The sequence below is a fragment of the Colossoma macropomum genome, unplaced genomic scaffold, assembly GCF_904425465.1.
Source record: "Colossoma macropomum unplaced genomic scaffold, Colossoma_macropomum, whole genome shotgun sequence".
In the NCBI taxonomy this organism is placed as follows: domain Eukaryota; kingdom Metazoa; phylum Chordata; class Actinopteri; order Characiformes; family Serrasalmidae; genus Colossoma; species Colossoma macropomum.
The window spans coordinates 15816813-15959610 of NW_023494792.1; the positions used below are offsets into that span (position 1 = coordinate 15816813).

The 142798-nt window shown below is 39.3% G+C and overlaps 9 protein-coding genes across 12 annotated transcripts; 8 read left to right on the top strand and 1 right to left on the bottom strand.

Moving 5' to 3' along the window:
• The first annotated feature begins 3184 nt into the window (after positions 1–3184).
• alkbh3 (alkB homolog 3, alpha-ketoglutarate dependent dioxygenase) lies at positions 3185–9408 on the top strand. Of its 2 annotated transcripts, none has more exons than XM_036576213.1 (10): positions 3185–3313; positions 4003–4084; positions 4770–4843; positions 4947–4981; positions 5091–5138; positions 5238–5344; positions 5985–6073; positions 6653–6862; positions 7271–7369; positions 8748–9408. In XM_036576213.1, exons 2-10 carry the CDS (start codon positions 4012–4014, stop codon positions 8838–8840), a joined length of 828 nt encoding a protein of 275 aa, XP_036432106.1. In that variant the 5' UTR covers positions 3185–3313; positions 4003–4011; the 3' UTR covers positions 8841–9408. The 2 variants fall into 2 exon arrangements, with proteins under 2 accessions (XP_036432106.1, XP_036432108.1); XM_036576215.1 differs by having other exon boundaries at positions 4773–4843.
• Positions 9409–17084: 7676 nt separating this feature from the next.
• On the top strand, positions 17085–18820 carry cunh11orf96 (chromosome unknown C11orf96 homolog). Its single transcript, XM_036576216.1, has one exon. The coding sequence runs from the start codon at positions 17553–17555 to the stop codon at positions 17922–17924; it is 372 nt and encodes a 123-aa protein (XP_036432109.1). The 5' UTR covers positions 17085–17552; the 3' UTR covers positions 17925–18820.
• Positions 18821–28322: 9502 nt separating this feature from the next.
• Positions 28323–42737, top strand: ticrr (TopBP1-interacting, checkpoint, and replication regulator). The gene is given in 23 exon segments (XM_036576217.1): positions 28323–29360; positions 29473–29725; positions 29818–29978; positions 29980–30051; positions 30229–30457; positions 31068–31209; positions 31332–31462; positions 31661–31852; positions 31938–32083; positions 35062–35162; positions 35275–35365; positions 35524–35606; positions 35716–35943; positions 36831–36918; positions 37025–37100; positions 37180–37314; positions 37425–37515; positions 37682–37740; positions 37845–37979; positions 38145–38287; positions 38419–40333; positions 41787–41915; positions 42283–42737. Coding segments are annotated over 23 exon segments (5400 nt in total). The 5' UTR covers positions 28323–28691; the 3' UTR covers positions 42414–42737.
• Positions 42738–43920: 1183 nt separating this feature from the next.
• rfwd3 (ring finger and WD repeat domain 3) lies at positions 43921–54406 on the top strand. Its single transcript, XM_036576221.1, has 13 exons — positions 43921–44105; positions 46530–46747; positions 47903–48156; positions 48330–48388; positions 49565–49780; positions 50078–50169; positions 50260–50374; positions 50765–50984; positions 51078–51228; positions 51637–51813; positions 52485–52699; positions 53348–53565; positions 53683–54406. The coding sequence occupies exons 2-13, from the start codon at positions 46530–46532 to the stop codon at positions 53833–53835; spliced, it is 2088 nt and encodes a 695-aa protein (XP_036432114.1). The 5' UTR covers positions 43921–44105; the 3' UTR covers positions 53836–54406.
• Positions 54407–54615: 209 nt separating this feature from the next.
• On the top strand, positions 54616–84443 carry glg1a (golgi glycoprotein 1a). 3 transcript variants are annotated; one of them, XM_036576218.1, is made up of 28 exons: positions 54617–55235; positions 64148–64177; positions 64476–64562; positions 66125–66340; positions 67157–67360; positions 67458–67529; positions 67755–67941; positions 68748–68959; positions 69233–69354; positions 70656–70757; positions 71294–71447; positions 72109–72138; positions 72523–72660; positions 73119–73205; positions 73407–73469; positions 73645–73758; positions 74049–74137; positions 74267–74384; positions 74523–74615; positions 76527–76664; positions 76788–76911; positions 77822–77964; positions 78080–78181; positions 78277–78384; positions 79136–79256; positions 79338–79444; positions 80803–80966; positions 83648–84443. In XM_036576218.1, exons 1-28 carry the CDS (start codon positions 54915–54917, stop codon positions 83724–83726), a joined length of 3525 nt encoding a protein of 1174 aa, XP_036432111.1. In that variant the 5' UTR covers positions 54617–54914; the 3' UTR covers positions 83727–84443. The 3 variants fall into 3 exon arrangements, with proteins under 3 accessions (XP_036432113.1, XP_036432111.1, XP_036432112.1); XM_036576220.1 differs by lacking the exons at positions 80803–80966; positions 83648–84443 and adding an exon at positions 79662–80792 and having other exon boundaries at positions 54616–55235; XM_036576219.1 differs by lacking the exon at positions 72109–72138 and having other exon boundaries at positions 83648–83810.
• A 955-nt stretch (positions 84444–85398) lies between these two features.
• On the bottom strand, positions 85399–91748 carry si:dkey-234i14.3 (fibulin-7-like). The gene is made up of 7 exons (XM_036576222.1): positions 91491–91748; positions 90355–90514; positions 89972–90142; positions 89648–89830; positions 87075–87212; positions 86637–86772; positions 85399–85889 (listed from the first exon to the last, which is right to left on the bottom strand). The coding sequence occupies exons 1-7, from the start codon at positions 91554–91556 to the stop codon at positions 85529–85531; spliced, it is 1215 nt and encodes a 404-aa protein (XP_036432115.1). The 5' UTR covers positions 91557–91748; the 3' UTR covers positions 85399–85528.
• Positions 91536–111706, top strand: si:dkey-234i14.2. Its single transcript, XM_036576223.1, has 9 exons — positions 91536–91601; positions 95189–95346; positions 95941–96016; positions 102534–102584; positions 103674–103837; positions 105675–105788; positions 107842–107981; positions 108550–108595; positions 110829–111706. Exons 2-8 carry the CDS (start codon positions 95310–95312, stop codon positions 108580–108582), a joined length of 615 nt encoding a protein of 204 aa, XP_036432116.1. The 5' UTR covers positions 91536–91601; positions 95189–95309; the 3' UTR covers positions 108583–108595; positions 110829–111706.
• Positions 111707–113386: 1680 nt separating this feature from the next.
• urahb (urate (5-hydroxyiso-) hydrolase b) lies at positions 113387–115307 on the top strand. The gene is made up of 4 exons (XM_036576224.1): positions 113387–113660; positions 114035–114175; positions 114733–114868; positions 114982–115307. The coding sequence occupies exons 2-4, from the start codon at positions 114042–114044 to the stop codon at positions 115069–115071; spliced, it is 360 nt and encodes a 119-aa protein (XP_036432117.1). The 5' UTR covers positions 113387–113660; positions 114035–114041; the 3' UTR covers positions 115072–115307.
• A 9299-nt stretch (positions 115308–124606) lies between these two features.
• tdrd12 (tudor domain containing 12) lies at positions 124607–139885 on the top strand. The gene is given in 36 exon segments (XM_036577830.1): positions 124607–124645; positions 125015–125179; positions 125344–125480; positions 126038–126157; positions 126336–126391; positions 126496–126581; positions 128058–128283; positions 128425–128471; positions 128571–128668; positions 129112–129183; positions 129279–129327; positions 129499–129599; positions 129729–129782; positions 129919–130008; positions 130115–130175; positions 130327–130434; positions 130638–130823; positions 131045–131198; positions 131395–131522; positions 131618–131809; positions 132315–132443; positions 132773–132890; positions 132991–133130; positions 133361–133566; positions 134564–134645; positions 134958–135139; positions 135237–135444; positions 136184–136276; positions 136420–136592; positions 136898–137137; positions 138264–138314; positions 138420–138494; positions 139032–139145; positions 139302–139455; positions 139621–139681; positions 139774–139885. Coding segments are annotated over 36 exon segments (4269 nt in total). The 3' UTR covers positions 139848–139885.
• The last annotated feature ends 2913 nt before the right edge of the window (positions 139886–142798 follow it).

Genomic DNA, 142798 nt, shown 5'->3' on the forward strand with positions numbered 1-142798 from the left:
TATACATATATGAAAATATGTATATAAAAGCCACTCATGCACCTAGTTTGATGCTCAGTGATGCCAGTTCCCTGTCGTGTTTGTTTACAATCAATAAGAAGGTAAATTTACAAAATGAATATTTTCTTCAGTTCCTGAATGATCAGATGAGTATTGGCTTTTTATCCTTTTTTACATTTTGTACCATTTATTACTACTTTTGTATTTATAAAAATGGTGGTGGGCTTTTTGGTGTTTTATACTACATGTTAATGCAACTAGATGCAATGGTGCTTTTTGTTTTTTTTATAAAGAGCCACTTTGGACACACACATACTGTCAATCTCTGATCAGTCTGAATGTGCCTTACACTAATATGCAGGAAACTGGTTATGGTTATTATAAGGAGACCTTTACATGCACTTACTGGCCTTCTTTTATTATTATTAAATTAAAGTTCCACCAAAGAGTAGACCATGCCATATAGAATGTATGTATTTTTATAAGATCTCTGTATGATTTGTTCGGACCAAAGCCAGTTAAATGGAAATGCTCAGGTATTGCACCAGATAGAAAACTTGAATTTTTACATTCCAAGCATATTTAAGCTCAGAAAACAATTATTGCCTTTGTTGCTTTATCCATGTATGCTTGTTTGTCAATAAAATTGTCTATCCAATGAAAGTGTGTGGGGTGTTTTTTTTTTTTTTCCTCCAGGAAATGGGTGTGCAATTATGTGTTTTTTATTATTTAGCCTCTAAATCACTCCAATAATTCAGCAGAGAATTTAAAATGTATATGTTGAACGGTTCACTATGCTGGATGTTACAATGAACCTGTGAAAACTGGGACACTGTTTTTGGAAATTGTTTCCTCTATGAACTGAAACAGGTTGAGGCAGCTGGTCACTTGATTTAGACTAGGTGGCACTTAGTCCAATTTACCAATTTACAAAACAAAAAGAAAAATTCTTTATGGTTAAAAATAGTTTTTATTTTTTTTTCTTGAGTTTTTGTCTAATTCATTAGATATTTGTTAAGCTAATTAATGAATTTTGTGTGACAATTGCTTTACTTTAAAATAATCAAGAGAAACCTATGTGTATGTACTCGATGACTGTTAGCACTAGTAAAATCTTTAAATACTTTACACATGTACCTTATTGTTATTAAGAATTATCAAAATTAATTGTGGATACCCATGAAGAGCATACTGCATAAATGCATTTGAAATTTATAATTTAATTAGGTTTTAATATTGTCATTTTTGTAAATGCTTCAACATGTCTGACATTTAAAATTTGTTACAAATTGTTTATCTATAATGGTGTATTGACATTTTGAAATACTTAAATAATTCAATACTTAAATATTCATTTAGATCTCTGCCTTTTATGCACAAATGGATAGAGTAAAAAAAATGATATCGAAAATCATCTGTATCTACAGATAAATTCTTATTTAAAAAATTGGCATCGGACAGATGTTTACATGTGACCAATACTTAAAACAAAAATCTAATTTATTTATTTTTGTATTCCAGGTTACCACAATTTTTAGGTGATGCTGGGCTACTGTGCTTGGTTTTGTATTTTATTAATTTCACTGCACTTGTAATTCACATCTTCTCTCTTCATAAAGCTAATCCAGGTGGATCTAGGCCCATTTTTTACATTTTAAAAATATTTATATATGTTTATGTATCAGCATTGTCAGATATGTACATGAAAAATACTGGATATCGATGCCCACAATTGACTATTGCTAAGCTTTTCATACACTGGCAGCATGCCTTATTTACTCTGGGACTATGGTATCACACAGGTGCAATGACCAGATGACCTCTCCTAATGTGTCTTCAGCTTTACTGTGAATGGGTCAAAGAGGGGAGCCCACAGAACATGGGTGTCCAGGCTTATCCACAAAGGGCTCATATGGCTGCAGCTTTTTATTCCAAACAATCTGAAACAGACCTGACTGTACTTGTTAAATCAGTTGGTCTCAGGCTTCAAGTAATTGATCATGTGTGCTCCTGCTTTGCTAAAATGAAAACATGCAGCCACACTTTTTATTGCAAATATATGCCTAGAGGCGGGCAATGTGATGATATTTCATCGTTATCATGATAAATTTGGTCATCGTGATAAACAGTATGCTTTTGTAAGCATATCCAACTCAAAGAACACTGACCAACTGCATGTTTCATTAAAAAAAGAAAGCATTGGCTCCTGAGTGGCACAACTGTCTAAGCGTTGACCCTATCATCAGGAGATCGCAAGTCTGATCCCTGGTGATGCTACAGCCATTCATAGCCGGGAGTCCACGAGAACACAGTTGGCCTCGCTCTCTTTGGGTGGGTAGGATGAAGATGACATAACAGAGCTGGTGGTTAGCGCTCTCCTCTGAGCGCGTTCAGCTGTCCAATGATGTTGCATTAGTGGCAGTTCAAAAAGATGTGGTGGCTGGCTTCACAAGACTCGGAGGAAGCTTGTGCTAGCCTTCACCCTCCTAGTACTGGTGGTATCATGTGATTGTGGCAGATCTGACCAGTGGGTAGAATTAGACATGACCAAAATGAAGAGAAAATTGGAAAAAAAAAGTAAAAAAAAATAAAAGTCTTCATACTTAGTGCTGTTTAATGGGATTTAGTGAAGCACAATATGTGAGGCATCACACAAAAGTCAATGGCTGCTTTTAAATGTGATACTACTGGTGTAATGTGTGTGTGCCAAAATGCTATGATAGGTATTTTGCATGGATTGCCCACCCATAGACAGCCCTGCTGTAGACCATCCTGAGAGCTCACTTTACCTTCTGTGTGTGCCCTGAGGCTTGAGTTTGGTTTTAGACTGCCATTTTAGTTCGGCAAATAAAGATGCAATCCGAGATATATATATATAGCAACAGAAAATTCACTGCTGAAGTACCTCAATTTAAAACTCATATCCCTATCAATTGTCAAGAGGGTTTTACGGGCCAATTCAGGTATCAGAACAAAAACAAAATCACGTCCCACTGAAAATCCATAGCTGTCTTAAATGCTGCTCCTTTGAAAACGCAACGTTAATTCATTTTATTTAAATACATATTCATTATATTTGTTGTGACCGGTATAAGGCAGGTTACTCTGGTACGTGTGCTGGATGATAATGTAATTTATACACCTGACGCTGCTGACCAGAACTAGGTAGGAACTATTGTGCAGATGGTGGCTAAATAAAGTCGGACGGATTAATGGGACGCTCTGTGAATAGGTCTGCAATATACTGAAGTGGTTTCTTATAAAACTCACCTTTATACTAAGAAACAGACGTTCTTCAGTTCGGCCATCACACGTGAGCTCTTTTACACGCATGCTGAGCCTTTTTGCACGTCTTGAATGAAGGCTGACTTGCTTATCGGACCGGATATGTGAAAGTTTCTTGGTGTTGGTACTAACGTTAGCATGCATGCTAAGTTAATGTTTGTCTCTGCCTCAGACTTTCAGTGAACTTACAGCTCCACAGTGTTTGACATATGTGTGATTCTACCCCTTACCTATTAAAGGGTTTAATCATTTAGGCCGAGGGTAAGTTTAGTCGAAAACGAGGAAACAGCTGCAGAGCTTTGTAGAGTCAGTGGACACGCTGTTGTAACTGCACGGTTTATACTGAAATCCGCCTGAAGGTGCCAGCAAAGTCCCATTTACTAGTGGTCATATAGGTTATTAGAGACAGGCCGAATATCATTTTGCCCCTACTCCCTACGAAATGCACTTTGTAGGTCTTAGAGTAATGTGTTCTCTACCCTAACAGTGCATAATATGTATCGCAAAGAGCCATTAAGGGTTTAATCACGATGTGCATAATTCACTACTAGACATGTAGCGCATAATTTGGTTGAAGAAGCCGAAACGCACATAGTGCACAATATTTGGAGTAGGAATGCATTTGAGAATGAGCCTCTGTGGATCTATAAGACATTTTTTTTTTTTCATAACACAGCACTGGATTTTTTATTTTAACAAAAGGATTTTCCTCTTTAGTTGACCTGTATGGGTGACAAACGTCAGAGAGCGAGGGTGCAGGGCTCCTGGGCCAAACCTGTGGCCAAACCAGCACCCTCAGGTAAGCAAACTCTTATGTCCTCTTCCAGTAAAAACTGGTTCTTGATAGCATTTCACAAAGTAGGTCAGTAAATGAGTAAGGTCGGCAGCATTGGAGCTTAGCAGTGTACTTTAGCCCTACCTCTTCTCCTAGAAAGGCCTGACGTTTGGTTTAACTTATTTGGTTAACTGAGAAATCCTGCCTTGTGAAATACCCGCTTTATCCCAGCCTTGAAGTTGTCCTGGACTAAATGAAACTTTTAGACCTTATGATTTAATAAACCAGTTTGTAGTCCAGAAGTGGCGCAGTGGGTAGAGCTGTCGCCTCACAGCAAGAAGGGCCTGGGTTCGATTCCCGGGCAGGTGACCAGGGCCCTTTCTGTGTGGAGTTTGCGTGATCTGTGTGGGTTTCCTCCCACAGTCCAAAAACATGCAGTTAGGCCAATTGGACAGGCTAAATTGCCCCTAGGTGTGTGAATGTATGTGTCTGTCTGCCCTGCAATGGACTGGTGACCTGGCCAGGGTGTATCCTGCCTTCCACCCAGTGACTGCTGGGATAGGCTCCAGCTCCTCCTGCGGCCCAGAAGGATAAGTAGCTTAGAAAATGTGTGTGTACAGCTTTATTTTTATTACAAAGAATAAAAGCATGCAGCAGTTTTTACTCAGGAAGGTATGAATACATACCAGATGTCATCCCACTGTGTCAGTAGCAGGTAGGCAGCCAACGCCTGGGTCATGGAACGTTGGGCCAAGAACGTATGAGTTCCATCAGCCAGCTGATGTAAGTGCCAAGTAATAGCCTTGTGTTTTGTGGCTTGAGGGCAGACTTGATATCTTTCTCCTGTTCCTGTGTTTCTCTGTTCATCTCTGCAAATTTATTCCAGCCGGTCAGAGTGATACCCGTGGAAAAGGCGATAGAGTAAGTGATCTTTATTTTCTTACTGATACTTGAGCACTCTGTTATTTTAGTACACAACTTGGAACATGAGGGAATAGAAATAAAAGTGCAATTTCTCTTTTTTTCTCAGAGAGGCTGGGGACTATGAGATCAGCCAAGGGCCCACTGGAGTGTCCAGGTATTATTGCATAGATAACCTATAAGACATTTCCATTAGAGATTGTTCCTGCCCCTAAGGTGTGGTCTCTCTGCATCCCATTGTCTGTTTTTTCTCCAGACTGCGGCTTCTCCCTGGGTTTCTGCCACTGGAGGAGGCAGACTGGATGTTCGCTACTCTGCTGGCTGAGCTACCATGGTCACAGAAGACCAATTATGGTTTGATGGGTAAGTGATAACAAATGAAAGAGAGAAAACACTCACTCTTAGTATGATCAATTAGAAAGTCCAGCTCCAATTATAAACTGTGAAACAAAAAATTAACAAGAGTTAACGAGTAAGTGTGCACGTGCATGCATGCGCGTGTGTGTGCGTGTATGATGACTCATTCTTTCCAGTCCTTCTTCCTCTCTAAATTGGCAGACCAGCTACTGCCTCCAGCACTTTGGTTGATCCTTTCCAGAAGTAGCCGCATGTTAAAAAGCCTTAAATATACCAAAGGAATAAATATTTGCTTTGGACAAGCAATACAAAGTCTAACTGAGGCTCTCATGGAGCTCTTTTTGTTGAAACATATTTTTGTTCTGATAATCGGTTCAGTTTATTCCCATATTCGGAACAAGCAGAAAATAGGTGTTTAAAAGCCCATACATTGGGTACTGCCACCGTCTGTACACTGCTTATAAAGAAAATGAAATAAAGTAAACTACAAAGAAATTATTTAGACATGTGCAAAAACTAGTTTAATTTCTTGTGTCTTTGTGCAAATATACATTCTTAAGTATGCCTACTACCAGCTTGAGAACATGGGAATAAATCATTAAGCACAGTTGCTCTGTATAGCGGTGTCAAATGTTTCCTGGCTCAGGTGACTCGTATGACGAACCCCGGCTGACCTGCTGGTATGGAGAACTACCTTACACATATTCTCGCTCCACAATGCAAGCCAACCCTCAGGTTTCAACCACTTTTTCTTTATGCATTTTATTCTCATTATAATTTTTGATTCAGTATGTCTGAATATCATATTGGTCTTCATAAGAGCCCTGTACAAATGTATCATTACTGAATTGTGTATTACTGCTTTATTGTTTCTCACCTGATATTTATAGACACAGAATGTTCTCAGTCAGATTGCACAATAGTTTGTATAGTCTCAAAGTTATTAAAAATCTGAATTATTAATAGTCATTGTTTATTATTTTTCACATAAGGAATTTGTTCTGGCGAGTGCTCACACAAACAGACATAATAAAAAGCAAACTGTAATAAAACATTAAGTTAAAATTTTACGTATACATGATATCGAAGTATGCAAAATTATGCAGGTATAAATAGACAGGGCTGGTAAAAGTATCAGCTGTTCTAGTTATAAAATATGGTAATAAAAATATATAGGAATGTATACATGCAGTTAGGCATATGTACACAGCATTGTGTGCATTTATGTAGCCTTGAGAACAATAAAATATATATCTTTCTCCTTCTTGTGTTAGCTTTCTCCCACTCATACACATGCGTTTCTTCTTCCTATAGTGGCATCCTGTCCTCATAACACTACGTCAGGCCATTGAGCGGGAGACCTCACACACGTTTAACTCACTACTTTGTAACTTGTACCGTGATGGAAAGGACAGCATTGCCTGGCACAGTGATGATGAAGCTTCTTTAGGCCCTCGCCCCACCATTGCCTCCCTCAGTCTAGGGGACACACGAGTCTTTAGTCTCCGGAAGAAGCCGCCCCCAGTGAGTCAATGATGATGTTCTTGCTTACAGCATTGGTCTTCGTAAGTGGCAGCAAGAGAAATGCCAGCAAACTTGCTAAATATCAGCTGACTGGTTTAAATGTTTAGAAGGTGCACTGCCATGTAAACATTTTGAAGGGTAAGTAGACATGTGTGCATGAGTTTCACTGCCATTAGTCAGCAAAATCGCTTAAGCAATGGCAGCATTGTTTATGGAGAAAGCTGACATGTTGTTTAAATAAAAGCAGAAGCACTCTAAACTGTTCTGTAATGTTTCATTTCTTTGTTAATTGTCCCTCATGAATAAATTAGTTCTGCAGCTCAGACAACTGAGCAATCTACACAACAGTTTACTTTAGTGTACATATGTAATTGTGTTATGTATACAAATTGAGTTTCTGTGTTGTAGGAAGAGAAAGGGGATTACACATATGCAGAGAAATTGAGGATACCTCTGAGTCATGGGACTCTCCTCATTATGGAGGGGTGTACTCAAGAAGACTGGCAGGTATAGTTTGATCTGTTACTACCTGTAATAGGAGTCTGTACACTCATAATTCTTTGAGAGCATTTCCTTTAATCTTGAGAAGCTATTTTTTGGCATTGTGTAAAAATGGGCAGCATTGACTTTAGCTTATCGGTTGTGCCAATTAAGTTGAGTGTTTTACTACAACTTTGGTCTGCTAAAATTTGGCATGATTGTCTCAGTGTAAATATTGCATTGTTTTTTCCTCCGTTGTGAATTTAAGGCGTGGTTAAACTTATTCTTATAATATCTGTTCTGTATCAATAGAACCCTTCACTATATAGACTGTGACAGTAAAGAAAGTTACCAGAACAGAAATGAAATGTTACAACTTTCATTGACTGTTGCAGCTAAAGAACGATCTCTTAAAGAAATGTGACCACCTTTCGTCACCAGCTGACTCAAATATGTCACACTGATAGCTTTTGAAAGTCGAATGTACATGTACACTTTATTTGCTGATGTGTATCAGGGTGAGAAGACAAAGAAAAAAGTTTCATACTGTGTAGTTCTCTGCAGTGCTTACAAGGCTAGAATGGACATGTACGCAATTCTCCAAGCTCTGTGCTGTTTGCATGTGTAAAAAGATCAGACTGGCCTGTTCACCACATTCACTGTCTTGTCAGCTAAATGCTAAAAGCCTGTTGGAGATCATTCTCCCCTGCTGTAGAGGTGCTATTAGATGCTGGCACGGAGTATAGCAACAGGCCTTTTCAGGGAACACAAAGAAGGGGGAAAAGGTCAAGGACATTTTATGGTAACACCTGAAGACCATCTCTTAGGCCCATACTTTGAACTAGGAATGTACTTTAAAGCTCTTATTGGAACTTTTTAGTCAGACACAAATAAGGCTTATTAAAGCCAAACATGGATGACTTGCTACAGAGTGCTTTGAAAAACACACTAAATATTTATAGCTCTTGAGACACATTGCATAACTGTAAAGGAGTGTTGGCAAACTTTGCTGGGAGAGCTTTGCTGTAGATACGGATTCCCCAGGGACTGTCTCGGATTACACTGTTCTGAATTTGCAGTCAGAAATATGTACCATACTGGTCCAGACTGGTCACTTAGTAGACAGGCCTAGACAGCAACAACATGGTCAGCATGACCCCAGAGGACATTCACAAGGAAAACAAAATAGTCCATGTGGTAATGAATATTTGTCCATTGTTCATCATGAGATCAATAGCACTGTGCTGGCAATGCGCTCTGACTGATTTTGGGGGAAATAAAACTTTTCATAAGCTTTTTTTTTTAATGGTGCTCAGTTATGTTGTTGTTATAAAAAATGTTATTTTTCTCTTAATCTCATCTGCCCTTTTGTTAATAATGTCACTGTCCTGGGTCTATTAAACAGCATCAGGTGGCGAAGGAGTACCACGACCGAGGGCCTAGGATAAATCTGACCTTCCGTACTATCTATCCAGAACCACATTCCTCCAAGAGATGATGGATAATAATGGAGATATTAAGACAATAAGAGCCTGAAGATATATGAATAAATGCAGGCCATTCAAAGAGATGGAGAGGATGAGGTCAAAAAAAGATTTTCACTCACGCTTGCGGAACATCAACAAAATGGTGATAGATCGTGTCCTCCCATTTGCCAAATACAGTCACTGATTGACCATAACATAACCTCTCGTCGAGTGAATTATTCTTTCAGGGTGGTGTTTAGATAGTGTTCTGTTTTGGTTTTTGAGAGATCATTCATCTCAGTACTGCTAAATGTCTTCCTCACTTTTTTCAAACAATGGAAGTTCACTGTACAATCAAGACCTATTTACAAGAAGAACGTGAAGTTAAATATTTATAAATATTATTTAAATATAGTGTTTTCTTTTCAATAACATCTCAAAGGAGTGCAAAGGTGTTACTTCCAACAAAAAATTGTATGTATGCAGTAATTGGTTTCTCTGTTTATTAGCCCTGTAATGAAAAGAAATGTTGATGTTTTTTTTTTCTTTTTTTTTGAGGCTATTTTTTGTTGGACTGCTGCAATAAAATGTGGAAGAACATCTGTGTGTGGCTAATACTTGTAATAACCACATATCCAAAGTCATGTTTATATGTAGAAAATAGTTTGGAATGGTTTTGGTGTCATTTTCACAGGTGAAAGTTCTGTCATTGCTTATAATAGTGACAGCATTATAATCTTATTCAGAGTATTGTTTACCCTAGGATCATGTGTGGAATGGTTAACAGAGTCTATAAAGACATTTAGTGGCAACCTAGCCAATAATTTATGTTATATAATAGACATAATGCGTGTGGTAAAAGTTTTTTACATGCAGCAAAACTGCACTGCTCTGGTTCTTGTACGCAGTGAGTCATGGTGTAGTTTCTCTGAAGCTGTTTAAGAACTGAATGAGCATTAAGTTACCATTAAGTCATGTTAGGATTTGTTTCTTTTTGAAGCTTGTCAAAAAATTTGATTCTGTTTAACGCTCAAGAAAAATGTATGGTTTGCAGAAAGTCTGAGTGTAGACATCCCTAAATATGAAGTAGGGTATTTTATACTTGTAATCTATTGTTCTGTTTTCGGTTCTTTCGGGAAATGCTAACCTCAAGTTAAGATTTTAACCAATGACCTTTATCAAAGCATTTAGATGCTGAAAAATAGTATAAATCTCTCATTATTGCTCATTGTTATCCTCTTCTAGTGATTTGTTGCAGAACTTTAATTAAAGCTTCACTGTGTACCCTAATACTTCACAGTCATTGCTTTGGGCTGCTTGTAAGAGTCTATAAAAACTGGCCTGTGCTTGGAAAGTCAGGTCTTTGCTCCCTCTGTTCTGGAATGCAATATCTCATGCTGTTTATTGTAATGGGCCTAACCTTCTTCTGACGCAACTTGTGGTGTGTGTGAGAAGGAAACAGACAAAGAGAACACATTGGCTTGCCAAATGTTTTAAACTTTTATTTGTAAATAGATGTGAGTACTGCAAGAATACAGTTTAAATGCACTAACAGACACAGACCAGCTGGTTGCAGTGTTTTGATTAGTCCCTACAGCTGTTGTAAATGTCATAACTATTTCTCTGTAAAAGGATTGTCCACTAATGTCTGCACATTAATTTGCACACTGTCTTTGCAATGTCAAAACTAACACAGCATTGTCAGTGCAGTACTAATTCAGGGGGCCAAAATTTAAAATGTCAGCATCACTACATCTGCTGTAAATATGCCTACTTGCCTCCTACAGTGGTGGTGCTATACTCCTGAATGAGAGTTTGCAGTTTAAAGACTACACTTAAACCCTTTTGGATGATCTGTGCTCACTGAGCACCTTATTAGGAACACCTGTACACCTACACATTCACCCAATTATCTTATCAGCCAATCGTGTGGCAGCGGTGCAGTGGGCTAGTTTGAGTATTTCTATAACTGCTGATCTCCTGGGATTTTCACGCACAACAGTCCCTATAGTTTACTCAGAATGGTGCAATAAGTAAAAAATAATTCATTGAGTGCCAGTTCTGCAAAGAGAAATGTTGATGAGAGTGGTCAATGGAAAATGGCCAGACTCAGATAACCACTCTGTACATCAGTCTATACAACCATCTCAGGATGCACAACACGTAGCAAAGTTTGAGGCGGATGGGCTACAACAGCTGAAGACCATTTCAGGTTCCACTTCTGTCAGCTAAGAACAGAAAGCCGAGGCTACAGTGGGCACAGACTCACTGAAACTGGGCGGTTAATGACTGGAAAAACGTAGCCTGGTTTGATGAACCTCACAGATAGTAGGGTCAGAATTTGATGCTAACAGCATGAATTCATGGACCCAGCCTGCTTTGTGTCGCCAGTCTAGGCTGGTGGAGGTGGTGTAATGGTGTGGGAAATATTTTCTTGACACACTTTGAGCCTGTTCATACAGTCAGTTGTGGCTTTAAAGTCACAGTCTATTTGAATATTGTTGTTGACCATGTGCAATTGGTCACAATTGGTTTTCATGGCCACAATTCACCCAACTTCTAATGGCTACTTCCAGCATGATAATGCACCATGTCACAAAGTAAAAGCCATCTCAAACATGAACATGACAGTGTGGTCTTCCCAGCCACCCAGATCTGAATCCAACAGAATACCTTTGGGATATCGTAGAACAGGAGATTCACAGTATGACAGTGCACCTGAAAAATCTGCAGGAATTGCATGATGAAGTCATGTCAGCATGGACCAGAATCTCAAAGGAATTTTCCAACATCTTGTGGACTCCATCCCACAAAACATTAAGGCTGTTCTGAGAGCAAAGGGAGGTCATACCCAGTATTAGTATAGCGTTCCTAATTAAGTGCTTTATGACTGTATCTTGAAGGTGAGATGAACTTTTGGAAATCTACAAGCACTTTGGGGCAAAGAGCGGTCTAGATGTTTTTTTCCTGCTAGCTGGCTAATGTTCCTGCTACCTGCTACAAAGACAAATATCATGTCTGTGGTTATTACCCTTATCAGTGGATTTCTTTATAGCTGTGGTGGTGGTAGTAGAGGGGATGGGGGATTCCCCATGGTTGTCTGGCGTGTTTGCAAAATGCATGCTGGGTATTGTAGTGAGAGAACATTGATGGACAAAAATGCAAAAAAACTGGCTACAGAATAGTGCATTCTGACAAACTAAGGGATGAAACAGTACATAACATGGCAAATACCATCTTAAATGCAAATTTTAAGCTGGAATGCCCCTTTAAAAACAAAGGTGCCATAGAAGTAGCACTTTTGGTTCCCTGAAGAATGTTTTGATGGATGGTTTGTTAAAGAACAACTTTTGTAAATGAAATGTGTGAATCTGAAGAATGTTTTGAAGAGTTTAAAGAACCCCCACACAATGTAAACATTCTTTATGAATAAAATGTTTTTCCAAGAACAATATGTCCAAGCCAAGAACAGGGTACCACTGAAATTTGTTGAAAAAGTTTAAATACTGCTATGTTCTTATGTATAGTAAACCTAGGTCTCATCACATTCTTGTGCACAAACTTCTAGGAAGCCATGAAGGTTGTCCTAAACACAGCATCAAACATAGAAGCCCGGGAACGACTTTATTAGCTCAGCTAGCGTATTTGTTGTCAGCGCTAGAAAACAGTTCTTCTCTGAGTCCAATTGGCTGACTCTGCTTTCAGTTACATCATAGCCGTACAGCTCCTGTTTCCCCTCACCCTGCCACCTTTGGCCTATTAGTACAGCACAGGCTGGAAACAGAGCAGTGCGCTAATCTCAGCGGCCTGTGACATCTACCCAAACAGAAAGCTCTCTGTCATCACGGCTATGTCAGAATTCAACCCCCTCCTATTTCAGATATGTGCTTCTATTCACAGAGGTACTATCATATGTAGTATCAGGTTAAAATGAGACCAAACTGCATGGACTCAATCATTTGCATGGGCTGACAAGTGATGGTAATGTTAAAACTTAAGGCTGATTTAGTAGGCCTGTGTATCCAGTGCCACCCAAAACCACCACCACCACATCCCCCAACACACACACACACACACACACACACACAAACACACAACATCCCCAGGCCTCCCTGTTTCCTGTTGATGAGAGAATACTCCTCCCCTTCTCGTACTACTCTCATAACTCAAAACAGTTCACAGTGTGTGCTCCACAAAGTGCACTGTGATTAAGAACACTGTGACTGCTGTTTTATTTGACCTTCCTATGTAAAGTACTTAGTAAAGTATGTAAAGTAATATTTCTCTGAATGGTTCACAATGATTCACTCTAGAGGTGTCAAACTGATGTGACTGTTGGAGAAAAAACTAGATAGATAGATAGATAGATAGATAGATAGATGTGCTTGCTAATCATGTACTCTGGGATATTTTTACCCTAGAATGAATAAATAGTGTTAGATTCCACTATCTGACCGAGGAGACCTCGATACCCAAATATACGACCATGTGACATTTTCAGAGTTACTGCTGCAAATAACCACAGTCTTTTTTTGCCTTTACCTACATATACCTGGCTTGTTCTGTGGTAATGTTGAGATGGACTGAAATTGTGTGTGGCAGTGAAAAAACTAGCATGTTTTCATTGCTCCAGGAGTTCCTGCATGTTTTGTTATATATATATATATATATATATATATATATATATATATATATATATTTTAATATGTTTCAAATCGAATTTTGACAAATATATTTTATGTTACACTATATTTTGTTGCTAAGTTAGTTGGGAAAACAATTTTAAAAGAAAAATAGGAATTTAATAAGTTCTATATAGTATAAAAACATTTTTGTTCTCTCACTGGGTGAGGGAGTGGGGGCAAAATCAAGCATCCTCACAAGCTACATTTTGGGCAGCCCTGGTTTAACCTATTTATTGAAGTCTTTTTTTATGTTTCATTAGAACAGCTGCTAACCCATAAAGCAGAAGGTGGAAAAACATTGGAATGAAACTGCTTGTGTGACGTAAATGAAACAAAAACAAATACAATGCTGCAATCAACTACTACGTCCTTAGTCAAATCTGGCAACCCAGTGGAAAATGTAAATCAAGCCTTCTTGTTAATAAAGACAAGGACATTCATGCTTTACACCGCAACCCAGTTTAGAGTCCCGGTAGGGTGTGAACTCAAAAGCACCTGTAAGTAAGACCCTTGTGTTATGGTCTCTCTTTGTTTATATAGTTTCCTATGTCAAGCTGTGGCCTAAGAGCTGATGACCCTATTAGAGGATGAAAGGAAGGACAGAAGAGGAGAATCATTAAACCTGCCAGTCTTTAGGATTACACAGCTACATGTATGTATATAACACTACCTGCAGCTGCTGTCAATCAAGCAAGTAACCAAGAGAGCTGAAAAAAGTAGATGCAACTTTTACTGTCTTTGCCTAGTGTTGTGTGCAAACATGCCTATTTTCAAACATATAGCCACTTTAAGTGACATTTTACGTGGTGGCCCCACCCACCCCAATCATGTTACTTTGTCAAAGTATGTTAATTACTTCTTAGTGTAGAGTTCTTGAAGTTGTAATTGCCAACAAAGACTTTGCAACAAAGTACTAATGTTATTTATTTGTGGTGTCTGAATTTTTTTTCCCTCACTGTATATAAAAAATATGAACATATGTATAAAAAAGAATTAATACTTTATTTATTTTCATCAAAAAATACAAATACACAGATAAACACAATAAAACAATAGTCATATGGGTGTAACAGGATAAATAGAATTAATAATTACACGTATTAATAAGTTATTACAATCTTTCAGTGTTCATCTTTTCTGCTTTATTGATTTTTTTTTTTTAATAATCATCAGCAATTTCTTCATAGGATATTTTTCTGTGTAACAGTTGACACAAATGATTTTAGAGCATAAACATGACTATTTTAACTAAAATAGTCTTGTGGGGCCCCTTTGCTTTTGGCCCCTTTTGTGGCTCAGGGGCCAAAAGCAACTGTTATTACTGTTTATAGGTAAAGGCTTGACACCTTATGTAAAATCTCACAATAATTTTAGAGAGGCAGCATGTGAATGTGCATGTTGCAACTGGAAGATATCCTATCAGCAAGGAGGTCTGTATGGGATAGAGGAACAAGCTATAAATTAAATTTACTACACATTCTTCTAACACATGGCCTGAATAACTTCCATAGATGCGTGTTGCGTGATGTCATTTGACATATAGCGTCTAGTCGAGTGGTTGCTGGATGGGGTTAGCGAGTGAGTGAGAGAGAGCTGCCCTTGCAGTCCTAAAATAGAACGGTCACACTAATAGTAAAACAGAAGCTTACCCTCACCCCTTGGCCTTTGGAGTATGAAAGGCATATTTGAGTGGGTGGGTGGGTGAATGTGCACTAAGGTGATATCCCCTTTGGTTTTTAGGGCTTTTAAAGGCCCATACTCCCTATTAAGTCTCATCTTCCCTCCATGTGACGAAAAGACCCCAGCTATAGTGTCTTACACCACCTGGCTCATCTTCTGCTCTGACGTTGTGAGTGACACAGCTCTGGGCTCAGCGTACATTTACGTGCATCGTGGCTGACGCTGTCCTGTCAGAGGTAATTATAGTCCTAACAGATCTGGACACAGAGAGAAAAAGAGAGAGAGGATGATGACAGAAACACTCATTAGGTCTGTGACACAGTAGGGCAGGGTCTTGTGTATATGTGCTGCCATGTCAACCACCCAAGATACAAAGATACAATCAGCTTAAATACATGACAGGCTCAGAGTAGATATCATCTAAGTGTATATCTATCTATCTATCTATCTATATATATATATATATATATATATAGAGAGAGAGAGAGAGAGAGAGAGAGAGAGAGAGAGATTAGATATCATCTAGGTATATATATAAAAGCAATAGAACACTCGAGGTTGTGTGTCATCGCGAATAACATCACTGCTGTGATTTGGTCGCAGGCGCGAGCCGAAGGCGAGTGTTCTATTGCTTTTATACAACAGTTAAATAAATAAAGTAAAAAATAAATAAATTGGGTTGTGATGTTTTAATGTTCGCGGTTCCTTCTGCCAAATTATAGTTCCTTAACAAGCAGCTCGGTGATACGTCACAGTAAAGAGCTCCGCTCACTCGCTGCACAGCCGGCAGTACGTTCTCCAGCTCCACACAGACCAACTGACAGTTTGGGAGTTTAGTGTAGTCTCATCTTCAGAGTCTGACCAAATCGACTGTCGGTCAAATGTGATCATAAAAAAAAACATTTTCTGTTTGTTCGCAAAGTACCCTACTGCCACTTTAAAGAGTTACAGTTGTGTCCTCCCAACAAATACTGTTCCCAAAGCTCTCACTGACATTTACACTGCAGTAGAACATCTGAGATATCTATAGTGTGGACTGATGAGGCTAAATCTGTAATTGGGTTGACTTGGATTGTGAGAAACAGAAAATGCAACCAACTTCTAAACTGAACTTTGAAAGTGAGAGGGAAAATATCCCTGAAGATTTCTTTGAAAAACTGAAAGCAAGTCTCCTAAAAAAGAATGGAAGCTGTAAGGCAGTTGAGGCTTATGTGTGAATTTCTGTTAAATGTATATCTTCTAGTTTTTCCTGATACTGAAAAAATTAATAACTTGTAGTTAATGGCCATTCTGAGTGAAAATCAAATAAATGAAGGGTGTGCTCTGACATTTGTACAGAACTTTATCTAAAAAGAAGCAAATACACATCTAAGAGTAAATACGCACAACATATATTGACTGGTTAGATATATGTTGTCAAAATATTCCACTGGAAGACAGATTCACTAATAAAACCTTGTCTGAATAACCTAAAGTGAACAAAGAACAAATCAACCTAGACAGTGTTACTTCCACCAGAGCCTTTCTTGCATATTCAGAAAATCTGTAAAACATGATGTGAAAAATATCACATTCCCAGCAACTTTAACAGCTCATTACCACTGTGTCTGTTTCTAGATTGATCTGATTGGATCTTCTGCTTTAATATATTAGTCAACCAAAATTTTAGAAAGATTCCCTGATTTGCATTGTCTTGTTTATGTGACTTCTACATGTTTACATGTGTACCATGCATCAGTGTTTGGTTTACAGCTGCTCTAATGGGAAACTTTTCATCTTGATGCAAATTACAGCTGGTTGGTCTCTGTGTTATTCTGCATGTGTGCTGCTTTCGCTCCTCCTCCCCCTCCTCCTCCCCCTCAGCTGTCCTGTAGCAGGCGTTTATTTAAGGGGGCTGATTTGGGGAGACTGGTATGGCTAACCGGAACCAGGCCTGCTCACAGAGTGAGGGAGGGGCCTGCAGGGAGTGGGGAGATGTTGAGGGAGTACACAGCTATAAAAGCCTGGGCTGGATTTGTCTCTGTCAGTAGCTCACACGGAAACGACCCAGATACAGAGCCACTGGTAGGAGGAAGCAGGCGACTGCCTCTGAAAAACGCATTGCGTTGCTGAGCAAGACACAGAGACTGAGGACTTCTATAGCACAAGCTTTTACAGTGCCAGAGGAAAAACCAGGTGGACCGAAAATCCTCAAAGCATCAGGACCATAAGGCATTTTGGAAGCGTGCTGTGAACTGTGAGTACACTTTTGGACGAGGAGGAGAAATAGACCAAAAGTCAGCACTGGAACCTTCTTTAAAAAGAGATAAGGAGAGTGAAGGAGCAGAGACATCTGCCACACCTCAAAAGACGAACGCTCAGCGTTTCGCATCTCCACCCATGGCTGCACGTCCGATGGAAACGGTGGGTTTCTCCATGCTCCCAGCCCACATACTGGCTTCTGCCATGGAGGAGTTCCCTCAGCAGCTTCCTGTGCCCAAGGGCCCGGCCAGGGGCCGCAGTCGCCCCCGGCGACCAAGGGAGGCCCGCTTCAAGACTCAGCCCGTAACCTTTGCAGAGATCGCAGAGGTGGAGGAGGAAGGGACTTCGCCGCTGGAGGAGGAGAGAGCCAGACGCTCCTTCCTGCAGTCGCTGGAGAGCCTAAGGAGGAGCACACAGACGCTGCACCACACAGGCTCGACGCACTCCGGCAGGACCAGCACACCCACACAGGCCAGCCTGGACTCAAGTGACTCAGACTCAGCCCCATGAACGAGAGACAGAGAGAGAGAGAGAGAGAGAGAGAGAGAGAGAGAGAGAGAGAGAGAGAGAGAGAAAGAGATTTTGTATGTATCCTCTCCTCTGCTGTAATGCTGACTTTACTGGACTGGACTCCAGAGCACATTGCACATATCCTTCTCTTGAAGCATACTTTGTAGCTATAATTTAGTTACAGTATCTTATGCACATACTTGTGCCAAACTCCAGTCAAGCCAAGCAACAGCAGGCTGGATTGCTTATGCTCCTTAGCTGTAGCATTTGAAAACCTCTAACAACTTAAATATTCCAAAAATGATCTTTCTTTATTTGTTGTGTAAGACTTAAGGCCATTCATCATGAGCTTTAAAGTGTAGGTCTGTTCTATTTGCTATTCCATTCAGAAGGACAGACATGCAACGGTCAATCATTTCATATGTGCCTGGTTAGAGATTACAGAATGGCTTTCCCACTGTTCAGCTTGGATTTCCGCTGTTCATCTTTAACACTTAAACATGATTATGCAGTCAAATCATTGACAGAAGAACTGAAATCGGTCTGTAGATGCCAGACACCGCACAGGAGGCACTGTTTCAAAATGACAACATTACTTGAGTCTGCCAAAATAGTATATTTACTAATGAACTCAGAGAGGAACAAATTATTTTCTTGCTAAATGTTACAGATATTTATTCACAGAATATCTTGTTAATAATATCATAATGAGTTTCGCAATATGTTTTGTTGACACTGTGGAGCTTGCAAGGTCACTATCGCAGTTTCAAATGGAAAAAAGAAAAAAGAATAAGATGAAAAAATGATGCCTTTGTACTTTTGTTTTATTTTTATTACCTTTGTAAAGTTATTTCTTACTTACTTTAATAAATCTATATAAATATAGTGCACATGTATGGAGTCCTTGTGTTTTTGTATGGTTGTTATTTTGACCTGCTGTAAAGAAAGACAAGTTCACTCAAAAGAAGAATGCGAAGGGAGAAGGAGGAGCGAGGAAGAAAGGGACACAAGATAACTGAGTGCGAGAGCCAGTCCAAACGAAAACACAGGAAAAGTAAAGAGAGACTCGAAACATAACCACAAATACAGATACATATCACCACTACCAAATATTTTTGATTTTTTACATTATTTGAAAAAGCCAGTTGTCCATTACCCTGTATGAATATGTCATGATGAATGGACCAAAACAAAAATGGTCCAACGTGACTTAAAGCTTATTACTTTAATGTACATTTAAAGCTAATTACGTTATGGTAACGTTTTACCATTTCTGGGATCTAAAGTTTTGTTCCAACAGCTAGCATTATAAAGTTGTTGCTTCAATTTTCACATAAATTACACATCACACAGTGTAGATGTTTTACCTCTTACGCAATGTAGCCTCTTGGGTTCATGACTGTGTCCTTGCGTAGAAAGCTATCATGGCTCTAGAGACCACTGGTCAGCCTGTCTCAGGATAACTAGCCTGTGTTTACACTGGGCTTCATCCTTAGTTTGAAAACAGATTTCAACAGGCCTTTGCTGGACTCTTCACTCAGGGACTGATCTGTTCTTCATTTGGCTGGTGTGGATGTGAGCTAAAAATAGAGTCAATCTGACATGCCTTCTGATCCAGTTACAGTACAGAAAAACATGCTTTTGAAGCCAACTGAAGAGACCACTGTGCTGTGACAAATGTCTGCATATGCTTGTTATTTGTAGCTTTGCTCTTGTGTTTATGTTAAGCGTGAAAATGATCCACAGCATTTAATCACCACTGATTTGAATCAGCCTGAAGGCTTTAGGTAGACACAGCTATATGTTACCAGTCAAGTAAATATAAACTACCAGTGACACATTTATCTGAGTTTATGTAAGTAGAAAGCAGAAATATGTTGATATTATGAAGCTGCTCCAGTTCATCCGCTCACCTCTCTGTTCTGATGTTATCCCTGCAACCTACTTTTTATACTGTTGCCTTGGTGATGAAACATGATGTCTCGACATTGTTGGAAAAACAAACCTGATGTTCTGTTTTTTAGCCAGAATGTCCTGTGGATGGCTCCTCCCATTCCTCACCCGAATACAGCAATACTTTGTCACACACCAGCCTGACCGAACCTACGTTTTGACCCACACGTTCCTGCTGTACCCTTTTTTAGAACATTCTGATTCTGTACATACTGTATAGCTTATGTCTCTGCTGTTAAATGTCAAATAACACAATATTGCTCTGATCTCTCCCTGTGTTTCTGGACAGTTACCCAGTCTCTCATGTGCACTAGACAAAAAAAAAACATTCTCCAATTAAAAGAACAACATGTCCTCAGCAGGCAGCTGGAAGGCCACCACTATTTATGCTTATGTAACCTGCTGTTCTGTGTATCTTATTCATTTTAGTGTGCCTGAAAAAAGACTCAAAAGAAAGCCTAGGCTGAATGCAGTCGTGAAGTTGTTCAGCTTTGACTTACAGTCTTACTCGGACATTGAATGAATGGCAGCCATGGGAATAAACTCTGTTTTGAAAGGTGCTGGGGACAGAGATGAGGCCTTATAATGTAGCTAGCTGTTAATTGTGTTGTTTCCAGTCATTAAGCGAAAGCTTATCCCACATCATGTTGAATACTCACCTTTGTTGTAGCCTTTATCTGCAGGTCGCCTAGTGGCCATTCTGCAAGGTCAGATATTTTCAAATAATACACCCCAAAAAAAAATTTTTCCCTGTAACTCTGTTATCAGATTAATAAGACACTGTTGGCTTTCTGTGTGTGAAATGTTGTAACTCTGTGTTGAGCTGTTAGTGAGCAATGAGGAGTGAAAGGGGAGGGGTAAGAACCTCCTGCTGTGAAAGTGATTCATAAAGAGCAGCTAGACAGCATAACCATAGCTTTCTTGGTAAAAATATTGTGTATATTTGTCACAATGAAAAATAGCATTTAAATACAATACAAATACTTCTATAAATGTTGACTTGTTTGCTCAGCTGTAAAGATGAAAAATCCAGTTTGGTTCCAGCTTTGTAAATCAGGCACATTTTCTATGAAATATATTTCATCAATGTTATTGAAGAAAAAAAACAGTTTAAAGGATGAAGACAGGTATTGCATTTTATGAAATGTGATAAACGAGTTAATAATACCTCTAATAGCACTTTTTTATCCTAAGGTAACTTTTTATTTTCAATTTAATTTTTAACTATCCTAATTTAATTTATAACTTGATTTTTAATTTACTGATTTTCTCTTTTATTTCTCTATTGTTTTAATCATGTTTTATTCATGCTTTTCATTTCTATTCCACTTTACTTTACTTTTTTTAAACAACTCTGTATTTTCTCATTTGTAAAGCACTTTGAATGACAGCAGTGTATGAAAGGTGCTATATAAATAAGCTTGCCTTGCCTTGCCTTGTTATCAAGTTTAACTCACCCACACTCAACTCTGGTCAGAAAGAAAAATATTTTACTACTAGCATTTAGCTATTATCTCCAGTATCTTTCCACGTGCGACAACATAACTGTTCTTATTTTTTCTCAGTACATTGCCTATTATCAGTGGCCAAAGATACTCTTCTGCATGGTTTTATTGATGTTTCCAGAAAGTATTTGGACATGTTTCTGTCTTGAGCAACTTTAAATAGACTACACTTTCATAAAGTGGTAGGGACAAAATCAGGAATTTTAAAAAGTAGTGGAGACTTGTCCCTGGTCTCCCATATATATATATATATATATAATATATATATATATATATATATATATGCACACAGACAGACAGATAGATATGTTTATAAATATTTATAAGGATATAAATATGTTTATGAGATTCAAAATAAAGAAAATATTATATTTAAAACATCAGTGGATATATATTTGCCAGTGGACTTATTTCTTAAGTCCACAACACCATCATGCTCACTGTGAGTGGGCAAGCAAAACGAGTAAGACTCGAGCTGAGGGGTTTGTGTCTTTGATAGGCATCTGCAGTGACAGTGAGGGCTGAGGGGCAAGACGGATTAAACAGTCAAAGTGGATGGGGGCTTATTCTGTTTCCTCCACCACACACACACACCCACACAAGCCCTCATGAACAAGCACTGCACACATACCACACTTCAGAAGTTTGTTTACCAGATAAGGGGATATGGCACAAAAAAATGATAATGTGATTTAGGGCGATTAATAACAGCTCAGAGCTAGTGCTAGAATAAACAAGATGATAAGATAGCACCATCTTACATGCATTTACATATATGATATCCTGGAAAATTAGCATCGCAGTGTTAGCCATATCTGTGCTATCTGTGCTGGATGTTATCAGTCTGCTCTGTGTCAATAACCTGTGTGTCTTGTCCTTCCAGATTTGTCTGGTGCTGTCTGAGAACACACTCACTTTCTGTGTTCCTGACCTACATTCTCATGCTCCACAGAACAGAACCCTCGTGGGTTTTGGGCCGGAACCAAGAGACAGACAACTTCAAGCATTTTGTTATTCTCACCCCCTCTTTCCTTCCATCTCTCTTAGATCTGTAATAGAATAATCCTCTCTTATACACAGCACACTGGGAAGAATGTAGTGAAAAGGCTTACTGAACAGAAGGTAACCCAGTTATTGCTCATCCAAAATCTCATTTCCTCAAACCACTGATGAGGGCAGTTGGCGAGGGAGCACATACTGAGAGTTGTCAATATGTGTGTCACGAAAACAAATTGATTAATGCAGCAAATCTGAGGCACTCACTTTTTCTTCAAAGAAAAATGTACCAAAAGCTGAAAGAGGTAGGTTGACATTCAAGTATACTGTAATTCAGATAAGCATGGAGCTGAAGCAAAAGTGTATCTCACATAATAATCTATTCCATGCTTTCCACAATGGCTAAAAACACATTTCCATCTTAGGCAAAGTCAGAGAGAGAACTTTTTTTTTCATAAGACTTACCAGACTAAGCTTGCCAAATAGACTCTAGGCTTAAATGTGCATGGACAAAACATTACTCACTGTTATCTTCACGTTTCTTTTCTGTCAGTCAGATAAATGGCTAGCCATGTGAAGCCTTCACAGGTGGAGGGTAAATCCTACCAGATACTTGAGTATAAAAGTAAAAAGTAGGTCAGTGAAAGAAAGGAGACTTAATTGCTTGTTAAATAGTCTTGTTAACAGTCATAATAATTAGTTATATTTTTGCTTTAATTTAAGATTTTTTTATTATGAGGCTTTAAACATTCTCAGCCCATTTGTTTGCCCATTTGTTTTAAAACTGATTTATTTGGGTCCCATTAATGTGGATAGCCTATTTTGAGGGGTAATGATGAGAAACGTGCAGTCCAGTCTAATGTGTACTGATCAATCATTTTGACAGTAAACAGCCTGTTCCTGTTAGGAAGGGAAAAGCCTTTTCAGGACACTGCCTGCTTCTTGTGCTGACTCACTATCCATTTCTGTCATATTAGTCTTGGCTCCATGTCATTTCAGATCCTTCTGTAAAAAAGTATCATATTTAAACCTTGTGATTACATTTCTGCAAACTTGTTATTCTCATTGTCCATGAATACTTCACTTACCTAGATGAGCTAATTAAAATGATACTTTCACACAACAGACGTTTTAAAATGAGGAGGGATGGGATTCAGGGAGATGAAGAGAGACTTAATGACAGAACGACAGGGAAGTAGGACAAAATACAAAGTATGAAGATGCACACATTCATCACATCATAAACATAATGAGCAGAATAAAACAGTGGACTTAATAGCTGAACTGAAGTGTGAAGTACTTTGAGAATTCAGAGAGAAAGAATGTTCAGGCTAGTTATTTGGTGGAAATGTCTCCTTGTTACACCATTTAAAGTTGTAACATGAAAAGAAATACAATCTGTGTGAGAGTGTATGCATGTGTGTGTACGTGTGTGCATGTGTGTGTGTGTTAGATTTGCGTTAAGAAACAAGCTGGGTGTACCTAGGTAAGGACCTATGTAAGAGTTTTGTCAAATGGAGAGCAGTATCTCATTGTGGACTAAGACAAATGTTTGGGTACACTTTTCATTACGGATAATGTTTTAGTTAGAAGTATTTATAGAAAAAATATAGTATATAAAACAAAGAGTATCGAAGTAATGTTCAAGAAAATCCACTCAAAATTCTGGTTTCTAAGTTGCTACCCAATATATTTTCAAATCCTAATTAACATGTTTAGATGTCCATTTATATTTAAAAATGTATGTGTATAATTAATTGATATTTACATGGTTATACAAATGCCATATCTTATATTGCCATATATATTAACAATAAACAACATATTAACAATAAACAAATTAATACAATTTAAAGCATAGGCAGCCATAAAACAACACGTTTCAGTCGTGTACTCAAACATTCTGCATAATGGTGCTAGCACGCATAAGGTTATAGCAAACAGTAATACAACAGTTACAATTTACAAAAAACTTTCAAATTAACATTATTTACACTAACAACATTGTTATAATGTGCAAAGAAATTAATTATGTAATTGTTACTATATCTTTCCAATTTAATTTTCTGAATACTTAATATGGAATAATATCCAAGGATCAAATTAATGACAGAAAATACTTCTTTTGGATTCTAAGCAACAAGTTCAACATGCATGAACATGCACTTCTCATCAGAACATATTCCAGTATTGGTCTAGATTGCTTCCCTGTCCTGGACTGAGTTAATTTTGATTTAGTCAAGAATCTGTTTCTACAATTAATCGTCAAAAATAGAGCCAGAAATCCAACAAAAACCTGTGAGTATCAGTCATCAGAGATGAGAGCAATTAATTGCATTAAATGGTCTGTTGATAGGAAATGTAAAATTGGAGAGCTAGAGTCACAGGTTGGAAATTTACCTGCTTTAACACAAAGCATGCTCTGCCATGGTTTTAAGTACTCTTGCTGCCATGCTATGCAATTCAGATTGCTCACACTACTTGTGTATTTTGTACCAAGCCTGCAGCCATGCCCTTGCCCCCAGGAACTTGGCTGGCCTTTGTACCAAACCAAGAAACTGTTCTAGATCAGAAACAGAATCTCTATTCCAGCATACAACCATTCTTCCGTTGCATCCTCCTGCTATTACCGAAAGCAATTGTTCACCAATGAGACACCAGAGCAGACCCCAACACATTTCTCAGAATATCACTTAGCATAATCGGCTGGGCTGACGTCAGATTTTGGGCCCTGGTGACAGTTTCACTAAGTTAAAGACTGCAATTCTCTTTTGTTCCCAATTAATATAAACCTGTAACAGACCTGGTAAGGCTAGGGCTTCCTTCAGTGGGCATCCATTCAACCCTACAACAGCTTCATCTGTTCCAGATGTGACTGAACAGCTTACATCTGGATCCAGTAAAACACAAACACCCTATGATGACGGTGTCCTGGACATGAAAACATTTCCTTCTCAAAAATGTGCCTCAGGTGTTGATCCCCACTCCACACACAGACAGTGGTGGTCATGATGGTGGTCTGACAAATGCACCCTTTTTGAGGTTCAGATGCATTTGATGTCAACACAATCTGTTTATCAGTGCAGACTCAGTCCACTGCCATCAGTAGTTTTCCCTGTTAAACCCATCTGGCCCGATGGGCCTGGACATCTTGGAACGTGACTGGCTAAAGTGGATGCTTTACACCTTCCCTCCATTTTTCCTCTTCCTGAAATCCCTAAACAGAAATCAGAATTATGAACACTATGTTCTACATTTATTTACACACTGGACTGCCAGACCACAGATGCTCTTTCTCCTGAGGGGCTTGCCACAGCAGATCTCTCAGGAGGAACTACTTGTCCCGGCTTGACAGTTAAGTGTGATATCCACACCTGGATAAGCTTTGATTTTGGCCATGGTCAAATGGGTTGGAGCCTCACCTGAGGAACTGTGAGCCAGTACTCCAGGAGACTACCTGGCATGCAAGAGCTTCACTGATGCAAACCTTTAATGTCTGCCAGTGTTTTCTGATGCTTCCTATTGGCATTCAGCTCAATCACTACCCCACATTCACCTAGAAGCCAGGGGATTTGTCCTTGGTGACTTTTGCATGGTCCACCTTATGAGCCACTGTTTTAAACATGCTGCAAATGGATTGGACAACTTTTCTACTAATAGTTTTGTTTTACCGCAGCTTAAATGTGTATAAAAGCTGCAGTGTCTATGACCCCGCTGGGCCTGCAGTAGAGTCCAGGTGGATCTGTGACCCAATCCAGCACTTCTGCATCCCTCAATATGTGAATGAGTGTGTTCAACTGGCTTCAGTCATGGGCAAGCAGGATGTTTAATGTTCTTTGTTTACGCAGTCCCAGCTTCGAAGCAGCAATTATTTGTTTGCTTCAGGGACAGGAGTAGAGGACCTCAAAACAGAAGCTTTGACACTGAAGTGAAAGTACTTCTTTTGGAGGTAATTTCTCAGTCCATCCAGCAGCTACAACTAGGGTTAGTGTTTTTTCACTCAGCCCACAGACTGAAAAATGTTTCATTGGAGGATGTTTGTGCAGCCAACAGGCACATTCTCAGTCACTTTGGTCATGTTAGATTTTAACCTGTCTGATCTATGAATGCAGTAAAATTCCTAGTCAATAGTTACATATCTTAGCTTATCTATTTATAATTCTTCATATTTTTATCTTATTTTTTACTTTTAGTATTATATATATTGTCTATATAATAACAAGTAACAAACTGTAAAAACTTTGTTAAGTAATTAATAAAGTTAATTACCTGCTTATTAGTTTCTCTTCTTGTTACTTTTCTTTTTCTTGAGTGCCTTGCTATCCCTTTGCTGCTGTAACACTGAGAATTTGCCCACTGTGGGACTAATAAAGGATTATCTTATCTTATCTTATCTTATCATTTTCTATCGTTTGATTGTTAAGTTTATCTACTTATCAGAGATCACAACGCTATGAACAGACGTATATTCCTGGTGAGAAACATCTTGACAACTAACCTTTCAAGAACAAACTTGCAAGAACACAGAGTAGGGAAGAGCAGGGCGCAACCTAACACAATCTGATTATTGCTAAATAATTTTGAACAAAATATTGAAACAATAGGTTATACAAGCCACCTACATACAGTATCTATGCTACAAATAAAACATAAATACTACCAAACTTAAACAGCAAATGTCAGCGCTATAAAATAAATGACTGAGGGAGACATAGTGGGTATTTCACAAAGCAAGATTTCTCAGTTAGCCAGTTAAGCCCAAATATGAGGACTATCCTGTAAGAATGTCTCTTAGCTCTTTTCCTATAGGACAGGCTTGACTTTGGGCTTATGTCTTCTGGCTAAACTGAGAAACCCCTGCTTTGTGGAATACCCCAGGCACTGTTTCATTGTTTATTTGTGAAGGCCTGTAGTCATGTTAAACTGCACTTTATCTTAGCTAGCTCTGACTGTGAGCTGGTTACATATTTCAAAACAACAGTAACACACGTGACTCTGTATGTTACATGCTATGTTAATTATCTACAAGACGGTGTTTATAAAACAGAACTTTGACTGTGAATTATACACAACTCAGCAAGTGAAAAACAACCAAAAAAATCACGGTATAATAACAGCCTTCAGTGTCAATCTTGAAAAATGTCGCTGTAATTGTGGTGAGATTTTGCACTTGACAATGATATAAGAATAGGAAACGACCAAAAAAAACATGAGCTGCGTCGAAAACCATACTACTGTACTGCACATACTACACTAATGAATGGACTTCTGTTGGTGGTGTTTTATGTCATACTATTTAGTGTGGTAGTGTGTGGTTTCGGACGCAGCCATTTTATACTCGAACCTGTTTAAAACCTGTGTTACGTTTTACTCCGTGTTACTTCTGCTATCACGATGTTTCAACGAATTATGGGACTTTAAATTCGTTTCGGTGGGGCACGTCCCAGTTTTCCCTGCTCAATTTGTGTTCTTAGGTAGGCTACTGAAACTGCAAACTGAACTTAGACAGTGGTAGATGGAGTCAAACAAGAGCTCAACAGCAAAAGAACACACAAGCAGCATGACGAGGAAGAGGCAGAAGACTGAGACAGAGCCCTAGACACTGGATCTGAGACACACTAAGCGAACTGGCAGGCACTAGTATTGAGACACAGCCGTTCTGTGACTGAAGACGGCGGAGATGACGTGTTTGGGTGGGCACACGTTTAGAAAACTGATAGCGGTCCAAACACTCGAATTACTTTTGATTATTTGTTTAGTTTTTTGTTTTATTTTATATTTGTAAAAGACGCACCGAAACATCGTTACGCAACCCATATTTAAAAATGTGAGAAGGTCTAAATTTGATCGATGTTTCTTTGATCCAATCACAGGCTGCGAAACGGATGACGCAGGCGCTCTGCTCTCAGCCAATGAGAGTTTAGGTTCGAAAAATCAACCCAGGAGCGCGAAGAGTTTGAGCGCAGAGAAGAACGGAGAAAATGGCGATTTGCACTTCTCGATCTTATAAACAGTACCTTTATTTTTAGATTTTATCGATTATCGTTGTACTTTTATGGATACCGTGAGCAGTCGTTTTAGCTTAGCGGTTAACGCCCTACGTTGCAGCTAGGTAGCATTTGTTTAAGGTCGTACAGCTAATGTTGCTAATCTAGCATTTAAGCTAACTGAGTGAGCTAGCTTGTTGTTATTGAGAGAACCAGTCATGTCGGCTTCACTCACACTGGTTTAGTCGGGCCAGTCTGGGACCCGGTATGCTGATTTAACTAAGAGTCTAACTGACCTTACTAATGCATCTCTTAACTGGGAAGTAATGGCCTCTTATAATGTGGTTTTCGCCATCGATGTTGATTATCGGTCAGAAGAGCGTAACGTCTCGACAGATGAGTGTCATGATTATGTGAAGCGGTGGGTTTTAAGAGTTCTTCTTTCCCTGGGCAGTAAATACGGATTCGAGAAAGTGCGATGGGGTTATAGGTTTTTCCACTCGAGAACTGTGAAAGGTGCAGGTCTTATAACCAGAGGCACAGATTTCAGAGAACTTCAAGAGAAAGCCTTCGGCGAATTTGAAGAGGAGCTGGTAAAATACGGTGCCATTCACAGGACGTCTGATGGGCAGCGCAGACTTCAGCCAAGCCCAGCGAACTGTATGCAAAATGCACTGAAGGAGATTCTTTTGGATTTCCAGTGGGATAGACCGGACATAACATCTCCCACGAAACTGACCTTGCGGCCAAGGAGGTCGTGTCGCAGCAGCAAAAACATTTCTCTGGCTGATGACGAGCTTTCATGTCTTGGGAAAAATGTTTTGTTTGTGGTCTCCACGTGTCCACATTCCAGGAGCGAGCTGGAGGAGTTTCTATGTAGCAGCGACAGTGGAAGTCACAGGGATTTACATGAGTTTGTCCTGGCAAAACGGATAATAGACCTACTAATTCAGCGGAAAGTTGTCCTTCATTGGGCCGATTGCAGTTTCTACAAGGTCAGTTTACACCTGAATTTCTTCCGTTATCGCTTTTTTTCATAAACATGTGCACACAGCCTCGTTGTTTTTTGTTTATTTATTTTTTTACTGTACTAATTTTTTTTAACAGGGTGGTTCTGAGTTTGATGACCACATTGGCTTAAATACCGTGATGGAGGTGTTGGAGCAGGTAGCTGGAAAGGTGATTCCTGTGTTGACCCCTTGTTTGGCCCTGAAGCATGAACATCCTGACCTGGGGTTTGTGGATGATGAAGGAAAACATGCCTTACCAACTAGCTCAAGTACTGACTACATTTTATGCTCTGAAAAGACATACCAGCAGGCCTTTCCAGCTGTTGTGGGAACTCTTTGCTGGGGTGCAGGTAATGAATATTGCTCCAGATATCTTGCTTAGATGCCCTATATGAGTCTTGTATTGATTAATATCCAAACCATTGTTTCCTTGTGATGCCAGATGAGGACAAACAAACCTGCAGCGTGTCCTTTGAGTCTGTGTCATGCAGACAGAGGCCTCTGTGTGCTCCCATAGAAGTGACTCTGACAACTGTTCTGCAAGGTTTGGACACCAGTTCCCTCCGTCAGTCAGCGTCAGAGTGCTGGGTCCTGTTGTGTCCCAGATAAACCAGAGCAGGGTCGGCTTTGCTTTCAGGGCCTATTGAAGGAGCTCTCTCTTCGGGCCTCTCACATGGTAAAATTATTTCTGTGTGTTCCATATAATTTTCACCTGAATAATAGACACAGAATGCTTTTAATGAGGAGACCACGCGTATTATTCTTTTGGAACTAATGTTTACTTTATGATATGAGACAGTGTGTGTGTGTGTGTTCTGGTTTTTAACTCCACGCCTTTTGTGCATTTGTACAGCTAGCAGAGGTCAGTGAAGGAAGTCTGGTCCGCTCTGCTGTACTGTCAGTGCTGTCTCCCTATATAGCTCTTCTGACAGTTCTCCAGCCCCTGGCTACTCATTGTGAAGAGGTGCTGGACAAGAGCCTTATTTCCTCAGAAACTGCAGAGAACTCTGCTGATCTTCCTGACGTTGTCCACAGTGTTCTCAATGTGATGTATGATATCATGAAGGATGAAGATAGGACAGGTATGTCTTGAAAGGATCATGAGAGTATTTACTAGGCTGCCATGGCTTATCTTAAAGTGCAATTAGGTGTGACATCATTGCTGAAGTGTAAAATAACTGAATGGACCTATTATTGTAAAGATAGGGTTTACCACAGCATTATAGCCCCTGTGGCCTGTTTAAAACAGAAGTAAGTATAATGTTGTTTTACTAAAAAACCCATTGTCCCGTAGTCTCGTGTAAAATGTGTCTAGTGAATCCTTAAATGTATGTGATGACCAACAGTGCTCCAGTTTTAATTTAAATTTCAATGGTCACTGTGACAGGAAGGGTGCAGCAAAGCATCAGGTTACTTTTCAAGCCACCACAAAGCACTTTACTGCCATAAAGAACATTTTAAAGAAATCAGGCATCATGTTGATACATATGAATTAATGTCCCTGACAAAACATGATCAGTTTTTTAGGTGTAACATTACTGCTAAACTGTTAGTTAACTTAGATTGCCTTGTCTAAACACAGGAATCTAAGCACTAACCATTCTGTTGAGGAAAGGAAAGATCTGCCTCTTAATGAGTCAGATCAGTGTATTTTAAAATAACTTTTAACAACCTTTAACTTTGTTACTGCAGAAGAAATGAGTCATCCTCAGATTCCTGATTGGGCAAATCAAGAGCTCCAGCAGTGGACTAATCTCGCAGCAGATGTTACAGAAGGCTGGTTTTGTCTGTCTGACCAATCTGGGATTAGCAGTCATTTAATGGAGTCAATGAGGTATTTATTTGTATAATATCTACAGATGCTGCAGAAACAGATTTTTTTAACCAAGCATCATTTTTTATTTTTACATTTATTTTTATATTAAAGCAATGCTTTTGGCTGCTTCACAACCCTAGGCTTCTTCATGCTGCTCCAGATGAGGAAGAGCAGAGAGAGGAAGACACTCAGTTGGAGCTTACGCACACTCTAGCTGAGCTGTATCAAAGCGGTAGAACTGGAACTAACACTGGCCCAAATGGCAAAAAAAGTTAGTATATCTTTAATTTCAGATACCTTGAAAATACATACTGTATTTAAAATACAGTATGACATGTTTATAATCCTTTATTTTGGCTGTTGGAGAAGATGGACGTGGTTTACAATGCTTCTAACTCCTGTAAACAGGTATAATTGACATAGCGACGTAGAGTCTGTTCAGATTGCTAATGACTTTCTTGCTCAATAGAAGGTGCTCAGCGTACACCAGTAAGGCAGAAGATGAAGACAATGAGCCGCTCCCTGCAGATGCTGAATGTTGCTCGCTTTAATATAAAAGAACAGAAGAGTCAGGCAGAAGTAGACCTTTCCAGCACTGCCAAAGGAACTGAGAAGCAGAACAGGAGATGCTCTGGTGAAAGGACTAAATCAGGTCCCATGTGTAAGTTGTAAGCACTTGGAGCTAATTTATGAAAAGTTGCCTTAGATAATTACAGAAGTTCATGTATTTATGAATTACATTGCAGACTTCAAAAATGAAGAGGAGCTGCTTTCCCATTTGAAACTTGGATATCAACAGGCTGTGGAGGATCGGAGTTTGTCTCTTTTTGGTCAGGTCCAGAATCTTCTCTCCGTGGTGAAAACTTTCCTCAAAAGTAACACTCACACAGAGGTGAGTGAGAAGTGCACTTATGAATTGGTTAAACAGAAAGTGTGTGAGATTTTAACAGATCTTACATTTCAGAGGTCTGTGCATCAAATGATGAAACATGAATAACTGGGTTAAAAAAATATTATGTATATTACAGATAGCTTGTTACACCCATGTCGCTGAAGACAGGTTGCTTTTACAATTTACTTTTCAGTTTCTTCCAAAGGTTAGTTTGTTTAAAATCATAAAACTATATTATATTTTAAAAGATGTTAACAAACAAACCTCAATTCTAAAGTGTGTGAATTGCAAATAAAAGGGAAATCAGTTATTTGTTAATCCACTTTGTACTTACTTGTATTTAAATTAAAATACATGAAGATATTTAACACTTTACCTTGTTAACTTCATTATCTTTTGCAAATATATGCTTGTTCTGCAATTGTTGGATGCAACAGGTGGAACATGGGCAATTTAAGACTAGGAATGTTGTGAAATGGAAAAACAAAAACAAAAAAAACATGTTAAGCGTGTGATGTGATCATGCTTGGTTATAAAAGAAGCATTCACAAAAGGTCAAGTCATTTATGGGCAGGTATGGGTCAAAGCTTGCGACTTGGCTAACAATCAGCGAATAATCCAACAGTTTAAGAACGTTACTCAACGAGTGATTGCAAGGATTTCACCACTGAATTGAAGGGATTGAAGGGAATCTGATGTAATCTCTGTGTGTAAAAGGCAAGGCCAAAAACCACAATTGGTTGCTTGTGACCTTGAAGTTATGCTAAGCACAGTGGAAACCGTTTGTCAAGCACATCCAGAAACACTGCTGACTTCTCTGGGCTCAAGCTCAGTTGAAAATAATCGATGCACAATGAAAACATATATTGTGGTCTGGCCTTTCCAGGAGTCCATCTTTTAGATTGTTTATGTATGTTAAATAGAGGACCAGCGTAAAGTTTAAAAGCTAGTTTCTGTCATGGTATGGGAGTAAATTAGTGCATATGCTGTCTTCTAGAAAACTTCTTTTTCGGAGATGCCCATGCGCTTTTTAACATGACCGTGCCAAACCACATTCTGCACGTTACAACAGCATGGCTGCTTAATCAAAGAGTTCAGGTGCTGATTGTTTGCCTGATTGCAATCAAGACCTGTCTCCATTTGAAAACGTGGTACATTTATGTGCAAACACAACAATGAAAAATTTCACCTTTAAAGAGTAACTCCACCCTAAGACCTTTTTTGTTTATTATTAACAGCTAAAATGCATAATGTATAATAATACAATATACTAGCCTTGCTTAAAACGTGAACACATCTTTCCAAACTGTAAAAATATCATTTTCATTGTGGTCAGTTCCACCTTTGCAGCGCACCTCTGGTTCAACTCTGCTGTAGGCACGGATGACAGAAGTACCATGAAACGTATGCTAATCAGTCAAACAACGTTACCGCACCCTGATGACACCTTGCTCGTGCTGTGCTCATAAATATAAAAGCATAGGAGACTAGAGTAAGGAGGTAACAACACTCACGCGCTGAGCTAAACACCCTCAGCACCACCTCACAAGGCTGCGATATGCCAGCTGTCAGTACCAACTGTAAATAACACAATTAATCTAAGCTTAGTTTGTAATAAAGATGTTGGACTGATTAAATGAGGATTCTTGTGAGTCTCTATAAAGCTGCCGTCCAATTCACGTGTTCCTTTACAACTCGGAACCTCAGGCACACTCACTCGCTGAACAGACATCAACGGCAAGCCACACGGGAACTCCGGAAAGTGAAACGGTTTAGGAGAGGTTACCGTTAAGTGGCCACTGTTACTGACTCTGTCAACCTTTCGTCCGTACAGCCTTTCTCAAACTTTTTTTCCGCTTTCCGTAGTTCCAGTGTTGCTTGCTGTTGATGTATGTTCAGTGAGTGTGCGTGCCCAAGGGTCCGAGTTGTAAAGGAACACGTGAATTGGACAGCAGCTTTATAGAGACTCGCAAGAATTCCCCTTATACAGGGGAACGTGAATTTGAGTGGGAACGGAATCGGGTGTAACACCGGTAAGTGCCATGAACAGCTTGCAGAACGTATGGATTTAGGGCCACTGCAGCAAACCCTGGCTGACCGGTGATACAGTGTGTGACCTTGATGTCAAACTGAATGAAACTTAGTGTTCAAAGAAATCCACTTTATTCATTCAGAATTCAGGGTATTTAAGTAATCAGGACTCGGGATATATCGAATATGAACCTGCTGAATAGATCATTAGAAGCGAGCTGTCACTGTTTTAGGGAATGTTCCACTGTTTGGCGCCTCTGCTGCTCACTGCTAATTATTTTCTGGCAGTACGTTAACTCTTCGGCGGCTGGAGTCAGTGGCTCATACTGTTAAGGCTCAAGACGCACTGCCTGATCAGAAACACCTTCCCTCATCGAAGATGGGGATAGTAGTAGAGGAAAAAGCTTCAGCCTCATAAGACCTCTCAGTTGCAAAAGTGCTATTTGATCCTGTCACTCTCTATATTTTCCGGTAGATAATGTACGCTAGCTCTAAAACCACAGCAGCCCAGCCCACCCGGTTTCCCTCGCAGCCCCACCTTCAAACCCGTACATCACTGCAGTGCCCCTCCCATTTTTGAGCATTTTTCAAAGTTGAACCAGGGGTGGAGTTAGCTGAAAATAGTGGGGTGTAGTTACTCATTAAAACAGGATCAATTGGTATCTTCGGTCTTCAAACAGTCATTAAGTGCTGTTAAAAGGAAAAATTATGTAACAGTAGTAAAAACTTGTTTTTTTTTCCCAACTTTTATTTGGACTGTTTGGAATTTAATACACGTCAAATAAAATGTATCACTGTTTTCAGTTTTTATTAAAATTTCACTTAACGTCCCAGTTTTTTGGACTCGAGGTCTGTAAATAATTCACAGCTTGGCTGAGAATATGGGTGTACTTTTGATGCACTTTTTTAAATTTTTAACACCCGTTATTTTGTTGTTCTTTTGACAGGTTTCATTCTTTGATTTAATCAAGAAGAACCTCTTGAAAAGCCCGCAGTGTATTCGACAGCTTCATGGAAGTACTTCAGACACTGAGAGTAAAATCAGAGAGTATGTACTGTGAATTAATTAATTCTGAAAATGAACAATTGAAAGATTTAAAAATAGTTATTGTTTCCGTAGTAGAATTGTAAAACACTCTGAATTTCTCATCTTTGTAAAGTTGTCAGCTGCAAGTGGTTCTCAGACTTGAGGTGTGCAGACAGCCATCTTCAGATCAAGACCCAGATTATGTGGAACAGATGGTGGAGGAGGTAACAAGTTTTGTTTTCATTACTGTTTGGTTCTTCAAGGCAATACTTGTCAGTTATTCTGTAATTAACTTATTTTCTACATTTTATATACTAATAACTACATATGGTGCAAACAAAAAAGTATCCCCTGTGGTCTCCTTCACTGTTATTTCACATAGGTGGCTGGTATGCTGCAAATAATATCTCGTACAAATGATCCTGTTTACCTCTCCAAGTTCATGCAGGAGGAGCTTCTGAAACTGTATGTACTTTGTACTGTAAATAAAAAAATTTAAAATATATTTGAAAATGCTGTAATTAGTTGGTATGTTGCACATGGAGATAATATTGTTGTATATATTACGTCATAGGTACCTAAAAGACATTCCTAAGGTCTTGGCAGACATCTACCATAGTCTTGGCATCCAGCTGCCTGAGGCACTTGTTGCTGTCCTGCCCTCTGACTTTTTCAGTGATGACTCAATGGCAAAAGAAAGTGTTTCTGTAAGCCCCTCTCCACTCTCAGGCACACAGAGCATGGTCTCTAGTGTTGGAAATCGGCTTGAAGAGTTACGCAATCGCTCTGCTAAAAAGAGAAGGTGAGTAATGAACAAAAGGGGTGTTTTCACACAGTTCTTTTTAAATTATCCAAAGTTCAGTTAAAGTGAACCTGAAAAGGAGACAGCTGATTGGTTGAATCATGTTCGAACCCATAGTAAAATACTTGAATAGCTCTAAGTTATTAAAAACCATTTAACGGTTATGAAATAATTTTTGAATTCAGGTTGGGGGTTTAACTCTGCATTACAGGGGTGCCTAGCACACACAGGCTCTAATGACTTCACGAGACCACACAAACCCTTTGGCAGCCATTCTTCTGAGTAGTTTGTTTTTACCTACTAAGTACTGAATGTTTGTGGCTGTTTACATAAAGTAAGCCTCAAGGTTCTTTAACCATATAGGAAAACAATCCACAAAATGAACCATACTACAGGGAGATTCACTCGAAAGACGCCCCCAATATTCTGTTGTAACTCCTGTTAGGATGAAGCAATCTGAAGCAAAAAAAATACAGTACATACCTTGACGTATGTGTAATCGATTGCATTATATACGTTGCTGGAAGTGATCTCCGTTTTCTGCCAGCCCCATGAAGGAGTGTGGGGGGTATGCACCTGGAAGTTGCAAACGGAGGTTTCCCGGCGTTTCGAAGTTCCATATACTGAGGAGCACATTGCATGTTGTTTTGTTCAGATTGCTTCGTCCTAGCGAGAGTTATTACAGAATATTCGGGGCCTCTTTCGAGTGAATCTCCCTGTAGTTCACTTAACATTTTCATGCATGCATAGAAAACCATGAGTCCGCTGAGACGGTCCAAATGTGGAAAAGATGCTGTGTACAGACAAGAAGTCAATTTATTTGACAGAATAATTTTTAATTTATAATTTATTTGAATAATAATTTACACAAATTATTTGCTTTTCAGAACCAGTATGCTTTCACGTCATAAGAGCATGACTGAGGTTTCACAGGCTCTGCGACAAATAGAAATGCCCAGAAAATCTACTAGACAGGTGACTTTGGAGAAATAAAAATGCTATTTTGCTCTTTTTGCAGATGTTTGGTTTTGGTTTTTTCCCCCTAAAGGGCTTGACATTGTTTTCCTCTGGTTTGACACAGACAAAGCCAAAGATGTGCGCTTCTTCAGAAAAAAGAAGTGTGGGGAGCCTGCCACCTCAAAAACAAGCAGTTCAAGGTAGGTAAAGCAACATGTGATATTTTTTTTTTTTCTGTAAAAAAAACAAGTAGTAAATTGGCATGTAATATTTTCATAGAAGTAACAAAGGTGAGGAGAAACCTCTTCAACCAAGAGACTGTGTCTCCCTCAAAGAAAGTAAAGATGCCTCGCAGCCAGTCTGTATCAGCGTTAGAAGGAATGAAGAAACGGAAACGATCACAGATGGATGAGGGTAATTGAGCTAGCTACCTTCAAAGGACACCATAATGATGAAAAAAAGGTACAGTGTAAGAATACAAGAACTGATTAGAAAGTTTTATTTTCTATTTTCTCCACTTCCAGATCGAAACACTCTGCTGACGAAAAAAGTGTCAGAGACACCACTGCATAAGCAGGTTTCAAATCGTCTATTGCAAAGACAGAAGAGTGGCAGGTCAGTTTTGTGACTCAATTCCAAATAGTGTGTTTGGTGGGTTTATTTTTCAAATACTTTTAGAATGTCATTGAAGACATTGAAGCTTAAATTCATCTTTCAACCTAAAACAAGTCCTGCAAAACATCAGTGAATGTCTTTATTGTATGTCTTCATTCACTGTCAGGAGGTCTGGTGAAACTGATATGTTCATTATTGAGGAATCTCCTGTGAAACCTGCTACAGGTCAGTGACTGAGATTTGAATACACAATGAAATTGTATATAAAAAGAAATGTTCTGTTAATATCTTTGCTCTCTTTGTAAGAAATCTTTATATCCTTTTGGCAGATTTGAGAAGAAGTCCTAGAATAAAAAACCTTGCCCGGAGGCATTCTAGTGTTTTCTACTCAAGCTCACAACCACGGTCTCGAAATTTGGACAGAGCCCTGTCCACCTCACAGGTCCTCATCTCTGAGAGTAAAGGTGAGCAGGACTAACCCTGAGTGGGCCTTGGACAGTGTAAAAGTCTGTTCTTACTGGGGCAGTAGCACAAAGAATAACTACTGATAATTAACAGTGAATGCTTTGTTACCACACAGATTACACCACTAGTTCAATTTATGTGATGCTTTTGTGTTCCCATTTTAGGTGGTATTAATGTTGATGGTGTTAAGTCTCCAATGAGACTTCTTTTTGGTGCTGCTCAGTCCCCTGTTCGTCCTTCCACATCCTCTTGGGGAACTAGGCACAGTGGAAAAGTTCGACTCGAGTCCACAGATTCTGTTTTTGAGGTAGTGCATCTACTAGCACAAGTAAACATGTTAAAAGTGACAAAGGCATAAGCTGCATAAATAATTAGATATGTTACCCTTTTGCCTTTGGTAATTTCAGATATTAACTTGCTGACATCCATCTTTTTCAGAATTGCAATAAAACTCCAAGAAAATCCCCGTATAAATCTCCATATAAGTCTGCTTATGCAGTAGGCAGCAGAACTCCCAGGACACCATCTTCTTCTTCCAAGGCTCAAGGCTCTCCATACTCTAAGAGCCCAGGGCATATTGTTGGGGAGAATGGGATGATCCTGAGAGGAAGCCCATTCAGATCCCCAGCTGCAAAGAGCCTGCTAATGGAGACACCCAAGAAAAGCCCACTGAAGGGCATTCTCAGAACTCCAGTGAAGAGTTTTATGGAATATGGTACCCTGTCTGGCTCTTGTCCTAGGAGCCCCAGCATGAAAACACCAAAGAAAAGTGTTACTTGGTCTCCTTCTCCTCGGAAGTGTCCATCAGAAAAAACATTTAAGGTCCCAGAGTCTCCACAGTCCTCTAAGAGATATTCACCAAAATTGATTACACCAAGCAAGTTCTGCAGATTTCAGGGTGATGTGTTTAAAACTCCTGACAAACTGCCCCAAAGAAAATGCAAAACATCCCCTGAAACACAAACAGTATCTGAAATCACTGGAAATATTGGCCTTAAAGAACCCACATTGGGCCAGAGGTCACAGAACACGAGGAGAACATTAAGCTTACCAGAGAAAGTTGACCCTCAGAGTCTTGATATACTTTCCATTGATCATTCATCACCACCAACACCAGAAATGACAACTCCCAAAAAAAGCCCTGAACCAGAACACAGAATGTGTACTCGGTCTGGAAGGACTCCACTTAAAAGTATTTCTACCGTGCCTTATCACAAAGCTAAATCCCCACTAGGCAGTAGCCCTTCTTCAAGCAAAGGTGTGTTTTTGCCTATGAAAGAGAAACCTTTAAAACCATTTCTTAGATCACACTCAACTGGGAATACATCTGCTAGCACCAGTCATCCAAAGAGTTCAACAGATCATACTGGGGATAAGCAAACACTAGATAGAGAGCCTTGGACAACAAAGGCTGTTGCAGGACATAATGAATCCACTAAGGTCATGATGGAGGAGGAATCATCCTCAGACTCGCAGCAGATTGACTCCTCTCAGTGTAGCGCTACCACCACAGAAGAGAGCATTGATATAGCAGAAGCCTCTGTAGTGAGGACAGAACTAACTGGTGGCATTAAGATGAACATCTCCTTCTCACGGAAGTCCTCTAAATCCTCAGGAGTTTTTGAATTCACAGGCACACCATCTCTTCCTGCTGAAGGATGTAGCTATGGCTTTCGTCAGACTCCAGATCGGCAACAAAGAAAAGCAGCAGCACGTCTTGGATATTCACCTGGACTGCTGAGGTTTTCCACTCCTCGAGCATCAGGAACACCAGGACAAGGGAAGAAGCCCGCTGAGCCCAATCCCCTTACTTATCAAGTAGAGTTAGAAATGCAGGCGTCTGGTTTGCCCAAGCTTAAATTCAAACGTACTGACTCTTTTAGTTCAGGTGAAGCAGCTGATTATGCTGCCAAAGGCCTGGCTCCACATATTATGACTGCTAAGGCACCAAAGGTTGACAGCCCGCTTGCACATTGTTCCAAACATCGAGAACATGGCTGCATATCCCCACCCCTTTGTACACATGACACACCTGGGAAAGGAGGTGTCCAGACATACATATGTCAGTCCATCACTCCCACAAGGCTTTCTAATAATAGCCCTTCCCCCCTGGGTGCTGGGGAAAACATGCCTTGGACCCCATCTCCTCAGAGCAGAGGTTGGTCAACGCCAGAGAACTTAAATAGTTGGCCTCGCATAAAAAGGGCAAGGACTGATATGTTGGGGACCAAAGAAAACGTCTTCAAGAGTGAGGTGGAAGTACTAGAGGACCCGGAGCTTGATGGTGTGTTCAGATTACAGGGGGCAGAAGATCTCAAGGAGTCAAGGACCCCTGCCTCCAAGTACAAATTAGGTATGAGATAAAAGCTTTGTTCTCAAGTGGAGATGGAGTGGTCAGAATCAGTGGTGAAAAAATGCAATTTAAAAAAGATGCTGAAATATGTGAAGGTTAGTCATAGATACGTAGGAAAGAGTAACTTGGGCCAGGTAATATATGGGTAGGGCTGTGAAGAACATTAGGCGTCATTCAGCAACCGTTCTTGGAAATTCCTCTTTAAAACGCACTTGCACAGTTTTGACGAATATTCACCAGTGTTTTCTTATTTGGGATTTGTTTTTACGTAAGAACAGAATCTAAGGACACTTGAGCACAAAGTTTCCAGTTTTGATTTTTAGCTCACAGTTTTCGTCTTAAAGCTAATAGCCGCCATTGTTTTCTTCCCTCCACAAATGGTCAAGATTGTGGTGAAAACTGCTCAATCAGGGCTGATAGTCAGAACAGATTATAATGTAGCTTGAGTTAATGTTAAGACTGACTTGGAGACTCATTTTGGAATCAGCGCTGCAAAATTTGCCCTTGTAGTGAGATGTGTGCATTTTTTTCTTCCCTTTTTCATTTCTTGAATTGTAATTCATCAATGAGTGTGTTCACATGCACTCAATAATCCCATCGTAATCAGATTTCTGTAGTTACCGGATTTCTTCGTGCATGTATACTCTTATTCAGATTTCTTTCAGATTTCTCAGTCTGTGCATGTGCGAAAACAGACTGGAAGTAAGCAAGCGGCATTGCCGCAAGATGGCAGTGACACACTTTTGGAGCGACGATAAAACCAACTACATGCTTGACACAATGAGGGATTGAAATGTACTTTATTTTTTAGATGATGTATGTTCATAAAGTGGCACTTTTAAAGCCGCAGCATGAAGTTTGAGTTTACGTTATGTTTGTCACATCTTCTGTGAGTTTATTGGCTTGTTGCAAAGCAGAAATCCGATTACTGCCTGACTTTCTGCAGTTGTTGGATTATTAAGTGCAAGTACCTCACTCACTATTGATTTCCAATTGTTTTAAAGTAGAATTTAAATCAATTTATTACAGTGCCAATACATAAGTTGTATTTGAATTTAGCTATGAAGTGTCATGATTGTCCTCTTAATAAATACGTATTTGAAATGTAATGATTAATGTTAATTTAGCAGTAAATTTTAATTTTAGTTAAATGTTAAAAAAGGGTGTTCATATATTTTTATGTAACCCCTCCACCCAGCCTTCCACAAACGTTCTGTTTTTCCCATGTATGCTTTTTCTGGCATTAATGGCCAAATCAAGAATTGTAGTGCCATGAACCCTCTAAACTAGTTTCATTTTGTAACATATGGTGACAAATATGAATGCTTAGGGGTTCAGTGAATTCAGTTTTAGTGTTATAACTGTAATGATACCTGACTGCAGCTTTAATCTTCATCTTTGAGCTTATAATTCTTGTCTTCATGGATCTCATGGTTGCTTTGTCTCTCCACAGTGGCTACACCTCCAAGCTCTAAAGTGAAGAAACCAGTGTCCGTCAGTGGAATAATTGCTCTCACTCAGTCACCCTTACTCTACAAAGGAGCAAAGGCCACTGTTACCAAGGAAACCACACAATCTGACGGTGAGATGATTCAAAGGGCATATGTAGTAATACTGTCACTATCTAAATATTTAATATTTAATTTTAAGGTTCCTATTTCAGTTAATCTTTTCTAAAATGGTTGTCATGTCACTGTAGTAGGAAGTAGCCTCAGTTTAAACTTTGCCTGGGGGACGGGGTCTTTACACCACTACAAGCCTTTACTTGGCCAGACTGCTGTAAACTACCATTACATTATATTCACTTACCTTAATTTCAGTTAAAACTGGAAAAGTTTCTATTTGCTGCATTTCATTATGATTTTAGTCTCTAATTATTTACTAGTTTTACCAGGATGACTTCTACAGTCTTGCAATGCTTGAATGTTTTGTTGAACTTCTTTCTACAGCATCAAATGGAAACTCGGAGCAGTATGGTAGTAAGGGTATATTATCCTTAGAAGTTTCACCTTTTAGCCAGCCACGGAAACGCCAGGGGTGTGGCAGGACATACAGCCGGAAGAGACTGCTGGAGTCATAAGGTGTAGAAGAACGTCCAGTTTCTGAGGACGTTGTTTTATTTGTTTGTATGTATGTATGTATGTGTTTTATAATTGTTTTGTCTTGGTCATTTTTTTCATCCTTTGAAGGGAACATTGTTGAGTACTGTCATGCATTTTTCAGCCTGTGTAAAAATAAGTCTTAAAAAGGGTCAGACAGTTATTTTCTTTACATTTATTTATGTGGTTATTGTCCACTTTTAAGTCTGTCTTTTTTTCTGACAATTAACATGTTGTTTAACATTTTGACAATTAGTTCTTTTTTCCTACTTCTTTGGCCAAGTAAGATGAATTCCACCATTTTCCCTTTTACATTGCATGAAAGAGTTTGTGGTGCAAGTTAGCATAATGCATGACAATCTATGGGAACTAGTCTGTTAGAGCTAGCTGACAGAAAAGTACGTGGGGGGGGTTACTACATAACTTCATCCATGTCATTCTCTGAGGGACATTCGTGGCCTACACAAATCCCAGCAAACACGGAATAAATTGTGGAGATTCTGGCTGTTTTAATTATTCTAAAGTAAAAATATTATTCATGGATATAACCATTGATGATTAAAGAGATGTGCTATAGTTCTGGTGCTACCCTACAATTGTAGATTACTTTTTCTTAATGACTGTGTAATTCTGAGTAAGTAGGAAACAAGAAAATAATTGCAAAATTGTTAAACTGTCACTTTCTAAATGCTGACCTGTATTGTGCTTCTATATAATGTGAAAAGTGTAAATGAGAAATTATTTTAATAAAGATATAGATGTTCTTAAGAATTCTGTTTGGTTTCCTTTACTATTATAAATAATTCAACATATGTGACTGTGCAATAAGAAAAATAATAATGTTTAAAATTTTGGATAAGAATGACCTGGTAATACAATATCTAGAGTTCAGGCAGTCCATCAAATGTAATTTATGCTTTCCCGAAAAAAAATTAGAACAGAATCTCTGAAATGTCTATTTCTTTTTTAGAAGAAGTAGCGGGATTTGTCGCCATCTGTTGAACATGATTAGAACCGCACACTATCTTTTAGGTACATCCAGTCAAAAATAGTTTATCCGTAAGGACCGTGTTTATAGCATCGCAAAGACACAAACTCATCCACACAGCCCAAAGGACTCACTGCAGCTGTACAGCAGAGCTGGCATGTTAGTGGTGCTCCTGTTTCAAACTTTACAATTGATCGCAACATCAGCCTGTCGGTAAAGATTCCCTTTGGCTACAGTTTTGTTTTGGCAAACCAGATGATCATTTCCTACTTATGATAACAACAATAATAATAAAGGCGAATTTATTATTAAAGACTGCAACCCAAGACAAACTCAAATCACATGTTCCATCTTTTAAGTTAAGTCTTGTCATCTGTTCTCTGAAGTGTTTGATCTGAGTCTGTAACACCGTGTGTCGTTAGTGACCCGCTGTGCTCGGCGCCGCTGGGCGGTAGTTGAGTGAGTAAGGCGGTGAGAGCGGGGGGCGGGCCTACAGTGTGGCGCGGACTTCAGACGGGGACGCTGGAGATCTGGAGATCTGCTAACTGAGCTACGAACCTGCTTACAAACTCTGATCCTCACGATTTATCACCAAACCAGCCTCGAGTCAGTTCGATGCCCATGATGGTTGGCTCATGGATGATGTCTGATTAATGTGGCAGAAGGGGAAAATACCGGTCTTAAGGTAACGTCAATGTTTTTGTAACGTTGGGGTCACTGTTAGCCGAATGCTTCGTGAGTTAGCTGGCTAGCTAACAAGCTAACTAGTAGCCTGTGCTTTTTATGGATTGTCATATCTTTGACGCCAGTAATCCAGTGCAGAAACCTTTATGAGGAAGGTTTAAAACACGTAGCTAGCTCGCTAGGTTATGTTTTTAGTCGACTGTGATGATCATTAGCACTTAAGCTGACTAGCTAACGTTAGCTAGCTAGCCAGACACATAGTCTTCACAGTGTTTGCAATAAAGTGTCTCACATTAACAGCAGAAATCAGATACATAGACTGGGCGTTGGAGGACTGCTTGACTATGCTGCTGTAGTCAAGTGTTTGGTTGCCGTTAGTAAGTTCTAGGTAAACAGACATTGTTGATCCCAACATTTTACTCAGCCAGCCAACCTTAGCTACACGCTTGGCTAAGAAAAAGATGGTTCAAAGGTTCTTCAGTAAAGGAATGGTTCTCTCGAGAAACAGGAGTTCTACATAGAGCCATTTCATGCTTAAATGGTTCTTTGCATGGTGTAAGCGTTCTTCAGATTGATGGAGGATGCGTTGTATATGGTTCTATATATTGTTAGAACCTTTTTGGAAATGGTTCTATATAGAAGCAAAAAAAAGGTTCGCGATGTCATGCTTGTAGCAGTAACAGAACCCCTTTGATGCTATATAGAACCAGTTTTAAAAAGGTTCTATATATAACCAGATACAGCACAGTCACCATTTCAGCATACAAAGAACTATTTAAGAATGAAATGGTTCTGTATAGAACTCATGAATCTAAATAGAACCATTACCTTTACCGAAGAACTACCGAAGGTCTTTTTAAGGGTGTACCTCTTTTTTTACTTCAACAGCGCTTGTTGAGCAACAAAGAGCTGGTAGTGAGATAAACACAGCTACTTAAAAGTTTCTGTAAGACATGGCAGCGTTACATGAACACGGCTAGCACTTTAGTATAAACATTAAACTAAACTAACTTAAATTAATTGAAATGTTTGCTTTGCTAACAGACTACTATTACTTATTGATCCCTTTGCATTAAATGGCAGTTTGAAGCTTGTGAGGCTGGTGTAGATGCCCACAGCATGGCTGTCCAGCCTTTGCAGGGCCCTTTTTGAGGAAGGAAATCAGCAGCCATCCATGCTGACATCAGCTGTCCAGGACTAGAGCTGGACAACCCAGGCCAACAGTACCCATAATAGATGGTGCCTCAGATGGTTGATTCACTGAGTTGCTCCTTTGCTGTTTGATAATGTTGTCAATGGCATATTCTCACCAGTCACTTAGAGTAAGGAGCATTCAGTGACCCTCGGGGACAGTAATCCATCTGGCTTTATTCCTGGATTATTTTTTTTTTTACCATAACCAGTCTTTCTAACATGATCCTACACATTCTTATTCACTGTATTCCAATAAACAGGCAAAGCCCCAAAACCAACAAGTTTGTTGTTGCCATCAAAAGTGGGGACAAAATACTCTTCAACTAAGCGAAGTACAGGCTGGGGAAAGCGATCAAAGCAGTAAGCTAAAAAGCCAGCTGGTTGCAAACACACCCAAAATACAATGTGGAAAGGCCTCCAGGAGATCATAGACTAAATAGTGAGGTTAAAAAAACACAGCACAGTCTCACCAATCACCTGCAGATTTGAAAGTGCCAAGGGCAATCTCCGGTCCCATTCACCCAATCTCCTGTACCCTTCAACATGATTTAAGAACAAGCCTATGTCAACACCCCTGGCCAGCACCTTCCCCCATCCTTTACTACTGTCTTTACTACTCCCTCATTTCACCTTAAACCAGCAGAGTGTCATCAGACTCTCCAAAGGACAGAAGCTAGGAGTGCTTTAGGTCTGGCTCAGAACTGCAGGATATTTCACAGAGCTGAATTTATCTAGCTGAATTTTCAGTCAGCTAGATAACCTAAGCTCAAAGCCAAGCCTGTGTGTGTCCAACAAATCTTAGACTTGCTCTGTTCTCGCATGAAATTTATCAATCTAGTCCCCAAAAGGACAAAGATTACTGGCCTATGTGGGTAGTCACGAATGTTTTTGAGCACCTGGACCACAGATCCCTTGCCGGACTTCCTGCAGTTTTAGAACAGACCCAAGAAGTCTGGTGACATTTAAAGCCTAGCAAGATGGCTTAGTGTCTTTAGTATGTTACATTACACATGCTTGCGCTCAACAAAATCAAAATTCCTTGTATGTATAACATACCTAGCGAGATAAAATGAATGTGGTAAACTGTTGGTCACGAATACACATTCTTTTATTGTTGACGGTTTAATGTGATTGTCCAGCTGCTATCATAATATTTTAATTATGATATCTGCCATGACATCTCAACCCACTAACTCTTTCTGCCTCTTTCTTTGTGTTTTGTGTCTTCTAGATGGAAGATATGGAGGTGGATGTGCAGTTAGGAGCAGCAGGGGTATCTGTTGGCTCTGTAGGGGTGGAGGTGCCCATAATCATCCCTGACTCTGGGAGCAGCACAGAAGCGGAGGAGGACGAAGATGGTGAGAGGCAGCCTGAAGGGGGAAGCACTGCCCCTGCTGACAGGCCACGACTCGCAGCGACTCAGGTTGTCAGGAGGAGACGGAGAGCTAGGTATGAAGGAAAAATAAAGGACTGACTGTTTTTGCAGTGAACTGTGTCTCTGTTTTAGGTATTAGATCTGCTACTGATGTGTAGCACACGATTAGTAAGACAATTCTAGATCAGCTGCGCTCCAAACAGCGGTCCTGGGGTAGCAGTCTGTTTTCACACTGATGTTAACTCAGGAAGAGCTTGTTATTGGAGGGGTGTTAAAACACTAAAATGTGCAGGGCAGGGGTACTTCAGGACCAGGGGCCGTATTATAGATACTTCCTGTCCTTCCACTTATCTTACAGCATCTTATACCAAGTTAGGAAATCTTGTATTACTTGATAATATGCACACAGCTGAAATGTAAACACAGAATCAAAATAGTATTAAAAAAATGTAAGTCAGTTAGCTAGACAGCTACATGGTAAAAAAAAAAAGTGCATTTGAAGCTAAAGATGTGAATACCGCTTCCCATTTTCTGTTTCATTTACCAAGAGTTTAGCCGGCGTGCGCGCTGTACTGTGTTATTCCTCCTAATAAACAGAAATCTGTCTCCTAATTTTTCACCGCCATCACTGTTATGGTTTATTTGGCAGGTTTTAACTAGTATTAACACAGAGTCTGGGGAAGTGAAAAGAGAAACTGCTGTTTTGCAATATGAATAAATGAAATGCCATTATGCTGGTTATAGTGTACTTTGTTATGCTGCTTGTCGCCGTTGTCTAAAATCAATAACATTTCTCTTTTCAATAGAACAGCTAAGCTTAAAGCAGAACTTAAGACCCTCCACTGGTGTTGTCCAGTTAGAATGCTTCTGTAATACCACTTTCTTTTCTGGAGTTAATAAGATAATATAATAGCCACTGTCCTAAATTCAGTTCTAACTGAAGTTATCATAATGACTAAACAGATTTCAGAGTTTAGATGTTCTGTAATTTGGCCCCAGGGCCAGAAACCGTTAATATGTTATGTATTTGTGGTGCACCAAACCTTTTTAAAAATTAATGCTGCATCTGATTCCAAGTACCAATTCTTCAGTAACTGAATATTTGAGTACAAACCCTGCATACGGGTTCAATTTGACTGTGTCATTCTTGTCTAGTTGAAAAAATGACTATGCTCAAGCTGATATCTGCGTGTTCCTAAGTGAATCCAGAACCTTGTATCCATTTGTAGACCAGGCCTGCGGTTCCAGTACTCGACTCAGACTACACTTCTGAACAGAGGCCGTTTGGACTTCCTGCTCAGGGTGTCAGCAGGAAGTGACACAGAGCCCCTCTCGGGCAGCACAGAGGAGGTGAGTGACTCTGAAGAGGAGGGAAACAATGGACAGAGCACAGAAATCAGACCTGCAGAACCTGTCCCTGCGCCTAACACCAGCCAGCCAGACCCAGTGGTGGTCCCCCTGCTTCAGGAGTCCAGTGCAACAGGTACCCCAACGTGTGTCAGTCTGTGTTCACATTGTGCTACAGACACTCAAAATGGGGGGAGAATTTATTTGGACTTTGTATGTTAAATGATGTGGCCATGTCTTGCATAGACATCACCAGTTGTTTTATGCAATTCAAACAAAGTATCTATGATCTTGCTGTCTTTTACACAGAACCTGCTGTTTCTGCTCAAGTTGAGAGGAGCGAACCTCTAGTTCAGTCTGAAACCCAGGTATGTTGAAAGGAGAAACATTCTGTTTTTCCCTAAGGTATCTAATGATCTGAGCATTTTTCTATGCATTTTCACAGTAACTTGACTTTTATTAACATATTTTGGCACACTTTTATGATTTATGTGCCTTTTAGCACTGTCTGACTCTGTGAATCTAATTCATTTTTAATTCATATTATTAAGTATAATATTTTATATAGTTTGGTGTTCCCTGAATTTTTAATAGAATTTTCTGTAAAATCAAAAATACAGATACAATGCTGTCTTGACCCTAGTGAGTGTTACCAGTATATAGTACGGTGGATTTTTTTTGTTTGTTTGTGTGTTTTAAATACTAGAAGGTTCACAAAAGACACATTGTACTTACACATAGGCTTCTAGTGTGTTTAAAGCTTTCACACCCAGCTGGTTTGGTGCAGAACAACAGAATTTATTTATTTATTTTATAAACTAGTTACGATAATCAGCGCCAAATAAGGCAGTTCAGCTTCAGAGCTTGCTTTTCTCACTGCACATCAGTGCTGTAGTGTCCACAGAATCTGCCTGTTTCAAAAGGCCCATAACAATGAAATCTGAATGTTGTTCTCTTTTTTGAAATAAAAGACTTAGAAGTATTGTGATTTGGTCACATGGACTGCAGAAAGTATTTTTGATGGGTTGGCCCAGACATCTGCAAACTGATAGGTTAAATAAAGGTCATAAAGAGATGAAGAAAGATTTATTTTATTCCTCTATTGGGATACATGTAGACAGTCATCTTTATTTTCAGGTAACCTATCGTGTGTGATATACGTTTATCAAGTATGTAATTATGGGATAGATCCGGATTTCATACTAGGATAGCTGAGTGAAAGTTAAAAACTTGTAGGTTAGTAGGTTGCCCAATAGAGGCAGATGTATTTGTGGAGGCAGAGTGCTTGTATCCCTGTCAAGTTTCTGACCAATCAAAGAACACCCACGCATATTTGGTGCACTTTAACCCACTGAACTAGATAAAGTTCAGTGTCACAAAAACCTATACAAACTAGGTGTTAAAACCTTGAATAAATAAAGATCCTTTAAGCGAGAACAGGAATGTCTTCTATATTTGGAGAACTCCTAGATTCTATAAAAGGAACATCCACATGTTGAAAAATTTCAAAGTGCTTGTAATAATGTTAAAATATTCCTCTGTAGACTGAGTCTGGGCCTGCGGAAGCTGCTGCTGCAACTGCTGCCTGCTCCGCTGCTGTGGATGAGAATGAGGAAGGAGAGGGTGAGACATGTTCTATATGTTTTGAACCTTGGACCACTTCAGGGGAACATCGTCTGGCCACACTGCGCTGCGGCCACTTGTTTGGCTTCACCTGTATTGACCGGTGGCTGAAGGGCCAGGGAGCCAAATGCCCGCAGGTCAGTTGTCACTTGGATAGCTAAAGGAGCAGGGGTTAAGATGATATGTCAGATACAGATTACAGACAGCAAATGTTTACCGATCTCAATATGTGTGTTGACTTTAATGTCCTGTTCCTTAAGTTATTTTTTTTGTGCTACAGTTAGTGTAAAAACTATGATTGTGTTTAACATGAAACTGAAACACTTACAAGAAACAGTTGTGACTCCCATAAGTATTTAGGACAAAGCCTTGGTTGGAAAATACAGCACTGTGTAAAGTTTGCATTTGAACAAATTCGCTTTGTCTTTTTTTAGTGCAATAAGAAGGCCAAGCGGACTGATATAGTCTTGCTTTATGCACGTAAATTGAGGGCACTAGACAACACAGAACAGGAAAGTTTAAAAAGGTAGAGTAAGATCGAGTTTCAAATTACATACATATATATTGCTTTTTTTCAGCTTGAATAAGAGGGTTATGTATGTGTTTGTGTGTCTAGATCATTAGAACAGGAGCAGAGCTTGCGGAGGAAGGCAGAGCTGGAATCTGCTCAGTGCCGTCTGCAGTTGCAGGTAGTAACAGATGAGTGTGGGAAACTCCGGAAAGAAGTTCAGGTATAAGACCTGCACAAAACACCCTTTCTCTTCCTGTTCTTTTGCATCACATGCTCTGACATTTTTAAACAGAATGCTGTTAAATATGTTACTTGCTATGCTTATTGTTGTGTTCAATTTCTATTTCTGTCCCTTAATTTATCCCTGGGAAAAAGAATATTGTGATTTTAAAGGAAATGTGCTATTTTAATTTATACTCGCGGTCCACCTTGCAGGTGTACAGTTATACTCAGTAGATCGATTTTCTTCTATCTTTTAGCCCTTTATCAGTGGTCAGTTTCTATGTCTAACTATATCTAACTGGTGTTTAATGAAGTCAAAAAAGTCATGTTACACTATGTCTCTGCATGTCCTGTAAACCTGATATTTCTCTATTTCTCTTCTGTGCAGGAGTTGAGAAGGTTGATGGCTCAGACTGCCTCCAGCTCCTCTCAGTCCCAAACCTCTACTTTGGCACTGACTCAGAGACAAGAGTCCTCTGCTGGACAGTATGTCTTCTCGAAAGCAGTTCTTGTGTCTCAGGCGGGAGGCTGTCGTGTGCTGTCATACTGTGAGCCCCTCAGCTGTCTGTTGGCCTCTCAGCCCTCCCCTCATGCCACACTGGTCCCTGGTAAGCATTTGTAAAAGCCTGCAATACTTCTTCTTGTCATTAGTATTTATACCCGTGTAAGCTGACCTTGCTGCTACACTCTCTCGCTTACAGGCTATGGGGTGAAAAAGATCAGCGCTGCAAATCTGAAAGCCAGTCATTATGTTCCTATCCACATTAAACAGATCAGAGGCCTTGCCTTCAACAGACAGCAAGATAGCCTACTGCTGTCTGCTGCTCTTGATAACACTGTCAAACTCACCAGGTATGGAACTGATTTTGCCAGTTTTTGCCAGCTTGATACAGTACTGGAGACCCACCTGCATTTTCCATCTCTCACACACTCTGCTGAAGAAGTAAATTGATGATTGAGGAGAAGCTAATAATGTGTCTTTTGTGCACATAGAACACAAAATGTTGTAGTGTGGCTGAGCCCGCAGAACTGCGTTTGGGAAACACAGCTGTATACCATTTGGTACTCAAAGCCTAAGCTTTAAGTTGGTAAAACATTCATAAACATGCACACTCTGTGCCCCCCGGGGTTGTAAATGATCTGGTTAATTACTGCAATGAGACAAAGCTAATTTCAGCGAGTTCAAATTAGTGGACTGTGTCTTGTACAATTGCTATATATTGTAGGTCTGCTCTCCTGATGCCATGTTTTTCTCTACAGCTTATGGACAAACACTGTGGTTCAGGCCTACAACACCGGTAAACCTGTCTGGAGCTGCTGCTGGTGCCACGACAACAACAATTACATCTATGCTGGCCTGAGCAATGGCTCAATACTAGTGTACGACACCCGGGACACCAGCACTCATGTGCAGGAGCTCGCCCCACTCCGCTCCAGGTGCATCTACAAACTGTTAAAGACCGCTTTCTTACCCTTGGCCCCTGCACACTGAGCTGTGTCCGATGGTTTAGAAAAGGGCACTCTGAGGCCCATAATTACTCACAGTGCACTGCACCTTGTCTTTTTCTTGCTGTGTGAATTTGTTCACCTAATTCCTGAAGAATTTGAGTACATATATGGACTTTTTCTTAGTAAATGTTTTAACAGTTGCTTTAGAGATTCTTCCTTTTTCATGCTGCAACACAACTTTGCTCATTTTCACATGATGTGATTTGCATTTGGAATCACCACAAATGTTGTTGCCATAAACAAACATGGATTGCAGAGATAAAATCTATTTCCATTTTCCATTTTAAGTTGCACAGTTACTGTAGTGTGATTGTTTTGTTTCATAAGGCTGAAAGTGTTCAGAGCCAGGTGGTTTTAAATTTGTTGAAGTAAATCTTAATCATTGTTTCTTCTCAGCCAAAAAGACTATGATGTTTATTGTAGCTATTTTGGGTGTACAGGTTGCATTGTGTATGAGGGATACTTTAACTTACGTGTTTAATCATATTGCTCAGTTTAGTGTGTCCCAGCCCCCAAAAGATGGTATTATGCATCAGAGACTACAACTCTGAACATTTTCACATCTTAGCAACCATATATGAATTGTTTGTGTTTTGCAGTTGTCCAGTTGTGTCCCTGTCCTACCTCCCCCGCGCTGCCTCCAGTCTCTTCCCCTGTGGTGGCATCATTGCTGGCTCTCTTGAGGGGGCATGTTTCTGGGAGCATGTAGATGGCACCACCTACAGACCTCATGTTTTGCCTTTAGAGTCTGGTGGCTGCACAGATATACAAGTGGAACCAGAGAGCAGACACTGTCTGGTCACCTACAGACCTGGTGAGCCTTTTATTTGAAGAACTCCTGTTAACAAGAACCAGAGAATTTAGATTTCTTTGAATATCGTATACTAAAATAAAGTTGTGTAATGCTGATTTTATAGCTTGGCTCTTTCAGAATTAAACTGTGACATTTCCAGCTGTTATTAGATCCCTAAAACAAACTATGGAGTATAGTCTCACATGAGCTGTAAAGAACTTGTTTGCTAGTGGGAAGGGTGGGAATAAAGTAGCTGCACCCCCAGAGTTTGTTCTGAGAACACTTACGATGCAAGTGAGTATGGAAACACTGGAATGAGCATTTATTAATCTTCATTAATATTTTCAACCACTAGGGGGCTCCAAATTACTAGCAATCAGGACTTCTTAATGCTGGTGAAGTTCCCCTAAAACCAAGACTGTTTTTGAGTCTTTCCCAGTTCTTGTCCTGGAGTTCCCCTTTACTGCATATTGTAATGTTGTCCCTACACCAACATGACAAATTTAGCTTATCAGCTAATTAACAAGCAGCCCCTGATCTTTGAATAGGTTTATTACAACACTAATGTGCAGTGCAGTATTTCAGGATTGGGTTTTGGTGGAAATAATTCACTAGAGAAATCAAAACTTGTTAACCTGTGGGACTGATTTGCTGTCTGTCCTGGTCCAGGTCGTGCAAACCCATCTCTCCGTTGTGTTTTGATGGAGCTGAACCGAAGCCCTCAGACGGACTCCTCCCAGGCACCTGTCTGCTCCTGCTCTCCAGTCCAGACCTTCACTGCCGGCTCCTCTTGCAAGCTGCTCACAAAGAATGCTGTGTTTAAAAGCCCAGCTGGTGAGGGTGCCACACTGGTGTGTGCAGGAGATGAGGGATCTAGTTCAACCATGGTGCGTTATTGAATTTGTGATGTTTAAGTGTACATTCATGAATTTTCTCTGTACTTTGTAATATGGGAAGAAGTCCAGAAATAAAAACATACTCAGATTTCTCTGTTTTCTCTCCAGGTGTGGGATGCTGGTAGTGGTGCCTTGCTTCAGAAGCTGCCTGCAGATCTTCCAGTTTTGGACATCTGCCGATTTGAGATGAACCAGGAACACTACCTGGCTTCTCTCACTGAAAAGATGCTGAAAATCTATAAGTGGGAGGGATCAGTGTAGCACTCAGTAGGTGTGTGCATGTTACTAACAGGAGCTTTTTAGTAAATAATGGACCATTTGAGGATGTTTTTCTTCTGACTTGATGTTTGAAGAAAGAGCTCTCCAGCACATGGAAAGCAGACAGGCTTTCAGGCCTAAAATCAACTGGCTTACGTACTTGTCTTTTCATCCAGATCAAGTGAATGTCTTAAAGCTGTCATTTTGGACTGTGATAAAGGGAATGTAAAGGCATGGCATGTGACTCTTTTGTGTTGTATTAAGTTAAGTGTGCGGTCACTGAACTTCCCAGGTATGGATACATTAACATTTTTCCATACTTGCCAGATTTTTTTTTCTTTTCATCTTTTAGCTTGCTTTTGTACTTAGGCAGTTGTTTTGTTGATCTTCCGTCTGCACCTTTTGCCACACCAGCTCTGTCTCAACGCTAGCAAAGTTTGAGAACGCAAGGGAGTGACATGCCTTCATATGTTCCCTGTGTATTTGTGTGTAGTGGCAAATGTATATATGTAAATGCATTTTTAAATGAATGTTTTGTGTGGTTATAACGTTTAATAAATACTCCTAACATTTATTGTGTGGATTTTCAGCACTGTTTCTTGTTTAGAACAACTTGTTTTTACACCTTTTATGCTGGTTTGTGGCCTAATCAACTGAAAATCATGCACTTCGTGTTCCTTTAGCCCTTGGGTTACATTTGGGAGTTGTAATAAACGTAGGTCCACCGTAGTCTCTGGTAGGTTATGATAAATGTGTTTTGGGGGTTGGGGGTGGTATCAGGAATGTGTGCATTTGAAGGGAGGGACGGCGATGGATGGACCAAATCTAAAAAGCAAGACTTAATTTCTTAGTCGGATAGGAAGAGAAGCTGTATCTCTTCATTTTCTCATGTGATGAACTATAACCACCCGCTGGGCCTAATCTGTGCGGAGAGAACACGTCAGTCGGTTGGGGGTCGTGAGGCTGAGCGCGCTGTTAAACGCTCTACGTGGCCTCTGTAGTGCTAACGCCGCGCGCTCACGCACGCGCGCACACCGCTCGCGTCCGGCTGCCGTAGCTAACGTTAGCGTAGTTTACCGAAGATGGCGGCTTGTAGACGTGTGCAGCTCCTCTTACTCTTCATGTCCCTTTCCGCTCGCTTCTGGTTTACTCAGGGAGCGAAGTCGCAGGGCGGCGTTAACGAGAATCTGGTGGATAATGCCGACGTGGGTAAAAACCCCGGAGCTTCGCTCCAGGAGGGGAAGCTTGTGGCAGCGGCAGCTGCGGCCTCTCAGCCCCGCCGCAGCACCGGCTGGAAGCTGGCAGAGGAGGAGGCCTGTCGGGAAGACCTGAGCAGGCTTTGTCCCAAGCATTCCTGGAACAACAACCTGGCCGTGCTCGAGTGCCTGCAGGACCGAAAAGAGGTGAGTGAGGAGGACGCGGAGTTGGCCGCAGATTCAGTTTGGGTGTGCCGGTGGAAGTCAACACAACACAGCCAGCTAACGTCCCTCTGCTGTCTGTCTGCGTAGCTGCTGTCGTGGGAGGAGGACAGTACCCTGAGCGGCGGCTCACTGCGTGGTTCAGCATGACTCACATCTGGAGATGCAGCAGTATCGTCTTTGTCTTGAGTCACTACTGCTGAGTACTTTATTTAACGGTGCTCTGGGTTAGTTAACGTTAGCTGGCTAAACGTAAAAACGTCCCTTTGTTGGCTGCACTAACTTATAAGCTAACGTTATCAGCCACAGTGTCCGTGATTCCTTAGATAAATCATGACTAAATCAACAACGTCGAAGCAGGTTAACTGTAAATACTGTATGTAGCGTTACGAAGAACGCAGCATTAGCTAGCTTGCTAAAGCTAAAGATGACCGCGAAACTTCCGCCTCATACCCTGCAGGGTTTAGCCGTCGCTGTCGTTAGCTGGCTAAGCTAACCAGCGTTAGCTGAAGGACTGTAGAGTCGAGCATGAAGTTACACACACAGACCAGCCTTATCGGTGTGGTTTCCTCACTGCCTTCGCTGTGCATAAAACTGCGCAAGCTACAGAAGAGAACCGCCTCACTCATGGCAGTCAGGGCAGCGAAGTGTGGCCTGAATGTTATGAGTTTTGAGTCAGTCGTGCTAAGCTGTATCTAATGTAGCATCGCTAACATTTCTCACGGTCAGAGAAATAGAAGAAGGCTGTGGTTCTATTAGGCGGTTTCTCTTAGTCTACAGATATGTTTGATGAAACACCTTGGTTCGCTGTCTAGTCGGTTTCTTTCTCCTGGTAACAGTGTGTTGTCCTGACACCGATCTACCCTGCTGGCATCAGAAATCAGCGAGTCTTTTTCATTGTTTCTGAAATGCTGGGGATGTTCAGTGAGAAACATTAGTAGTTCATTACATTTTGCACTGCACTGATATGTTTTTGTTTGGTTGTTTTTTTAATCTAGTCCAGTATCATAATGTAAGGACGTAGATCTGTAGACTATTTTTGTTCTGATTGTAACGTATCAGGGTTAATTCTTAGTGGTAAACAAGATGTTCCCGGGTGGTTTAAGACGAGGCTGCACGGTCTTGACAATAGCCTACAGTTTGTAATTTGTCCCTGCGAACGTGATTCATCAGAACAGGAACATCCTGGATGATTTTACTGACTGAGAGGCGGTATTGTGTTGACGATTAACAGACTATAAATGGTGCAGCCAGCAACTGTAATAAAAAGTAAGGCTTTCTTTGTGTCTTGTTATGCCTATAACATTGATTGCTGAATGTAGACACAGTGGACAGCTCTACATGTCCAGTGGTCATACAGTAAAGGTTTAATTGGCCAAAATAATTACTTTTTTTTTTCTTTCGCTGTGATCCATCCCTTTCTCCCCTGATTATGTTAATTATGGACTAGATGTTGTCACTGGTCATTTTTTGAAGGTGAAATCTGTGAGCAAGCGAGTGTTGAATCAATACGTTCTCTGTTCGTCTGTCACCATTAGTGAACTCAGTGAATTGTGGCATGGTTCACTGTTACTGACTAACACTGAAGAGCGTCTTGTTGTGACGCTGCAGGACAAAATGACAGTTTTATGCCCAGAGTTGAGATATAAGATGTACTCTGTTTCGATCTGTTTCTTCCCCCCTGGCATCAGTGTGTTATTCTTACCCTGATCTGCCATGTTGGCACCAGAAATTACTGAGTCTTTTTATGGAAATGGGATGAGTTGCTGGGACCCAAGTATAATTAGATTTGTGGAGCTTCATTCACTGTCTCCTCCTGCCTGAGATGGTCATTTTGTCCTTGTTTGCAGTGCTTTAGAAGATGGAGCTCAGTGATGTATAAAAAGATGAGGTTGTCTTAATGAGAGGCTTTGGCACACACTGAGGGAGTTACTGAGACAGTATGATGTTGGCAGGATTATGGAAAGAGGGTCATACATTTTGGAAAACACTTCTTGAATATGTGTTCTGTTTGATGTTCACGCCGTTTGGGAGGGCTGCTGAGACTGTGAGCGTTAACTTGCCAACGGGGCCTCGTGTCATGTGCTCACTGACAGTATTTTAAGTTCAAATGCCTCCTGTCCCACTGGCCTACTTTTCCTCATAACAGTGAGTATAGGTTCCAAAGCGTTGTTTAAAATTTGTAGTAAAAACAGTAGCCCTGTGGTTCTCGAATGGAACCAACCTAGCCTGTATTCAGTTTAAACACTGTTGTCTATTGATTGTTTTGCTAAATGTCAAGTATTAAAAATAATATGCAGTTAATTGCAAGGAAACCTCCGTTATCATGTAAGAATCTTTGCTGTATCTTTATTGCAACCTGTGCTGGAATGAGTTTAAAATGCCTGAATGTGAATAGAGTCAAGACAGGTTGCCCTTCGTCTTTGATAGAATTTGGGTGCCATTTTTAACAGCAAGACGCCGCTTGTCGAGGCCTTCTCTTCAGTCTGCATGTGAATTAAAGATTCCAGCCCTGCGTTTCTTGCCATGCTCTTGGTGCCTTGGCTGTGTATTTGAGTTGAGTCTCAGCTGTTCAAAGAGAAATTGTTGAGTGTTAGGGTGGAGGAGAGGGGTCCTGATCGTAAGAGGAGCTTGGTGTTTTATAAGATCACTCTGGTGCCAGGGGTCTAAGACAGGATTTCCCGCAGCTGTATTTAGCCAAGGCGGCATATCTCAGATACTAGAGCTGAGCACCTGCTACAGTTCAGGGAGTGTTCAGTCATTGTTCTTCTCTCGATTTAACCCCTTGATTAGCTAGTAGTGTTGAACTAATTGGGGAAAATGTGTCATTATGATTTGGCCAATATTGTGAGATTGAAATTTCTATAATTTAAGGACTAGACCTTTTATTTTGGCCAAAAAGACTATCACACATTTTCTCGCTTAAAGATTTTATTATTATTATTATGACTCTGAGTACATTGAGGGGAAACCCATTTTGACAATATAGCTGAGACATTGCCAGAACGTAGGACAGTATATGAAGTGAAAACATACAAAATGAAAAACAGAAATCATACATAAAATAATATACTATAAAAAGATGAGAGATGAGCAATGGGGAATAATAATGATAATAAACTTTAAAAGAGACAATAAAATACTTAACTGGAACAAATACACATTGAGACAAAGTAATGAGAAATTAATCATTTAAAATAACTACGATAAACCTCAGTTTGTTTTAAGACTACTTTGTTAATAGTTCCAGCTTAGTGGTGTACTGTAGTTAAAACCAGTTTGTCCAAGATCAGTAAAACGTATGGAGCCTGAAGTGTAGGCCAAACACTGGAGTGAGTGGGATTAGAAACATTATTTACAGGCAGTAAATTAGAAATGTATGGTGGCAAATGACCAATGAAGGCCTTATAAATAAATAAAATAAATAAATAAATAAAAACAAATGCATGTTGCGGCTTATTTGCAGCTCTTGTAATTTGAAAGTTGCATTCTTTAAAATTTCAACTTACTCTTTCAGCTCTTTTAGCTAATAGGGCTGTGACAAGTAACATGATATTGCGATGAAAAACTGTGGAAATGTGCAGTGTGATGATGTGACAGTGCAGTGTTGTGAAGCCAGAATCAAGAATCAAACATGGGTTAAAAGTATTATTACACACCTATTAGCTAGTGATGCCAGGTTCCAGGAGTTAGTGAGTAGCTGGCGTTTAGTCTGTGTAAACTGTCACTGTTAAATATTTGTTTTGTTAACGTGTCATCATGTTGGACATGCAGGGTGTGTCTTGTTGACTGTTAAACTTGGAATTAACAAAGCAAATGATTAACAGCAGGTAGGTCATCACATGAGGATATGTGCATGTAAAATCCTGTGAAATTTAATGTTTAATGTTAATGTTACATTTTTTTCATTGACTCTCATTGTATATTTATGTTATACACATGTTGTAATTTCACGACTTTTGAAAACTTTGTCATCTATGTTTACTGCAGACAAAGCTCACACTCATCAGCCTATGCTTTTAAACTTTGCTTGTACACTTGATCCAGTACACAAACTTTAAAAGGCACCGGCTAAACAATATGCTCTTAAAAGAAGTAACACAAAGAGCCAGTTTCTCCGAACTCCTTCAAACTGAATTAATTTTAGCTCATTGGAATTTTAGCATTTCTGGCTTTTCTCCAAGTCTCAGCCGTCCTTTGTGGAGTAGGGTTAGCATGTATATGTGAGAAGGAGAGCGTGAATGAGTGAGTGCGGAGCTCCCTTTGAGCCTTGCACAGTGCGAATCCTACTCTACTCTGGGCAGGTAAATCTCCAGGCTGTGTTAGAGAATTTGCTGAGGGGTCTCAGTGGTGTTCACACTCACTCTGATCAGACCTCAGCTTCCTCGATCCAAGTCCTTACCTTAAAGCCATCCACTGAGGCTTGTAAAACCCTTTTTGTTCATATCGGTTTTATTATTCCTGAAGATAATTCCTATTAGTTGCCACAGGAGCTCAGAGCATCTTTTCTGCCCTGTCATCATTTGGATTATGAAGGTTTTTAAATACAATAGGTTACAACCTGTGCTAATGTAAACAAAGCAACTTGTATTTCCTGGTCTTTTTCTTTAATGTCTGGTTTCTATTGCTGGCTGTACATGGTAAAACCTTTTAATGCATCTGTAGTTGCTTTAAACTTAGATGAAACTAAATTGCACTAAATTTCTATAATGTAGTGCATCCTAACTCACTTGAAACTCCACCACATCAGTTACAACAGTCTGAACTTAATGTAACAAGTTTTATGAAACAGCCAATAAAAAAGCAGATAACACATCATGTGATCATGTTAAATGACATTGTTTCAAACAGTTGATCTCACTGGATGAAACAGAAGATGAGTTATTAGATGGTTAAAAATGAGGTCCTTCTGATCAACATTATGCAAGGATGGTAGTTTTTCACTTTGTCAGTTTCCTGATCCATTACATCAAACAAACATGACATATTTGACACAAAGTCCAATTTACATGATTAACATTAGTCATCTATGAGAAATCAGCTGGTTTAAAACCACACTTTTAAGTACACCGTTTAGGACTAGAGTTGCAAATGTAAAGAATTTCACTGCTAACATTAACAAAAAATTATCGATTAGTCGTTGATAAATATTAAACAAGGAAGGCCTACAACATGAAGAATACAAAACACATACGTTTGTTACAGCCGCATATCGAATTAGCATGCTTTCTGTCTGCAAGATGCATTATTTCACTCGCTGATTTCGCTCAACATAGTGGCATGTAGCTGTGCTAAAGTTTGCTGTTTTCAATATTATCCCACAGACAGATCTGAGAGCCACAGTGCTGACTGAAGCTAGGCTGTGCTTTATTTGCCGTTCTTCTCCCTGAAGTGTGCCGGTAAATTTTAAGCTAGAAGAAGTTAATAATGTTCTGAAATCCCTCACCATTGACCGTGTTTATGAGTGTCATGTTTTTCTCAGTCAAATTTTAAGTTCTCTTTGCAGTTTCCCAGTTTATGGTTGGCTTATCACCTCTATCTGTGCGACTATGTTAATGAACTCATAGTGGAATTGTATTTCAACAATGCACACTGTCTGTGTTCTTTGTGAAATGCTCAATTTTGCAGTTTCATGTCTCACCGTTTTGTTGCATTGACTGATCAGCAATTGCATAGCACCCTCTTGTGTAGAATTTTAAATGACAAATTTAACCAACAAAAATGTATTTATATTAGCCCAATAGCAGACCAAAAATTGATAGATTTTATAATGCAGTTGACTAAAGTATTAGCAACGTTCCATAATTGGCCATTAATTACGAAACAATCCTAATCCTGATGCAATAAAACAGATCAGTGTTGAAAAAATGGAGTTGATTACAGTGCAGTTACAAATCTGTCACCACACATTTTGTCATAGTTTCCACTGCCAAGTGAACTGTACCGTACCTGAGCACACAGCCTGACTTTGCTTACCCTAACTTGCTGGGGTTCCAAGTATACCAAACATATGAGTGGAGCTAATAATGATGCAAACAACTGATTTGGTCAAACACAATCAACGTATGATACGGTGTCACTGAAGTCAAACACTAGCTAGAATTGCTGTCTGTGACCAAACAAAAACTAAAAGAAGTTCTTCCGTTGTTCCTACTGTTGTTTGTATTAACTGTTAACATTAGTCATGTGAGAAGTCATGTGACCACTCTGGGTTTGGGTTCGTAATCGTAAATCCGTGGGTCGAGTAAAAAAAAAAAATGGCATTAGTAAATTTGTAATGTTGAAATTATTGAAGTAGAATTGAAAACTGCAGACATGTCAGTTAGCGACATCATCTTGGCACCTTCAGCTCACTTGCTGTAACGAACTGCTGTGTGTACAAAAGCGACGTTTGTCATGTGGGTCATGCTGAAGAGTAGAGCTGGGCGATACGGCCAAAAACGTTATCACGATAAACAAAATTCATATCGTTCGATATCGATACATATCGCGTTAAATGTCAGATCATTATTTCTTTCACGTTTGAAGGCTGATTTTGCTCCTGGGTGGTTAACTGTGGTTTTAAACTATCATTTATGGCCGATCATGACAAACACTCGGCAAACAGTGGAACGTTTCACTAATCTGTCATGGGACAGTGGGAGAAAGTTTCTGAGCTTTTTTTATCAGCTGGAAAAGCACAGCTGCAATTTTTGTAATAGTCATGATTTACGAAAGAAAACAGATTATTTTTAGCTGTCTGGTGTCGAGCGCTCGGCTACCCCGCTACAAATGTTAAACAAGTGGCCAACAACAGTGCTAAACTCTTTAGTTTCTCAACAACGTCAACTCGGTTCAGTAGGTCACTGCTGTCACTCCTACCACATCCATGTCAGAGCATATCACAGTATTCAGACACCAGCTAGCGACGACTGGGATTTCTCTATGCTACCGTAGTAGTTTAAGGGGTGAACCGCAGTATATCTGACGTTCGCTGTGTAAAAGCATTGTCTGCAGTGTAAATCTCTCACACCAGTCAAACAGAGTCCTCCTTTTAGGTATGTTTAAACTGAAAGCGGTGATTTTGTGTCGTGTTTGATCTACAGTATCATCAATGTACCATGTTGTGCCGGAGCACTGCTTCAAGTTAGCCAGCAGCTAAAAACAGCTAGCCTGGAAAGATAGCGCTCTCCCGCTTTCCAATGCCTCACAGCTTCCTCAGTTTACTGTCGTTTAAAACAGGGCTGTAACTCACATTAACCCACTTCTTTCTTTCACTTTCGTTGCTCGAGAGTGCACTAATACTAAAATATGACGGTTTGGCGCTGTAACACGGCACTGCAGACGTGATTTAACACCGCTAAAGTTGTTAGGATGCATGGAAAGAGGTGAGTTCGCTGTAGGACAGTACAGATACACCACTGATCTCGTCACTCACACTCGGTCACAGGAGAACAGATCGCCGGTCGCTCCACTCAAACACGGAATGTATAACTCCGCATTTCAGATGTTGCTAAAGTATATTTGGCGACCCTTTCTTACTCGTGGCCCCCTCCCTCTCTAATCAAGTCGAAAAACTCGGAAGTGCGCCCTCTCCTGGTGACAGCAGAGTAGTGTCGCTTTCCTTGCAGTAGAAAACGCCACCGGGGTTTTCGCTAAAATGTGGAAGTGTGAGAGTGGTGTATTATATCGAACATTTATCGAACCTGTCGTATCGCTCTATCGAGGAAAAGTTATATTGCGATACTTAACGTTATCGTTTTATCGCCCAGCCCTACTGAAGAGGTATTTCAAAATAAGATGATCTGGGGAAAAAAGAAAAGTTTACTCTCCTCTTCATTTCTGATTTTCACTTTCATACTGACCAATGATCTGCAGCATTGTGTTGAATAGAATTGAACAATTGCCTGTTCAATTTGAGCAAAAGTTTAGCAGCCTTGCTCGTTTAAGTGAGCAGTTAATGTTTGCACCCAGTTCTGTGCTTTGATGAGAGCCAGAGTAAAATAACAGGCTTTTCCTTCCATAAAAGAAAGTGGAGCACGAGAGCACAACAAGGCTGATGACAAGAATTTGTAGACACAGAGGGTGTTTTGAGAATAAAAATAAACCTGTGAAATAGGAATCTGGGTTGAGTTCTGTTATGTTCTGAAGTTCCCAGGGAGCTGGCTAATTTGTTTCTCTGTCTTGTTGTTGTACCAGACCAGATTGTTTTATTTAGGTGGGACTAGATTATTTTTACTGCAGCTTGCTTGGATCTTGTGCCAGAGGATAAACTCTGTAGTCGATGGGACTGAGAAAACTACAACCCTCCACCCTTTTTTCCTTTTTTTTAAAATTTGAAACGATGGACATCAGGAATGCTGTTCAAGGAAAGATAGGAGTTAGGAGAGTGGGAATTGAAATAAAATGTCTTTTTGTTAAGCACATTTCAATAAATAAAAACATGCCTGTCAAATAGGCCTGTTACAAATTGCATATATTTATCATCAGATTTGTTTCTGGAGCCATCTTCAATATTAATTTCACTGGCTGATGAATTTCCTTGGTTCAGTTCTCCTTGTTTTAGGCACAGTCCTCCTGTCCAAGTGATTTTACCTCTTAAAAGAGCATGTCTTCTGTTAAATCTTACTTTATTCAATTCAAAGCTCCAGAAACATTTTATGGCTTTTTGTTGATGGTGCTAGCCATTAGCCTACTTTTGCAATGTACACATTTTAGCTTTAGTTTGAACATAATGGGGTCCTTTTTTTTTGCCTTATCAGTATAGGCGAGAACAGATTAAATTGGAAAATCTCCTTTCTCTACAGAAGACTCTGTGTAACCCAGCCATGATCTCCTAATGTCTGTGCTGATAATGTGTTGAATGAAGTGAGAATCAGCTCAACTCTAAATAGTTTTTGTCTCTTTTCACCCTATAGGACACGGAAATATCAACAGATTGCAACCACGTAAGTGTCAGCTTCTCAGTAGCTCCTACCTGTCAGTGTATTCCACAGTGATGCATATGCATGCTGAAGTGAACTCAGAAGTGAGGGACATGTCTATTAATAACCACTAGATTTATTCATAGTCTCAGAGTATGTGTGTTGGTGTTTTGGAGCAGTGTTTTCATTACCAACACTGAGATTTTTGATGCAGGCTTCTTTGTTAGTAGCTTTCAGTATACCTGAATGCATTCTGGCAGGGTTGAGTCCTATTGGTATGCATGAGCTGTTCATTTAATACATTAAATCCTGTTATTTTTAGCTCCTGTGGAACTACAAGCTGAACCTGACAACAGACCCAAAGTTTGAGTCTGTGGCTGTGGAGGTGTGCAAGAGCACCATCAATGATGTGAGTACCCTAAGCAAATGTCTTTGAAATAGAAATGGGCAATATTTGTTATTGTTATCTTGATAATATACATCACTGTACGCTTTTCTGAGTATATAGTGAGTATCGTCATTACTTTGACAATGCTGAACAACATGCATCATAAAAATTGTCATTAATCTAAGACCAATTAAAGAGGGCCTGTAAAGAGCAGCAGTGTATAGTAACAAGTAGCTGATTAATTGTTAGTCTGTTATGATGTCATTTTGTTTTGATTGATTTATATTAAGGTATTATTCAAGTTTTATTTATTTATTTTTTGTTTTTGTTCTTTTTTTTCTTTGTTCTTTTTTTTTTAAATGGTTTTTTTTTCCTGTAACTTTCATGAAATTTTCAACTGACAATTTCTGTGCAAGTAATTGAACAATTGAGTTGTCTTTTATTGTTCATTGTATACCACCATTAAAGGCCTAAAGTAGTGAAATTTCCTGATTAGCGATGTTGCTTCGTACACTGTATGGCCAAAAGTATGCAGACACCCCTTCTAAATAATGAGTTCAGGTGTTTCAGCCACACCCATTGCTAACAGGGGTATAAAATCAAGCACGTAACCATACAATCTCCATAGACAAACATTGGCAGTTGAATGGGTTGTATGGAGTTCAGTGACTTTAAATGTGGCACTGTCATAGGATGCCTCCTTCGACACAAGTCAGTTTATGAACTTTCCGTCCTGCCAGATCTGCTTCTGTCAACTGTAAGTGCTATTATGTGAAATGGAAGCACCTAGGAGCAACAACAACTCAGCTATGAACCGGGGGGGGGCATGCAAACTCACAGAGTGGGGCTGCCAAGTACTGTGTAGCACATGAAAAATCACCTGTCCTCTGTTGTGTTGACGACAGTTCTAAACTGCCTCTGGAAGCAATGAGTCACGTTTCGCTGTCTGGCATGTACGAATCTGGGTTTGGTAGATGTCAGGAGAACCCTATCTACAGAAATGCATAGTGCCAACAAGTTTGGTGGAGGAAGGATAATGGTTAATGGATAATGGGATAAAGGGGCTGTTTTTCAGGGTTAAGACTTGCCCCCTTGGTTCCAGTGAAAGGTAATCTTAATGTTACAGCATACAAAGACATGTTGGATGACAAAAACATATGCTTCCAACTTCGTGGCAACAGTTTGGGGAAGGCACTTTCCTGTTCTGAAGGTGAGTCTGCCCCTGTGCACAAAGAGAGGTCCATAAGACGATAGGTTGATGAGTTTGGTATGGAAGTACTCCAGTGGCCTGCACAGTGCCCTACCTCAACCCCATTGAGCACCTTTGGGATGAATTGGACTGTTAATTGCAAGCCAGGGCTTCTCATCCAACATCAATGCCTGACCTCACAAATGCTCTTTTGACTGAATGGGCACAAATTCCCCCAAACACACTCCAGAGTGTTGTGGAACGCATTTGCACAAGAGTGGAGGCTGTTAAAGCCGCAAAGGGGGTTTGCCTATTCATAAGGCAGTTTGTCTCTGTTAGAAACAGTGGAGGATTATAGCTGTTTTAATTCTAATAAGGACCCTTGTCCTTACAGATTAAGGAGTGTGCAGCAGAAGAGCGGGGAAAAGGCTACTTGGTATCATGTTTGGTGGATCACCGTGTTAACATCACAGAATACCAATGCAATCAGTACATCACGAAGATGACTAGCATCATCTTTAGCGACTACCGCCTCATCTGTGGCTTCATGGACAAGTGCAAGGATGACATTAACATATTGCACTGTGGAAGTGTTAACACCGGCGAGAAGGTGAGTCTAAACCCTCTTGGTCAACTTTGCACAGACAGTCTAATTATAGTATAGTTACTCTTCATGTTAATGTTTCTGGGAATCAAGACTTCTGTGTGAAATGCACTAGGATTAAAACTAAATGAATGTATCTTCATCCATGTGTGTGTGATAAATTTCTGTCTCTTGGCCTTGTGTGGCCTTCATCCTCCTACACTGATGAGTCATAAGCTTTAAGGGTTTTTGAGCATTTTCTCTTGAGCACAGTTTACCCATGTGTCTGTCCTATCACTGTCAAAATGTAAGAGTTGTATACATAATTGGGTTATGATCTAAAGTGATTGTAGAGGATAAACACGCTATGATTCAGAACAAAGCAATAAATAATGTCCGTGTTTTTCATTAGTCAAGAGTTATAGAAATATCGGTTATCCTCATTTGCAGATTTCTGGTGCTCTGAAACAATTCAATAAGCTGGCAACTCATTGCCTTCTTGTAGCTTTTACATATTCCATTGTGTTATAAAAGTGTGGAAAGAAAATATGGATTGATCCTCGAGCAATACAGATAAATGTAAAATAAGGTTAATGTTATTAATGTTAATAATAATGAATACTGGTTTTTAAAGGGTGCTTATCATGGAAAATTGTTTTTTTTTTTTCCTTTGCAAAAATTTCTCTCTTTCTCTTTCTCTTTCTCTCTCTTTCTCTTTCTCTTTCTCTTTCTCTTTCTCTTTCTCTCTCTCTCTCTCTCTCTCTCTCTCTCTCTCTTTCTCTTTCTCTTTCTCTTTCTCTTTCTCTCTCTCTCTCTCTCTCTCTCTCTCTCTCTCTCTCTCAGGATGTGCACTCTCAGGGAGAGGTGATAGCTTGTCTGGAGAAAGGTCTGGTGAGTGAAGTGGAGGAGCAGGCAGCACCTTATTCAATTAAAGAAGATTGTAAGAAAGCCATCATGCGGGTGGCTGAGCTTTCCTCAGATGACTTCCACCTGGACAGACACCTCTACTTCGCCTGCCGGGATGACAGAGAGCGCTTCTGTGAAAACGTATGCTTGTGATTTCAGACACACGCACACTTTTAGTAGCGTACCTCTAAATTTAAACAGAGGATGCCCAGTAATCTTATTGTTCCCTCTGATATAGATTGCAGCAGGAGAGGGGAGGATCTACAAATGTCTCTTCAACCACAAGTTTGAGGACACCATGTCTGCAAAGGTATTTAAGATGCTAAAACACTTAAGTCACTTTTTGCATGATATTTTATATTTTTATGCGATCTTTCTTAAATATTGATATTCACTTTGTGTATGTATGTAATAGTGTTTTTTTTCTGTATCTAGTTGTAATGGTTCTCTCATTACTCAATTGTAATAGAATATTGTGTATTTGTATTGGTAAATGTATGAATTTCTAAAACAAATGCCCTGTTTTGGCCTACAGTGTAGGGAGGCCCTGTCCACAAGACAGAAGCTGATAGCTCAGGACTATAAGATCAGCTACTCACTTGCCAAGGCCTGCAAACAAGATCTGCGCAAATACCGCTGTAGTGTGGACACCACCCTGCCCCGAGCTAGAGAGGCCAAGCTTTCCTACCTGCTGCTGTGCCTGGAGTCAGCTGTACACCGAGGTAGGGATGTAGCTTTTACGTTGATTTTCTAGTTTTAAATTGTGTCCCCCAACAATGTGTAAGATGTTTGGTTTTTGTTTTGTTTTTTTGTGGGTTTTTTTTCTTTTGGAAAGAAGTACCATTACTAAGACAGGTCAAAATAACAGTCTAAAATATGTCAAATATCCGTCCGCCACTACTTGTCGCCCTGTAAACACAGTAACATCACACACACAGGCTCAGAAAGAAGGTCTGGCTCAAAGTTTATCAACTGCAAAATCAACTTTTTTTTATACTGAAGGTGTATGTAATGAAGATATGATGACAAGTCCTTCACCAAATTTTGACTGAATTCTATTTTAATACTTTCAACGCGCTCACAATCATCAGATTCATCTGCCCAGGGGGTCAGAAATACAACCAACACAGTAAAATGTCCGTTTGCATGTTGCATGCAATTACACACTTTCACTAGAGAGGTCAAATCCCCAAAACATACATAGTGAAGCTTTAAAGTACCAAATCTAAACTAATAGAAAGGGCTTATACAAATGGCAGCACTTGTTATATGTTGTCGCTTTGGTTTCTGTATACCTGTGTACTGGCCCAGCATCTGGGGGTGTGTTGCGCTTTTTATTATTCTTGTAATTAAAACATAGTTAAGCCGTGTAGTGTTGAAATAATAACATTGTGATCTGTATTAATTGTACCTTTATGATAGTCATATAAGGCACTTTTCTTTAGTGGCAGTAGCAGGGCACAGCTTTTCAATATTGGTGCAGCTCCATTTTCTGGCTGTTGGGTCTTATTTTCTCCCGTTCTCTCAGGACGAACGGTTAGTGGTGAGTGTCAGGGCGAGATGTTGGACTACAGACGCATGCTGATGGAGGATTACTCCCTGAGCCCTGAAATCGTGCTGCACTGCCGCGGAGAAATCGACACGCACTGCTCCGGTCTGCACCACAAGGGCCGAACCCTCCACTGTCTCATGAGAGTGTCCAGGGACAAGGGCATTATGGACAACCTGTGCCAGAAAGCTGTGAGTTTAATTCAGCGGCATGTACTTCCATGCACAATGTATAACCTGTTGTTACAGCCTGGTCTAACTAGTGAACTACACTAGTGGACATGTGCAAAGCAGATTTTGTTTTTGAGAGAAGGAAGTTGGACCAAGTTGAGATATCTTTGTATCTTTGTGTTTTGTTTTGTTTTTTTTTGTATTTTGAATAACCTTATGGGAGTTTCATGCTATAGTGGTTAATGCCTGTACATGTGTCTTAAGAAATAATTGTTGTGCATTATGTGTGTTCAGCTCCAAACTCTAATCCAAGAGACGGACCCTGGGGCAGATTACCGGATTGATCGTGCCCTCAATGAGGCCTGTGAGTCAGTCATCCAGACTGCATGCAAACACATCCGCAGTGGAGACCCCATGTGAGTACACTTACTCCAGCTCTTTCCACAGTCACACCTAGGCTGTTTTCTAAGCTGTCCCCTTGTTTACTATACCTAAAGTAAGTGCTTAGCCAATTTTTCAGAAGTCTTATGACTAGGGCTGGCTCAGATGATTAGAATTCTCAAATATTCATTTGTTATCTTCTTTATTTAGTTTTTTGAAGCGTTGTCTTTTTTTTTTCTTGCAAGCCAGAACACTTGCCTGAACATTTTAGCAGCAAATGCCTTAAGATAGAATAGTTACTGTTTGTTTTACTTGTTGCTTTTCTGTTGTTATTTTATCCTTCTTTTGTGTTCCGTTCTGCCATTAGTCAATTCTGCTGCTTGCTAAACCATCACTGTAAACACAAATATGTTCTTAATGACTTGAGTGGTTAAAGCTTAAGTAACAATGTAGTGAAAATGATTATACTGCTGGTTTAGTTCATCATTACATTAACAAACTTTCTAAATTCATTTCATGCATTCACGTCTCCTCACCTCAGAGTGCAAGAAACTGCATTGCTTTCCATGTGGCCACTGAAGCTAAAATAGCAGAGAAGCCTCTTATCATAGATGTGGAAGCACTTAAATTATTGGTCACTAAGAAAATTGGTTGAGAATAATACTGATGCTACCTGTGTCCTGGCACTAGCAGTCTTTTAGGATGGGTACCTGCTGTTATGCTTCTGAAGTAGTGCTAGTGTTCAGACAAGCTCCAACACCATCAGCCCTTCATTCCACTCTCTGTTGCTCAGTTATTTCCGGGCTTTAATCAGCCTGCGTGTCACGCTCACTGCTACTTCCCTTGAAAAAAATTGAAGGGGACTGGGGTCTAGCTAAAGAAAATAACTTGATAAATAAAAAACACAAAAAAACAGTGATGGTGAGAAATAAAAAACGATAATTATAGTAATAGCAATAATTATAAGTTATACCTGTAGCATCTGAATAAACGCTAGTGATACAAGTGACTCAAAAGCTGTTCTTGAATGAGATGGGTACAGTCATGGATTCTATCACAGCAGCATACAGCGCGACAGCTTTGTAGCCTGACTGATAGATTATAGCCACTTGCTGAACATGTTTTCAACTGCAGTACATATTCATATTACAAAGCATAAGTAATATTGTTTTTAGGGTGGTTTTGAGAATGAATTTGGAAATACCAGTGAGTATTTGAAGCCTGGCAAAATGCTATTTGAGCCAGCCTTACTTACCCTATGTTCTTTAAACAGCATAGGAGATTTTCACAGTTGATTGTTCACATAAATTTCTCTTAACTTTGTGTGTATGTGTAGGATCCTCTCTTGTTTGATGGAGCATCTCTACACTGATAAGATGGTGGAAGACTGTGAGCACAGGCTGTTGGAGCTGCAGTATTTCATCTCCAGAGACTGGAAGTGAGTATTTTGGATGAACAGAACATTTAAGCTGTGATGTCTGCGTTTCATTCTTTTTAATTCATTAGTAACCTGCTAATACATTTTACATTACGGTATTGGCATCAGCAGATATGCACATGAAAAATACCAGATATCAGCATTGGCCCACGATGCTTGTATGGATGAGTCCTTACGGTGCCTGTAATCTTTGGTGGAAAAAAATCATTGAGAAATTATGCGATGTGTGCACAAATATTAAATATGCAAAACTCGTACTCTCCATCCTCACTAAAATGTGTAGTGTGTGCACTTGAGAGAGAGAGATGAGAGACTACCTTTGAGAGAATGAGAGTTCTCCATTCATCTCTTACTTATACCTTTCCTATCATCTCATTGCCTACTTTTTACTGTGTATCCTCTCATGCCCTGTTTCTCTTCTCCTCCACTCTCCTCAGTCCGGCAAATAAAACTGTGAACATTACTCAAGCTTAATCGGTTTAAAAAAAAGGGGGGGAATTATAATGCTCTCTCTGTCCCTTACCTTCATCTATCAGGCTGGACCCTATCCTGTACAGGAAGTGTCAGAATGATGCTGCACGAATCTGCCACACTCATGGCTGGAATGAGACCAGTGAGTTCATGCCCCCGGGAGCCGTCTTTTCCTGCCTGTACCGACACGCCTACCGCACTGAGGAGCAGGGCCGACGGGTGAGAGAGCGCACACACTGCTGCATTTGAGATGGATAGGGCTACCTTACTATGTAATAGTGAGTAATAAACCTTAGGCCTGCTTCACACTCACTACCTCTGCAGGGCATAATGACGCAGACGTCCCAGACTGCATCTAGAAAACAAGCGTCAATCCTAATTTTTCCACGTGCCACAAGCAACACACAACACAAAAAAAACAGAGAAATATGGAATGATAAGCAATTGGGAAAAGATTCTCCATGTAGAAATCCATTATCAAAGAAAATAGCCTTCTAATTAAGCATTTTGTGCTGAAGCTTTAAGCTTGAAACGATTGCCCAGTCAAAAAAATTAACAAAACTGCCAGGAGTAAACAAATGTAATATGCTCATTTACAACTTAATGTTCTATTAATCAAAGTGAAGCAAATTACAACAAAGTAAAGCAAGTTGTTTTACTATATATCTGTTTGGGAAAAATCAGTAGAACGTCTGGCGTTTCGCTGCTAAACACTGCTTGTGTAAATAACCGGCGTTTGCAGGCTGTAGCGGTGTACCCAGAGGTAGTACGTGTGAAACCAGTCGTAGTAGCCAGATTTACTGTGGTTGCACACTAGACTGTACTTGACATAAATCCACTGTTGATGGACTTATGAGTTAAACTTTAAATTTAACCACAGGATTCCTCTGAACCCCAGAGTAATGATTCTGTAAGTACTGTATTTGTGGTGTGGGTGCTCAAAAATAGATGTCCACGGCCAAATTATGCATGCTGTAATAAGCAAATGAAAGGGTGAAATTGGAGTCACATTTTCAGATTTTGCAAACTGCAAACCTGTAGTTATATGATAACGTTCTAATTCAGAATGTAATTTGTGAGTGATTTTGCTGTGGGAAGTAGGGTGGTCATGGCTAATCAGTCAATTTAGTGTGTCCATTCATTATCTTCCAATTGGAGTCAAGTGGGTGTGATTCAGGGTTTTTCTTGTTGGACTGGGAGAGGGTACAATAGAGAGAAAAATAATGGATAGAGGGTCTGTGCTTGTGTGTGTTTCTACCTCTGTTAGGCCTAAAATAATGTTGTGTATCTGCAGTTGTCTCGTGACTGTAAGACGGAGGTACAGCGAATCCTCCACCAGAGGGCACTGGATGTGAAGCTGGATCCAGACCTGCAGAGGCGCTGTATGACTGACCTGGGAAAGTGGTGCAGTGAGAAAACAGAACCTGGACAGGTTGAGAAAATTAACAGTCATTGTAGTTACACACAAAAAAAAGATAACTAACACCACAAAAAAACATTTTGCCACACCAGCATGAATGGCAGGCAAGCTGAAATGGGGCAAATGTACTGTTCTTGAGAGTTTTAATTTTAAACTGTTGTCTTGCGGATTACTGATTAGCTGGTAATTATTATAATTCGGAATGTCACATTATTTTACAGTCTAGTTAATGTCTTCTTTGCCTTTTGGTCCTGAGAAGCATGCTGAAAATTCTTTCCATCTTTTCTCTTTAGAGTTAAATGTTCTCTAGATTTATGTATGATAGATGTATTGTGTGTCTGAAGTGTTACCGTATAACCCTCAAACTCATTAGTGTTTTTTGGGGGTGTGTGCCTGTGTGTGTGCCTGTGTGTGTGCCTGTGTGTGTGCCCGTGTGTGTGCCCGTGTGTGTGCGTATACACGTACTGCAGGAGCTGGAGTGTCTTCAGGATCATTTGGAGGATCTGGGCTCAGACTGTAGGGATGTTGTGGGTAACCTCACTGAGCTGGAGTCTGAGGTAAAAAACTTTCTCCTCCTCCATCTCTTCCTTCCCCCTTCTCATTGTACGTTTTACTTCGTATGAGGCCTGATAGCGTTAGCTAATGTTCAGCTGTTGTGCCTGTGATTTCTCATGTCTGTATTTAGTTGCTTTTCTGTGGATATGAGGTTTATGTAATGAATTTTGAATCATATTTAGTTTCTATTTTTATTTTTTCAGGACATTCAGATTGAAGCCCTTTTGATCCGAGCTTGTGAACCAGTCATCCAATCCTACTGCCACGTAAGTCAAGCTGACCATTTACATCTTAATCATTCACAAACCCTGGCCAAAACAACCTCTCCACGTACTTTTTATGGACAAACCCCAAAAACTGTTTTAGTGATACTTGCACCTTAAAGATTTTTTTGTTTTCCTTTCTCTTTCTATTTTTTCCTCCCCTCCCTTTGACTTATAGGATATGGCAGATAATCAGATAGACACTGGAGATCTGATGGAGTGCCTTGTACTCAATAAACACCAGAAGGAGATGAATGAAAAATGTGCAGTGGGAGTCACTCACTTTCAACTGGTAACATAATTCAAACAGATTCAGTACAGCCAAGTCAAATTACTGTTTTACTTAAGCAAATGTGTATCTGCTCTTGAAGTCTAAACTAAGGTTTATTGTTTCTATTTTAACTACAAACAGGCAAGAATAAGTTTCAATTTAAGATTCATAGCATAGTATTAGAGTATTCTATTATATGACATTTTATTTATATATATATATATATATATATATATATGTATGTGTGTGTGTGTGTGTGTTTGAATTTTTGCTTCCACTTCACTCCATGGTCCGCTCCTCTTCATCCTCAGATCCAAATGAAAGACTTCCGCTTTTCTTACAAGTTCAAGATGGCTTGCAAGGAGGATGTTCTCAAACTGTGCCCCAACATCAAGAAGAAGTGAGTGCAGAGCTGTCTATCATCACTTTAGGAACATATTTCTATTGTCAAAAATTGGAAACTATTTCTACCCCCAAAAGAAACCTGTTCCTATGATATGGTGGTTTAATGTTGTTTGTGTGCCTGCAGGGTGGATGTAGTTATCTGTCTGAGCACCACAGTCAGGAATGACACTCTGCAGGATGTGAAGGACCAGCGCGTCTCAATGAAGTGCCGCAGGCAGCTCCGAGTGGAGGAGCTGGAGATGGTCAGCTCTTTCTCAATTCAGAATCCGCATTGTAGTCATAAAACGGACTGCTGTCTGTTGTATTAGAATGTCATGCCTTTTTATGCTTGAGTACTGCACTTAGGCATATTCTAATCATGGTGGTGTGCTCTGTTGCAGTCAGAGGATATCCGCCTAGACCCGGATCTGTACGAGAGCTGTAGGCAGGACATTAAGGAACATTGCCAGAATGTCTTGTACGGCAATGCTCAGGTCAGTCTTTGTTAAAGAACCCTTAATGAATGCACTTTGTGGGGCAAGGGATGTTAATTTAGTATTGGAGTGCTGCCTTTCATTTGAGAACTGCATATAGTCACTGATGGGACAAAATTTGGTATCTCCAAATTTGTGTCTTTACAGTAAACGCGAAAAACACTCTTAACTTATGTATATGTTAATGGAACAGGATTATTTTCTAGGCCATTTCTATTGGTCCTTCTTCTGAAATTTTAATGCATTGTAAAGAGCAACTGGCATTTTCAAATTCTGAAGAAAAAAAAGATTTGCAAGGTTTTGTCCTGACAGAGACAATATGCGTGTTTCTCAATACCAAGAATGTGAAGAACAGACTTGTTCTTGACGAGTTAACTTGCAAGAATGAGCTCAGCTGACTTCACCAGCTTTAAACTACCTTTTAGTAGCCTATAAATTCAGAATATTACACATGGAATTCCAAAACTAAACTAAATACTAAACTATGATTAAAAGCCTAGATTTTGAATAAATAAATAAATAGAATTGCATGGTGTGGGAAAATCTGAGTAAAAGTAGGAGAAATGGAAAGAGAAAAGGTGCTATAGCCGTCATTGCTGGGCTGTGACTGTGATCCAGAAGACAGCAGTTCTGAGGTGAAAGATGAAGGCGAGACAGTCTGCTATAGTGTCACTTTGGCTGTAGTTCTTTGCTGTAATAGATACTAATGTGTAAACACAGCCATGTAATTCTTGAATTTTGCTCTTAATTTTTAAGGTGTTTAAAATATTATTTAAGGGCTACCAGACTGAAATTACAAAGAGTAAACACAGAAGGAAAGACCCAAATAACATAAATCAACACAATTACTATGTACAGAAAATATGTTAATTGATATATTAGTGTAAAACGTTTCATTTTCAATATAATTAACTTCCCTTCAGTGTTTCTCCAAAGTCAGCCTCTACATGTCCATGCACAATGTGTGTATCTCAGATGCCAACACAACTCTGTTATTCAAGTTCATTATCTTTTTGACCTGGATCCTGCCTCAAAATAAATAAATAAATAAAATGCATCATGAAATGATTTCACTTTGACAGATGGTACATATACCATGGATGGTACGTATAACGGTAAAAATACGCCTTTCATCTTAGCCATTGCTAACTTGGCTAAGACTACCACTGTTGGGCATTAACATTAATGTTAATCTAAACAGAGCCTCGTCTTTGCAAAGTGTCAGAACTTTCATATTAGGTACTATTTGTACCAAACAAGCAAATATTTGACAACTTCAGTGTCTGTTTCTTGCCTCATTTTTCCCCCTATAGTACGTGTTAGGACACAGTTGATTTAAAAAATGAGAACTTACAAGCATACAGCTGTGGGTCAGTATCCTCTGCCAGGCGCAATGATGCCACGGTGAATAATGGGACTTTGAGGTCGTTCTTTTTGGCAAGTCATGAAGCAATGCATTCTCAATATTCGGGGCAGATCAAGAATACAGCTGGGTGCTTTGACCATTTTTGGTACTTGTGTTCTTGAATACTGAAATGCAACTTGAGCAGTGGAAGATGCAGGAACACACAAGAACACATATTGAGAAACGGTCTATGTTTAATGGCTGATGTCTCTCTCTCCTTAGCCCAGCATGACAGTTGAGCCAGAAAAGCCAGAGACTATGCATATTTGTAATAAATGTTTTATAACTTAAGATGACCTTCCTACTTCGTTGGGAGGGACAGTTTGTATATTAAGTGAATGATGCAAACTGTGATTCTGTGATTAAAATGGTTGGTATTGATTGTCATACTTTTTGCTGTGAAAAAAAACTGCATGTTGAATTTTTTTTTTTTGCTGTATTCTTAAAAATGGCACGCAGATTTGACACATAATCATAGTTGCCTTTCTGTGTGTGTGGGTGCACAGGTGATTGAGTGTTTGAAGGACACTAAAAAACGCCTATACCCGCGCTGTCACCAGAAGGTCTTCAAACTGCAGGAGAAAGAGATGATAGACCCTGAACTCGACTTTCAGCTCATGAGAGTGTGTAAGCAGATGATAAGGGTAAGTAAGGAAGTTGCATACACATCCAAGACAAGGTTTCTGTGCATACATTAGTGTTAGGGTTTGCATATTCTTTAGAGTAGTGAATGGCCTGTTTTAAGATGCTTTTGTTTTGTGTTGTAGCGTTTCTGCTCTGAATCTGATGCTAAGAACATGCTGCAGTGCCTGAAACAGAACAAGAACAGTGAGCTCATGGACCCCAAATGCAAACAGATGATCACCAAGAGACAGATCACCCAGAACACAGGTTCGTTCTCTCTCTCTCTCTCTCTCTCTCTCTCTCTCTCTCTCTCTCTCTCTCTCTCTCTGTGTGTGTGTGTAAGTATGTAAGTACACACACACACATACACACACACACACACACACACACACACACACACACACACACTTATTCTTAAACTTGCACCTACTTCATATGTCATGTTGACTAATGCAGTTCTCTTGGAGATCTATCCTCATCCCTCATCCCTTATACCTGATCCAGCTAATGATTGTCTTTAGAAGTACTTGTTTAGCTGGATCAGGTATGTGGGATTTGTGCTGGTGGTGAAATTTGTAGAAAGGTAGGTCTACAGGAGGATGGTTGGTGACCACAGCTCTACGTTTTCTGAGAACACTTTCAGATGACATGTTTTTTGCTTTGCTGACTGCAAAGTTGGGCATACATTGCCACTTTTCTCTCTGCTGGGCTTGAGTTTGGCACTAGAAGTGTAACAGTTCATTCCTTTCGGTTCGGTCCTTGGTTTCTGGGTTTGATTTGTATCATGGTTCATCATGGAAAAGTGTAACCAACTTTGAACCTCAGATTTGTTATTACACAAGTTCAGTGTAAGATGGACAAATATAAACTAGAAGTCTTTTCAAGAAGAGATTTTTTTTTTATTACTTTTAAAAGTTTTTTTTACAAAATTGTTGCAAAACAAGGTCAAAAACAAAAACATAAATGTAAACATCTGCGAGTAGAACAGGAAGAAAAATTGTAAACAGCAAGCAAATTACATCTAATTATCAACTGAAAATTTTATTTATTTATTTATTTATTGGTAATCAAATTTTTATTTTAGTTTTCCAGGGCAAACGTACATAGAATGCCAATGAACAGTACTGTAAACCGCTTCAGTGTTTTTAATAATGCTGCTCTTGTCCCATGTGTCCAGATTATCGACTCAACCCTGTGCTGAGAAAGGCCTGTAAGGCTGACATCCCAAAGTTTTGCCAGCCCATCCTGAACAAAGCAACAGATGACAATGAGCTGGAGGGCCAGGTTATCTCTTGCCTCAAACTCAAATATGCTGACCAGGTGTGTCCCACTGCTTTCCAGTCTGCTGGATTATACACTGTAAAACTCAGCTCATAAAACTTTTTTATGAGCTGATTTGATTGTAAGCATAACTTAGTTGAAACTGTTTGTGCAGCGCCTCTCTCCAGACTGTGAGGATCAGATCAGGGTGATTCTGCAGGAATCTGCTTTGGACTACAGACTGGACCCTCAGCTACAGATGCAGTGCACTGAAGAGGTCAGGCCCTACTTTTTAATCACCTGCATCTTTCTTGATGCATGACTTTAATTACATGTACCAGTGCGTTGTATAATCGTGCCTGTGTCTCTCAGATCCCTCGGCTGTGTGCAGAGGAAGTAGCCGCGCAGGAGCAGACAGGTCAGGTGGAGGAGTGTCTGAAAGTGAATCTGCTGAAGATCAAAAACGAAGCCTGCAAAAAGGTGACTTAACATTTTTTATTTTTTATTTATTTATTTTTTTAAACCTTGAAATTACCGCTTAATTATGCCCTGCTGTTTTTTGAGTATAGATTTTAATTAGGGAAATTTCAGCCACTGTAAATGTTTAAAAACGGAACTTTTGGTTTAGCCACAAAAGAAAAAGGGCCAAAACTTTTGACCAAAAAAAAAAAAGTTAATAGGCGTGCAAGAAGGTGACAGAATTTAAGACTTTACAAATAATGGTAATGAAAATGAGGAATCCTGATTGAAAACTCTGTCTGTTTCATTCGCTTTCCTTTGCTGGTTAATGCAGATGCATTTAGTTTGTGCAGCAGTAAATCAACAGTGAAAATGTTGGCCATGTGGAACTATTTCACGGTTTCTATGAGGGACATTAGTTATTTGTAATTACTGTTCATCCCAAATATCAAGAGGGGCTTCAATGCCCAAGAACTTCATTACAGGTTTGATTCCACTTGAAAACACAACATTCAACACAAAAACACAACCCACTCAAAACATAGAATACAGAAAAACAACAGAAGCAGAATGGAAAGTCCCCACTAGCACACCAATGCCATCAGTAGCCACAGCAACTGTGGCTATAATGAATAACTATAATAATTTTAGTATATTATATGTAAACATTTTAATTTATTGTCAGCTTATTTTCGATTTGAGGTTTGGATTCAGCCACAAATGTGTGTGTGTGTGTGTGTGTGTGTGTGTGTGTGTGTGTGTGTGTGTGTAGGAGGTATTAAACATCCTGAAGGAGAGTAAGGCTGATATCTTTGTGGACCCAGTGCTGCATACAGCCTGTGCTCTTGACATTAAGCATCAGTGTGCTGCTATCCCTCCTGGCAGAGGAAGACGTGAGTACATATAACAGTGGAGAGCTCAGCACATGCCTGAAATTGTTATTGAAGATACTAACTTGGTTGTATCTTCCTCAGAGATGTCTTGTCTGATGGAAGCTCTTCAGGACAAACGTGTAAGACTGCAACCTGAATGTAAGAAGAGGTTACAGGACCGTATCGACATGTGGAGCTATGCCGCCAAGGTAGAACACACAAAGATTCTTTCCCACGAATACACACGCGAAGGCTTATTTCCAGTTTTAAGTATTTCATATTGATCATATTCATATTGGAATCAGCAGATATTTGCTTTAAAATAAATTCTGCATTTCTAACCCTAAAGAAATTATTCATATATGTATGTTTATGTATTGCCATCAGTATTGATAAAGAAGATAAAGTACTCTGCAAATGTTTTAGGTACCTGAGGAAAAACAAAAGTATGCAGTCACAAAAGCAGTGTTGAAGCCTGAAGCCTGTAAAAAATGTTTTAACCTGAGTTCCAAACTGCCTCTGGAAGCAACATCAGCACAAGAACTTTTTTGCGACGAGACCTTTTTGAAATGGGTTTGCATGACTACACGGCCACACACAAGCACTATGTGAAATGCCACTACACTCTGGAAGCAGTGGAAACGCATTCTCTGGAGTGATGAATCTGGGTTTGGTAGCTGCCAGAAGATGCAAACAGTAAAGTTTGGTGGAGGATGGATCATGTTCGGGGGCTGTTTTTCAGGGTTTGGAATTGGCCCCTTCCGGTGAAGGGTCAAGTCGAAGACATTTTAGACAATTATATGCTTCCAGATTTATCGCACCCAGCATGTTCTAGCATGACATGGCTTGACGAATTTGCTGTGGAGGAACTCCAGTGACCTGCATAGAGCCCTGACCTCACTAGAGCCACACTGAAAACCTTTAGAATGATTTGGAACATAGATTGCGAGCCAGGCCTTCTCGTCCAACATCAGTGCCTGACTTTACAAATTTTCTTTTGACTGAATGGGCACAAATTACCAGAGACGCACTCCAAATGTCCAGCAAGCTTATATAGATCTCATGGTCAGGTGTCCACATACTTTTGGCCATGTAGTGTGTCAACTAATTTTTAACTAAGACATTCTTTCAACTATATTTATATTTATTTTTTTACATTTATTCTAATGGTACATATGGTGTTTTTACAAGTAAAATCACAATGGCAAGGTAATTGATTTTATACAGTGTGTATACTTATCCTACTCTGGTTGCTCTTACAGAAAGAAACAGAGCCTGAGGGAGACACCTATTTATATGTATTTCCACCATGCTTTTACATTTTTTTTTCTTTATCAAGGCTCCATAGTTCATCTTTTTCACTTACAGCATTTTGATATCTTTGAAAGCCTGTGTATATTTTATTATTGTTCTATTATTGTTAAAAAGTCCATATTTATTGTTGTAATGGTAGTTACTTGAATCTTCACTAGCTTTCATTCATTGTTGGTTTGTATACATTCAATTTAGTAGTTTTTTCTTTCAGGGGCCAAAGCATTGCTCATTGTCATCTTTTTCTGTCCTCCAGGTGGCACCAGCAGAAGGCTTCTCAGACCTGGCTACTCAGGTTCTCTCTTCTCCTGCCAAGAGCTATATCCTGACCATGATGGGCATGTGCGTGGTGCTGCTCTTTCTAATGGGCCTGCTGTGCGGCCGCATAACCAAGCGCGTCACCCAGGAACTAAAAGACAGGTAGAGAGGGCTGCCAGGGGCAGGAGAAGGGACTGACCAGTCTTCCTCTTCTCCTACCCCACTCCTCACTGGGGGGAGAAGCCGAGTGTGCACCTCTCTCACCCCCCACCCTTCCCAGCCCCTGGTGATGGCGTGGTGAAGAGGAGGGTATAGACTCAAGCTGTGTGTTTTTTCCTGGTACTGACAGCATCCATGTTGGGACCTGATTTTATCCCACACTGATTTTATTTCCACACTTTCTACATTTCTGACTGCATTGCACCTGCTTCGTCATCTGCTTCTCTGTGACCTGCGTGCTATGGGCCCTCAGGCCTGCATTTGCGTGTGTTCTGCCAGCGTCTTGGCACACCCAATCACCTCTTTTAGTTTTCTTCATTTTGTTGAAGGCTTTTCCTTAAGCAAATCATGTATTTAATGTTGGTGCTTTTGCTGTATTGGATGTTGTAGAAATCTTTACTCGTTTGCTTGGGCTTTGTGGTGCTCATGTGCTCCTTGTTGTCTGCTGAGGTGATCAGGCAGAGGCAGCAGGTTCATGATACTAAATTGCAGAAATATTTTGGTGTTTTTGGGAAGTCACCACGCACTACAGGAGCTGCACATGGTGGCCAAGATATCTTGTACAAGGTTAATATGCGAGCTATGGTTGCACAGTTCAGTTAATTGCCATTAATGGAGGTTGTTCCTTTCAGTCTGGTCACAGCATTGGTAGTAATTGCTGTGATTTTATCAGATAACTCGCAGACCTCTCACTGGAAGATAATATAACACCATCCATTGTTTGATAGTGTTAACTAAAAATGCTTGATTTTGATGTGGTCGGTGTACTGCTAAGCAGAATGCAATCATTTTGTTATTAGCTAATTACAGAGGTCAAAATCATGTTAACAGCTAATTTAATTTTCACTGTGCAGCCCAGGTATGTGTGCATGTGTGTGTGTGTGTTTCCAGTGTGAGTGAATGAAAATGTTTGTTTTGCTTGCGTGCAGTTATAAAGTCAGTAGCTAAATATTCTGTCTATGAGACTTGATTTTCATGAAGAGTTTACTCAATATTTTGTGTTGGGCTTTTTGTAGAGGGATACCTGTTGCTTGTCTTGTGTGTGTGTGTGTGTGGAGGATAGGATTGGGATGGTTGAACGAAGACATCAGGTTTAGGACCTGTCAGTCGGTATTCACAGATACTGATAGATAATTGAGCAGAGAAAGAGGAGCTATTCATATCTGAGCCAGAAGAACTCAGGATGTAGGAGTCATAAATGGAACTTGCGATGGAATAGCGAAGTGCGCTATCCTAGAATCAGCGTTTTTCTCTTTTGAATCATTATAGATTTTAGCACATGATCAAAGGGGAAAACGATCTGAGATCATTACTGTTGTTCTGAGAAGCTTGATGAATATTCCAGAATGGAGCATGGCCTTGAACTGGATATAAGGGCACTCATGGAGCTCAGGCAGGCAGATGTTGATCTTGTATTTAACTGGACTGGGGCCTGCTCACTGCACTGCAGAGGATCCTGTGGTGTTTTCATTTCTAGAATATATGCTTGAGGTGACTTCCCATGCTCAGATGTCCTGTCAGCTTGGCTTGTTAAATGTTTAACACCTTTAGAGAGATGCTGCTCGCTGACTGAAGTTTTCACAGTGCCATCTTTATTTAAAGACAGTGCTAATAGTATTAAGCTCATCCTCAACCCTTAAAGTCTCCCTGCAAAGCACATTGTTTTGAAATGTATGGGTCAAATGCACATTTGTTTGTGTGTGTGCGCGCGAGTGTGTGTGCGTGCTTGCATAGCTGTGTTATTATGTATTTGTCCAGGTCAGTCGTAGCCTTAATTTATTTTTACTTTAAGGTTTTGGGTTTTTTGGTTCTTTTTTTTTTCTCCATTGGAATGTTTTCTGGTTGCCTTGTTCTTTGTATTTCTTGGTTGTAGTCTTGTCCTTTACCATGGAAGGTGAGAGAAATAGGAGCCTTTTAGGTTTTATTAGCTTCCAATCTGCTCAGTTTAGCAGGAGTTACTAAGGATTGTATGGATGATGTTCAACACTCCATGAGTATTGAAGTATTGATTACTGCTTGCAGCTCCAGTCTTTTGAAATCTTTTGCTCAACTTAATACCCCACCTGCACTTCACTCCAGTGTCTCCTGCATGCTCCCATATTCCCCTGCCATTATTCGCCTACAATTATTGCCATAGGTTACTGTTGCAACCTGTTCAAGTCTCTTAGCATATTAAGCCTTTGACAACTTGTACGGTCTGCGCATAAATCTGAAAAAACATAACTGAACATTTTTAAAGAGTGGAGGTTTTCAAGGATAAAAATGTTAAAAATGTGTACATATTCAACACTCACAACAGCTGTACCCCGTAAACACTTTTATCCTTTGTAGACGGGCAGACATTTGACCAACTGCTGGTGGAAAAAAGAGCCTTACTATGGTCTCCATTCATCCCTGCCTATTTTGCAGTGTCAGACTTGTATATTTTTGTACAAATAAAAGTGAACTTGGGTTTTAGTTTGTTCAGTTCATTCTGCGCTTTGGAGAATACTCTGACCATGTTAGAAATCATGTTACTATGCTATGGGGAGGGAAACAAGTACTGTCCAAATAGTATGTATATAGCTGTGATTTACAGGGGAATCTCTGGCCTCAATTTTCCTTTTTTTTTCTTTTTCTTGTAGAAGTCTTGGACATCCTTGTACAGTTTGTGGGTTGCATTCACAGGCAAGAAATCGTAAGGACTACACCCCCCTTAACTGATCTTGCTAATTACTGGTATTGCAAACTCTTATGGCCATAAGTAATTTTACTTATTTAAACATTTCCTGTCTTCGGTTCCGAAAAATTCTGAAATAGTGGCATGTTGAGTATGTTTCAGTTGTAAGGTCTGGTCCACTAAAAATGTCCACGGAGCTTTACGTTACAGATTTCTTCAGCATTCAGTTGTCTTACATTTAGTTCTGTGCTTGCGTTCGCTTTAGGCCTGGGTCTGGCTGGAAAACCCAATACTTTTAAGAGTGCAGCAGCTGCTCTCAGCCATTCCAACAGTGAGCAGTTTTTCTGGTGGACCATTCCTTAAATATATTGCCAGTAATTTTTAGTAAGTGAATCAGGCACTGGAAACATTCTAATTGCTTAATCAAATGTCCTCCTGTTTTCACACACATCTTCAGACAGTGTGAAAACAGTAATTCAACAAGTGATTACCTTCTGCTGTATGTGATTTTTCTTTGTCGAATAAAGAGACATTAATTATTAAAAAAAAAAAAGTCATGGCAGTGATGCATTTTGCTTTTGTATGTTTTTTTTTTTTCCCCCCAGTGTATAAATTTATTAAAAGTATTTTCCCTTCAGATCTGATTAAGCCATGTATTATACATATATAAAAACTGCTTTTTTTCTTGTCTTTTTTGTTGTTTTTGTTCTGTACAAACTGAATTGGGAAAATTGTTAATAAAATCAATTTGCTGGTTTGTATTTTGGACTTAATTCTTTGAAATTCACAGTATTTATACCATATGTGAAAGTTCTCTATGCACCTCACAGTACAGTTACATAGTAAAGAAACTTGACATTCTCATTGCTTTGTTTAAAATTATATCTTTGTGCTTATCTATTTTTGTCATTTTGTATTCCCTCTTTATCCCTTAGAATCAAACAGTGCTGTGCCTTTAAGACTGACAGTATGTAAATGAGCTCTTTTCTGACTGGATGTCCTGTAATGTGCTTCATTCAAGATATGGACGGTGCTTTTAGAAAATACTTCATGGGAATCGGTCCCCAGCAAGAATTTAAAGCTGTTGCTGAAAGTCTTGTTGTTTGCCTGCTTTTCAGCAAATAGGTGTTTGAGTTTGAGATGGGGAATGTATGTGTGTGTGTGTGTGTGTGTGTAGGTTCTACTGTGTGTTTGAATGCCTTATATAGCTCTTTGCACAGATAAATGTTGTGCATTGAGCAAAGGTCTGTGAGGTTAAGGCTTTTGCAGTCTGGCACTAAGGTGAAAAATTCTTTTCAGTGAGTTTCTCTTTTTCAAACTTTCAACTCTCACTTAGTGGAGCTGTACACGTCTTTTTGAGGCTGCTTATGTTATGATTTACCGTAGCCCAAAAACTAGAGTAGTGTTTTTGGTTTGGCAGATGCGATATTTTCAAGCGGGTTGAAAACCAAGTTAAAGCACTTATTGTAAAATTTTAGGAAGCCACTGTGTTTCATTGTGAAGCATTTAACCAAAAATATCTTTCACTCAGACTGTTGGGATTCTTCTTAAAAGCCTTTAAACATCATATCGCCAAACGTTTACATTTTAAAGATGGAATATACATACACCTTTTTCCTTTAGCCAGAACTGGAGAAAGATAACAAAATACAGATATCAAATACTGTAAGGTCAAAAAAACTAAAGCAAGAGTAGCTCTTCATAGGCTTGATAATCTAAACTACTTTCTATGTTACCTGTAAGGCAGGCATTAAAACACAGTCCTCTCTGGTCTCAGGTATCACAATCTCTTTGTTCTCCAGTGAGCTTTAACATGGTCCAGTCCATTTCCTCCTTGCTCGTCATATCAGAATGTATATGGGGACACAAACAGAGTAACTTTGGTCACGTATCGACCCAGCAGCGTTCTCCTCTCCAGTTCGCTCATCTCTACCTCGGCCTCCAGTGTGGCAGGGCCTTGGACAGCGTCCACCAGCAGCAGTTGTCCAGTCTGCTTGCCTGAGCGCTGGACAGCAAAGTGTGCTCCTCCCCGGTTTCCCAACAGGCCGAAGCGCAGTGCGTCCCCCAGCACACGCGCAGCAGACACTCGGAACAGCACCCGTGGGGCAGTCATGTTTGACACCACTGACATGAAGTGGAAGTTCACAGAGACAGGAGCCTGGAGGCACGCTTTGTCCCCCTCGAGACATGGATTACGCTCACAGCGTCTGGAGAACAGAGATTAGGAAGTGCAGAGTCAAGAAAATATATGAAAAAAGAAAAGGATATAAAAAAAAAATAAGCATTAGAATCTCAGTCTGAAGGTAGCAGTTTAACTGCAGCGTTTTTGGAATGTAAGCGATTATGATTTAATATTTAATATATGCTCAAGTTTTTGTTATACGCATGGCAGACCAAGGTTGTTTAGAGAGATGGGTAGACGATGTTGTATCTATGTTTTCTCCCAGTGCTCCATATCTACCCAGGGTTGTAATGTTCCTCTGTGGTGGAAAGATGAATCAAATGAATCTTAAAGCTACACTATGTAACTTTTGAGGATTTGGAGACCTCTCTGGTTTAAACGAAGAACATTTTGCGACGCCAGTTGTGCTTCGGACCCCCACAAGCGGATGAATCTGATGTTAACGAGCGTGTTGAAAGCGTATTTAAAGAGAACTCTGTCAAAACTTGGTAGAGGACATGTCTTCTGAGGATGCAAGTGAATTATCTACTATTGTCATCATAACTTCTTTAATATAATGTTGATTTTGCATTTTTATGACCCAAACATCAAGCCGGACCATTTTTTTTTTAGACTGTACATTTAAATGTTAATACGTGAAGCCATATCCAACCTGATACCTGAGTTTTACATTTCAGGCTCATTAAGATTTAGTAATTTTGCTAACAAAAATTCTTACATAGTGCAGCTTCAAATATCTTAAATCTGCTGTTTTAAATGTGTGTCAACTTACAGGGGTGAAGTTTTGACGTAGGAAGCATTGCGGAAGCGAGGGCACTCAACCTCAATACAACGGTGACCTCCAAATGTGTTCACACACATCTGCTCCCTTGTACAGTTGTGAGCAGCCCTCTCACACTCATCAATATCTGTGGTTAAAATGTGAAGAAAACATAAGTCTTGTGTTTTCAGTTCTCTGTTCTCATATTAAACGTCTAATAAGCTGACAGGAAAAACGCATTTCTTGCTTGCTCTCTTTGCTGGTGGTAAACAAAACAATGTGCCACTTGAGCAACCACCTCAGCACTCAAATAAGCTTTTTCTGCTGAAGAGTAAAACCTAAAGGTAGGAAGTAAACTGCATAACGAATGAATCTCCCCAAGAATGTTGGCCACCCCTGAAAAAAAGTCAACAAGACCACACAGATCCCCATATGGAGGTGGGCACAGACCTTGGCAGCTCCTGCTATCTCTGCTGAGAGAGTAACCCACAGGACATTGACAGTGGTAGCTCCCGGCCGTGTTCACACAGGTGTGCATACAAAGACGGCCAGGTTGAGTCAGCCGGAAGAGCTCGCATTCGTCTAAGTCTGAAAAACACACAAATGCAAGTTTGACCTACATATTTAAACTTACATTCCCCAAAACCAGATTTCGCATTTGCAAGGTAAAGCTCTCACAACAATTCCAAACTATTTTGCAGTTGCTGAGGAATGTGTTCTGATAGTTACACAAATCTCAGCAGCCAGACGTTTTACATTACATACACAGATCTACATTTATTTCTTTGACAATATTTTTGTGAACACTGGAAGTCAGATTGATGCAAAGTACCTAGAGAAACAAAAATATATTACCTAAAACACATAGATTGATCTGATTAAATAAGTCTGGAACTTGAGAACAAATAAAGTGCAGAGGATCAGGCTAAAAAAAATGAAACACTGCTTAAGAATTAAAGAACACGTGAGTGGAGAAATCTTCAGACCATGACTCCAGCAACACAGAGACTGCAGTACAGACACTCGTTGTACCACTGAGGGGCAGGGACACTGAAGCAATGAGACTTTACCTTCTGAACATGCTTAGATCTCAGGAAAGCACATGTCAAGAGCACTGAAGGCAAAGACTTAAGTTAGCGTGTGGGTGTGCACTTCTTAACTGATGTGCAGAGGTATTGTGGAGCTGTGAGGAATGTGAAAACCAGATCTTTATATGTGATTGTTGCGGTCCCAGGGAGCCAGTTTGATTTCAGCAGAGGAGTCACTTGGAAGAAACTCAGGAGTTTCTGGACCAGAAGAGCTCTGAACGCTGTTATAGAGGGAGAAACGGCATGTGAGGTACAGCCCACAAGGAGAGAACGGCAGTATTGGATTCTGGCTGGAAATGGCTTTAAACAAGCAGCCTCTGCAGTTGGGAAGGTTCATATACTTCTGACTTTCTGAGATACTAATCAGCATTATCTGATGGTGGATGTTATGCAATTGCAAAAATTAAGCAGGACATCAAGAATAGCTCCAAGGGTTTTTTGCCCTCCTTGACAGACGGTGAAGGAATCAATGGTGTGGTCCCAGTGTTGGGAAATGCTTTGTAGGAAGGTAGATCAGTTTTGCCTTGTCAAGATTCAGTTTCAGGTGAGAAATAAGTAAGAAATATCAAAAAGACAATCTGATGTCTTCTGTGAGATCTGGGAGGTAGATGGAGGAAAAGGGAAGTACATCTGGGTCGGAGAAGTGCTAGAAGAATGACTGATCCCCATGATTTAATGTACAGAGAACAAAAGAGGACCAAGAGCCAGTCCCTGGGGGACTCCAGTTGTGAGGCTTAGAAGGGCTGAGAGAGATCAATTCTAGGCTACTTGGTAGGATTGATCATAAAGGTAGGATGAAAACCAAGCTGTCGGTGCACAAATCCAAAAGAGCTGAAATAAGCATTCAGTGGTTCATGGTGTCAAAGGCAGCCGACAGGTCAAGGAGGATAAGGACTGAGAACAGAGAGTTCTCCCTGGCTTTGTGGAGAGATTCTGTGACTGACAGGAAGACAGGAAGTCTCTGCTGAGCCCTGGCTTGTAATCTGGACTGTTTGGTGTTGAGAAGGTTGATCTCCTCAAGAATGAAATGGGTCAGCAGTTCATGAGACTTGTTAGATCAAGGCTGGTTTTCTTGAATAGTAAGCAAATTAGAAGTTGGAAGGAACCTTATTTAACAATATTTCTAACAATATTTCATTGCATAAGTCAGAGAGGAAGCAAGGTCATTTTTTGGAGAATGTCACTGGCATGTCTGTGCAGGATGCAGAATGGTTTGTTCCATGTTACATGTTCCATCACTTTTTCTTTCTATTTCCAATGAAGTCATTAAGTCCTGTGCAGTAAGAGAATATGTTGCAGTGGAAGAAGAAGGAATGTGTAAAGAGAAGGCGAAGAACAATTTTTGTGGGTTAAAGATCCAACCATTGGTCTTGCTGTGAAAGAACAAATCTAGTCTTTGTACAGATGTGGACCTGCTGATTTTTGTATTTCATACACACTTGAAAAAAGAAGGTTCTTCAAGGGTTCTTTGGTGAAGGCAATGGTTCTTTGCATGGTGAAATAGTTCTTCAAATTGATGGTTCATACAGAACCATAAACAACAAATGTGTTGTTTATGGTTCTACATAGAACCTTTTTGAAAATGTCAAGCTTGTAACAATAGAAAAAAGCCTTTGTGGTGCTATATAGAACCCTTTCCAGTTAGAACCATATACAATACCTTTTCCATCAATCTGAAGAAACCAATTCAAAATGCAAAGAACAACTTAAGCATGAAATAGTTCTATAAAGAACTCGTGGTTCTAAATAGAACCATTGCCTTTACATTGCCTTTTACTAAAAACCCTTGAAGAACCATCTTCTTTAAGTGTGTACACTAATGAAACATCTACTAACCAAATACACAGGAGGAATTCTAGATTTGCTCTCTTACTCTGCCACTACATTTTCAAAGTAAAGCCCGGTGTCTAGTGATTACCTCCTCAGAGATTTTACCTGTGCACAGGCCTCTGTCCTGGCTGTAGATGCTGTAGCCCTGCTCACAGGTGCAGTGCTTGGAGCCCTGGAACTCAATGCAGCGGGAGGGACGCACATAGGCCGAGATCAAGGGTGGGGAAGAGGATGAGGTAGATGTGGCCACGGAGGAAGTAGCATCATTGTTTATCCCAGAATCTACAGCTGAGGGGTGGAAATGTGGATTGGGCTATAGGGCATATCTCAAGAATCATGTAGAATTATCAGACCACTTACTATAATAAAATGTGTAATATTAAATGTTAATTAAAACTAATGTACAAGTTATCAATTGATAGTTTGTACCCTTGCATGCTGCCTGCTCTCCACTCCAGGTGAGGGAATCCAGACACACCCTGGTCTCCGCCCCTGTCAGCCGAAAACCGGGGCTACACAAAAAGTGAACCTCATGGCCAACCCGGAACACTCTGCCCAGCATCCTACCATTGGCTGGCGGATCTGGGGGCAAACATCCTGCTGCTGGGCAAAAGGGCACCCGAAGTGAGACATGGAGGTCACACAGCGACGGAACAGGAGAAAAATTAAATGTAAATACATAAAATGCATATTTCAATATCTGTCTCCGGGGATAGGTTAGCACAGCCCCATCTGACACTGTGGTATGTATATTTTTGTATTGTACTGTTCTGTTTTATGTTATATGTCATTTTGCAGTGTTTTGTTCTTGCCTGTGCTAGTGCTGTTGCTTGGTTTGACTGTGCTGCTCTGTAGCAGGCTCAGTTTCTTGCGGAGGCTGCGTAGGTTTTGTAAGAATGATGTCTCGTGAGCTGAGAGCAGCTTGTGGACCTGTCGAAGAGTGCTCTGCAGCTCCTGTCTGCTCACACAGTCCTGTAGAGTCCAAACCCACACCATACAGTACATAATGAGTGATATATTGTACACAACACTAATCATACTGCTGCTATGGCTGCTCATTTTATTCCTTTGAGTTTTCAGCCCACTGAATGGTTGCTTTACAGAAGGTATGGAATGATTCAGGTTGCCCTTTTTCACATTAATAAAAGCAACTATCATAAACAATAATAGCCATGCAGTGTTTCAGGCCTTTCAGAGCTGTGCTTAATTAGACCAATAGCAATAGCTATTTTCTACTCTCATGTGCACAGTATGTTTGAAATAGTCTAAAACTCTCATGTAAAAATCCCAGCCACTCCAACAGTAAACTCTGTTAAGACAGAGAAGATTTAAAGAGAAAAGCAGGGTCACTTTCTCTCTTCTCCATAACACGGACATGAAGTGTCTTCACTCTACAGCAGGTGTTATCAAATCCGGTCCAGGAATGCTAGTTTGCTGATTTCCCTACTCAAACACACCTCCTAAACTTGGTAATTAACTGACGATTTGAATCAGGTGAGTTTGAGCAGGGACATTACAAAACTATATTTTTGGCAACAGGTAAGTGGGTACAGACCGTATTCTGAGTGTACCGAATTCTAGCACGTTTAAACTGAGTGAAGTTTATTAGGGGAACCCTAAAGCATCCCTAAAGTGGCTAAATTCTAATAAAGGTTCTCCAAACTAAGGGTCTCTAAGTGCTCATTATTACAAATGTTATGAAACAGGCTAGTAAAAACACACAAACAACACCACTATTAACAATACTAATAGTAGCAGTGATAATAATAGTAATTAATTATATTAATATTATTTTTATTATTATATACTAGTGCACTAATTGGACTATTAAAATGCATTCATGCCAAATACGTTCCACTGTTTTGTTTGTTTGTTCGTTCCACTGCATTAACATTTGTTAACTTGTATTAAATGGCTGCTATACCTGTGTACCCGATTCAGCACTCACCTGACTCTGAGACCTGAGCACCTGGCATGTGAACAGAATCCCCAAAAACAGCACACCACGATACATGCTGGCGAGACTGGAACACAACTCGGGAGTCAGCTTCGATAAAAGGTCAGAAGCTGCTGTGAGTGAAACTTACTGGAGATTCCGAAGAAATTTGTAGTCTACAAAAAAAACTCAGTCATTTACAGTCGAAACGTTAGAGTAACTTCGCCGTCTCTGCAGCTCAGCTCGGTTCAGTCGAGATGTTTTTGAATGCACCAGTCCTGCTCAGAGAGAGAGAGAGAGAGAGAGAGAGAGAGAGAGAGAGAGAGAGAGAGAGAGAGAGAGAGAGAGAGAGAGAGAGAGAGAGAGAGAGAGAGAGAGAGAGAGAGAGAGAGAGAGAGAGAGAGAGAGAGAGAGAGCAGAGAGACGCGCCTTTAATCTGGTGAAGAACCACATTTATGAAGGACAGAAATAGAAAACTGGGAGCTACACTTAACGATGGCCGTGCTTCACCACTCTGTCATTACGATTAAAGCTAACATATCTTTAATAGGGCTCCAGCTGTTTTATAGGCAATAGCGGCATTTATCTTTATAATCATGATTAAATGGCCAGAGTCCGTAATAAATTTCATAATAGCCCTAAAATTAATAATATTTATGAAGTTTGCAGTAAAGAAGGCTTCTGGCAACCAGAATAAGGAAAAAAAGATAAACATTAGAAGCTAATCGATAAGAAATGTCTTTATTATGTATGTACAAACTCTGTTTCTATATATCACACGTAGGATGGTGTGTGTGTGTGTGTCTCCTGTTCAAACTTGCTTTTGATATCCGTCTCGAGTGATCTTCCTGCCATAGAAACCATTAAGTGTTTCTCTTGCTTCCTGACGGTTTTGTAATGTGTTTTTACTTTGTTAATGGGTTGATACAAAGGATCCTAAAGGTTTAGCAGGTCAGCAATGGCTGATTCTTAATGCATTTGACGGTTTCCTAGTGGGATCTACAGGTGCTCTACAGGCAACTAGTGGTCTCTGGAATTGCCACTCTGTAATGTCTTCCGGGTTTCTCAAACACTAGAGGGCGCCCCTGAGCGGGAGCAAAATCATAGTTTATAAATGCTTAAACATTTTTCATGTAAAATAATACATTCAAAACAGCATAAAACATTTTAACACAGCTTTTAGATTTTAAAGACCTTTTAAACTCGAGTTATAGGAGTTTAAAACGGCGCCTCATATACGTTTATGACGTCAGGGAGCTGCTCTGCTCGCCAACCAATCAGCACTCAGTAGCAGTAATGCCAGCGTCCTGCTGCCCAAAACCCGTTTGCTGAAGAAAAAGGAAACATACAGGTAAGTTTTTTTTTGTTTTTTTTAGTGATATACAAACGTCTACATTCTAAAATTACAGAAAAATTCCAAGCAAGTGATTAGAAACTATGTTAACTTTGAATTTTTAGCCATTGAGCTCAAATCATCCCATTCATTGAGGACTCACTCGCGGGCGCCCTCTGGTGTTTTGCAGTCATGTTTGTGATATAAGGGGGAGAAATAGGAAGAGGCCAGACTCCTCATAAATCGGTGTGAAGCCCGATTTCACATCCCTGTCCTGATTTCACTTCCCAAGGACCCTCGGCCAGAGTTAGCAAGTTAGCACGTTTTCATTGTCATGCAAGTCAGTACAGTAAACTGTAAACGTGTCACTGATTTATTTCAGTCGTGTGCTAGCTGTGTTGCGTTTGTTCACGAATAAAGTCAGGCACATACATATCTGCCTGTGCCTTCTGAGGTTCCGCCCAGAATTGTTGATTGACGGTGATGATGTGTATAACAGAGAACTTGTAGAGTTCACTTACTTTGTTTTATATCACTGAAGTCAACTGGCTTTCATTAGTGACATTCAGTAACTCTCAGTAACTGCATAGGCACAACTTACATTTACTGGAAGTTGAGTTTGTTAGTGATGTGTGCAGCTCAGAAAGAGGGATCTGTTAAGTGCACTGTGGTCGGTGTCCGTAGGGTGGTGCCAAAGAGCTGCGCCTCATCTACTGTGGATTTTCCATTATAGTATTTACAGCATATGAACCCTGATAATGGCTGTGAGGATGGCTACAGTAATAATCTCACTACAACAGCTGTGGAGAATCTAGTGCTCTGTAAGCACATGTTAGAAAGCCCTGATTTAATGTGATCACATCAAAATGGTTATTCAAAACAGTTTTGTGTCTCAGCAATAGTCTAATGAATAAACTTACTGTCAGCCATTCCTTATATGTGACAGCCTCAGGCATTACAAGTGATGCTGTAGTGAACGCACCAGAATATTTTCATTTTATCAGCATCTTCAAGACACTTTTTAAATGTATTTCCCCCACTGTCACTCCCTCAGTGTCTCCTGTCTCCCAGCAGACGGAGTAGTGAGGAGAGATGGAGATGAGTAATAGCTTGGCCTAAGGCTGTTTCTTCTACCATTTAACAAATGGTTATACACATATTTCCCCAGTGACTGGCAGCTAGCAGGGTGAAGAGAGGCTTTCTTTTCTGTTACAGAGACTCAAGTTGAATTAATGAGCTTTTCAAACCTATAAGAGGAAGCCACTCAACTAGATCCTGTTTTAATAGGAAAGGCCAGTGTTGATTGAGTTATTGTTCCACTGATTTTCATAATATGATCGCTGTAGTGAACTGTGACTGTTGCTTCTGAAACAGCTGTGCTCATCTAAAGTTTGGGGGCACTTTTTAAAATAAAAATTCCATCAATTTTTCAAAATGTCTCCGTAATTAAATGATAAAGATATGAACAAAGTCATTCAGAGTGGTTTGGTGTGAAATGCTCCATAGAGAAATTTACCATGTCTGAACTGTTCACAGTGTTGGTGATAGGAACCAGACATCTTGGACATTTGCCACTATTTTACCATCATCGACATTCCAAATAAAAACTTAGAAGACATGTAGGTTCACTGCTCTTTATAGATAGTAAATAAAATGGCAATATTTGCGTTGTAGACATCAGACGTCAGTAAGTTTCTCCGCTGCAAACCAATTCACATCAAGCCACTCTAAATTACTTTATTTACATCTCAACAATTGAATTATGCAGAAATTCTGAGACATCAGTGGTATTTATTTCTCTTAAACTTTTTTGTAATAAGTATGTATGTTTGCTTTATCAGTTTGTAATAATTTATATTCAATAATGCATATGAAAGAAAGAACTGTTTTGATATTTTTCTTCTCCCCATGTTCTGATGTACATCAGCACTCAGGTCTTTCAGATGTTTAAACCACTTTTGGGCAAAAAGATTTTTAATATGAGGTTTTAACTTATAGTTTTTTCATAACGCTTTCATTTTGGTAAAGTGTCAAATTGTTATTTAGCAAAATCTATTCTTCATACAAAAAAGATACTTTGATGAAACATGAAGTTGTGTGTTGCAAAATATACCTAAAGTTTTAGTAATAAATAGATGTTTTATGTTAACAAGACCCTTGCAGGTATTTTTTTCTTACCTAATTAAAAAGTAACAGTGAAAATAAAACATCACTTTGTCAGTTTTAATGGGCAACTTAATGCCTAGTGTGGGATCTTTCATCCTCAGTTTATTCTTTATTGTTACTCTCCCTCACTCTAATATAAAAATGATCTAATATGAAATGGAACAATCCAGTGTCACGTTTATAAACCCCCCACATGTTTTCTGCATTCCAGTGATGGTACAGCCTGCCAGTCCAGCTCTAAAACACACTTACTGACTCAGTGTGTTTTGAGGAAATATACGGATCTCTTCTGACTCTGGTGGTCGTTCAGCAGAATTTCCTTCAGTTTTCAAATGACCTTGTTCAAGAGTGAACATCGCAGCCTAAAATGTAAGTTTGAGTCACTTTTTACAATAGTAGCGATACTTTTTCATTTCTTTGCTCATATCAGGCTTTCTTCTGTGGTGGTAACAACTTGGTGATGTTCTGAGACGTTAGGCACATGGATGGATTTAAGCCGGCTGTATCTCTGCCTGTTTCATAGATATCTAGAACTATAAGGATCTATATTATTTGACAGCACTATCCATTGTTAGGTGTCTCTGTGTACTCTTAGTGCAGATACGGTATACATTACAATGTAACTGGACTATAGCATTCATTCAATGACATACGGTTACTCACCAATCTAGTGTTGGAATGTAATAGAATCAAAAAAATTATTAAGTTTTAAAAGAGTGTTTATATAAAGCTCAGGAGCAGATTACAAGTAATAATGTTGATTGCAAATTTCAGCAGTAAAAAACACTAATCATTTCTTTTGTGTGTTTTAGAAGGGGAAAATAGAACATGCATAAAAGAGTATTCACAAAACCAAAAAAGATACATGCATCAACAAACAGTCACTGGGTGAATGTGCAATGGCTTTTGTCTCCACTCTGTCTTTTTTACTCATTAGAGCAAAACGAGTTGTGTTTTTTTCAGACAGTAGTATGGCTGGGGATCTACAGTCCTGCAGATACAAAGCAGGAGTGAAACGTTGCAGCGCTGATGGGTACAGGTATACACCAACACACACACACACACACACACAAACACACACAGAGCAGAAAGTGATCCTTGGAAGTTCCCAGCAAATGATCTGTTATTTCCATGCATGACAATGAGCAGTGACAGTGTCTGTATCTCTGCAGTAAAATGATGAGCTCTCTCGCACCAATCTGTCTAATATGCTGTACTGATACATTGTGTTTGCTTAATTGTTTGATTTGGATATCTATCATTTTAATTTTACATGTCATCATCACTCATTCTGTCATTAATGTTTCCTCCATGCAGTCGGCTCTTTTCTCCTTTCCACTCCATTCTGTGCCTGCTACAGTAGTGATGTAGACCCTATGCAAAAACTCTACCTTTCAGGGAACAATTGCTGTGAGTGAAACCATCAAGGGTGCGTCTTCAGTACCTTTTGTTAGGGAACATAATTAAAAAACTAGTATGCTATCATTAGAAGCCCATTCATTAGTTAGGTAAGTGTAGTATGCTGTTTTGGACGCAGACAAAGAGAACTAAGTCAAAACTTGGTGAATTATGTGTCTTCCAAGAATGCAAGTGAATTATCTACTATTGTCATCATAATGTTGATATTGTATTTGATAGCATCGAGCCGATCCTTCCTTTTGTTTTTTTCTCCAGACTCAGTAATGCTACTTCTTTCAATTAAAAAAAAATCTAATATAGTGCTTGAATAGTTAAGTTATGAAAAGGCTTAAATATGCCCCTTCCCCTGGGAAAGTCAATGTAGTGTACCTTTAAAACTTATGTTATACCTTTGAAGGCACATTTACACTATTTGTACCTTAGGGGACTAAAATTCACCTGGACAGTACCCTCTTTCTGACAGTTTACAGTGTGAAATGAGGTTGAACACTGTATGTGCATGGATTAAAATAACCCTGTGAGTCACACATGCATAACAACTGAAACAACAATGACTGTTTTTTCCATGATAGAGAGGTTGAGGCACAGGGAGGACAGAAAGAGAGAGATGGTGAGGGGATTTGAGGGAAAGTATTTCTGTCTCATGGCTGTGTTTCTGTGATTATAGACTCATCCTGACTCTCTCTGTCTCTTTCTTTTCCTCCCTCATGAGCTAGCAGTGCTTCAGTGTAGCCCCCTCCAGTCTGTCTCTATATCTGTATTGTCCAGCCTGGCTCTCTAATGGGCTATCATTAGTTTGGGTTACAGAGAGACGAAGCTGCAGGTGGACAGACAGGCCGATGGAGAGTGAACGCAGGTCAGAGCTTCTGTATTGGGATCTGGCTGGCCTGCACAGGCTGCAGGCTCCAGAGAGAGCAGCTAATCCAGGAAAGCACACCACCTTGGTTATGAATTGGGATATGAATCCCTATTTGAGCACCTCAGGACCTGTGTTTTGCTGTTAACTGCAGTAAAATGGATTTGTGCACCTTTCTAGGTGTGTTGGTCAAAGTAGCTATTGACAGATTTTGCAAAAGCAATGTATTCAGTTTTAGAATGCAGTTTCATTCACACCATCCATGTCTTTCTATAACTTCCTTTTTCAATGGCGTACTCAATACAGCTGCTCATTGTCTGTTTCACCTCAATCTACTTCTAATTTATCTGAATGACCACATACATTCATACATCAGATCATAGACGGATAGTCTCTGCTTCTCTTGTTAATGTAAATCCCTGTTTTGACATTTCTGAGCATGCAGTCTGCTCTACTTTCTATAACTGTCTGTAGTTTACTCTCCTTTTTTTCTTTTTTCAAGGGCTTAGTTTTCTTCAGATTTCCTTTTCATTACTCAAGTTACTCCCACCTTCAATAATTGTGAAAGCCTCAGGCTCATCAGAAAGTCACAGTCAGAGACACTATTCTATTTAGGCAGAGAGCCTAAGTTTGTTTTGATGCTGATGTTCCACACCATGTCTCATCTACGAAAAGAGACTATTAAAAAAATCTTGAGTCAGTCATATTAGTCCTACTAAAATGAGAGGGAATATGATGAGGAGGACAGAAGATCTGAGAAGCATTTTGAGAACAAGCTTCATGATGTTCTGTTCCAACATTATATTTATGTCCTCCACAAAACACAGAAACCTATTCTCTCATTTAAATTGTATTCTAAGTTACGAGAGTCAAAACTTAAACCTGTGTCAGTGGTTTTAAACAGTGGTCCTGGAGCCCCCTCTCTGTGGCATATTTCCCTGCTCTAATTCTATCACTTCAACTCAGGAAGGGCTTGTTAATTCATTGATTTATAGGATCAGGTGCATTAGAGCAGAAAAAACACCAAAATATGCAGGACGGAACTCGAATCCCAGAACCACAGGCCAAAGTGTTTGTAGTGAAGTCATAGTGTAGTGTAGTGGTGGAGACATGCTGCTAGTTTGGGTTTAATTAGGCACGTCACTCTGGTAGCTAACAGCTCATTTAAATTTCACAGGAGTGGAACTACTATCCATGTACTTAACATAAAGCCTAACCACTGTAACGGAGCTGACATGATCCCTGTCCTGATTGCCAGTATTGACTAGTCAGTATTTATTGGCTTATAACTAGCTGAATGTAAAAGTAAGTAAGCACTGAGGCACAGCTCTCTGCAGTGCAGGCCATCATTGACAGCAGCAGCTAGAATTTGCTGTCCCACTGCCATATGTTTGGCTTTCATGAGTATGTAGTAATTTTGTTTGTTTAGGAGATTTACATCTTTTTCGCAAATAATTTCATAGCATTATTTTCCTATTTATTTATTTATTACCCAATTCCTCCCCAGTTTAGTCTTTTGCCAACTCCAGTCACTAGTTAGGTCTCCTGTATTCACACGATGCTACCACGCTGGGAGAGTGAAGGCTAGCAAATGCTGCCCCTGTCTGTATAGGGGTCATCATTTCTGTTTCCACAATCGCCCTGCCTGTCCATCTCTAAACTTTTATGGGTGATACATTTCCAGGCAAGTGGAAGAAGTGTTGAACACATTCAACAAAGCTGTCACAGACCTGCAGGAGAACACTGGCAGAACAGTTTATTATCTGTCATCTTTTTGCAACCTTTACAGTCCTGACAATTACAGTCTCCTATTTAGACGGGGTTTTTTTCTGTTCGAAATTCAATGCAATGGAATTTGTCAGAGGAGTCAGCGATGTATGACAGAATGGATGGTGTGTGCTTTGTGTCTTATTTGTCTGTGCATGCACAGCGGAAAATGACTGATGATGACACTAACTGTTTATTGTTTGCAGGAAAAATGAAGAATTTTCTTCAGACAGGTTGAGGAGTGTGAATGTGTGTGTGATTTATGTCCAGTTTATATACATCTAATTTCAGTATGTCAGTAAGGTATGGCTACCATATATATATATATATATATATATATATATATATATATATATATATATATATATATATATATATAAAATGGTGTTTATTTTATGGTGTAAATTTTTAATAGTAAGTCAACAGAATGTAAAACTCAGATTCTTGTTTTGTTAACTTACTGTTAGAAGTTCAATCAACTCAAAATTTTAAGGCATATTTCCTGGGTCAATCTGATTTTCAATTCTTATGTTCAATGTCTTAATTCTCAAAGATTTAAAAGTAGCCTGTCTGTGTGCAAAACAATAATATTATAAAAAGATGATCTATAATCTATACAAAAATAGATAGCTTGCACCCAGATGCCTGTTTTAATCACTGACAGTGGTTTCCATAAAAGACAGCAAAGGAGAGAAGTCTGTACACCAGGGGTGGCAAACTGTGGTCCTAGAGGGCTGGTGTCTAGCACAGTTTGGTGATTTTCCTACTCTTAACACACCCACTAAATGAAGCAATTAGTGGCTGAGTTGAATCAGGTGTGTTTGAGTAATAAAACCACCAAACTGTGCAGGACTTTTTTAGTGTATTGAAATCGTTAGACTCTTAGGAGACAGCGTTTATTTTGAGATGCAATCCTTAACTCTGCAAATGGTAAAACATCACTTAGCTTCATTCTCAAGTTATTCATCCAAATAAAGCAGTGCTTTTTAAAGGATGTTGTATCTGCGTACGGAGATGCTATGATCATGTGAGCATAAAGTTTCCTGTACAGCTTTGTTTATGGAGATGTGTGCAAGTGGCATGAAATAATGCCTCCACTCCATTAAGCTCGGTCATGCTCCAGCAGTCATGGTTCTTTTCAGATCAGTGTGAACACTCAGTCTGGATTAATCAATCTGGATTCCTGTGGGGGAACCTGCAGCTTTGTTTTATGCAGGCAAGACACACAAGCAGACTTATGGTAGAATCAAAGAGATTCATACAAAATACAGCGCAATAACTGAAGCTGACAATATAGGCTATATGAAAAGACAAAAGGCAGCAATGTCATAATGGTACATTCTTAAAAGGATCCTTTGCTGCGATGCCATAGAACAAACACTTTTGGTTCCTTCAGTTTTCAGTGGATTATTCTTTAAAAAAAAACATTTTATAAATAGGATGCGCAAGCGTGAAAAAACCTTTTTTAAAGGGGCATTCCCCCAAATTTCCAAAGTTCTGCATGATCCAGTGGATAAGATGTGAACAAAGTCATTCAGATTGGTTTTATGTGAAATGGTTAATTGTAGAGAAACGTACTGACTTAGATTTCTTTGCAGTGGTGCTGGTAGAAACCAGTGGTCATGAGGTCTGTAAAACAACTATAGCCTTTTTTTCTATACAAAATGAGCAATGAACCTACATGTCTTCTAGTTTTTACATCTGATGTTGTTAATGGTAAATAGTGGTAAAACGGGGTGGTAGTGGTAAATTTCCCCTTAATTTTAAGAACATCCACTTGAAAAAGTTACAATACATCCAAATCAGGAACCATTTAGGAACTGTTATTTTTAAGAGTGTAGTTTTCTGATGCGTGAACTGGCAAGTTTTCTCACTCGCTCTCAGTCCAGAGTGTTCAGTTTTGTTCTGTGTAAGTCAGAGTACTCTGCTGCTCTGCATAAATTTGCAGTTTAGGAGCACTAACAGATGCACCAATGATGAAGTGGTTGCTGTTCTTAGCTTCATTTTGTAGAGCAGAATGATCTCCTCTGAAGCAAGGAGCCCATAAAGAGAGACATCATGGCTCAATTATAGACTTTATCATAACTGCTGTGTTAGAATTTACACCAATGATGAGCTAAAAACTATGATGCTACAGTCTTCTATACATTTTCAGCCGCACACAAATCATACCACTAGCGTTCTGTATGGTGTAGAGAGGAAGGGAAGTAGATGTTGATTTCTCTGAGCAGACAGATAGACAGACAGTGCAGGAATGCAAGGTAATGAACTATGCCTGAGGAACCAGCTTGTGCCTTGAGGAAAACTCTTACTAGCTTTAGACAATCTAAATTACAGTGTTTACATTTTTTCTTTTGCATACTGTGTGTGTGCTTGTGTGTAATGACTGTATTAAGCATCAGAAAAAAATGATATATTGAGCTATTCATCTGGGCAGTAAGCATTTAGTTTTGTTTCAAAAACCCACTAATATTAAAATAGATACTAATAAACAACACATTGTTGTTTGACGTGTGTGTTATTAACCATTTCCAAACCTCTCCTTGAGGAAACCCATTATTTACAGTTACCATCCAATACATAGACTGCATCCAAAACCATGTTCTACCATACTGAATAGTATGTCAAAAATAGTACAACACCATTAGCAGTGCATCCGGCAGTATAGTATGTATAGTACAGTAGTATGCAGTTTTGGATGCAACCCTTGTTTACCTTATCAATTCTTCCTTACATGAAATCAGGTTTGCTGGTGATTGAATTAAACCTACCTTAAATCTAACGACCGGTCAGGAGCCAAAGCTATTTTCATCTAACAAATTTGATAACAATAGTAATAACTTTTGAAATATGAAATTCTTGTTACTTTTTACTGTATTTGAGTTTGTATGTGTTCTAAGGTTCTAAGGAACCTTTTAAGTTTCAATAACCTCCATATAATGTGATGGTTCTATACCAATTAAAGGTTTTTCCTAGAAATGCATGTGTAGTCTGAGAATCATTAGGATGCACATTTCCCCAGCAGTGTAAAGTTTCTTTATACTTCTGCTATTAGAAAATGTGCGGTTATATTTAAACTACACTTACTGCTTGTTTTTGAAAGCAGCAGTTATAGATTAGTATCTTGCTGCCTGAGCACAAATTAGGCATCAGGCAATAATCAAAAACCATTAAGCTTGAGAGCATGAATTTGACATTAACTTCAGATTCTGACATCAGCCTGACAATATCAGTATGTAATTGTGTTTTCCATCAATACCTCTCTCTCCATTTCTACCTTTACTGATCCATGCATAGATTTGGCCTATTGAACTGAACTAATGTGTGAAGAATCTTTGGGTTTTATATTAACAGTTAGGTTGTTTATCTTCCCTGTTGCTCAGGTTTGTCAGTTCAGAGATGTAAGGTATGCAAAAGCATTGTGGGAGGTGAATCTTCAGTGTACAGCGCACTATAATAGAATTCACTCTTCAGCATCCCCAGATTTCCCCAGACTTCATTTCTTTCTTTTTAGAGATGAGAATCATCTTGAATGTGGCTGCTACCAAGAAGAGTTCTATGAAAGGTAATTTTTTACCTTTCTACTAAACGTAAGATCGTAATCCCTTAATTTGTGAGTGTCACAGGTAGGGCTGTCTCTATCTATTATAATAGTAATCCAGAAATCGTCTCATTAATTAGACAATTAATTGAGTTTTAGGCCATAAAAATGGACTTATACTGAACAATAACAAATCATACTTAAACAATGAGCTCTTTAAAAAGAAGACTTCATTAAAAAATTAAAAAACGCTCTAAAAAGTGCATTGAAATGGGTGTGTCTGTTTCTTACTGTCAGTGAGAGCAGTAGAGGAATTTAAAATATGCATTATGCCATACAAACTGTCAACTAATCATTGCAATTTAATTATTTTTAAAATTTATGCTCACGACAGCCTTAATGTGAAGCATGAGTTTCTCAGTGTACTCCATTACTCTGAGATTAAAACTGCTGTAAGCAGTAAACATTTCAGTCAGTTCATTCTGTTAATCTACATGTATGTATTATGTCCTTGTCAGTAGCAGCGGATGTCTCCAGCCCTCACTGGGACCAGGCCGCAATCTCAGACCACACAGCATGACAAGACCACATCTCACACTTCATGGACAACTCACTAGTCCTTTAAATCAAAGCTCTTAAAGCTCCTAAACTGTGCTAAAGTTTTTATAAGGAAGCTCTTTTCCAGATTTGCAAAGAAGTAGTGAGAGTGTGCACAGTTAGAAGTGCTTTGTGAGCAGCAGGGGGCTCTTGCATAATGCTAGTAAAGATGTGTCTGGCTAGCATAATTACCACAGCTTTGATCAGCTGCAGTATTTCTGAGTTATGGACAGGGAAGTGGAGCTAGTGGTTGGAGATAACAAACTTGTGATTGATATTACAGACAACAAGATTCAGACAGTTTTTGAATGCTAATATGGATGCGAACTCTTATGCTTTTGATTGATAGATAGATAGATAGATAGATAGATAGACAGACAGACAGACAGACAGATAGATATATTTATTGTTATTGTATATTTCTGGAAATTTTCTTTTGAGCTCATGATGTGAAAAACCAGCAAAGCTTATCAGATCACCCCCCTAATGTGTTTAATGTGTTTTCTTCCTCAATAGGGGTTTTGATCATCCTGGTCCTGTCTCAATTAAAATGATTCCAAATAACACCAACCCTCCAAAACGACCACGTTCTTCCTCCTCCTCTTCATCCCTGCAGTGCAGCAAGCAACTGACCAAAAGCAGATCCAGGATCAGCTACTCCAGCTCTAGAGGAGCTCACTGTAAGAATCTAAACCATATCAGCCACACCGTGATCTCTGAAAAAAATGATGCAGTGAAGTTACTTTGTTTAGAGGTGTACGTCACTTCCACATGAATAAAATACATTACAGTAACAATCTTTCAATTTATGTAGTTTTGGCAATAACTGACCTTTTGGAAAATTCTGAAAAGTCCTGCATTCCTTAGTTATTGTTGCTACATCCGTCATACTTTCAGAACAGGCTACCAGATAGCATCCAGTTTTCATTCAAAAATAAACTGGCTTCACCAGATGTTCTGTGCAGAATTCATGTTTGAGAACTCACAAAAATATGCATGTAGGCCAATTTGAAGTGAATAAAACAGAATTTGCATCTTTCAAACAAGTCACTCATTGTAAAATGGGGTTATCATGTGTAATAAGGAGAAGCCTGTAGTGACAGAAGCTACCCCTTCAGATGAGCTAGTGCTAAAGCTAACACTGCAAATAATCAAAGCTAAGGAGGACTCATCTTTTCTACTGTCTGACTGGACACAGGGCCAATATAACAGAGGTATGTTGGTATTATGTGCCAGGGGCACTGGCAGGGACAGATGGGCAGTACATGTACATGACACCCTTCTCGCTTTTAAGATATCACCTGACGTCTTTCTGCAAACTTAAATAACAATAACACAAAGAACAGCATGTGTACGAGTGCATTAATATTTTGTTTTTAATCACAAATGTGAACGCTGCACAGTCCTGTTTAGCCACCTAATTTATCAAGCTAATTGACCTGATTTATCAAGTTAACATTTTCCTTTAATGTTATATATCTTATTTTTCACTGTATTTACTTTCGTATGTATTTATTCTTATGTCATATAATGTTTTAATGGCAAAGACATACTGCCAAATAAATAGTTTTAAATAATTTTCTTGGCTGTCTAAGACCTTTGCACAGTGGGCTACTGTATGTGTACTATATGTTTGTGATATCTGAAGTAAATGGAAGATCACAAAGCTGTTTCTCCAGCTATGCTCTTAGAAATACAGGTAACAAAATGGGTTCTTTGGAGCGATAGCATAGAAGAACCACTTGTGGCTCCCAAAATAACTTTTCAATGGATGGTTTTTCAGAGGCCCACTTTTTTAGATATGAGGCATGTGCAAGTGTGAAAAAGTTTTTAATGTTTAACCATTGGGAAACGATTGTGCTTGGCTGAGAGATGTATCAGTCATAATTTCACAAATGGTCAATTGTGCTGATATATTTTATGTCTGTGGAAATGACGTATACATTTAACTAAATTCGATACCTCACCTTTTTCACTGTAAAGGAATCTCTCTCTGCCTTTCTCTCTCACTCACAACATGTAAGCATTTTAATCATGTTAATAAGTTGTCTGCCCAAAGGCTGTGGTACGTGTGTGTGTGTGTTTGTGTGTGTGGCTGTGTGCATGTTTCTTTCTTGTCAAGCTCCAGATGGTTCCTTCATTAAATTCACTCTCCTCCAGAGGCTCTACTCCCTCAGTAATCAAACCTCATGCAATTATACCAAATTAATAGTGCATTGCCCATAAGAAGGGTTTATATTGCTTTATTCTAAGCACTAATAGTTTTTAGTGTTGGTGGATCAGAGAGAAATGAGTTTGCCTTTGTAGCTGTGAGGTCAAAACAGCTTTTTAAAAGCTGCTTTGCTGGAGTGAGATTTCGCTGTGGTGAAAGTCGAGGGTAAGTGAGAAGTATTATGCTATGAAAGAGGGGTCAGGTTCTTAGCTGTTTCCATCATTAAAGATGTTGTAATATGGCAAGTCTCAAGAGTCTGGGATGGGTGGAATAAAGCCCCTTTGCTCTGATCTCTCCACGTGCAGTGAGGATGGAGGAGCTCCAGTGTATTAAGAGAGAGCTAAAGGTGATAAAGAATCAGATTGATGAGCTGCTGAACAGTCTGGAGCACATGGACACGCAGAACAGCGACGCATCTGGTACTGCACATCACTGCCATTTCCACTGTCTGACTGGACACATAGGGCCAGTATATCAGCAGTATGTTGGTATCATGTGCCAAGGGCAGGGACAGATGGGCAGTACATGTACTTGACATATCCCTCTCACATAGCATGCGGATGTAGGCCGCTTCTGGCAAAGACATGACACTGCTGGCCCGAAGTCGGCACCGGCAAACTGCACATGAGCCAAAAGTGGCTCACATAATAAAAATGCTCGTATGGCCCTCATGTTTCAAACAGATCTGGGCCACTTCTTACAAAGATTGCCAGTGCTGACATGAGTTCCATGACAATCTTTTATGTTCTACAAAGGGATTAACAAGATGGTGGGGGCACATAGTTAAAATTCAGATCTCAGCCATGTACGGCACGATACACTGTAAAACATACAACCTAAAATGTTTTGACGTACATTACATTTTGTTTGTGATTTGAACAAAGAATAATGTTGGGTTAAAATGTTAATTTTAGTTAGTCCAACGCAAACCGCCTCAGTACTAGGAACATCACCACTGCATACCCTAGTCTGCAGTTTAATTCAGATTTATTTTAAAATGTGTCTGCTTAATTTGTCTACTTAAAATTATGTGTTCATTGAACATCAAGTAGTAAGTTAATAGAACCCTAAAACTTATTTGATATTCAATGAATTTAAACTTTTAAGTGAGCCATATTACTTTAAATTAAAACAAATTGTTTTCACAGTGTAGTAGACATTTTGGACATTCAGGCTAATTTAGAAATGTAGGCTTATGGATCAGGCTGGCAGAGTGAAGCAATAGGCAAAGCAACTGCACCACTGTCAGAAGGTCATGAGTTCAAATCACACCACTGCCATCTGCAGCTGGTAGTGAAAGATGGGGAAGCACATGGCAGCCTGCCCTCTCTGAGCCTGATGGTACCGTGAAGCTGTTGTAATGGTCTGGTGTTCTAGTGGTTTTGGGTAGTGGGCCAGTTCTGGCAGTGGTGGTTTAAAGGTGGTTGAGATGCAGCACTCTAATAACAGTAAACAGGCTGGGTTCTGGCAACCACATCTGGCCCTCTAATGTGGATAATTCCATGCAGTGTATGGCCCAGGTTTGGGCCACATCAAATTTGCTATCTGGGTTCTCTCTTTAAAGATATCACCTGGAATCTAAAGCAACTTGCATTTAATCACATGTAAGCACTGTGATTTTGTGCATTTGTTCCAAGTTTTTACAAATTTTTCTAGTAAAATGACTGGAATTCCATAATTACTGGAATGTCAAACATTGCAAATATGTATATCGTGGCAATTGAAATCATCTAATATTGAACTTATTTCTACACATTTTTTCTCGTTTTAAGTAATTTTATCTGGTGGAAGTGCCTAAACCAAGAAATAATGCTTGAAACAAGCAAAATTTTCATATAGTGGGGAAAAGAGCAGGTTAGTCGCATAGATGAAATGGTGTCTATAATGTATATGATAAATATGACTGTTATGGCCTGTGTTTTGAGGTATAAATACTCAGAACCTCTTTGTGCTTTATAATTCTCAAGACATAGCAATGTCAGACTTCATTATGCACTAATTCAGTAAAAGGGATTGGTATACATGTTAGTTTTATTTTGTCGACATTATTTTTTTCCAAATGGTCAAAATAACTGTCTCAATGTCAAAAAATATTTGAATTTGGATTGCATATCGTCACAGTCACACCATAAACCTTGTATGTACATTTTTGTTGTCTTTTTGTGTAATTTGAAAACTCTAGTTGCTCTTTGCCTGATGTTGAAATTTCATAAATTTTGGAACAACAGAAATAGTCCAAAAAATCTTGTTACATTAACTTCCATTACAATTTAAAACCGCTTCTGCCTTCTCCTGAAAAATTACTATTTTGGAGATGCGAGGTTTTGTTCTGACGGTTACATGTTTACTTGTCATAAGCTGCATTTTTTGCAGCCCTCAACTAACAAGACACGAGTACTGTTGTTCAGGTATTATTAAGGCTTCAGTACAGATTCTTGGCACTGACAGATTTTGTGTGCATGTGTCTGTTAGAAGGTAGCCCGCCCCACTCTCCGCTCAGCAGCTCTGTGAGCAGTATGGAGGGGTCCTCCTGCAGTCCCCTCAGGTCCAGCAGAGTGTTCAGAGAAAGACAGAGCCACGAGCCAAGACGAACAAGAGATGAGGAGAGACGGGTAAAAACGTCCACCAACTACACCAGGGCTCAACAGACTCCTCTGCAAAGGGCCGGTGTGGCTGCAGGTTTCCATTTCAAGGAAGCAGGAGCTCACCTCCTGTAGCTAACCTACTGCTGGAAGACTGAGACCATCTGATTAAATAAGTGAAATCAGATATGCCTCTGCTTCATTAGAATGAAAACCTGCAGTCACCCTGGCCCTTTGTGGACAAAACTGGACACTTGTACATCTTCATCCTTCAGGGTTCAGTGTGTTACTACTGCAAACACAAACCTAGCTCAGGGGTTCAGGTGTTTATTTTGTTATTTTAAGGACCAGAATGATTAAACACACTTACAGTAGATGAAACATCCTCAAGTTGTCAGTCTGTGCCTGTCATAGTTCTGCTATTCATGCTTTGATATTCCTATAGCTGATTTTTACAGCAGCCTGAGAAAGCCCATTCACACTGCTTTTGTGTGTTATTCTGAACGTTTTTAGGCTATATGGCAAATTGTATTTGGCTTTGGATACATGGATATGGAAGTCTCTAACTTTTAGCATGTCTGTTTTTTTTTCCCTACAGATGAAACATGAGTCAGATTTTTATTATATTTAAGAGTTGAGATCAGGTAAGAAAAACAGCTGTTTGACAATTAAATGTGTCTTTAAACATTTAATGATGGTCATATTGTTAATATGTTTATGACATTAAACATCTATTTTGCATGCTTTACACAGGAATATAAGTAAAAGATTGAAAAGATAAAAACAGTAAAATAGCAGCACAGTTGAAGGGTTGGATCGAAGGTGGAGCAACACAATTGAAGGTGGATGCTACTAACTGGAATGCATAGTTCCAACAGTAAAATTTGGTGAAGTAGAGTTTTGTTTTTAAGCCTGTGGACTGCGGCCCCCCAGTAGGCCACAGTGATACTGCTATGTGGCTGCTTTTTTAACAATATGTAGACATTTAAGCAAATGTTATTTTAAATATTAAATATTACTGATTATTTGAAAAAATAGAACATCATATTAGGTCAACCTCATTTATTAGTCAGACAAAATGTTTACATTTTCTATACAAGTCAAAGTTTCTCTTTTTGATCGTATGGAAGTCACCATCATGGATTAACGATTATAAACAGGGTTTTTCAAAGGCGATTCCAAGGTTGGGCCACCTACAAGTGACATGGCCATCATATCTCACACTAAGAAAACCAAGAAAATCAAATATTAACCGAAACTAAGAACATACAGCAGTGAGTACCAAGCTTTATCAAGCCATGACAAAAACAAACAAACAGGCAGGCTTCAGGTGACAAAGATCTCTTTGCTCCTCAGAAAATGGGCAAATGATGACATTGGGTGGGCTTTTTTCTATTTAGGTAAAGTAAAAGGAACACAGAGTTTCACCACCTCATTCAGAAGCTGGAACTTCCGTATACAGCTCGGATATTTGTAATTCAGTTTCAGCCCCACTCCGTGCTGATTGCTCAGAGGTCTTTTTGGAGGCTAAACAAATTCACATCTAAACCTATTGAACTGAGCCAGACCTCTTTTCATTTCAACTTTTGTTTATTCAGCATGTCATCCAGCACTTGGTAACTGCCAAACAACATCAGCTAACTCATTAGGCGAGTTAGAAAATGTTTGGTCATTTTAAGATGTTTATTGTTGGGTTATATTATAAAATCAAGCAACATTGACAGCCTAAATTGATTATTGCATTATATTTGTTTGCACTTTAAGTGATCTGGTTGGCTTGTGGGATGCGGAAACGTTTGTGGTCAGTTGTGTGGGCTGCTAGATAGAAAAGGCTGGAAACTCTGTTTTAGACATATATATGCTTCTGAATTTGTGGCAATAGTTTGGGGAAGGCCCTTTCCTGTTCCAGCATGACTGTGTCCCAGTGCACAAAGCGAGGTCCATACAGACATGGTTTGAAGATTTTGGTGTGGAGGAACTTCAGTGGCCTGCACAGAGTCCTGATCTTAACCTCACTGAACACCTTTGGGATGAACTTGAACAGTGATTACAAGCCAGGTCTTCTTGTCCAACATCAAGGCCTGACCTCACAAATGCTCTTTTGACCAAATGGGTACAAATTCCCAAAGACACACTCCAAAATGTTGCAGAAAGCCTTCCTAGAAGAGTGGAGGCTGTTATATCCGCAAAATGGGGGCAACTCCATTTTAATGCCCATGGTTTTAAAATGGGATGTCCAACAAACTCATAGGTGTGATGGTCAGTTGTCCACATACTTTTGGCCATATAGTGCATAACTAGATTTTGGTGAAATGTGCTCTAAACAGTGCAGCATATACCACTTTTAAAACAAACCCAACATCATAATTAACTTTTTTACTTTCTTAGTTGCACATGGTCATATTAAGTAAAATGCATCATATCATACTGTTTTAAAGAAAGAAAAAATGGTTTCTGCAATTTTCATGAAAATGTGAAGACTTTTGCATCTCTAAAAAAAACCAAAGTTTTGATTACGTCACTGTGCGCCAGCAGGTGGGGAAAAATAAATTTCCCCAATAATTGTGTTTCACCTCCCCCTCTTACCACCCCCACCTATCATTAAGTGAAATGCTCAGCTAGCTCAGAGACCCTCCCTGATACGTTTCACTCAGAAATATGTCATAGTACAGAGGAAAAATATATTTTTTCCAATTCACAGTGACTTTAAATGAGAATGCAGTAAATTAATTTAATGAACTTGGTTATTAAAAAGTAATCCAAAAATTGCATCTGTTATTCATAATCAGCATCTGAAAACTGCTTTAATCTGATGATCTAATTTGTAGAATGTAGGCAATAGCAAAATGTTTTGCTCTGATGTTGGTGTCATTTCAGGTTATGTCAGCAGATATCCAGAGGTGGGACTGAAGAAGAGGTGTGTCGTTCATTGTAGCTTCAGATTTTACACCATGGAAAAGTCTCCACCAGGCCAGAGCAAAGAAACTGCGTTTCATCACAAATATAACTCCAGTAGAATTTAAGCTTTAGCCATACCTCTATGCATTAAGCCTATTACTGATCCACCATTTGCTCTCTGGACTTTTCTTGCTATCTGCCATTCATATTTGTCCTGATGTGACCCATTTTGATAAGCTGAGTTGGACTTACAGTAGCACAAACAAAGAAACTTTAATCCACTGTATAATCCCCTAAAGGATCATATAATGCCATTGACACAGCAGTTGTCAAAAGATAGAACAAAATGATCCCTTCAATTTGGAATCAGAGATCATCGTAAACTAAGAGTCAACGAGCTGTGGAACAGCTGTCTAAACAGAGCTACGCAAACAGAATTAGATCTGCATATTAACAGAATTTTCATTAAGCTTCTGCATATAGTTTTATAACCAAGACTTTTTCCATGATATCACCTCAGTAACAGTTATAAGATAAGCTAATTAAATCATGTGGTCACTCAGAAAACAGTTCAGCCAGTAAGAAGATGATTGTGTTAAATGAACAGCTTTTACTGTTGTTAGGCTGCATACACGCTTCAAAGCAAAGTAGTTAAAGCCACATTCAGGAATTTTGTGTCTACTGCATTTATTGTGTACTCATTTATTCCTGATGATGACAGTTTTTTTTTTAAATATTCCAGTTTCCATTTTAAACCAAAATAGTGTTTTTATTTTTAAAAACAATGCAAATATATACAAACATTTTATTGTATTGCATAAATCTGCATTTTAAATGGGAAATTGCACAGATTCTTCCAAATTTCTACATAATTCCAAAGTTGAGATGTCAACAAAGTCATGCAAAGTGAACTGATGTGAATCAGTTCATTGTAGAGAATCTTACTGATTTAGATTTCTTTACATTGGTGATGCGAACCAGGAGTCACAGTGTTCACAGCACAAATATAGCCAATTTATTTACATCCATAACCAACAGTGATCCTACACATGTCCTCTGAGCTTTTGGTGCTACTTTTCATTACAACACTCTGCAGGAACCTCTCTGCCATGAATGGATATGTTATGCCAAAAGCTTCCCAAAACTATCGTAAAACAATGTCTTAAGCAGCAAGCAGCGTATCCGTAAAGGTTTTTTTTAAATAGTTGTCTATTTTAAAGGCATTTAACTCTTCAGATGTCTTGTTCCTATCACCACCACTGTGAACAAATCTGACTCTGTACTTTCTCTAGAATGGAACGTTTCACATCAAACCACTATGAATGACTTTGGTTATCTATTTAGGATTGAATTAGGCTGAATTTTTTTACATCTGGTGCCATTCCCCTTTAAATCTTGTCACTGCCTTTTAGCTGTTGGTTCTAGCATTTGGAGCTCATGAAGAAATTACACGAGAGAAACCTGCTAAGAGTCCTTCATATAGTGTTTTAAAGTGTGGTGATTCTATGACGTATTGTTATTGTGAAATTCATTGATGTCAGTATTTTCATTGTTGCTTCCATTTTTGTTTTGTTTTTTTCTTTCACTGTGTTTTGTTCGTTTTCTGTGCTTGTATATTTCAAATCTAAATGTAAACTATGATGACAAATAAAAGCACCTTCACTTGGATTACACATGGATCTAGTGTGAGTAGAGTGGGATAACCCTCATCCAACTCTAAGTTTGCAAGTTTAAAAATGTTTTCTGTATAATTTGATTAGTGAGATGTAAACAAAGTCATTCAGAGTGGTTTGAGGTAAAAATGATTCATTATAGAGAAACTTTCCAACTTACATTACTGTACAGTGGTTGTGATAGGAACCAGGGGTTGCAATGTGTACAACACAAAAAATGCTATTTCATTTTTTATTCAAAACCACAAGTGAACCTAAAAGTGTGTTCTGATATTTCGTGTGTGTTGTTAATGATAGTAAGATAGTGGTAAACCTGGAAAAATACCTTTTTTACCCTCCATTTAGCCTCACAATGCCATACATGTACCCCTTTGCCATGAATGGCTTTTAAGATATATTTTAGGCCAAATACTTTCAGTAAGGGAGCTTTTAGAGGCATTGAACTCTAGACACCAGGTTCCTATCACCACCTCTGAGAACAATCCTGAGTCTTTCTCTAGTATGGAGCATTTCACATCAAACCACTCTGAATGACTTTGTTTACATTTTAACCATTTAATTATGCATGTAGTCCAAAACTATGTTTAATCCCTGTCCAGGTTCAGCAGTGTGTTTGTAATACATTACAAAGCATATTGTAACCACAGCGTGTGGCAGTGTACTATGATATACTGTACAATATACAATCATACTACTATATTTTGTTAGTACAATGAAGTTCTAGCACACACGCCACTATGTTCAGAAAGACACAGGGAACAGTTTACGTCAATATCAACACTGCTTGACCCCAGAGTAAGCTCTTGCTGCGCGTTTTTGACCCTTCAACAACGTCACATGGGGTCAAAGTACAACATGCACACTATCTGAGTTGTGCTAAACAGGTTAAACTGTTACCTATGATTTTAAACCAAATCAGAAGTCTCTTTTTTGGTGATAATTTGCAGTGAAATGTGGAACCAACCCTCTTTGTTGTTTAAAGATTAAACCATGGGGTTGATGTTATTGATTAACTCATCATACTGCCATGCTACATCATCAGGCAGGACAGTTCAGTCTGAATCTACCTCATTTCACAGTGAGTGGACAAGCAGGCAACATCAGCTTTGACAACACAGCGTATATCCACACAGAAAAGGTATTATAATTTTCATTTTACTCTTATTCTTGATTCCATTTATATTTTAGTCTACTTATAGGTCAGGTACTGAAGAGAAAAACTGGGTATACTCAGTTGTTGTTTCAGGCTAATACTTTTGTATAGGCTACTCTATTTTTAGAGGTTCAGCACCGTGGACAGTACTGTTAAAAATAAATTACAAAAAACCTTGTAGCTATATGTACATGTTTGATAAGCTACCTCTAACATCTTAAAAATGATGGACAGGGCTCTGAAACTAAAACTGCTGCAGAGCAGATATTAAAGTAAATACAGCTAATAAAACAGTAATTATGTTTACTGTGCTGCCAAGCTTTAATGAATAGTTCTTATCTGAATCTCTCTCTAAACAGATCTGGTATGACGTCTAAGACAGTCAGTCCTCTCACTACCCATGTGCTAAACACTGCAGATGGGGTTCCTGGAGCCCGCATGGCTCTCAGTCTGCACCGCCTGGACCCCCACATGGCCCTCTGGAACCTCTTAACTATAGGGTACATGCCTATCAGTTGTTGTTGTCGTTATGTTGCTACTGCCTTGAGAACCTATTCTTCCATAGTAATTTGTGCATGTCTACCCTGTATGTCCAAAGGTTTGTAAACATCTGTTCATTCTTCATTTCCTCTGAAATCAAGAGAATTAATAGTTTGGTATTAAGGAGTATTAAGGAGTATGTCCCCCTTTGCTGCAGTAACAGCCTCCGCTCTACTGTGAAGGCTTTACTATATGTTGGAACATAGCTGTAAGGATGGGACTGCATTCAGCCAAAAGGGCATTAGTGAGGTCAGGTACTGATGTTGGATCATTAGCTCTGAATCACAAATTCCACTCCAACTCATCCCAAAAATTGTTTTTACCTCTCTATTCCACACTTGGCATTAGGGATGGTGATCTTAGGCTTATGTGTGTCCACTTTACCACAATTGATTTCACTAATTAGAAGAGGTGTCTGGATAGTTTTTGTACATACAGTGTATGTGTGGCCATTGGTTACAATTAAATTAATAAATAAAGTAGTAGAAGCACAGTGTCTTTATGGATTTCCTTCCAGAACCACAGATAAGGATGGCCGCTGTTTGGATCTAATTACCAGAGAAGCTTTCACTGCAGGCATGTACAAAATACGCTTTGAGACCGGCCAGTACTGGGAAAATTTGGGCCAGACCTGTTTTTACCCATATGTTGAGGTGAGTGAAGGATTACTGAAATAGAACAACTGCATGCTACAGCATTGCTATGTCAATACTGTGATATGTTGCTATATTGTGGTGGCCTGCTGAAAATGTTTTTCTTCACTTAGATTGTCTTCACCATAACAGACCAGGATCAGATGTTTCACCTGCCTCTACTCCTCAGCAGATTCTCCTACAGCACCTACAGGGGCAGTTAGTGAAGCACAGGCACCTACACTGGATACAGATGTTCAGCAATAATCTGATCTCCAGTGATGCATTTGTGTTTCAGTTAGAAGGATTTTCCCGATGTCTGTGTTACTGGAAAGACTGATGGATTTGCAACAAATTATTTTTCTTCATGACCCATGTTAGTGATGTGGAAGACTGATTTTTTGAGATTGTTATTTATCCTGAAGTGCTGACAAAAAAAAATAAAATAAGTAAAACAACACTTTTGTGTACTTATATATACACTGACACTCCAACGCTATTCATCTAGCAACTAATTTTATATACATACTGATAAATTTAAATGAATACATTAATAGATTAAGCAAAATAAACAAAAAGTTATGAGCATCCTCTTAAGTGTAAAACATCACTAATTTCTAGGTAGAAGTCAAACAACAGTTCCTAAAATCATTGTCATTTCTAAAGCTAGAAGGGTTATTTAAAGTATTGCATCACAAGTGATACTTAGGGTGTACAGCAGGGGTCATCAAATCTGGTACTGACAGGCTCATTCAGCTCATATGTTCATTTCCAGGTTTAGTGGGGGTGTTTAAGTAGGGAAATTACCAAACTGTGCTAGACACGGGCCCTCCAGGAGAGGAGCTGAACAGCTCTGGTGAAGAGAAAACAGAAGCACATAATATAAAATATTGAGTACCTAATAAGAACTATGCATATCTCTCCTATGTCAGATATGTTCAGTCCTTGGAATATTCCCACACAAGCCCTGAACCGCCAATTTAGGATTTTTGAAATCTTGTAGACGAAAATTCTTCCTTTCTCAGAGGCAATAACGAGGTGGAAGTCTGTAATTCCGTTTCAGGGTGAGACTGAGGCTGGATAAAGCAGACTAATAAATTAATCGATTAGTCAAGCACAATGTCTGAAAGCACACGTTGTCTGCTAAAGACAAAGCCCAAAATGCTTTATTTGTTTGGAAACAATACATTAAATGAAACCATTCCACTATAAAGCTGTATAAAACCTCACTAAAATACAGGCTCACAAACCAGACCGAGCAGGTTTCCGCAACAGGTGTTCTAACAGTTTGTCCTACCAATCGAGCAGCCCTACTGAGCATGTGCATATCATTACTACAGTGTTGTAATTTAGTGTTTTAAACCTTTTATTGTGTTTTTAATATCAATTCAGTAAAGGTTCAGCTAAATATTACTACATGCCCATTGTAAAGTGGTTTAGGCTATCAAAATATCCTAATTATCCTTTGATGCTGTTAATATTTTCTGAAAAGGGTAATTTAAGCTATCAGAGTATCCTAAATATCCTTTCAATGCTGGTGACTTTTTCTGATAGGGTGTTTTGGGCCATCAGGAAAATAGAATAGATGCTTTTATATTCTACCTGCAGTTTTAATGTTGGTCGCATTTTTGATAAGGTGGGATAGGCTATGAAAACATCCTACGTGCAGTTTTATTGCTGGTAGCAATTTTTTGATAGGATGATTTAGGCCATCGAAACATTCTACCTACGGTTTTATGTAAGGAGCTATCTATAAACATGTCCTACGGTAGGACATTTCACCCCCTTCTCTGATAGGAGAAGACCGTTTGACTGACATTCAAAACGACCAATCATAGAACGATTAGTGCGACGTGCCCGTAACGCAAACACGTTTTGCGTTTGTGGAGTACCCGATCTCGTTTAACGTTACTTGTTACCTACAGTTTCAAACAAAATTCCGCAATAACCTTGTAAAACGTGGTAGCACGAACGCTTCCTGGTTCAGCTGCTAGGCCTGCGTTTCGCTCTGAAAGGCCTACTGGTGAGTAGAGGCAACTATGAGCTACTAGCATTTAGCCTGATAAACACTCGTTTGTTCCCATCGGACTACTAATAAGAGGGTTAAAACAGAAGTGCAGTACCCAAAGCCAGTTTAAATGACTGAGTTTTAAGATACTGAGAGCGGAGACTGAAACTTACTGAAATACCACAACAAAACATTCAGTGCAATTCGCACCGCAAAACGCAGCCGGTCCTTATCAACCCTTATTGCTAAGCTAACCTTACTAACCAAACGGTTCTCACTGAGCTCTGGAGGACTCGCGTTTTCAGACTGCTGCAGTCGTGCGTCATTCTGTAGCCCGCGTTATGCCCATATTAGGAACTCCGGGTCGAAGCTGGATTTGGCCAAAATGGATGGAGTTCTCGAAAAATCGCCTCTATCGCGCCCTGTGTCAAATAAAAATGTTCAGGACTCGATACGTTTTGTCCTGTATACATTTTTCTCCCGAATACCACGGGATCCTTTGAATTACGAGAAAAGAGTCTTAACACTAACATTGCTATCATCGATATACATACCTTGATGCCGCGTTGGGTCCAGCCAGGCACGTCAACGGCGCCGCCATTTTAAGGCGGTCAACATCGCTGCATGACTGCATTCAGAATCATTACAGAGCGGGAGTTTAGGAAAGATACAGTCCAAAATTATACTAGTTCAAGAATATTGCACTCAGAAAGAGGGATAGGATTATATAACGGAGGGAACGCAGCGAATCACGCTCATGTTTGTGTGATGCGTATTGTTTGCCGTTTATGTAGTTATAGATATGGCCGTGTGGTTGGTGAGGCACAGAAAACCTATTAATGCGAGTGTTTTTGCTCTGGTTTTATATTAAGCTTATTTAATAGTTTATTCAGAGGATCTTAACTCAATGCAGTAGTTGTTTATTTACAATGATGGTTAATGCTTTGTAGCTAAATTATACCATTCCCTAATCCGTGTAGATATACATAATAGATTAACATTAGCACCTTATTACACATGAAGTTATGAGAGTGAATACTTTACTGCTGGTCCGAACGGCTAATTAGCACGATCAGTTGTTAAAGAAATAAAAACTACCGAGAGCAGTCTGTGCAACCTAGATCAAACTATGTCCGAGGATTATAACAAAACAACTTTGGTGAAAATCGGTTAAGTAGGAACGAAGCTGTGACCGATTTAATCCGGAGACTCATCATCTCGCAATACAAGTGGATTTGTTCACAAGCGGATCTTGACCGCTCCAACATGGCGGACGTATCGCCTCACATAGAGAACAACAGGCAACGCGGCATCTAGGTATGTGACGTTATATCTATGCATTGCTACAGACAAGCTAAAGCTTGTGCGCATCAATTTGATGTCACTAAGCTACATGAGAGTAAGGTGGTGGTCTGGCAAGGTGTGCCACCTTATCGAAATGTTGTACCGAGGCGCATGCGTACTCATAAATAAAACCTCTGTCTAGGTAGGACATTTCAACACCCTAAAACTCCTTATCAAAAATACAATGTGTTAAAACTACGAGGCTGAATTTCGCCAGCTTAGTTCGAGTTTTCCCGTTTCACCTTAAATGGTGCAGCAGTTGTGATTAGCTACCACAAACATTAGCAAACGGGACGAAACAATACTGACCTGTTGGTTCTGTAAAACAGCGAAAATAAGTTAATGTTGCTCAGCTGTCAAGTAGAAATATAGCAATTGCTCATATCACCCCTTTCAACCCTCCATGAAGCTGAAGTCAGCTTCTTTATCACCAGCACTTGTTCGAATTTTCCCGTTCCAGCTTAAATGGCGCTGCAGTTCAGGATATAAACATTTAAGGTAGCACGGGGAAATTCGAACAAGCCGCTGGTTTAGGTCCTGAGAAAATGTCCTCAGAAAATGTTACCAGCATTAAAATAATAATTATCATATTCTGATAGCCTAAATCAGCAGTAATATTAAGCTGAGTCTGTACTAATTTAGCCTGAGTGTAGGGAAGCTTGTAGAGCTTTTCAATTCAAGCTAATACAGAACGGAAAGCTCTGAACGTTATCGTGTTTCAGGGAGTATCAGATGAAGAACACCTAACTACAGGGAAACCTGCTTCTTTCGTTCTGACTTCTTTTCATCTGCCCTCAGTCTGTACATAGACATACATTACCACACTGGCAAAGTGTGCTGGTTTGCGCGGTTTTAAGGAGGCTACCAGTCTAACGTCCTCAATTCAGTGCGCATAGTCACACTTACATAAGGGGTGTCCAGTCTTAAGGGCCGGTGTGGCTGCAGGTCTTCACTCAGAACGAACTGGAGCTCACCTGATTCCACTTGTTTAATCTGGTTTCAGTCTTCACGCTGCTGATCATGTGAGCTGCTGCTTTGCTGGAATGAAAACCTGCAGCCACACTGGCCGTTTGTGAATAAGATTGGATACCCCTGGCTTACATCTAGCAATATTCATATTTCAGCTCTTTAACGACCTCGTAATTCAGAGGATCCAGAGATATTCGAGAGAAGAATGTTCACAGGACAAAACGTCTCCGCTTTGGACCATTTCTGATTATTACGGGATGCGACAGAGGCAATTTAGCTTAGTTAGTCTATTTTAGTTGGCAGCTTCAAGTTCGTTCAGCAACGCTGTGGCGGTTTGTAATGAGATAACAAAGCCATGACGGTTCCAGCAAAAGCAGTAAAACACTTTTTAAATCGTGTAACTAGTGTATTTCAGCGTATTGCCTAGATTTTATATGATTTGTTGCTGTAGTGACAACACATAATAGATCTGAATGGCTGATTTCCGCTGTGTTTCTAGCGCCCCGTCCCAAACCGCATACTAGCACACTAAACAGTGTGTAAAAATAGTGCAGTACCATTAGAAGTGCACTCATTAGTGCAGTAGGTAAAGTACAGAAGTGTGTTTTTTTGGGCAGCAGCTCTAATGGCCGATTGCCGCTGCACTGTGCTGCTCGTTAGCTGCTCATTAAACTTCTTCAAGCAACAGTTTAAGGTATTTGTTGATTAAGGACTGATTTATTGAGGTGAGCTGATGTCGGCTTTGTGTTCGACAGGTTCTTTTGTCGAAATTCTACGTTTAAGGTACCTCAGTGTAACTGCAGCGCCATTTAAGGTGGAACGGAAATTTCAAACAAGAAGCTGGAGAATAAGAAGGTAGGTTAAGTTATAACTTCAGCTTTATATGTATGTTTGAGTTTTTTGTTTAAGAGATTTGGCAGTTTTGGAAGTCAATTTTATTAGTTTTTTTTTGTTTGTTTGTTTGTTTTGTAAATTTAAATGATCTGAACTGAGAGGTGTGTCGGTCATACGGGTCCAGTCCTCCACTCGAGCAAATCTTCTCGTAGCGTTTTCTGGAGGCTGCATCTAAGGCGTCTACATATGTAGGTCTTATATCTTATTATCTAATTATCTTATTTTTTTTCGCGGTCATTCTGGTCTATTTTGTCGGGTCATGATCCACCTGTGGTGATGTAGCTGCTGCTGCGCTGACGAGAGGAGCTCCATCGGAGCACGGAGTTAAAGCTCGCCTAACAAGATGGCGACAGTGTTTTCTTCGTGACGCAGCTGATCGAGTACTGTAAATAGTCAACATTATTAGTCGTGCAACCCCTAGAATTAGTCATCAGGACAGCTGCTTTCTACAGTAATTGGTTTAGATTTTATCATAGTTGACGTTATAAATGTATTGTAATTGCTCATGTACCCCCCCCGCGCTTTCAGCACCCTGCACTGGTGTGAAGCCCAAACTCACATCCCAGTCCTGGTCTCACTTCCCAAAGACTCGCGGCCAGAGTTATCAAGTTTTTAATGTATTATGCGAGCTGTTAAAGTTATCTGTAAAACTTCTGGCTGATTAAATTTAGCTGTGTTTGTTTACAAATGTACTTAAATTCATAAAAAGTCAGGACCACACATCTCCCTGTGCATTTTGAAGTTCCTCCCAGAGTTGTTAATTGATTTCTGTGATTTGTATTATTCATCCAATAACATCATAAAGATTTTGACGGGAAACCAAGGGAAAGAAGATTGGGATAGGCATGTGAAATCAGTGTCCACACAGGGCCTGAATTAAGACTGTAATGATGATGTTTATGTCTAATCATAGGGGAAATCATTAAAGGTGTTTGAGTACTTGTATTTTTTGCAGTGTGCGGTGCCATTGGCCTCTCACAGCGGACAGACACGTTGTATCTTGGTTATAGATAGGATAATGTATTGAGGAGCACGTATTTAGCAATAATGTTTGTGCAGTGTTTATTTAGAGGTACGGCCATGTGGCTGGTGAAGCAGAGAGGTTACATTAGATTACACATTAGATTGGCACCTTCTTACTGACTTTTTGAGCGTTTGCATGCCTCCATAGGTGTGTGGATGTATCTGAGGTGATTGATGGCTTCGATGGCTTCGCTGGTGTGTGATACTATTGTGTTTCTACTAGATCATGCACTAAACTCCATGGTATCGGTATTTGTCAGGTGGAGACCGAATAAGTTTCCTGCTGTTTGAAACAGCAAGCCAAGTAGGAGTCCATACCTATCAATGCAACAGCCCTATGTTCCCAGGGTCTTATGTTCCAAATAGCTCCCATGTTGACTCAGTCATATTGGCTAAATAAGAGTAACGTCTGTTCCTCTGGTATTTTTATAAACATAAATATTCTGATGTTATATGTTTAGTAAATAAAATCTGAAACTGTGTTTATGTACATTTTGCTTCCAAACAGCTTCCTGTATTAAAACACACACTGATTAAATATTTAATTGAAAAAAAAGTGAATCTGTTAAGTGATGGGTGGCATTTAAATATTTTTAGTCATACCTTTATTTGAACTCCACAATATGAACATTTTTTTAAGTTGCCGTTTGTGCTAACAGTGGAATTTTTGAGCGATCTTCAACAACATCTACCCTCCATTTAAGTACGGTTTTTGATATGCTCTTGTCAGCTTCCCTTCACCAATTCCACTTATACTATCTTAAGTTTGTTACTTTATTGCTAGATAACAAGTTAAAGAATACAAAACAGAACAGCAGGAATAAAAAATAAGGGAAGTGCACTTAAATCGTACAAAGCAATTATTCAGAAAGTGTATGTTTTCTGTATTGTGACTTCTCAAAAAATGGTTTGAACTACAAAGTTTGCTTTGCTAGCTAACTAGCTCACTGAGGCTAGCCTAGCTTAGACAGAATGCATACATATTGTACATCTACTCCTTGCTGGTCACTGTGTGACCTTTGATGACCCTATGATTTTGACCTTGACCTTTGGAACCCTTTCTCAGGTACACCTACTGCATCATATTGAGATAATATATATCATATTGAGGGCTAAACATTGGAAACATAGGATCCTGGGACATAGATACACTCCCCCAACTAGCACACTCAGTCATGAAATAGAAATAAAAGCAGCCTAGCTGCACGTGTATTATTAATTCATTTTTAAATCTGCTTGACACTTTGTGATCATTGTATACACAATAAGATTGAGCTCTACCCAAGTCCTTATAGGAAAGTCTGTTCTCTTGCTGGCAATTTTTTCAATGCCACCAGGCAGTTATTTACAACCATACAAGACCAGGCTTCTTTCTCTTTGAATGGGAGAGACAAAAATACTCAAAACTAAAGGTTAAATTGTCATTGCAAAAACATATTTGAAACCACTCGTAAAATCTGACAAAATCCTCATAAATAGTTTGTAGTGTAGCTTTGTAATGGCACAAAAAGTGTATTTTTTTGGGTTGTTCTGGCTACTTCACTTGCACAGATCAAAAACAAGGGGGGGCTTTCCCCACTTGCGCCGTAACCAGCAAACTGGCTCTTTTTATTGAAGAGTGGACTTTCTCTATAAACAGATGCCATAGTGAGAGTCATGAGCTGTCCCATTGATATTTTGACCAGTGAGCGGACTCCTCTATTATAACATAACATATCTCTGCCTCTAGCATTGGAATGCCATTATACTTCTATTAATGCTTGATATTTGCATTAATAATAGATTTTATGATGGCTAGTTTAACCTTAATTGTATTCTGCACAAAGAAATGCTGCGGTACAGCCAGAGGTCTGAAAGGGTCCTTATTATAAAAACCACATTTTCATCACTTTTTTAAATGTAGGAGTTTGTAATGATATGTAAACATTATCAAAGTTTTAAAACGTACCATTCACAACCCAGTCCATACAGTCCATGTGGCAACCATGCTGTAAAAACAGTCTGTTTACATGTTATTGTTTCTGTGATTTCACAAGAATCAACTCCTTTACATCTGTCCACCTATTCTGCCTACAGCAGTTTAGCTCTGCCCATTCATATTGAAGTTTGGGGAGCGTTTCTGGTCTGGGTGCTTTTTGAATAAGACACAGTACAGGACAACCAATTAGAACAGGGTCCATATTCACAAAGTGTCTCAGATTAGGAGTGCTTCAGAGATCATCATAAATAAGACATAAATCTGATCCTAAATCAGCTCTACTTTAAGAAGAAGATGTCACTTCTTATAACTGTTATAAGCATTCTGCTTTCAATTTTGACAGTTCATGTATAGCCAGCTGTTGGTAATGGAGGCGTTTTACATATATAGAGTTGTGTATGAAATTTGTTTACAAGTGGAGCTTGACCGTTCCAACGTGGCAGACGCTTAGAAGTATCACATTGACTGAGAGCAACTGGCAGCCACCACTGACCACCTGCACTTCAACAGCTGTCTTTGAGACATGGCTAATTTTCGAACTTTTCGAGATGGCAGATCAACAGAGGCAAAGGTTAAACTTTGAAAAATCAATATTAAACTGTGCTAAACGTGGTATCAGGTAGTTTGACATGATTACAGCTTATTAATTTTTCAATGCATTTTACCATCACAATTCAAATAATTTCACGTCACATGGTGATGCTGCTGAAGAGAACTCAAACTTTGGCAGGAAACTCAGTGATGATATGCTATGGAATATGTCAGTAGTGATAAATATCTAGTAGTGATAAAAAAATATATTACACTGTGATTGAAATGATCAGATTATCATACATGTAAAACAAAGCTATGTCGGGTGAAAGTAACACAACTGCTGTTTAAAGGGAGTAGGACTAAGGGAACAAAGATTCAGCGTTAGGAATAACATTTTGTGTAAGAAACATTAAAGTCAGACAAAAAAGAAAGAAAGGAAGGAAAAGGTGTCCTATATATATATATATTGCCGTGATTTTAGGCACAGTTAGCTGTGTTAGTCCTTTTTTTTGATATTTTAATTGTTTTTTTACAGTCAACCTACTATACTGCGCGCTTCATATTCGGCTATGTTGATGATTTAACAAAACTTTGTTAGTTTCATTTTTCCTCCATTCACTTCTTTTTATGTGGGACGATAAATGTTTCGTTCTATATTTGTGGGTAGAGTATGGGATAGATTGAAGTAAAGGTTTACAAATAAAAAAAACTTGTAGAACTGTTCTGCTGTCATGGTTATGGTCTAGGTCAGTGGTTCTCAATCCTGGTACTGGAGTACGACTGCCTTTCAGGTTATAGAGTTTCCCCTGCTCACAACACACTTGATAAAACTGATGAACTAATTAAGAAGCTCTGCTTGAGGTGAACTGGGTCTGTTGGGGCAGGGAGAACATTACAGCATGCAGGGAAGTGGAACTCCAGGATCAGGACTGAGAACCACTGATCTAGATTATGGTTATGATTTTGTAATTAAAAAATTTTAATTCTGCTTTGCTTTTCAGATTTGGCAATGGATGTTGGAGGAATGTGGGAAATATCAATAATCAAGGTACTGTACAGTGTAAGTGTAGAGGCAGTGTATGTTCACAGAGTGAGTGAACAATATAAGTGAGCGTTCAGTGTTTCCCTGTTCTCTTTCATCTCCACTTGACAGTTTTGTGGGGTATTTCTTGCCTTACACACATAATGCAGCTCATCAAATGAAGAATTAAAAAGCATCAGATCGTGCTCATGTCAAAATGCTGTTGAGAAAAAGATTATTACCAACTTGATATATTATGAAGTCCTTCTGTTCAGTTAAATCATAGATTTTGCAATGTCCTGTTGACGGTGACTTTCCCAGACTAATACAGATGATGTGTAATATTTCATGGAGGTTGTATATAGAGTTTAAGTCTATGTTTCTCTCCTTTGTGAGGTTGAGGATCCAGGATGTCTGTGGGGAAGGATTGTGAAAGGTCCTGGTAAGCAGGCCGAGAGCCCTCATCAATATGAAAACCTGCAGGCTAAAATGAATCTCTTCTATCATGAGGTCAATCAGGATGTACAGAAAATAAAGCCAGCTACACTGGAGAAAGGACAGGTATGGTACCCAAAATATAACACCTAAGGTTTGTTTAAATAAAAGGACACATTCACATTTTATATAAATTTAATTTAACATTTTTTGTTTTAAACTAAAAGCCAACTTTGTTTTAACTAGAAATGTTCTGAACTGTTCTCATCTGTGTGTATCTGTTTTGCCAGTTGTGTGTGGTGTTCTGCCCAGCACTGAGGAGCTGGTGCAGGGCCACAGTGGAGTCTATGTTTATGGGAACAGTGGGCAGTCAGGCCATGTGCTTCTTAGTGGACCATGGAGAACGTGTCGTCATCAGCACTGATGAGTATGTACAGTTGATCTCTGCAAATGTTTGTTATTATTTGGCACTGCTTAAATTACATTTTAATATGAATCCATTTGAGTACAAGTGTTGCAGGCCTTAGTCATTCAGTATTCCAGAAACATGTTATTACTCACATAATTAATAAAATGGAGACGTTATCTATTTTTTTTCTTTGAGATTTTGTTCTATTTCTATTGGATCTGGTTCTATTGGATTTTAAATAAATTATGAAAAAAATAACATTTCCAGGCCCACAGATGTTACATACTAGCCCCAAGAAAACGGTTTAAAGCTTAGTTGCATTTGTTAATAATGTAATCATATGAAAATGACTGTAATTCCGTAATAGTGTTGTTATTGTTGTTGTTGTTGTTGTTTATTATTATTATTATTATTATTAAAAGGGATGATATCTTGTATTACAGTAGGATATAAAATGCTGTAGCATCGTATTAGCAGTAATTCATTTGAAACAGTATTGGAATCACGTTCAGGGTGATGTCCCCCTTTATTCTGTTTTGAGTGGAGCTTGTTAAAGACAGCCATGTTTTCTGCAGTGTGAGAGCTCCTCTTGAAAAGTTCCTGCAGCTGCCTTTCCGAGTGCGAAAGTTTGAGTTGGCAAGGATCCACCCCATGAGACTCAAAGTGTCCATCTCCAGTGAAACAGCAGAGCTAGTGTAAGACTTCTCATAGCACAAGCAACCAGAAACCTCCACTTTTGTAGGCTGTACACCTATAAGCATTACATACATACACTTATAGGCTACAATTGAAGCTGAAATGTGATGTTAGTCACTATTGGTCATTTAGTCTTTTTATTATTTAAATTTATTTATTTATTTGGTGTCTTCTCAGTCCATCATCTCACTGGGACATCTCTGCCACAAAATACCTGCATAATCTTCTACAGGGTAAGAGCATCATTTTATTATGTGTCTGTGAACTTTCACTTTTACAGGATTTCTGCTTTTTTATACATATTGAGATTGAAATTCTGACATTTTTTTGTTTTCAGTGTCCACTCTGGTTGAGGCAGTTCTTTGCGAAACAAATGCTGGTTGCACTGCTATTGAGCTGTACTTGACCATCAGAAATGTGAAGGTAATTTGACTTGGAGACTGGAGGCTTGACTGGGCTTATGGACATTGTTGGACAATTCACTGTTTGCAAAATTCAAAAATCTGTGATCTTTTATAGCATGTTATACTATGAAGTATTTTGTTTTAGTATTACGTATTATTTGTATTAAGTATTATTCGCTTGCTTAAAACAAACTAAGCGTCTGTAAATGTTTTAAATAATATTTTGCTTTTTTTTTTACTTGTCTTTTTTTAGCTAAAATATTCCTGTGTCTGCATTTGTCTCTGGACTGCTTAAATATCATGCGCACATGCACGAGCCTCGATCACTGAATCCTGGCTTGCACAGATCATACCTAATTTTGATTCTAATTCTAATATTGAGTCTGAAGTCAACCATTTGGCTAAATTAAGCAAAGGCTAATTCAAATAAGCGTGGCTTTTATTAACTCGCTTCATGGAATACCCCCCTGCTTGTTCTAATGGTTTTGAAATTGATCTGTGAGTGTCGTCTTCCACATAGTTTAATCCAAAACTTTTTTGCCTTCGGGAGTGAAATAAAAACACAACCACCTGAGAGATGATCAGTATAGCGTGTCTCTGAGTTAAATGTTTTCCAGTCACACATTTTTTACATCTCTTAGCCTAATAACTCTTGACTAATTTTCTGCCACTACAGATTTGATCAGAGGTTTTTCCTTCACTTGATGGTTGGGGAAGTGCTTAGAGACATCTGTGATTGGCTGAAAGGCGTGTCAATCATTGTTTTGCAAATCGTCAATTGCTAACATGTTTACTTGATATCAACTGTGTAGTTAAGAGAAGTATATTACTATGGTTTATCTCACTGGTGACAATATTTTTACAGTAGGCACATCATCTTGTTCCACAAATATTTGCCAGGTTACTTCCAACAGAATTGATGAAAATAGCATTCTTGTAAGCTTACTTTGCTAATATTTGTAAGCTTATGTTTATATGCTGAAGTTTATAAGCCTGCATAAATAAAAATTCAGCCTTGAGGCTCTCAAGAATACCTTACGTAAAGAGGCATGCTGCCTTGCCTAGCAAATCCAGTTAAGGTCAATATTTTTAAATTTAAAACATTAGCTGAATATTTGTTCATTTTAACAAAGAAGTGTTGTAATAAAAACCAATAAATATATTTTTGACCGTGTTTCACCGGACACATGTACACATACACATTTAGACAGATGACAAAAAATTCAGCCAGACAGCAAAGGTCTATATAGTTTACTCTGGAGCTTCAAGTCACTGGCTGTTGAAAGTTGTTCATGTTGTGCATAAATACTCATTCTGTTATCCTAGGAAGAAGAAATCGGGATATAACAGTAACAGTGAGATCTTGAAATTCATTGAGACAAACAAGCTCATTTCTAGTATAGAATTTCTGAATTGAAGGTGATTTTTGATAAAATTGTCTTCTGGCTCTAAAGCCTAGGTTTTTTTTTGTTGTTGTTTGTTTTTTTTTTTCTAGATCTGTGTGAATGATGATTTGGTGGTGAAGAAGTTTGCCTGTTTCTCAAGTGAGAAGGCCAATATGGGGGAGCAAAGTGGCTCTGTGGGTCGCTCTCCCATCAGCCTTGCCTGGGACATCTTCTCCAGCCCTCAGCAAATCCTAGCAATGAATGGATGCTGTACAGTGTGGTCAGCTTCTCCACATGTCTTAACCAGGAAAGGTGAGGAAAATAAGTTTCTGTTATGTAAGTGCCACTTGCATTGTTCAACCACTAATTAGTTCTGGTATGTTACTGTTAGCGTGTCTCATGACATATCTCTTTCCTGTCCAGGAACAGGACAGCTCAAACTGTTGACCCCTGAGCAAACACATGTGATATCTTTAGCCAAATCTTCAATGTCTGCCATGCAACCAAGTGGAGCAGTATCTGCTGTAAGTTCTGATTCAGCTATGTGACACTAGAAGCAGTGTGTCAAAGAGCCTTTGTCGAATGGGCCTTTTAAAGTCTGTGTTGTGCTCATGACATTTTAGGTGGAAAATGGAGGACTTGACAGTGGAACAGAGACCTGTGGAGTAAATGACAAAGACAGATCTACCAAGAACCTTGAGGAAGAGAAATGCAGTACTAGGTGAGGAAAGGCCAAAAAAAAGAATAATGTTTATGTTTGAAGTTATGATTGGATTGTGATGTTAAAATACACACATCATTCACTTATTCTGCCATGCATATGACACTTGCTTATTTTGTAGACCTCTACATAATCATTTGCTTTGCCTCTGGAATGATTAAGTACTGTGTAATGTCCTAAAAACTGTTTTGTTGTTATTTTTATATGTTTTACACTGGACTTTAAATAATTACCTTCTAGTAGATGTACAGGGTTCGTTTCATGTTGTCCGTAACAGATTAAGTGCAGTATGAACTTACACCCATTGATTTCTCTGCTGACATGCTATTTTCATCTGTTACTTCTCCTAGATTAAGTAAAATTTAGGTTCACCTGGAAATAGTAACACGTATACTTAGATTTATATATTGTTTGTATTTTTTTTGCCTGATGTCCTCTTTCAGTAACTTTGAACAGACACAAGATACAGAGAGCGCCCTTGCAGAACAGTTGTCTCAACAGCTGAACTTGATCAGGTGATACATTTTCACGGTCCTGCTCAGTAATGTTATTTATTCAGCTTGCATTTTTACCTCAATAAAAATGCTGTTTTGTATTTGTCTCTCAACAGATTCATGAAATTTCTGAATCCCTGCTCACATTTGAACTTGATTACCAAAGTAAGAATACTGCTATTTACACGCTAGGTCAGCACAAGGGACTGTTTGAATGTAAATTTGTAGCTATCCTGTCTTATCTGTTCTGCAGAATGATCTTGTGTATGTATCACAATGTACAAAACTGAGAGAAGTGACTGTAGTTATTAGTAAACACCAAAACTGTGTTTTCAGCCTGATGAAGATGAGCACAACCAGGAGACTTGTGATAAATCAGCACTGAGAAATAAGGCCCCTACTCTAGATCCATACTCAGAGGAGGCCTCGGATGTCTGGTAAGGACAGCACACAGTACACAGCCTTGACCCTGTGTGTGTGTTGATGTCTCTATACTATTCAGAGAAGCTCTTGTGAAAATATTTCAGCAGAATGGACAGTAACGCTCCTCTCCCCTTTTCTTACAGTCTCAACATGGAAAAACCTGTGGATTCCAGTGAACAGAGTAGCTCTGACCTGAGGTAATTAAAAAGGAACTTAAATTCTTTTTTTCCTCTATGTATTTATGCATATGTTTGTAATATTATAAATTATGCTATGTCTTTAAATACTTAGGGGTTTACCTGTAGTATTCACTGATTTGTTTGTTTGTGTAATTCACAGTAGTACAAGTGACACCAATACAGACCTGAAAGAGCCAGCTTTCACTCAGGAACTGAATGCCAAAGACCAGTTGGCTTGTGCCAGGTGAGTCATTCATTCCCATTCAATTAACCTTATTTTTGCTATACTGTGTTGGTGCCTTGGGAACTGTTTATAATTCCTTTTGTACTATACTTTTGCTTATGTATAGATTGCTACAGCTGCTGAATCCAGATCCATTAAATTCAGACTCAGAATATACTGATGACAATGTAAGTGCTTAATACTTCAATGGCTTTTCATCATCAATAGTGGGAAATCTGTTTCTTATTTATTATCTGTTCTTCACTCTTACATACTGTTATGAATGAATTGTTTGTTTTGAATGAGATCAGCTGTGGATTTTTGTCCTGTTTGTGCCAGGTTATGTACTGTGAGCCCAGCAGGAGAGGAATTTTGGTGCACTCCGCTATCGCCATCAACCCCTGCAGTAGCTTAAGCCATGCTCCTGTCACCGAGCAATTCCGCAAGGTAATCGCCATATCTCTTTTGTGGGTGGGAATATCTCATTCCATCCACGTATGTCACTTCATTGCAGACAGGTGGTTTGTAAATCACTGTTTCATAAAAGTACAAGAAATGTAAACTGTTTCTGTTTATTTTCATTAATTGGTCACATACATGCAAAATATTATGTACATCCTATTTTATTAAGTACTTTCTTTCTGTGTTAGTTCTTGTTGAGGAGGAAGTACAGTGGGCCAGGCCTGGCTGAGAGCTTCTTCTGGCCCTCTGTGGCACGGGGCTGTGACACAGTGCTGGTGTGCCAAAATGCAAGCGATCCTCTCTCCTACATGCCTCCTTTACTGACTCAGCTGCAACTGGCCTCTGTGTTCAATGCTCTCACTACACACACCGGGGTGAGAGAGACACAACGATACTCTGTTAAACCCTATATCTGTACTTATCCTCTTTCCTCAGCACTTTGCCTGTAATCTTGCTTAGTTCTGAATTGGGGCTTTAATTTTGTTTGACTGAGGAAAGGTCGTTTTTTTTTTTGTTTTTTTTTGTTTTTTTCGGGCCTTATTTATGGCTTTATTTGTATCTTTGACATTGCTTGCCTGCTCTTGCCTCTTTTCAGCCCATAGCAGTGATCCTTTGTCCAGGCTGGGAGAAGGTGCAGTTTGTGCTGGACCTGCTAGAGGAGAGCCAGACAGCTGTGAATCTCCACCCTGCTGCCGTGCTGCTTGGACTGGGCAAGGATGAGGCCAAGAATGCCAAGATCCAGAAGAATTGTGAGCATACATTGTTGATTTTGCTATTGGCCTGACAGTTTGAGGTAGGATTTTGCTGCTCCTGAATCACATATGCTATTTTAGCACACAGCTGCATAAGCGTAAGAGAATCTGATTCCAGATTAGTCATTGAGTATGAGCTTTGGTTTGTACTTAAATACTGAGTCCCAAGTGTGTGTTGTACATTGTGGATCAGGTCAGTTGCTCGTCACCACCCCCTTTAGTCTGGCCCGGCTGCTAGAGGTGCACTGCTTCCTCTTCCTTAGGCTCTGCCATCTGGTTCTGGATGAAGCTTCTGAGCTTTTCTCACGAGCACCTGATCAGGTGAGAAGTGCAAAGAATATGGGAACAGCAGAAGAGAAAACTTTGACTTTGAGATTGTAACTCTGTCAATGTGTTTGTGTCTCACACACTGTAAGATGGCAGTCATCTTACGGCATTTCCAAGAAGTGGTGTCCAAAGAAGAGAGAGCTATGTGTCCACAGCAGATTATCACTGTCAGCAACCAGTGGAGTCGAGAGCTGGAAGGCATGGTTCAGGAATACATGGTTAGCCCCTGTGTTACTGTCACAGTGCCGGAAGAAGCAGCAGTGTATGGTGGTGTTCATCAGGTAAGACACAGTCAGTCTGCTTGTAGTAGTCCTGTTTGAAAGAACACACAGAAATTAAACAAGAGAGTAGAACAGTTGTTGGTTCTCCAGTTAAAGGAAGTATTTTTGTCTACTCTACATCTTTCAAGAAATTTTTGTTGAGGTTTAATTCTGGATTTTTGCTTGGATCTTAGCACATAGACCAATCTGTCTTCTAGTTTAAACACATCTTACCAGAAGGGGACAGTGTGTTGGAATCATATTGGTTAGCAGCAGATAATTGCATTTACATTCGGCCATTTTTTTGTACTGATATTTGATGCCATGTTTACATGTAAATTTTCACTTAAACATTGCATAAATGACGTTAAGTATTCAAATTTCAGATATGCATTAACCCTATTTACTAATGTTTTTTATATTTGCAGTAATGTGTGTGTGTGTGTGTGTGTGTGTGTGTGTGTGTGTGTGTGTGTGTACTTTTCCCCCCCCACCTTTTTCTTTAATTTGCGATTCTCTTCTAAAGACGATTCTCTTGTGTCTGGACTGCAATAAGACCTCAGTGTTGCTCAGCTCTCTGGACTTCAGCCCTTCTGTTCCCCAGAAAACTCTCATCATTACAAACTCGGCAGAAGAGGTGGAGCATGTCTACAAGGTACAGTGAACATATTTGTTTGGGTGTTCAATCTTATTCATAAAGGCCTGGTGTGGCTACATTCCAATCAAGCAGGAGCAGGATGTTTAATCTACTGGCCTCAGCCATCAAATAATTGATCAGTTGTGTTCCACACTAGTTCTTTCCAGATAAGATTGGACACTCCTGTCTCGGAGAACCTTCCCATTCAAAAGTATAGAATTCCCTGTGTTAGACTTACAAGTATTTCCAGGAATGCGGTTTAAGGGGAATGGCAGTGTAACTTATTCTAGGGTTTTGCATTTGCAGAAGCACCTACAATTAAGCTAACTTGTAACATATTCATCCAGGCTGTCAGCAACACAGCAGCATTTTCCTTGAAAGCTCACGAAGGCCTTACCCACCAGTTTGACTTTGTGTTTGAGCAGTGGAAGAAAGACATTGGTGCAGGCACACAGGTTATCTTGGGTATGTGTATTGTGAGCACTTTGAGTATATTATTTAACTATGTTTAATTAACCTCATGTAACTGCTTTTTTTTTTTTCTCTTTGTAACCTCCTCCGCCAGTGACCACCAATGATTGCATGAAGGCTCTTAGTATCAGGGACGCCACATGTGTGGTTCATTATGGGTTCCCAAGCTCACCTAAACTGTTTGGGAATCGACTATTCTGCATGTCTGAGAACTTTCAGAATCTCTCTAACAAGGTAGCAGCAAGTCATGTGTTTTTCTTTGTATGTTTTTGTGCAAAAATAATATTAATGGAAGTTGCACAAGTAGGCTTAATTAGTTTCACTAGATAGCAGAACAGACCAATTTGTATTTAATCATTCTGTCAACCTTTTTAGAACCAAAGTTAATATATTCGTTGACCATGAATATCTTTGTTTAAGAGTGTTTGTGTGTTTAAACCTTACTGTGTCAGGACTGCGCTGAGAGCTCCTCTCCTGTAGTGCGGTCTGTGTTGCTGCTGTCGGAGCGAAATGCTCGTCATGTTTCCGGAGTGCTGCGATACCTGAAGCGCACAGGCACTACATTGCCCCCAGAGCTTCTGCTGTTTGCTCAGGGAGTCCAGCAAGCCAAGGAGGAACAGAAGATCGACAGAGCACTTTGCAGACACTTGAAGAGCCTGGGCTTCTGCAGGTCTTTACACTTCAGCCTAATCAGCATACAGTGCAGTCTGTGTGTAGTTAGGACACATTTTTTGTTTTGGCTCTATATTCTAGCACATTAGATTTGAAGTGAAACACTGACTATGTTGTTGAAGCACACATAGCCAGCATTTAATGAGAAGAGATTATTATTATTGGATGAACGTTGTGCAACAGTTTTAAAAACAAACAGTGCAATCCTCCTATTTTGAAGATGCAGAGTCCTTCAAATTCTGTTAATAAGAAGCATGAAAAAGTGAAGAGAATTCTGAGATGTAGGATAACCTGTTTCAGAGTAATAGAGTGAGGTGTTACAAAAAAATAAGATCTGAAGCATGCCAGCTAATCTGTGATAAGTTTATGGTCAGGTTATGTATGGCTGCTGGTAGACCTTGATCGCAAGTGTTTGTTGATGTGACTGCAGCCACTGAATGAAATCTAAAGTGTGCAAAAGTACTCTGTTCAGATCCAACCAAATGGAAAGCTTCACCTTGCAGTAAGATTATAACCCCAAACTTAATGCTAAAGCAGCTATGGAGTATTTCAAAGCCAAAACGTGCAGTGTTCTTGGTTGGCCTGTCAATCACCTGATCCAAATCCTACTGAAGAAAAGGCTCAAAGCAACAGGACCCTGAAATAAGCTTGAACTGAAAATGGAAGGTACTTAGTATCTGATTGTCTGTAAGTTGCACTCTTAAAGCAGTCATTGATTGCAGTCTATACAGAGAATGTCAGTTTTATGAACATTTTTCAGTTCTTTGGTTTGACTACAATTTTCCCCTTACATTAAAGCTAATATTTAGTACTTCAGCTTCATAGATGTTCCATTTCAGTGTGCTCAAGTACAGAGTCAGAATAACAAAAGCGTGACACCATCCACCACTTATGGACTGCAAATAGACTTGGTTAAAAGCCATACCTTCAGTTATTAATTACAAGCAGCATTTTTAAAAGTCTCATTCAGTCTCCTCTGTCTTTGCCCCACATAGGGACAGTACGGTTTGCCCAGACAGGCACACAGTCAACAAAACACTTGACTTTCCCCTTCACCCTGACCCTGGAACTATCCTGGTAAACTTGCTGCTATCTTTTATAGAGTCTGTTTCAAGAGAGTATTTTGTCTTGTATATTTAAATTTCTGTGCCCTAGCAGGATGGTGTAAACTATCAACCTATGTACCAAAACCGAGTACCCTTAGTGCTGGGGGAAAAAATAAGATATACTGAAGTGAGCCGTGGTGTTTCACCGCATGCTAAATGGAAGTGCATTTTAATAGAATCCTGTGTTGAACTTACTTCCTGACTTAAATATTAATTTAGAAGTTTATGTACTTCTCCAAAAAATATCAAAAACTGGATTGTTTTTCTGTTGACTGTTTTCAAGGTTTTGCCCCTTTACATTAAAAGTGCAAATGTGTACTATGGACGTATTGTGAACCAGAAAGAGGACAGTTACAAAGACTTTGCTGATGAACTGAATTCACACTATGCTAAAGAAAGACTTTGTGCAAAGGAAGTGGTGAAGGGAGGCCTTTATGCAATACAAGAAGAGAATGAATATCATAGGTACGTTGTTGTCTTTTTAGTAGTATTCAATTCTTATATATAATCATACATGAATATAGGGCCTTGAATGATGGTGGGCTTTCGTTTTGTGTGGCAGGGTGTGTGTGATCAAGGTGCCAGATAAAGGAGATCAGCTGTTCAGCAGCGTCACTGTTCACTATATTGATGAGGGGCGCAAACAAGAAGTGAAGTCACATCAACTGCTGCAGCTTCCTCCTGAGTTCCAGAGCTTACCTGGTCAGGCTGTGGAAATCATTCTATGCAGGATCAAACCCATCGATGGAGAGATGGACTGGAATCCAAGGGTACTTATACAATACTCGGTACCAACAATATTTAAAAATGCCTTTTTGCTTTGGTAAATGTTCAGGCTACTCAGTATACATAGATTTTTTTTTCCCCCCAGTAGTTCTGCTTTGATATACACTTAGGTTATATTTGTTCTGTTCTTTACTTAGAATTTACCTAGCACAGTTTATGCACTTTCGAATGTAGGGTAGTGGGTAGTGATGCATTTCTATAATCAGTGCATTACAGTTTCCTCTAACTGAAGCTATTATGGGCAGAACACTAGCTGTCAAGCTTATAAATAAATAACATTGCCTTCAAACACTTCTTTTTATTTTTTTAATGTTCAAAATGTTTTATAAATGTTCTAATGGGTGTACTGGATTTTACAACTTTGAATGCTTTAGGATCAGCTCAACTCTATAACATCTACAGTTTTCACAGCTCTTGACACAATGTTTATTCAGTCTTGCTTCCTGCCTTATTTCTCTTAAACCCATAGTTAGCTTGTTGCCTAGTGAATTGGTTCCAGTCTTGGGAACCTACTGCCATGCACAATTTCAGTTATTCCCTGCCCAGACACTGCTGATCCAGCTCATCAGGTTCTTATCCAGGTCTTCATGAGCTGCATCAGGTGTGTTGGACACCTAAACCTGTGCAGGACAGTAGGTCCTCAGGAATGGGACTGATAACCACAATGGAAGAAATAAATAAGACATTCAAGATTTTGTTTTTTGTTGTTGTTGATGTTGATAGGTTACCAGAGCTATCAATCTGAAGATCAAAGGAAAAATACATCAAGCCAAAGTGGTGATGTGCCTGGGCAATACTGTTTGGGTTGATCCAATGGTAGGATTTGGTGTTTTGGTCACCTTTTGAAGCTAAAGATATTTCCTATTTAAATCTACATTAATATTATTAAACATTTTGAAGACTTTTGTCTGTGTTTTTATAAGTAAAAACAGATACATATATATATCTGTTAAAAACAGATACACATGACACGTGTTGCCGGTCTAAAGACCTTTATAAACGAATATAATGTCCACACGGAGATTCTTGCAACTGGGATGGGCACCACAAACCCTCAACATTTGGAGCTTCTGAAGACACTTTGCCAAAAAGAGGAGGCCTCTGCTGCAGTGGAGTTCAGTGAGAGTAGCAGGTTAGCATCTAGCTTTCTGTCTCATTTCCTCTTAATTTTGATCTGTAAGCAGTTCTCAGGATATAGGTTTCCCAACCCTAGTCCTGGAGTACATCCTGGTTATTTAGTCTTTTACTAATCTGACACATCTGATGCCAGAAGGGCTTTCTAATGAGGTGATTAGTTGGACCAGGTGTTCCAGAGCAGGGACGACAGCAAAAATGTGCAGGACAGGAGGTTGGAAATCAGTTTTGTTTTTTTTTAGAATTATTTTCAGTCAAAATATTGCTGAGCTGCTGCTGTTTTTCTATTCTTGGCTTGATTAGGTGTCAGAGTGAGGCAGTGTCTCTGGAGCAAAGGGTTCAGGCTGCTGAGGAGGCTCTGGCCAGTAGGATGAAGGCTGGAATTGTCAGCCTCTGCAGTGGAGTGGAGCTTACTGTTGAGAGCAGGAATACTGAACCCTGTGAGCCCTCAGAGGAGCTAAACCAGATCACAGTTCCTAAAGGAGGATCGAGTAAAGACTTATTGGTAGACGATGAACAGATGCTAAAGTGAGTGAAGTAGCCGTACTCACTGTGGCATTTATAACGTTTAATTTATAAGAAAACTCCTTTCACTCTCTTTTTGGATTGAGGATGTGATACAAGATGCCTCTGTTCTGTTAGCGGTGGGCGATATGGCAAAAATATATCACAGTACTTAGACATTTTCACAATACTCGAATCTTGTTGTGATCTTTTGACTCAATGCACTAGTAGTGCCCAACTTAAAAACAGCCATCAAATCTTGGCACAGTGAGTTTTATTCAACATTTCATATACTGTGCTGCACTACATCCAATTAAAAAGGACAAATTATGTGATCATTTTTAATTAAACATGCAGTTGTTCAATGTTCTTTTAAGGGAAGATTACACTTACATTTTTTTTTAATTCTGTATAATTTAAATGATTTGACATGTAAACAAAGTTATTTAGAGGGGTTTGATGTGAAATTGTGTACTGTAGAGAAACCTACCAGTTTTGATTTCTGTACAGTGGTGGTGATAGGAACCAGGAGTTACGATGTATACAACCCAAATATAGGAATTTTATTTACTATCCAGAAAGGTTAGTCAACCTACATGTGTCTTCTTTTTATTTAACATTTTTAAATGCAATGTTTTTTTTTAGAATGTTTTTATATGTAATGTTGATAATGGTAAAAGTGATAAATCGGCGGGTGTGTAGAGGAGTTTCTTTTGAGGATTGTTTTGCCTTATAGCACCCTGCATGTGGTTCTTTTAAGTGTATTTTACATTAGTGTATTTTAAAAATGTGTTTTAGGCCAAAATCTTTAATCAAAACATCACAAAACAATGTCTCAGGCATCAGGCAGTGTATTCATCACCATTTTATGTGAGAACTTTCTGTGAGGGAGCTTTTAGAGGCATTAAACTGTTTAGATGTTTGGTTGCTGTCACCACCACTGAACAAAAACTTTATATTAAAAAAAATAAATAAACAGGTGGAATTCCCTTTTAAGTATTGACGATATCCACAGTATGTTCAAAAAAGCATGGTATGTATCGCAATACTACAGTTTATCAAGATAACGGTAAAAACATCATATTGCCAGCCTCAATGTTCTGTTATGTATTTTATGGTTAAATCAGTCAAGCCTTCTGTTTTCACTTAGATCTGATGATCTAAGAAGATTTTTGCCCCAAATCTGGACTGCTGCCATTTCTAACAGCTCACAAGAAGGCAAGTGAAGCTTAAAGTGAATCTTGCATATTTTGGTAGATGACGCAAACCTTCTGCCCTCTCTTAGATAATTTTCGAAATGTAAAATATGTTAAATATTTTTGGAACCTACAGATGACATTCAGATCAGAAATGAGGTCATGTACACTGAGAAGGCTCTGGGTTTTGTACCGCAAAGGTAATTTTCCCCCTCTCTTTGTTTTTTTTTGAAGTTGTGAACAACAGTGTATAATGATTTAGATTTGTAAAGATTTGAGCCCATATTATGAGAATATTTGCACCATCCACATGTTAGAACAGCACAGTTAGTACAGCAGTACAGTTGTATACAATAGTTTGAACACTCCTGGTCAAATTATACATGTAAAAAAGCACTCATCCTCCACAGAGAACATGCATCTGCACATTTTAAAAACGCAATTACTGTTTATTTGCTGGCTTTAACATGTTGGGGGAAACAGTAAAACAAAATGTGGACTGTGCAAAAGTTATGACACATTTTATATTTTGTTTATTTTTTCAAATATGTTACTCCTCAAAAAATAGAAATGGTGCACAAATTTTTTCAGAAAAAATGACACATTTGTTAACTTATTTTCATTTAGAAAATAACAAAACATGTAATTTGACTAGGGGGACTCAACATTTTGCATACAGCTGTATGAATGTAATAAAAGTTGGTACTTGTTAGTTTATTTTTTTCCTGTACCTTCAGTTTTCACCCACAGATCAAGTGGTTTCAAAGGGAAGAGTCAGTCACTCTTAAAGTAAAACTAATCAACCCTGTTATGCAGAAGTGCGAGTTCTCCACTGACAGGGTGCTTTACAGGTCAGTGTACAGTCTGTACAATATTAATTGAGATGTGCTGATTATAATGATTTTGCCATTTTCTTCATTAGATGAATTATTTTGATTATATTCTGAAATTTTGCAATGAGTTGATCTATTTAGTATTTATTTTGTATCCCACCCCCCCCCGCCCAGTGCATATGTGAACAACCGACGTTACCGTGCCAACCTGGAGTTGCATGGTGACATCAAAACAGAACAGTGCTTATGGGAAATGAAGTGCAATGAACCTGTGATCCAACTGGTGAAGAAAGAGAAGGGAGAGTGGAAATCACTCCTCAAATACAAGGCAAGTTTTTGCTTTATTGAATGTGCCCACTTCTGCCCTTAGAATCGTTTCATATTTTTAACATTATCATGGTGTTTATTTATAGCATAGGCCTGTAGCTGTAGCACTGCAACACTGTTCTTGTAAAATGATGTTTAAATATTTCCATGGTCATTTCCCAAACAGAGTGCTTTTGTAAGCTATGACTTTGACCACATTGAGGATGAAGACATTTGTGCCTCAAATGGTAAGAATGGAGTTTTAGCAGCTTTCATTTAATATTAAAGTGATGTTCTGCAGGTTTAATTGTGGAATATGGATTTGTATGTTTTCTCTTAGGTCACTGGTTCCTGGCAAACACAGGAGAGGAGGGCTCCTATGTCACTTCAGAGAGTGGAAGTGAGAGTGACTGAGTAGGCAACAGAAGCATCTTCCTGTGTGTCAGTTTTCCCATATACTAACATGCACATTAGCATGGAAAACAAGATATACGGTCAGTTTAAAAGCTTGATCGAAGTCATTGTGTTAATTGATTGTTTTACAATAACTGTTTTGCATGTTTATTTTTAAGGTATTACACAGTTACTTCAAACAGCTGATATTAGAAGTAGCTGAAACTGTGCCTTTGGACCACTGTTTTGCCACTGCAGTCCTGAGGTTGTGCACAGGACAATCATCATAAATAGGCTATGTATGTTGTAGTATTGCTGGTCATTGTAGTCATAAAGAGGTTATTTCTGGGCTTTCTCTTTTTCTTATGCACCTTCATGAGGCAGTCTTTGTCAGTGACAGTGGCTTTTGCTCCCTTCTGTGCTTAACCACCTACTCATCTGAAATGCTATCAACTACTCTGAAGGAAATGATGAACTGTTCGCTTTGGAAAGACAGCTGAGTTTGATATGAAAGCATCAAATGACGTGACGCCAATGGCAGTGATAGAAATGTGTAATTTACTAAGTGGTTTCCTAAACAGAGGATCAAAAGCTGATTCAGCCCATACAACCTTGTATTCATTCAGAGCGTAAAGAAGTGGTCCATCTTCTTTAATCAGAAACATTTTTTCTTGTTTTTAGAATCTTTTCAGAGTATTAGTAAATAACTGTTTTATGTTCACAAGTCTTTTTCTTCCTTAACTGAAGTAACAGTGATCGTTTCAAAAGAAGACTGTGTGCCCAAACATTTGATGGGCAGTGTAGCAGTGGAGCCTTGTGATGTTCTAGCATGACTTGTTATAAAAATGTTCCGCAAGCAAGTCAAAATATCAGACTTGTTTTGTTCAGGCAGAATACTGGGCTCTAAAACTTCATAATGCTAGGCCTGCTCAATGTTGTATAATGTTAGTAGTATAATAGTATGTTTTGAAAGTGAAGAAGGAGCTGTAGAGCAAGAAAGTGTTCTTAGAATTATTTGAAACAGGACATTAAATGGTTAGAAAGTGCCCTCTTATCTGGCGTTCAGTGGAGCTTTTGAAAAATGTCTGAAACCTGTGGGCACAGAGTTGCACTTAATACTGTATTTAAAAATGTCATTTTTCACATTGACAAGAGATGTTTAGCTCTCTGTCATTCCATGACTTCTGCTGTTTTCATTGTCCCTGGATCACATTGAGAGTTTCTGAAGTGATCTGTAGATGTTGGTATGAAAAGTAGTGATAACTTCTCAGCAGACTTGAAGGAAATGTGTGGTCTTTGTATTCACAAATTGCTGATGGTGTGATGCAAGAATGTAAGAAGAGGAGAGACTAGTGGACGAATTGGAAATTAAATACCAGGCCTTGAATAGGATACAAGGCTATTACCCTGAGCAGGTGACAACTGATATACAGGGAGATTCACTCGAAAGAGGCCCCGAATATTCTGTTGTAACTCCCGTTAGGATGAAGCAATCTGAACCAAAAAAATACGCTACATACCTCAATGTGCTGCTCAATACTGTGCACCACCATCCTGATGAGAAGTCAAGTGACTGAGTGAAGGGCTATGGGGGTATGCACCCAGAAATTGCAAACGGAGGTTACATGTTGCGATGGCTGTCCGGCGCCTTCCTTATCGCTCCGACGCAGGGGCATCCCGGCTTGTTCGAAGCTCCATATACTAAGGAGCACATTGCACGTTGTTTCGTTCAGATTGCTTCGTCCTAGCAAGAGTTATTACAGAATATTCAGGGCCTCTTTCGAGTGAATCTTCCTGTACATGTGCAGTAAAGTCAGAAGTATAGTCTTATTTTGATAGTAACTTAACTTGAATTGAGCAGTTTGGCTGTCGGTATTATTCCTTAATCAGCAGTGCACAGTTTTTCTAGCACTGGCAGTTGTCACAAGCTCAGGTTGAAAAATTATTGTGTGTGTTGGGCTGTTGTGTATTGGCCTAAAGACAACCAAAGAAAAATAGGTTGTTTGTATATCAGAAAAAGTCATGAGGTTTGCAATCAGATTTGGGTTGTCTTTATATTAAGTCAGTTTTGTTGTGACTGTAGGTCCGTTTATTAAAACTGTGGAGTTGGATTTGTGATGTTCCAAAATCTGGTATTAAGCCTCCCCAGCAGAGTAGAGACTGTTACTGCAGCAAAAGAAAGGATAAACTTCCTATTAATACCCTTGATTTCAGAAGAGATGAGCAGGTGTCTACAAACTTTTGGCCATATTGTGGATAAATGCTGTGCTTTTTGCTTTGGTTACATCAGTGACCACCCTTCATTTACTTAATTTCCAGTCAAAACAGCCATTAAGTACATATTAATCATTTTCAGCATCAGGAAAAAAAACCTAAAACATAAAACAGAAATTTACATCAACAACTAAATATAACAGGGCTTGACGTTAAGCTTTTGCGAGGACTTGTCCTGTAGACGACTAAATCTGCATTTTACTTGTCTGAAGGCCAAAACCATTTGTTCAGTTAAGTGACCAGCTGAAGTGCTAAGATTGAATGTCATTAAATTAAAAACTAATACTAGCATTAACTGAGTGCTTATTAACTCAATATACAATTAATGTTATCAAAAAAGCACACCTATAACACATGGTTTAAGCTGTATAATTTTATGGTTATTTTTGCAGCCAATGTGGCTACCTAATCAGCTTCAAATTTTGCCAAATTGGGGTGCACACAGCAGGTAACACAAAACATTGTTAATTGTCATAACTCACTCAGTCAAGTTCATCCTTCCAAGCAGCCTTCCATCTTTTTATCTGGCATTTGGACAGATTCTGGAATTTCAAAACTGTTCTGACTGATTTAGCTTAGCTGCTGCTGCTGTTGTTAAACCCTCAAGACTGATGAAGAAATAAACTTACTCTCTGGTCGTAACTACTGCACACACACCTCGATTAATTCACCAATATCCTCCTAAGTTTTTTCTTAAA

Coding starts and splice junctions, on each gene's coding strand:
- glg1a (XM_036576218.1), top strand. CDS start 54,915: ATGGCGGCTTGTAGACGTGTGCAGCTCCTCTTACTCTTCATGTCCCTT. Junction 64,178..64,475: donor TATCAACAGATTGCAACCAC/GTAAGTGTCAGC, acceptor TGTTATTTTTAG/CTCCTGTGGAACTACAAGCT. Junction 67,942..68,747: donor GGAGTCAGCTGTACACCGAG/GTAGGGATGTAG, acceptor CCGTTCTCTCAG/GACGAACGGTTAGTGGTGAG.
- si:dkey-234i14.2 (XM_036576223.1), top strand. CDS start 95,310: ATGACCTTGTTCAAGAGTGAACATCGCAGCCTAAAAT. Junction 102,585..103,673: donor CAAGAAGAGTTCTATGAAAG/GTAATTTTTTAC, acceptor CTTCCTCAATAG/GGGTTTTGATCATCCTGGTC. Junction 105,789..107,841: donor GCAGAACAGCGACGCATCTG/GTACTGCACATC, acceptor TGTGTCTGTTAG/AAGGTAGCCCGCCCCACTCT.
- rfwd3 (XM_036576221.1), top strand. CDS start 46,530: ATGGAAGATATGGAGGTGGATGTGCAGTTAGGAGCAGCAGGGGTATCT. Junction 48,389..49,564: donor TAGTTCAGTCTGAAACCCAG/GTATGTTGAAAG, acceptor ATTCCTCTGTAG/ACTGAGTCTGGGCCTGCGGA. Junction 52,700..53,347: donor TCTGGTCACCTACAGACCTG/GTGAGCCTTTTA, acceptor GTCCTGGTCCAG/GTCGTGCAAACCCATCTCTC.
- urahb (XM_036576224.1), top strand. CDS start 114,042: ATGACGTCTAAGACAGTCAGTCCTCTCACTACCCATGTGCTAAACACT. Junction 114,176..114,732: donor TGGAACCTCTTAACTATAGG/GTACATGCCTAT, acceptor ATTTCCTTCCAG/AACCACAGATAAGGATGGCC. Junction 114,869..114,981: donor GTTTTTACCCATATGTTGAG/GTGAGTGAAGGA, acceptor TTCTTCACTTAG/ATTGTCTTCACCATAACAGA.
- cunh11orf96 (XM_036576216.1), top strand. CDS start 17,553: ATGGCTGCACGTCCGATGGAAACGGTGGGTTTCTCCATGCTCCCAGCC.
- alkbh3 (XM_036576213.1), top strand. CDS start 4,012: ATGGGTGACAAACGTCAGAGAGCGAGGGTGCAGGGCTCCTGGGCCAAA. Junction 4,844..4,946: donor AGTTCCATCAGCCAGCTGAT/GTAAGTGCCAAG, acceptor AATTTATTCCAG/CCGGTCAGAGTGATACCCGT. Junction 6,074..6,652: donor CAATGCAAGCCAACCCTCAG/GTTTCAACCACT, acceptor TTCTTCCTATAG/TGGCATCCTGTCCTCATAAC.
- si:dkey-234i14.3 (XM_036576222.1), bottom strand. CDS start 91,556: ATGTATCGTGGTGTGCTGTTTTTGGGGATTCTGTTCACATGCCAGGTG. Junction 90,515..91,490: donor TGCTCAGGTCTCAGAGTCAG/GTGAGTGCTGAA, acceptor TGGACTCTACAG/GACTGTGTGAGCAGACAGGA. Junction 86,773..87,074: donor AGATAGCAGGAGCTGCCAAG/GTCTGTGCCCAC, acceptor TTTTAACCACAG/ATATTGATGAGTGTGAGAGG.